This window comes from Furipterus horrens, unplaced genomic scaffold (genome assembly GCF_987537825.1).
Source record: "Furipterus horrens unplaced genomic scaffold, mFurHor1.1.pri manual_scaffold_13, whole genome shotgun sequence".
NCBI lineage: Eukaryota > Metazoa > Chordata > Mammalia > Chiroptera > Furipteridae > Furipterus > Furipterus horrens.
The window spans coordinates 2,303,705-2,419,635 of NW_028327183.1; the positions used below are offsets into that span (position 1 = coordinate 2,303,705).

The 115,931-nt window shown below is 57.3% G+C and overlaps 2 protein-coding genes and 1 pseudogene across 2 annotated transcripts; 1 reads left to right on the forward strand and 2 right to left on the reverse strand.

Moving 5' to 3' along the window:
- Positions 1-647: 647 nt before the first annotated feature.
- Positions 648-40,637, reverse strand: LOC149993921 (ATP-binding cassette sub-family C member 12-like; annotated as a pseudogene).
- ABCC11 (ATP binding cassette subfamily C member 11) lies at positions 40,523-74,633 on the reverse strand. Its single transcript, XM_090261426.1, has 29 exons — positions 74,501-74,633; positions 73,066-73,202; positions 72,641-72,799; positions 70,967-71,114; positions 69,431-69,664; positions 67,666-67,839; positions 66,821-66,968; positions 66,515-66,663; positions 64,997-65,104; positions 64,272-64,532; positions 62,366-62,437; positions 61,205-61,329; positions 59,170-59,242; positions 58,443-58,646; positions 57,187-57,321; positions 57,016-57,112; positions 55,521-55,610; positions 53,768-53,871; positions 52,392-52,589; positions 50,503-50,729; positions 50,243-50,380; positions 48,943-49,129; positions 47,627-47,716; positions 46,138-46,327; positions 44,746-44,905; positions 42,973-43,051; positions 42,341-42,454; positions 41,048-41,212; positions 40,523-40,930 (listed from the first exon to the last, which is right to left on the reverse strand). Exons 1-29 carry the CDS (start codon positions 74,597-74,599, stop codon positions 40,841-40,843), a joined length of 4,155 nt encoding a protein of 1,384 aa, XP_090117552.1. The 5' UTR covers positions 74,600-74,633; the 3' UTR covers positions 40,523-40,840.
- Positions 74,634-79,814: 5,181 nt separating this feature from the next.
- On the forward strand, positions 79,815-110,038 carry LONP2 (lon peptidase 2, peroxisomal). Its single transcript, XM_090260898.1, has 15 exons — positions 79,815-80,151; positions 87,031-87,265; positions 88,561-88,692; positions 89,740-89,862; positions 90,214-90,377; positions 91,470-91,564; positions 94,960-95,218; positions 99,319-99,460; positions 99,831-99,981; positions 101,539-101,665; positions 102,294-102,427; positions 105,365-105,504; positions 106,283-106,490; positions 106,831-107,021; positions 109,633-110,038. Exons 1-15 carry the CDS (start codon positions 79,919-79,921, stop codon positions 109,852-109,854), a joined length of 2,556 nt encoding a protein of 851 aa, XP_090117024.1. The 5' UTR covers positions 79,815-79,918; the 3' UTR covers positions 109,855-110,038.
- The last annotated feature ends 5,893 nt before the right edge of the window (positions 110,039-115,931 follow it).

Consider the following 115,931-nt stretch of genomic DNA (forward strand, 5'->3'; position numbering starts at 1 on the left):
GCAGACCCCAGCGGGTAGAGATGGCAGCTCAGGCTTTTCTGAGCACAGTCTTGGGCACTGTGAGCACACAGTAGGTACTCGGTAAATGGTTTTTCCTTTACGTGGCCATCACCGAGCCTGGCATACACTGAAATCTCCTTTTTGATTTTCAGGCAGAAAAGCCTGGGCAGTACCTGTGGCCTGAAATATAGCAGCATCAGTTTTAAAAACCATCCTCTGACTTGGTCCAAAGGCCTGAATGGTGCTCAACAGCCTCCGACGGGGCGGCAGACCTCAGAAGTGTCTCTGGAAACGCTCAGGTGGGTGAACAGTCTTGCGCACACACACGGGACTGGTTGGAGCCAGCAGGTATCGTTTTCAGTAGCCTTCACGCGGACACCACGTAGGGTCTTTGATCGACCTGGACGGCCAGTGAGCATGAAGCGTCTGTAGGGACCCCCATGGCGACACTGCCACAGTGGATCGATGGCCCTGGCCGGCCCGGACGGCGGCCTCCCAGGACACAGACGGGCTTTGCTCCTCAGCTGATGCGCTGCAGAGAGGAAGTGTTTGCTGCCCTATAAAGCCGCTCCGTCCAAATGCTGAGACAGATCTTGAAAGTCAAGGATAATCTGAAGAACATGAAGGCGCAGATGGAGCCCGCCTGGTTAAATGTCATAAAGCAGGGGGATTCGGGCGATCACAAGCACAAGCAGGAAGCCTCCCGCTGCGTCCCTGCCGGCAGCTCCGGGGCTGCCCCAGCCAGCGGCTCCTGGGTGGGCCGGGGGGGGGGGCTTAGGGCCAGATCCCTCCGATTCCACCCTGAGGTGTGAATTTGGGGCAGGGAGCCTTTAAGTGAGCTTGGTCTTTAGTCACTTTTTAAAAGTACAAGAATACCATCAGGAAGAAGCACATTTTAAGATCCCAACAGGTCATCTTCTGTTGGAAAGAGAGAGAGATGGAGTAGGTGTGTACGTGTGCCAGGCACCCAGCAGATGACGACTTCATTGTTTCTTGTTTCTGGTATGAAAGAAAGATCTAGAGAAGAGGGTACCTCCAGGGAGCGGTTGGGAGCAGAAGAGCACTTGTGTGGCTTTGAAATACACGGGCATCTGGTGGAGGAAGGGGAAGTGAAGGCTGTGCTGGTGACGCTGGCCGCCGGCACCACTGACCTCTGCCGGGACCTCCTTCACCTCTCCCTTTGCCCATGCGGTCGCCACGGCACCTGTCGTGATCTCACACGCCCCTCCCCTGGCCACAGTTGATTGGGCAGAGGCGGGCCCCTGACCGCGGCTGGGCCGGTGGTACTAGCCCTACCGCCCTGGCCACGGCTGATGGTCCAGGAATGGCCCTCTGGTTCGCTCGATTCCACAGGCCCTTTCCTAGGAGTCGGTGTTGGAGCCACAGAGATCGTCAGTCATGTCTTTCTAGTGGGTGTAGCGAACGTAGCACGGCCGGTAGCCCCACCGTGGGCCAGGCATAGAAAGGCCCCCTGCAGAGAGGGGTCGACGGGCTGCGTGGTCAGGGAAGCGGGGGTGCGGGGCTTGGGCTCCGTCTGCTGCTGAGGCCCATCCCGGCCCTCCTGCAGCTCAGCCGAGCCCTTCCATGGGTTCCTTTGTTCCTTCCGCAAGGCCGAGTGGCTTCTGTTTCCTGGGGCTGAGAGTCCTAACAGCACAGACACTTAAAGGGGTCCCAGGAAGACAGAAGTGGGGGGGTGCTTGCCAGGGGCCGGGGAACGGGGAAGTTAGTGGGTGCAGGGGTCCGCGTGGGCCAGATGCACAGAGTCTGGGAGAGGGGCTGTCCAGCCGTGTGGATGTGTTGGCCACTACGGAGCTGTGACCGGAAGGCGGTTAGGAAGACAGACTTAATGTTATGTGCGTTTGAGCACAGTTGTCAAAAACTGGTCCTGAGTGAACAGAAAACCCCCTCTCCCTCGGTTCTCTGAGCCTGGGGTCACTGTTGCCATGGATGCAGACTGCCGGTAACTCTCCTGCTGTCAACTTTGCAACTGAGCTTTTAACCTCTGTCCACCCCCGTCGGCTCCTTCCCGGCCCCTTCCAGACACATCACTGGCCCCGGGAAGGGTGTCGGGCCGGGCTGGAACCAGGAATCCGGAAGAGACATTGGGTCCCTCGCGTCCAGCACCTGGCAGTCCGACACCGGCTCCTGCAGCCCTCGGCCACCGTCCGTCCGCACAGGTAGAAACAGCTGCCTGAGTACGTGCCCGGCGTGGGCGGGAGCGCTCAGGCCTGGACCTGGGTCTCATAAAGAGCAGGAAGAAGAGGCTTCCATCGCAGCTCGATTTCACATCCTTCTGTATAGCCGAAACTGGGGGGAGCAGCTTCTGATGGACACAGACTGGTTCTCAGTCCAGGCAGCACACGCTCCTCAACACGCCAGCTGGGTGAGGCCAACGAGGGGAGACAGGGCAGCTCTTCCCTGCTCCCCAAAGGCTCAGCCTGGGGCAAAGCAGCCAACCGGGACAGGATTCCGACCAAGAGTTCGGGAGCAGGGCCCCCTCTGCTGCACAGAAAGGACCTGTCAGGCACAATGCACAGCTCGGTCCTCCAAGTCCCAAAATATTCTGTGCATATCTGTGTGCACAGAACTCTTATCCACACATGGACACATCCCTTTCTTTTCAAAGCATGCTCTTAAAAACACAAAAATCTTCCAAACTCATTTAAAGGGAATTGACTTGGAGGCTTCGCTCAGTTGCAAAGATGTGAGCAGGAGAGTTCCTGGCAGCCTGAGTCATGGCATCAATGACCCTTGACTCAGAGACGAAACTCTCCCAAAAGGGGCAGAAAGGGAAGATGGTTAGAAATCCCGTGTAGAAGGATTACGTGCTAAACGGCAGTGAAGAAGCCATGGGGGGTGCGTGGGGGGCCACAGACCTGCCTGCTGAAACACCTCTCTTCCTCTGAGCTACATGCAGAAGGCCGTTGAAGGGGCAAAGTATGCATTTCAGCAAGTCCTTTGACTTTCTACGTGTGCATCCGTGACAAGAGCTGACGAGCCAGCTCCGCGCAGGGGCTCACACTAACACCCCGGGCGGCAGAAAAATGACTTGATTCTACCAGGTAGCAGACGCTGCTAATAAACGCAGAGTCGAAGTGAATCGGCAGGACACACCGCGGCGGCTGCATGCCTCCGGCCCTCTCTGCCGGGACCCCCCGTCCTGCTGGGGGGGCGGGCAGGGTGGAGGCTTTGCTGGGCGTTCTCGGTGCTGTGGGCTCCCCACCGGCCCGCAGCCTGGCCTTACCTGTCCTTCTTGCTTTCCATTTCCAACAGGGACACGCACAGGAGTTCATCTGCAACCTTTTAGGCTAATCCAGTTGGGGGACGTGCATCAGACGCAGGGGCTTCCGGCCTTGGTCCATGTACCTGCCCCTTTGTAAGAGGACTCTCCCAAAGGTACGGAGGCAGGTGGGGTGGGGGGCAGGTACCAAAAGAGCTGGGTGCCCTCCCAAGTGACCAGCTTGGCACAGCTGCCCTGGGTCGGCCATCTGCTCTTGGGGAGCAGAAGGGTGGGCTTGTGCTGGGGACCCAGCGGGCGGAAGCAGTGCCGCAGGGGCCGCTGACGCGTGGCCACCGTCTCTCTGCACGTGCCTGTGAGCAGAGTTGAGGGCAGCGGCTATTCGCCTGTCCCCCGTTCACCTCTCTCTGCTCATGGCTCCCTGGTTCCCTCTCGGGGATCCCCCTCACCAGCACCTCGCTGCTCCCCACCAGAGTCGGGCACCTGACCCAGGTTTAGCCAAGGAGAGGAGAGCACCAGCCCCGTGACCAGTCTGGGTAGCGGCACCCATCACACCAACATGAGCAACTCCCAGACTTGGCTGGCACAATGGGGCACAGGTCCGCTCTTTCCCCAGGACCAGTAAGCGGGCAGGATGTCGGTCTGAGGCTGCCAGCAGCTGTCTTTGCCACCATCTGGGGGCGGGGGTGTCTGGGACTGAAACCAAGGAGAAGCCCCGGGCTGGGCTGAGGGCCTGCGCCCCGGGAGCAGCTGTGCCTGAAGCCAGATGCAGCCTCGGGCATGGGTGTGCTGTGCGCCCTGCCCTCCCGCTGCTCCCTAAGGCACGGGAGCTGGAGGTCTGTCCCTGGAAGGCCCCTCCTGGGGCCCCGCCTCTTCCGCAGCAGCTCAGCCCTCTGCGAGGGCGCCCGTTTGGCTTCTTCCCCAGGCCTCAGCCCCTCGCCGTGGGCGTGCGAACGCTGCTCTGCTGGTGACTGAGTGTGAGCCCTTCCGTTCCTCCGGCTCTCTGCCGTCCCTCCTCTGTAGGAGGGGCATGGCCCTGCTGTTGGTCTCCTCTGTTGTCGGAAACTTACGTGGGTTCAGAGGTGTCGTCACCTAGAAGGGTGCCTAGCACACGGGGGGCAGTTGGAGAGCCGCAGCTGGCTGGTCCCCAAACGGGGATGCACGACAGTCACCCCTGCCTTGGTCTCTGCTCACCGAGCCCGCTCTCAGTACTGGGCCCCCACGGCCTGGCTTTCCTCCGACACCCCCGTTACCTTGCAAGCTGGCAGCGGGCGGTGTGAGGGTTCCCGTGTGGGACAGATGCCAGGGTGTGGCCAGTGGGGGGGACCGGCTCTGCGGCTGGGCACTGAACAGCTCCCAAAGGGACAGGGCATCTGTGCCTTCCTCCTTTGAAACTTCTCCCAGGGGCTCGGAACTGTGTTTAGAAGTTTATTTGTGGGTCTACTGCCTACAGAGTAATTAAACTACACACCCCTGAGAAGCAGCTCTCTGCTGCGGTTCCTCTTTTCTTCTCGGTTTCTGAAGCCCAACATCCTCCTTGTAAAAGAAGGTGAAGGTGAACTTGGAGGGTAGAACACGCCGAGGGCCTCTGATGTCTCTGACGCGCCTCTTGCTGGGGCCACTCCTGTAGTGACGCTGCCATTTGCCTTTGACATGTGGCGGAAGGGGGGCCTCCAAATGCCCCCGTATCTGAGCCCCTACACTTCTTTCTTCATGGACCCTCCACTCAGCTGGTTACCATGGAAACGGCAGCCTGTGTCAGAGCACCTCTGAGAGCGTAGGAAGGAGGCCTGAGCTGCTGCCATGGCAACGCGCTCCCCGCAGCAGCGGTCTACGTGGGGCGCCGGCCTGATTCTCAGGAGGGAAGAGGGTCCTAGGGACGGCCTGGGGCGTCCCCCCGAGTGGAGTGTGTGGAGGACCTGGAACAGCTCATCTCCAGGTCCTGAGCTGACCGCACGGGAGCCACGCTCACCAGCGAGGCTACCTGCCGCTGTGGAGAAGCGTCAGTTCTGCTGTTTCTGCTACCATCGCACTCACCCAGCTGAGACGCAGAGCATCATGGGGAAGAGGGGCTGCTCAGGACCCAGACGTCCTGGAGTCGAATGCCGGCCTTGTCACGTGCTGGCTGCGCGACCTCAGAAAGTGGATTGGCCTGGGCCTCCGTTTTCTCATCTGTAAAATGATGACAACAGTCCCTATGTCCCAGGGCTGCTGTGCGAACCAAGTCACTGAATTTGTGCAAAGCTCTGAGTCCTATCCTACCACACAGTAGCCCCCCAATCCGTGGCCATCACCCTAGGAAAGAGGCGACATTCAACAATACTCGGGGGCAGCCACAGTGCTGGCACTCTGCTGGCCGCGCGGCCTGGAGTCCCGGCCACGGCCCGCACCCTCTGCAGGTCGTCACGGCCAGGACGCCCACCCACCACCCCTCCGCCCCGTCCCAGGACCAGCGACCTGCAGGGGGAACCACCTCTAACAACGGCCTTGGAAGAAACGAGCCCAGAACCGAGAAGTTACTTTGAACTTGTTGGCGGAAAGGCCCCGTCGAAGCCCATAGGACTGTTGTGACTCTTCACACTGGCGGCCAAGTCCCAGGTGGCCCGGGAATGAAGTCCCAGTGCTCCTTTGTCCTGCGAGGGGACAGCTGAGCAAAGGCCTTGGGGGTTCAGCCAGCAGACTCCTGCTGCATCTCCCCAGGGAGCTGTTCGGATGGGTGAGTGCAGGCCCCGGCTGGCCCTCGGTGCCCGGGACGAGGCTACGTCCTCCTGGAAACATTTCCCCAAGGACTAGGAGCGTCCCCATCTCCGTCGCCTGAGCAGCGGACCTCTGGGCATGGGGTTTCTAATTGGGCACAGTGGTACCCGGGGGCGGCGGGCTGCCGCGGCATTGGGGCCATGAGGTCGAGGCTCCTGGGTGGCCGCGCCGACGGTCCCCGAAGAGCAGACCCCTGTCCACCCCTAGACATGCAAACAAAACACGTAGCAAAAGTAAAAATCAACATAGAACTTTCTCATGTGCAACATTTTACAGTTTGCTGAGCGATTTCACACCCATCAGAGCCTCGAGAGGTCATTGTCTTTCATGTTATTGTCATTGGGAAGGCAGGAAAGAACGAGGGCGGGGCCTCAGCTGGAAGCACCCACGTTTTCCCTGCAGGACGCCACAGACTGGAGACTCAGAATATCGTGGGGAAGACGCTTGACATTGTGACAGGCACACACACACGCCTGTGGCCAGACGGAAGTAAAAAGCGTGAAGTGATGTCGGGCCGAGTCACCTGTCTTCTTTGAAGGGTGGGAACCTGAAGGTGGTGGAGAGCTCCGTCCAGGTTTCAGATGTGGCTCTGAGCAGAAGGGCACACGGGTGGGTGCTTCCCTCTGGGGTCTTTAATCGTTTTTTGCCGCTTGGTCACACACGTCGACGGCAGCCCTTGAGTTCCGGGTGCTTTATTTGCGCTGACCCTTTCCATCCTCACCATGACCTTGTGTTCGCATCTTGCGGAAGAGGAGACCGAGGAAGGGGCCGGTGACCTTGCTCCAGGCCACACAGCAGGTGTCAGATGCAGATGGAGACTAAGCAGCCTGGTCCCGGGACGCGCGTATCTGGCAGGGGTGTCTGAGTTACGGGAACAGAAGCTCCACACACATTAGCTGGGCAGAGGGAGAGTCCGTTTCTGATAAAAACCAACCCTCCAAAGACCAGGAAGGCGCTGCTCCCAGGGACTCTCCGCCCTCGTGACTCGCTGCCTGGGACCTCCGGCTGTTCCCACAGTTGCTCCAGGCGGGCTTTCGCCACAGTTATCTCTTAGCTGACACCCTCCCAGCTTCGCCTTGAAAAGGAGGTGCTGGACCCCAAGCTTCAACTTAAGAAAAGACAAACAGGAAGGGATCCTGACTGGCCGCGTTGGGTCCCCACGCCCAGTCCGAGAGCCAGCTGGCGTGGCCTGCAGGGTGAGGTACCAGGGCCACCCCCAGCCTGGGCTAGGGGCCTGCCCCGGAGAAGCTGACTCTCCCCAGGAGTGCGGCCGCCTCTGGTGGACCTCCACTGCAGCCGTGGCATCAGAGGAAAGCAGAGCAGTTCCCTGGGAGAAGGGGACCCGCAGTTACGCGCAGGGACGGTTCCTGCACGCTGCCCACCTTCAGGAACGACGGGCACAGTCCCCTTTCTGTCTCTGCGTTGCGTAGTTGCTGCTGAACCGGATGGAACAGGGCCGCGGGCCCGGGACACCAGACACCGCTGCACCGAGGACCAGCATCTCCCTTTCGGTGGGACGAGGACGGCCCACTGTGCCAACGCCGCGGTCCGCCTTTGCTGCCCGCTCCGTGGGCTGCCAGGCCCGGTCGCCGCGGCAGTCTGGGGCAGGCGGCTTCTTTGTGTGTCAACAAACAGCACATTCAGTCGTTGGGATGAACAACGAGAGCATCCGTTTCCTTCATCATATTTGGCCAACTGCCCGTGCAGAAGGCTGATTCTTGGAAGAAGAAAGAGTCCAGGCAAAGGGTCTGGTGGGTAAAAACAGAGTTTTCTTGACAGCTTGGCTTATGGGATTTGACAGAATTTTTCAAGACACAGAAAAACAAGTTTGACAGCACGTTTAAAGCAGAGATGTGTCTGTGGACTTTGTGTGCAGTGGGGACTGGGAGGGAGGGGACTTCCCTCTCTTTCCTTTGTCCCTTCCACTCAGAGCCTCAACCGCCCTCTGCCTCTGCCTTGGCATCCCTGTATGACAAGACTCGGTGGCTCCTGGAAGGCCCCGGGCCCCGGGCTTTGTAGGACACCAAGCTTTTCAAACTGTGGGCCTGGGGTTCTTTGCTGCGTGAACCAGGAGGTGTGTCCCGGCACCACGCCTGCTGAAAGCCTTCTAGAGCTTTGAGAAAGGCTTCCTCTCCCCGAGGGGCTGGGACGGAGGGTCCAGTAGTGGAAACACAGGCCAGAGTATAAACTTGATATTCATTCTTCATTTTCTCCACATCCGGGGCTGCAGACGTCAAAGAGCCTCTGTGGGGAGCGGGGGCAGCGACGCCAGGCTGGGCAGGGCAGGAAGGACACGGCTGGCCTAGCAGCAAGGGCTCTCGGGCCCCCTCTACCCGGGCCATGCGAGGACGAGTCTCTCGCTTCCTCTCTAGAGAGAGCAGCATCGCTGCGGGTGGAGAGCACCCACCAGTGCTGCCTTGACCCCCTTTGGCTGTCCCTCCCGGAATAAAGCCCATACGTGGGCGCTGGGTTCCGTTTTCCCAGCCACTCTGCTGCGCCCCTGGGCACTGATGTGCTCCCTGAGACCTGTGTAATCACATTCCTTAATGATATCGGTGTCGTTTGCGAGTGTCCCTCTCTTTCCGCGGAGAGAGGAGAAACCGTCTATGGCTCCCTCACGGCGCCTGCACTAGGTCTCAGCCCGGCTTAGTGTGACCCTTGGGTCCTCTAGTGCAGCCCTTCATTCTGCTGATCGTTCAGGTCAAGAAATCCTGCTTTTACCAAACTCGGCTGTCGGCCAGAAGTAAGTGGGAGTGTGTTTTAACTTCCTTGTTATTTTTATTGTGTAAGCTGTGCTCAGGGTCATCCTTAACCTGACAAGTGATGATTTTTCACATCAGATTAGTCATCCATCCACCCACCCATTTATCCATCCACCCATCCATCCATCCATCATCCACCCATCCATCCATCATCCATCCATCATCCATCTATCCATCCATCCATCATCCATCCACCCATCCATCCATCCATCCACCCACCCATCCATCCATCATCCATCCATCCACCCATTTATTTATCCATCATCCATCCATCATCCATCCATCCATCCATCCATCCATCATCCATCCATCCATCCATCCATCCATCATCCATCATTCATTCATCCATCCATCCATCAATCCATCCATTTTCCATCCATCCATCATCCATCCATCCATCAATCCATCCATCATCCATCCATCCATCATCCATCATCCATCCATCCATCCATCCATCAATCCATCCATCCTCCATCCATCCATCATCCATCCATCCATCAATCCATCCATCATCCATCCATCCATCATCCATCCATCCACCCATTTATTTATCCATCATCCATCCGTCATCCATCCATCCATCCATCCATCCATCATCCATCCATCCATCCATCCATCCATCATCCATCCATCCATCATCCATCATCCATCCATCCACCCATCCACCCATCCACCCATTCACCCATCCATCCATCATCCATCATCCATCATCCATCCATCATCCATTCATCCATCCATCCATCCATCCATCCACCCATTCACGCATCCATCCATCATCCATTCATCCATCCATCCATCATCCATCCTCCATCCATCCATCATCCATCCATCCATCAATCCATCCATCCATCCATCCATCCATCATCCATCCATCCATCATCCATCATTCATTCATCCATCCATCCACCCACCCACCCATCCATCCATCCATTTATCAACCCATCCATCTGTCATCCATCTACCCATCCAGCCAGCCAGCCATTCAACAAACATTTTGTGGAGTGACTACTGCGTGCCACTCATGAACAGGTTTATTACTCTTCCCAGCTGCAATTAATATTCAGATAAAAACATCAAATCAAAAACCCATCTCTTGTATATTTGAATGCACCCCAATGCCACATGGAATCAGATGCATCACTAAGCAGCTGCTGTGCAGGTAGCAGCTCTTAAAACAACCGAAGGAACGGCTGAGTAGGCAATTGTTACTTGTGAGGCTGGACTTCTCTGTGGGCTGCGATTCCCAGATCTTTAAAAGGAATTTCCATTTCTGGAAGGAAAGTATGACTATATTTTTTAAAAGAAAAGGCAGGAAGGAGGGGGATGAAGAGAGGAGAGAGATAAGAGAACATTCTGAGTGCCCCTCTGCTAAGGTCTCTTTGCTCCCCACGCCCCGCTGGGCCCCCCCCCTTTCTCCCTAAAGGCCACCATTGTTCTGTGATGAGATGCACAGACCTTTCTAGGTGCGTTTGTAAATATGTAACTGCATGGGGCAGTTTGTATTAAAGTACACAAAATAACGTCACCTATTTCTCCGTGGACAAATGACACATACGCGCTCTGATTTTTCATGACAAGAAATTCCAGAGATTCCCTGCAATTTCAGTAGAAGCGGACAGGACACTTGGGTCATTTGTTCATTGCTTTTGGTCATAAACCTGGGAGGCCCTGGTTAAGCATCAGCTTGATGGATGGCAGGAATACCTGGGCTTGAGCCGGAGGTTGGCACAAACTTGGAGAAATGAAATTTTCCCAGATTGATTAAAATATACAAGCGCCGACTTTGGCCCTGGCTGGTGTGGCTCAGTGGATTGAGCACCAGCTTGCAAACCAAAGGGCCTCTGGTTCAATTCCCAGTCAGGGCACCTGCCTGGGTTGCGGGCCAGGTCCCCAGTTGGGGGGATGCATGAGAGGCAACCACACACTGATGTTTCCTCTCTCTTTCTCTCTCCCCCCCTCTCTAAAAATAAGTAAATAAATAAAATCTTTAAAAACTAACAAAAATAAGTAAAAGCACCCACTTTAACAGAAGGCACCGTATTAGCAGCTCACCCCGCCCCCCCCCGGGGCTGTCCCTTGGGAGGGGCTGGGGGGTCAGGGACAGCCCCCCTTCATCTCCCTGACCTCACAGCCGGCCTTCCTCCAGCAGCGCACTTGCTCTTCTTCGCTCACACTCCCCAGATTGAGAGCAGAAAAACTGCCACCCGGGATCAATACACTGAACAAGAGAGAGTCTTAAAGCACAGGGCTGTCCCTGCATCACGCCCAAACGGGAGGTGGCGGCGGGATAAAACAGGGCCTTAAGTCACAGAGTTAAACTCGCTGTCCCCGACAGGCGCCGGTCCTCTCGGCTCGTCCCTCACGACGTCAGGTTATGGTAGACCCGCTTTTGCTTCTCTCTGGTCGTGCTGATCCTAACAGACTCCCTGCCCTGAACACAGGTGCGCGCCCTTCCTCACCGGCTCCTCACCCCGACGGGAAGGAAGGAAGCGTGGGTGTCCTCCTCCAACGATGACAGAGCCAGCCTGTCACACGCAGAGACGTTTCCAAATGGAAAGTCTTTAAGCTTTAGAAATATGTGTCAGAGCTATAAATCAGCAGGATTTATAGTGTATTCCAACAGTGCATGGAAACATGAAGGATCATGTATGTTATCCTAAGAGTCCACATTAAATTATTCATCTCGGCAGCAGATTTTCCAACCAACCCAGAGGCCTTTTCTTCAAGAAGCCTTTTTGGAAAGTGAATGATTGTGTTTGGACTTTCTGTGGTTGGTGAACAGTTTGTATTTATTATAAAGAATCAGAGCAGCGCCGAGTCTACAGAGAAGGACGTAAAGGGATTACCTCAGTCTAACCCCTGGAAACAGATATCAGGAAAATAATGTGATTTTTTTTTTAATTACAAAAATATTATTCCAAATACCCCTTTCTCTTTTACGTATATATGGGTAGGAGGCGCGCTCAATTGAGTAAGCTACACTTCCAGGAAGTGGGTACTACTGTACATGCTACTTAAAAATAATTTTAGTTTTAATTTAGTGTGAAAAAATGACAGTAAACTAAAAACATGTGTGCGTTTCACGTGAAAGCTGCCGTGCCACCAGAGGCACGTACGCGACGCGGTGGGAAGTGGGGAAACCGGCACCGCCCTCTCCCCGTTTTTGTCGGTTGTTGTCTGTTTTTACAATTTCCAAGGTTCGTGGCCTTTGAGGCCGCCTGTGGTTCTAACGACCGACTCCGTTAGGCCTGGTTTGCAGCGACGTGAGCCTAGGGTGCCCGTCGGGGGTCCAGGCCTGGTCCTCACGGCCTCCCTGAGGCTCACACACCTGTCGTTGGGAGCAGGGAATGATGAAGACAGAACAGGGTGCTTCCTGGTGCCCCTGGGCGTTGGCCGCGGGGAGCCAGCCTGGCCCCTACCCACAGCTCCTGACCTGGACTGGGTCCAGAAATCTCCCACTATCTGGGGTGGGGGAGGGGGCAGGACAGACACCACAGCAGGCCCAGGTCGCGGCCACCTCGGCGGCCACACGAGGAGCCTCACGTGCCCATCATGTCCCTCCAGCCCCGTGTGCTCCCAGGGGAGGGCTGCAGGCAGGGGTCCTGCCGGGGTTCCGCCCTCGCAAAAATGGCAGATGTCCCCGGAGCCCAGAGTGCGGAATGCAGGGGGCAGGGCCCCGACCAAATGGCCATGGCCCAAGACCCCATTACTAGCACTGTGGCTTCAGGTCTTTTTCCAACAGGGGAGGAATCCATGTCTGTTTGGTTTTGCTTCAAACTGAAAAGAGCTAAATTGATAAGCCAGGAAGTGTGTCTTTTGCGGATAATTGCTCACGCTGGCAAAAATTGTCCAAGATAAGAATGACAAAAGTAACAGTAATAACAGCGCCACCGTGACCTTTTAGCGGCGCAGAGGAGATGGCTCTTCAGCAGGGATTCATCCCTCCCGCTTTCACGGTTTTAGCCACGGGAGGTCGATGCTTCCCCACCCAGTTTCCAGTTCCTGGTAAATTAAATGGAGGCAATTTCACAGGCTTTTTTGTTTTCCCTTTCCCAGCTCCTGTGAGCTTTGTTTTCAAAAGCCTCTCAGCTCTTCCCGGTCACCTCCCTCCGAATTTCTAACTCGGCTCTCCTGAATGAGAGTAAGCTCTTCTGCACATAGTAGGTGTTCAGTAAGTGCTGCGCTGGATTAAATGGAAGTACCGACCACTGCCCCTCTGGGTCTCAGCCCCACGGAGATTTACGGGATCTGGGGAGATGCACCAACCAGCCCTCACGTCCCCAGTCTGGCTGGCTCTCTTCCACGTTCATTACTCGGGGTCCAGCCTGCTCTGTGTCCTGGGAAGAGCCGTCTCCCGCTGCTGCAGGCTGGACTGGAGGTGGAGCAGGGAGTCCAGCGGAGCCCTTGGCAGGCCGCAGCTGCCCGCATCCCTCTGCACGGAGCCTGTGGTTCGAACAGAGGGGACGGTCGGATGGGGACGTCCTGCAGGGAAGGAGCCACAGACGTGCAGAACGGAGGCCGGGGCCAGGCACACTGCCCAGATCCCCTGAGTCTCAGAAATGTTCACAGACTGAAATAATCATGGCTTTGTCCTTTTTCCGTCTTTCCCCTCTTTGTAAACAGCTCTCTTGCTGCTTCAGGGCCCGACCACAGCAGCCCCTAGTGGCAGCCAGAGGGGGCCTGCAGGGCTGAGGAACCCCTAGCTAAGGACTTGGGAGTGGAGACTGTTCTCTGTCTCTTTCTCTCTCCCTTAAATGTCTTTCCCTTCCCCCCACAACTCCCCCTGCCATGGGCTCCCACCCTCCCCGCTGACAGCAGCCAGTCTGTGGTCTCATTAGACTATTCCAAGGGCAGCCCCACAAGCCACCGGGAGCCCAAAAGCGTCCCACTCCTACCCCGACCCCGGCTCACCTTCACCGTCACCCGCAGCCTCAGCACTTGGGAGGCACCCACGGACCCACTCCCCCTCCTCTCCCAACCCCTCCAAATGGGCCCGGGAGCGGGGAGGAGGTCAGGGCCCCGGGGCGTCCCTTTCGCTGAGCTTATCTTCCATGGGGCCCACGGAGAGGACCCGCCGGAAGTCCGGATCCTGCCTTTAAAGGACCCTGCAGATGTTTACGCTAACTCGGTAGAACTGAAACAGTTGGGTGATTTGGACATCAGTTAGTGTACTTCCGTTACGGAAGGGGTCTCTGAATTCAACCGAACGAAAAGAAAAACCAGCCCTTGTAATTCCTGCCTTACATTTTAAGAGCATATGCAGGGCATTTCCTCCAGGACGGGTCACAGGGATTCAAAGATGTTAATCCCAAAGAAATAGCCCACAGCTCCGTGTCCAGAAATACCGGAGGAAGTCTGCGAGGGGACAGGAAACCCTCTCGACCCCGTGCGATCCTGGGCTCGGTGAAGCACGTCCTGCGCCCTCTGAAGGGCGGGTATCAGAGCAGACAGGCCAGGCACTCTCAGGTGAACTAAGCCAAGGTCAGGGGAGAAGGCGGGGCCTTTCCAGGGACCCAGGGTTTTAGGAACCTGAGTCCCCTCCCCTCATGGCTCCTCCCAAGTCACCCAGAGGTGGCCCCCCTGAGCGGGCCCCGCCTCTCACCCTGCGCAGGCTACAGGTGCTGAAATGGCTGAGGAGGAGCTCGCCTGTCTGGAGAAGCTCTGAGGGGGCCTCTGTGAGCTGCCCCTCCTCCTGCTTTCAAACCAGCCCTGTAAGGGCTGCAGGTCTGCGGTGCAGCGGTGAACCCCAGTCTTGACAGCAGCCCGCCACCCGCTTTCCTCCACCTGTTCAACCACAAACATGCACGAGTGCCCCCCATCCGCCAGGCATTCTTTCAGCGCGGGGGACCCAACATGGAACGTCCCAGACCCCAGCCCCAGCTCTCAGGGACCTGGATCCCGGGGCAGGGGTTGGCCCGTCCTCTGAAAAGGACGAGACAGGGAACGGTTTAGGCTCTGCAGGTCAGCGGACCCTGCAGCGGCGTCTCAGCTCTGTCCCTGCCGCTCGGCATCGCCGTGGGCTCCGCGTGAACCTGGGGGTGGCACTGTGTGCCGGCAAAACTGTCTGCACAGCCGCGTGCAGGAGGGAGAGATGGGGCCTGTGGGCCTCCGGGCAGAGGCGTGACAGCACCTCCAGCTTCCCCCTGCGCCCACTTCCTCCTCTAAATTCATGTGTGGGGGCCGGAGCTCACTCCCTGCATGACCGAGGCTCAGCGCAGGTCCCAGGGACCACCTCAGGGACCGGCCCAAGCCAGTCGCTAACCCCTTTTCCCTTGATCTACTTGCCCCGGCGTCTCAGCCAGCCCCATGGGTTTGGGGTCGCCTCTGTGTAAGTGACCCCCCTCTCTGTGTTTCAGGCCCACACTGCCCACAGCCTACGGGGCATTTCTAATGAGACAGCGTCACCCACTCAGTTCTGAGCTAGGGCAGGCCCTGCCCCAGCGCGCCTAGCCCCAGGCTTCCGGGTTCTGACTCGCCAGGAAGGAACTCGAGACCCAGTCCAGGTGGGCGCAAAAGGCAGAGAAACAGGGGCCAGGGTGTGTGTGTGGGGGGGGGGGGCCTGGGATGAGCTGCCACTGCCCGCTGCTCCCCTGGTTGCCGACGTGAAAGATTTGAAAGCAGACGCCCGCGTGCTCCAGGGCGAACTCCCAACGTCAGGAGTGGTCAGTTCTTGGGGTTGTGTGTTTCCAGGAGTGGAGAATCCCTGAGCTTTGTGGTGCGCACTTCTGTCTCCGCCTTCTGTGGGGAGGGGCACGGCCTGTTGCTAACGGGGTCCGTTCCAGACGTGTCATGGCGTCTGTCCTCCTGGAGGCGAGGGCCCCCCCTTACTTGTGATGTCAGCATTCACGATAAGGATGGTAGAATGAGCTTTGGGGTCGTCCTCTGGTCCATTTTTCCTCCATCTTGGGCGGATCTGGTTTTAGCCAGTCCTCGTCCTTGCCGTCTGGGACCATGGCAGGGGTTTCCAACCACGAACGGTCCCCCTCTGATCATGCATAGGTGGGGGCCCCGCTGAGAGGGCCTAGTGGCCAACGCGCCTGTGACGTCAGCTCCAGGACGCTCCCTGCCTCCTCTGTAGCTGCCCCAGGACCGTGCCTACAGCAGGTCTGCAGCCCAGCTCAGTGCGGAGCCTCGTCCCTCCAAACATCCTCTCCCGTGTTGCATAGCACCCAGAACCATAACGCCCGTGCGGCTATGACTCCAGGCAAGGCCCCGCAGGAGGCGTTATCTGTCTCCACGTTGTCATCTTCCCCGCTGACAAGCAAGGCTGACATTAGAAGGCCCTCTCTACAGGTGGGGAAGCTGAATCTCCGAGGGCCTGAGCGTGCCTGGTCAGTAAGGGGCTGAGCCGCCGTGGGACGTCAGGCCGGCTGTCCTGCAGCCTCCGTCGGCTGCCTCCCTGTCTGGGTAAGAGCACCGCCTCCCAGTTGGCGGCCCGGGCAGGAACAGTAGCATCCCATCGGTCACTAAGGCCCATGGACACTTCCGTCTGCCTCTGTCGACTCCACTTCGTCTTGGTGAGCGTTCTGCTTCCTGAGATCGTACAGCGGCCTTCTAAGTGCCCTCTGTCCCCAGTTCCCTCCTTCCTCTCGGCACTTCATTCCCTCATGCATCCCAACCCGCAGCGAACCAGCGTCCGAAACGTCTCCGCCCCTTGCCGCTCGCCTGCCCAGAAGTCAGCCGAGCCTCCGCTGCTGGCAGGCGAACGCCCGGCACCGTGGCTTGCAGTCAAGGTCTTTCCTTTCTTAGGCCATAACTGATGTACAAAACCTGCACATTTTCGTGTTCACCATTGGATGAGTTCAGACATACGCCCCCACCCATGAAGCCATCACCTCAATCAAGGTAGCAGACCGGCCTGTCCCCTCCAAGTTTCCTGTGCTCCCCCTTTCCTTCCTGGCAAACGTGTTAACGTAACAGCTACCTTCTTAACGAAGGGCACGTTTTCAGGTGCAGCTGCGGCACCTGTCGGCTGTACCCGATGAGTAAGCTCTAGGAACCAGCCGGGAGGCACGGGCAAGGCCGCTTTCAATCCCACCCACGAGTGACCTGCTCCGCCTTCCCTCTCCCTGATCCCCGCTTCCTGTGTCCTTCATCTCCCGCCGCTCCTGCTAGAAGCGGACGAGTTCAGTCTGCTTTCCTGGGACTACTGAGGCCACTTCAGCTTGGAATGATCCATCGGCTGTCTGTCCCTAAATCCCGTGCCCCCCACCCCGATGTCCGGTTCTCCCACAAAGCGCCCCCGAGCCCTGGGACCTCCTCTCACCTCCACGTCTTCTGACCCTGCTTATTCCTTCCTCTCTGGCAACGTCCTGCTCCCTCTCTCCTGGTTAAGTGCCGCTTTGAAGCGTCTCACTTGTTGTCTTACTTCATCCGTGAACACACCCGTCGTTACTGAGCGGCATTTCCTTCCCTGACAAGGAGTGAGCACCTAGAGGCCTGGCGTTTTCTGTTTGATCTCTCCAGCGTTTCTAGAACATTTCTTACGAGAGCTCTTCTGAACGTTGGCTGCACATTAGAGGCTCCGGCGGAGCTTTATGAAAAACTGTGAATGTGGGTCCCACAGTCAGAGCCTCAGATTTAATTGGTTTGATGGGAGGCCCCGGGCCCGGGTTTTATTTAAATCTTTCCAGGTGATTCTGACATGCAGCCGGCTTGAGAGCTAATGGTTCAGCGCATCACAGAGCCTCAGAAAATGGTGGGTTAGTATTTGATTGAGGGACTGGGATCCAGATGCGGGCCCCCATTTCATAGTTCATTACTCCAAGTTTATCCGGCTACTGTCTCAAGGTACCTAACCCAGCAGACGGAGTCCATGCTGTCTGGGCGGAGGGTGGTCATGGTGATGGTGGTGACCGTGATGATAGGGATGCTCATGACCCCAAACAGTTGTGTGTCTCGTCTCAGCACCAGGCAGCAGCTCCCCAGGAAGAAGTCAGGGCAGCCCCAGTTTGGTCTTTGAAAATCCGCCCTTCCCCCAAGAGGAGCCTCGTGGCTTCCGGGAGGCTCTTTGCAAGACAGCGGGCCTCCTGTCTCCATGGAGCCCGTTGCTGGGCACAGCCCAGGTGCTCCCCCTCCCAGGGCCACCCTGTATGGAAGGCTGTAGTCACTTGTCACTCCGAGGGACCTCGGACACACGCAGCTCTTCCCTTAATGAGACCTGGCTCCCAGGGGACCGGTGGGGACTCAGCCTTCAAGCCTCTGGCCTGAAGTTCTTGGCAGGGAAGGGGTTTGCATTGGTGGTCGTCCCCGGTTGTCAAGAGACGTTTGCTAATGAGGCCAGTGTCAGGCTCGAGGGCAGAGGGGATCCCACCTCTGACTGCCCCCCAGCACCTCGCAGGTGCCCGCAAAGCGCTCCCACATGTGGTCAGCGCGTGTGGAGGGCGGCTCCTCCCCGCCGGGGGTCACGGCAGCCTGCGCGTGCACTTAATGCCACGGAACGGAGCCAGAAAGTAGCGACGGCAGGAAGTCACTGTTGTGGGAGGCAGGAGGGGCGTCGGGAGAGGTGGGTCCCCAGAGGCCAGAAGCCAGGCCTCCAGGCAGGAGCCGAAGTCCCGTCAGGGGCTGCTGGGAAGCACCTGAGCCAGGGCAGAGAGGGGTGGGGAGACCCCACAGTGAACACCTGGCGTGTCCCCTCCTCTCGTCCCTCCCAGGGAGCAAGGGAGCCTGGGAAACGCAGAAAAGCAGGAAGTTGACAGGCATGGCCTCCTCTTCCTCTTCTTAAGCCCCGAATTTTGACTCCTTGGGTGAATTACAGGGCCAAAGTGCACCTCTCGCCGGGAAGCCCTGAGGCGCGGGTCCGCAGCGTTGGGGGTTCCTGGGACCCCCGCTCCCCGGGGTGCAGAGTGTGCCCGAGGCAGCAACAGAAGCGCGGCTGGCGCAGGGGGTTCAGCTCACTTGTGCTCTTTCTTCTTCCCTTTTCTCCCCTGGCAAGTGCCTCCGTTCCTTTTCTTATTGATCTGGGGTTTTCCTTTCATGTGCTTTGTGCGCCTTTGGAAGACTAATTTCAACCAAATCTGTTGGTTCCCGAGGGACTAATCCTTTCTTCTGACTCTGAACAAAGGCCAGCTCTTACTTCTTATCGACAGAAGGGCACGTTGTCTGAGGGGAGAGCCCCAGCGTCCCGGCCTCCTTGGCAGTCTGGAGGCTTGGGACGTGGGTGGAGGCGGAGCTTCAGTCCTCGGGGTGACAGCCCCATCGCCCCCCTCCGTGGGCTGCTTTAGCTTCCCTGTCCCACGTCCCTGCTCCTTGGCAGTGCTCCAGCTGCCACCTCCATGGTCAGATCGCCTTTTCTTTCTGGCTCTCCTGCCTCGCTCTTACAAAGACCTGGGCCCACCCAGGTTACCCAGGATAACCTCCGCATCTCAAAACCCTTGGCTTAAGCACATCTGCAAAGCGCCTTTTCCCAGGTGAGGTAACAGAGTCACAGGTTCCGGGTACCAGGATGCGGACGTCTCGCGGGGAGCAGGGGGTATTCTGCCTCCCGCTTTGCCGGTCTGCCAGCCAGAGAACTGGAGCTCAGCGCTCACTCTGCTTGACCTTGGCTAAAGTACTTAACTTCCCTGAGGCTCTACTTGTTTCCTTGTTGGTAAAGGGGGTTACACCTTATCCGGAGTGTGAAGTGCAGACACACCCCAAAACTGCTTAGCAGCGAGCGCGCGGGGTGGGCTGGCTCCCTCTCAGCCTGAGCCCGTCGGAGGACGCACTCAGTGAGTGACACTTCAGAGCAGGAGCTTCCCACAGCACCGGCAACTGCTTCCTCAAAACCAGCAAGCGAGGATATCTAAGTCCCTAGGACAAATGAGCGTGCATTTTACCGTTCTTAGATCCTCGCATTCACGAGTGTCGGAGTGCGATTCACGCCTCGGAACCGCTCAGGGACAAAGGGAAGACATGGAGCCAGAGATTTCAGACTCAGACCACTTAGAAGGACAGAGGATAACTCAGTGAGAGCCCCCGGGGAGAGACGCAGGAGAGGCAGGTGCTGCTGCTGTGAATGGCTGTCATTACCCCGCTTTTACCTCTCACTACTTTGTCTTAAGAAAGAGTGATCGGTTTTTAAATGGCTCAATTGCTCTGTCTTCGCTGACAGACAAAAACATGGCTCTACCCCCTGGACGGAGCGGCACTGCGGGAAACACCCAGAAATCGACCCACCCATTGTCCATGCCGTGTCCTTATGTTTGAATCACGGAGGCGCGCGCGGGCCACACAAAGCAGCTGCCGGTCCCCCACTGAGAAGTTTCCTCCGTTTTCCGTGACTTCTGCCTCTAATTTCCCTGGGAGGTTCATTATCTCTACCACAGAGAATGCCACATCGATGCTCGCGATCTGTCACCCAACGTGCCCCGGGTCATCTGCATCGATCGCCCCCTCCTCTCACGTCCATCGACTGCTTCCTTTTCCTGCAGGAAAGGACGTGCGTAACAACAGGGTTTCGGTGCTGAGGTGGGCACCGGGAAACCCAGGGGGCCAGCGGACGTGGCGAATGCAAAGCCACAGCGTGGTTTTCCCCCGTTGACACCTCGCCAGGAGGCCACACACGGTGCACAGCGGGCTCTGGAGAGACACAGACAAGCACACACGGCTTCCAGGGTCCCTCTCCCATGGACAGAGTAGAGGTGGGATGGGACAGTGTTCTGGTGTATCCAGCATGACAAGTCCCAGTGGCATGGGGACATGCACACCTTGGAACCGAGTCCGGGGGGGCGGAAATGTCCCCTGTGGGCTGCAGAGCTGGCTAGCTCCCCTGGGGGGCCCAGCCACAGCCTGTACAGGACAGGTCCCCTCCAACCAGCACACCTGCTGGTCCTGGGGCGCGCCATGCCTCTCCCCTTTCTGGGTCCTGTTGTTCTTAGAGGCAAACGAGGCTGCTGGCACAGCAGCAGGGCGCTTCCTGGGCTCTCACTCAAGTGGACGCGGGTTCGAGTCTCCGTCCGGCCCTTCCCTAGCCTGGCCCTGCCACGCCCGAGTCTTCGCCTCTGCATCTCTGACACAGCAGACAGGCGCACCAACCCCAGAGGGCCGTCGTCAGGACCAGGTGCGGTGATACGTATGGGGGTCTTGGCGGAATCATCGCCGGAACCTAGACAACCTGACCTGCTGTTTATTAAAAAGCATAACGAGTAAATAAGGACTGTGTCTCCTGGCGTACGTGGGGCCGACAGGTATACGTGGCCTCACGCTGGCCCTGGGCTTGCTGAAGGCGGGCCTGGGCCGGGTGTCCAGCTCGGGCGTTAAACAGAAGCCTCCCAGCCAGCCCGAGACCTCCCGTTCTCTCAGGAACATCCTCTCCAGCACCTGCCAGAGCATCTCGTCATGTGCCTCTCGAAGGGATCCAGGTTGTACCTGCAGCAAAGGAAAGGAGAGGGAGCTGGGCTGCTGAGGGCGTGGGGTTGGGGGACAGGTTTTCTGCCACGCGTCGCGGGGAGCAGGCGGTAGCTGTGGCCCAGCGGCTCCCCGGGAAGTGCTTCCTCGGCCCAGGATGACGACCCAGACATCACCGACCTCGGGCCAAGAGACCGAGGACCCACAGCTCTGTGACAGAGAAGAGACCCCGCGGCGGGACGTGGGAAGGGCTGCCCAGACACGGCACTGAGCCGGGCGTTTAGGGGGGCTCCCGGGCAGCCGAGGGGGTTCGGCCTTCTGCGCATTCTTGGCAGAGAGAACGGGACAGGGAGCCACACGACCGGCCATCACATGCCTTCTGCCTTCCGAAGCGTGAGCCCCGGGGCTCCCCGAGGGCAAGCGGCCCGTTGGTGGGGGGTGAGTCTGCACCCGGGATGTTCTCCATACAACACTAAGAACGGCCCCTGCTCCGTGCGAGAGTGACCCCCTCGGGGGAGGCCCAGCCACCCAGTGGACAGGGTGAGGGAACGGCTTTCTCCTGGGGCCTGGGCCGCAGGTCCTCAGCCCCGTAAGAGCTGCGGTCTCACTGCCCTTGGACTTGAAGCTCCGTTCTGACGCACTTCCCGATGACGGCTGCCCATGTCCGATGAGCACACCATCCGGGGTGCCATCGCTGAGCCTGGCAGCATGCCGAGGCCCAGGCGTGACCCGGGGCCAGCCAGGGTATCTGCTCACTGGACGCATAAGAGTCGTGCTTACTGGCCGTGGAGGTTCTGACACACAGCAAGGTCCAGGGCCCTAGTGCTCGCCGCCCCCCGTGTCCCGCCACCTCACTGGGGGACAGGTGCTGGCCCCCTTGCCCACTGCTTCCCTTGGGGAGAGCAGCCCCAGGCGGCCATGCTGTGGGTGCTCCCAGAGTCCCTGGGCGGCCTGATGTCATTATCCAATGACAGGACTGCACAGCGATAGCAAACAGCTCCCTCACTGTACCTACAAACGGGACAGGGCCCTGGGGGGTCCCGGCCGGCCTGCTCCGGAGGCCCTCCCAGCCCCCCGTGCTGACGTCCACCTGGCCCGTGAGGACGGTACCACCGGCCGGCTCCGCCCGGCGGAACAGGGCCACTCCCAGCGATGACTTTCCTGGGGACAGGAAATGCAAGGACAAGTCAGACATTGCATCCAAGCGTGTCCTCGGGGATTTCTGGTGCAGTGAAGCAGGCCCATGAGGATGACAGAGGCTCTGCGCTGCGCGGGGACAGCCGGCCGCCCCCCCCGGCTCCCCCACCCCTCTGGGTCTCCTGTCACCAGAATGATTCTCATTTAATTAATTCAAACACCGATGTGTGTTTGTTTCCCACGCCACACACCCATTCAACCTGAAATCCCAATTCCCAGCGAAGAGGTTTGTGGGGAAACACAGCCAGCCTGCCACCCACGCACACGGCCCTCCGGGGTCGCTCGGCGGGCGGAAAACCACCTGGAAGAAACACAGTCAGACTCGTCCTCACCGGAGCCTGTTCTTCCGACAATCCCGACCATCTGCCCACTCCAGCCCGCGGAGGACAGGGGAGTGTCCTCTCTGTACCTCACCTGGCAGTCTCTGAGTGTTATCTCCCCGCGGCTGGGCCAGTCACGGGGGCAGGTCGGTCCCCGCCCGGAGGGGCTGAGCGCTCTCCGGGACACAGGCCGGGAAAGCAGGATCGCCAAGGACGGGTTAGTACCCATTCACTTTTTCATTCACTAAACGCGTTCCTTCCCACCCGTGTGGGCTGTGATCACGGTGAACTAGGCCAGTAAGGGCCTGGCACACGGGAAAGTCAGATACTGAGGAAGAAAAGACAATGAAGCAGGGGGCTGTAACAGACTGCAGACCGTGGGTTCCACGGGGGTGGGAGGGGTAACGGCAGCAGAAGGGGGGAGGGGGGCACCGTGAGGAGGGGACGTTGGGGCAGGGCCATGGAGTGCTGAGCAGGTGCTGCCCACCAGACACGCCGAGTCCCAGGCGCTCCGGGCAGAGAGGGTGGCTCGTGCAAAGGCCCTGAGGCCAGAGCCAACTTGGGCACTTGGGGGAATAGAAGGAAACATCATGCAAGGATGACTCTAAGGGACAGCTCCCAGGGGGCCTCGTAGGCCTGGGCAAGCACCAGCAGCGTGGCCTCTGGACCTGGGGGCTGTGTAACCATGGAGACCAAGCCCGGAGTGGCAGATGCATCCCGATACAATTTCCATATCTGCAGGAGACAGGGTGTCCTGTAGGAAGCAGGAAGAAGTCCCGTTGGCAACAAGAAATAGGGCTCCCATGGGCCCCATAAGTGTGGCCAACCAGCCCACATCTCCGGTCAATGAGGACCCACACTGAGCCAAGAAAATGATTGTATTTCTAGACAGTGAGTCTGTTTAACCCATGGAAAATTTACAATTAATAATAAAAGTGTTTCAGAGAAGCAAAATTGTAACAATAATATTTTTAGTTTAAGGAATCTGCACGTTTGGTGTGTTAAGTTTTCATAATATTCGGATGTGTGATTCTAATTTAAAATCATAATTGAATAATTTATTTAAACATAATTTTTGGTTAAAAGCTATTTAAATACAGCATTGGGATTGTTAGGCAGAGTCAAAACCCACTGTGTTTATAAGGGGGTTACATAAATCTATATTCATACATAAATATATATTAGTTAGATTTATGTAACCTCAGGAGGGTTTGTTTGTTAAATCAGATAATCAGGGTACTTACAAAGGAAATGGAATCGATCAAATTTTAAAGTGCAGTTTAAATGTTGTGAAGTGTTGGATTACATTTGTCAAGGGGCCAAATGCTATTCGAAGGCTTTTAAAAGTGATCGCTTGAGTTGGCGAGACTTCCTTGCAAAATACAGCAGGATTTGTTGGGTGAACAAAAGCTTTAAACAAAAGTTAGACTAGTTTTTTATTTTTTTAATTTACTTTTTAGTCAACCGAATATTAATTTCTGGAAGCTAAGGTAAGGCACCACATTCTCTCTCCTGTGTACAGAAGCAGCCTTGGGGGAATTGTTTTTTAAAAAGAGTCTCTCTTTCTCTCTCCCTCCACCGAGAACCTCGGATTGTATTGCAAATATGGGTTTTAAGTGGAGAGGTGTGGTCTGAGTTCCGTTTTTAAGATCCCTTTCAGGTGTGAAAAGATCACCAGGTGGCATGAATTCTGCCAGAAGTAACTTGCGCACACTGGTTTCTTACCGAAACATACCCCTGAGCAGCCCCGCAGAGGTGAGCTTGGCCTGCGCCTCTGTTCCCGTCCGCACGCACACCTGCAGCGCCCGCTCAGCTGTGGCGGAGGAGCAGGCGGCCACCTTCGGGCCCTGCCCCACCCCGCTCACTCAGGATCACCCAAATGGCAAACAGCCGGCCTGCCTCCCCAGCCAAGTGCCCTGAGTGAAGCTCCTCCCACGGGGGGGTGTTGGGCCTTCAACACTTCCTTTGTATTTAGAAACAAGCTGTGATCACATTTTCCCTGGCCCGGCAGGTGGTGGGAGTCAGCCCGGCACAGCCCCACCTGGCTACCCCCCACCCCACCCCCGGGTCTAACGGCGGCTGTGAGCGGTGATCCCACCCAGGGCTGCTGGGTCGGCCCTCGCTGCCCCGGCCCGGGGGTGGGGGTGTCAGAAGCCCACACCACCGCCAGCCCCTTCAATGATGGGAACCACTGAGCTCTTTATTATTTAGACCCATCTGAGTTGGGTTTTCTGGTAAGGCCCATCCCCCCTCGTGCCCAGCCTCACCCCAGGTGTCACCTGGGTGACGTAGGACAGGGACATGCCTTTGGATGAGGCACCGATGGCGGGGAACTCTGGGTCACCAGCAGGGCCACGAGGAGGGTGACGATGTTCATGAGGACGTCACCCTCAGAGCAGACACCTGACAGCGCAGTTGCAGTACAGGAGGTGGCTGGAGTTTTTGTCATTTATCGTCTTAAACCCGCGTAAGGAGCCAGACAGACGGAGGTCAGGTGGTGTGTCGTACGTTAGAGTCGGGGCTACGGGGGAAATGAGGCAACGGGAATCCTCCATCGGGGGCGAACGTGCTTTTACAAAATCGAACATATATCCATGCTCGTTAAAGCCTGCCGTCATCGACCCCTTTGATGGGCACGTATCCGGAGACACCCCTTGTGGCAGTACAGTGTGTCCTGAGTGGGCTTGTGCTCCCCCCCAGAACTGGCACCTGGGACCCCAGCTCAGAATGAAAGGGAGTGAGTACCTCACGATCTACTTTCAAAGGATCCTGCCTCCCTGGCCTCAGGAGCTGGCCCTGAAAGCGTGCCCTCCCTCGGGAGGCAGCTCCGCTGGGTGGCGGAGCTCCAGGACTCAGGACTCCGTGCCCCCCAACATGACCTGGTCATCGTGTGGGGTTACCCACACACCGGAGGCTTTGCTTGCTCCTTTTTACAAAACCGCGCGGTGGCCCACTGTAGAGGGCCGGGAAGTGCACCGCCAGGACGAGCAGGGCAGAGGAAACGCTGCCCCCAGGAGCAGGAGGACACGCGGCACCGTGGAGACCTGCTGCAGGAAACGCGCCGTGCGGGACAGCAGCCTCACGTCCAGCTCATCCATGTCCTTGGAAAACTGGTTCATGAGCCAGTCTCTGGGGGTCATGGCGAAGAAGCCCATCGGGCTCTGGAAGGCCCGGGGGCACCGCCGGGAGCCGTGGGCTTAGGGCGCGTGTCCGGGGAAGGCCGGCCCTCTGCCCGGCTGGGACGCGGAGAGCAGGGCCTGCCTGACCTGGCTCCCGGGCTGTACCTTGTCAACCATGCGGTCTCTGTGTGACAGGGCAGCCCCACGCACCTCCCCTTCCTACGATCAGGCGCACCGTCCTGGAGTCCCTGGTGGGGTGGGGGGAGCCCGGGGAGCCCAGGGTCCTGGGATGATCGGAGAGACCTCGGGGGGCCGCACCCGCTGGGGGAGAACATGCTTTCCTGCCACCCTTTCTGGAGAGAGGCCACCTCTTCCTCCAGAGAAAGCGGCCGTTTCGTTTTTCTCTGAGTCTGGTGCTAAAGGTCAAGACTGCCTTTGGGGAGCAAACAAGCATCTTTCTCCTAAACACCATTTTGCTGACAACCACAGAGGAAAAATAAACCTGAGGTGGTGCTGACGGATGAATATTCACAAAAGCAAGTCTGGGGACAGGCAAACACGGGTCTGCCATCGGCTCTGCCACCATCACTGCCTGCCCCATCAGCCGGCAACACTGCCTGGAAGGAGGCCGGACCCGCCCTAAAACCTCAGGCCCCCGTGAGCGAGCCGGGATCTGGGGGCACATGTACGTGATGGCCTTGCTCTCCTGCTGCACAGAGCGGGCCATCCACTGGCCTCTCCCCTTGGGAACAGCCTCAGGAAGTCAGCCCCACTCCAGAGGGAGGGCCTCTCTGCGACCCACATTTCCCCAGGGCCTCCTCACTTCGGTTGTCATAGCAACAGGATTGTACCAAAATGTAACCTCGGCAGAAGGGCTGGCAACCCCACAGCATTCCCTGGGGCTCCATTGGCCAAGAGCTGGGTGAGTTTCCAGCCAACTCCAGCAAGGGCCGACCCATCAGTCCTTCCTGGGGTGGGGGCCTGGCGAGAGCCTTGGGACTTAGAGACACACCCAGGGCCCAGCGTGACTCTTGTGTGCCTTGTCCCTGCAGCAGGGCTTTGGGGACAGACACATGTCCTGTGGCTTCTCCCCGGGTGGGGGGGCGTGGGGCGGGCAGCCCTTCCATGCACCGTACACCATTCAGCGCCGGTGTCCTCTCTGACATGTGCCCTGTACCCTCAATGTCTCGACACACTCGGGTTATCTGGTGTGGGCCTCATGAGAGCCCTGGAGGTGGGTGGCTTTTGGTTTTTTGAGAAATATTGGCTAAGCACCTACTATGTGCTCAAGCCCAGGGAGACAGGGATTGTCTGGTGGGGTTCTCCCGAGACAGGAGCTAGGACGAGGGTACGGGTGCACACGGTTTAGGCAGGAGCTGAAGGGAGCAGGGACGCCGCAGAAGGCAACGGCGAGAGGCCTGTCATCGCGCCGGCCACGTCTTCATTTTGTTTTCCAAATGGGAGATGTATCCCAGCGGCCCCTGGTCGCCGCCACAGAGCCGGGGAGCCGCTGGGAGGCGCCCCCCCTGTCAGCCCACCACGCACTGGTATGTGGACGTCTGGGTGCGATGCCGGCCTGCCTGGCCCCCGTGGGTGGGTGGGTGGTCCGAGGCCAGTGCAGGCGAAGGTGGGGAGGAGCTGCCCCGGCACCTGCCGGAGTTGGGGTGCACGGAGGCCAGCTGGCAGGGTGCTCTTACCACGGGGGCAGCGAGCTGGCGGCGCAGCAGGACGTGGCAGGAGAAGGCCAGCACAGTGGCGGTGGGGGCCAGGGCTGCGTTCCCGCTCCGGACAAATCCAGCTCCTTCCAGCCATTTCCTCTCCCTCTTCCTTGGGTCTGCAGCGTGGAAAAACAGGCCGGGTGGGTCCTGCCAACGCAGTCAGGGTCCCTGCTGTGAGGTTTGAATGGAGGAAGCAGAGAGCCAGCCCCACCGGGAGCTCAGTGCTGGGCAGCTGCCGGCAGCTGGAGGGTGCCCAAGGTCCCCTCCGATCCTCATTCTCTGTGTGTCGGAGGTCAGCACTCAGCCGCCTCGGAGACCAGGCGGGGAAAGGTCATGCGGGGGCTGGGCAGGGAGTGAGGCCAGAGCGAGCTACGGAGGGAGCCCAGTGGATGTTGGGGGGTGCGGGGCGCAGCAGAGGTCACATCTGGGAGTCCCCGTGTGGTCCAGGAGAGGACTTCGCCTTGGACTAGGCTGGGGGTGAAGTGAGGAGAAGCCGAGAGATCCCAGAAATATTCTGGAGGTAAAGCCACCAATCTTACAGCTGTTTTTGAGCTGGATTAGCTCATCTTTCCGTCACCTTAAAAGCGGGGACCCTTTGACCAATCACTGCGTCCCTCCCCCAGCCTTGCACGTAGTGACAACGTCCTAACTATCTGTTGCCTTATGTGACTTGTGCTAAGTTGAATTAAGTCGAATGGAACCGAATTTATCCACATCAAATCAATTGTATTGACGTGAGTTCAGAGGTAGTTCTGGGTCCTCCAAGAGGGTCCCATGGGGCGGCCAACGGTCCAGCCTGGGAACCTTCCTTTGTCAAGCTCAGAAGTGGTTTTTCTAAAGCCGCTGCCCAGGGTGCAGACACCGAGCCTCGGGCCCAGTGACATGCAGGGCTGGTCGGGAAGCGAAATCGCAGATCTGGGGAGTCCGTTGTAACGGTGGCTCGGATCATTACCCGGCCAAGCACCTGCATCTCTGTCCGCAATTATGTAAATGTCCCTGCAATTAGATTTGCATTTATATTTGATTGAGATGGTTTTAATATCACCTTTAAAAGAGAAGCTACACAGGCCCCCTCGTATCTGCGCACGGAACTTCAAGTCAGTGGGTCGCCCCGTGACGGCGAGGCTCCTGCAGGCAGGGAGGGGAGCAATGTGCAGGTGTGTGTGTGTGTGTGTGTGTGTGCACGCATGTATATGTGTGTGTGTGTGTACCATGCCTGTATTCACCTTCTAAGTCGAGGAGATGGCTGGAGACTGCTCTTTGCTGACAATGTTTGCGTGGACTGTTTTTGTAGGAGGAAACTCGCCAGTCAGCCCCAGCAGCGGCTAAACCATCTGGTGCTCACCTGCTTCTATTATAAAATCCCCTTCATGCTTTTAAAAGCCGGCAGGCCCGCTCAGGGGGCCCCCTCAGCCGCCTTCTGGGCCGCCTGACCCCAGAACCTTAAGAACCGCTTGGCAGAGCCATTACTGGACAAGGACCCCCACAAGCAGCGGCACCTCCTTCCTCGGATGGTCTTGGGAAAGGATTTCTCCCACGCGTACATTTTAATCAGCTCGATGCAGGTCACAAACTCATCCGTTGTCTGAACCCGCTTGTCTGTCACCGAGATTGCTGATCCTCAGAAAGCTGAACTGAGCTTCGTCCCCGTGCTGGGGAGGGGTGATGCTGGGCAGCTGTGGGCCTGAAAATGGGGGGCAGGGCGGGGCGCGAGGGCCAGGAGGGGCCTGGGGCAGGTCGGCCTGAGCTTCTGGGCGGGTGGCGGCCAGTGTGGTCTGCGGGACTCCATGGATGGGGCCGGTGACGGAAACCCATGGGTCCCCACGGTGCAGAGAGTGTCAGGGACTGCGACACGCTGGAGAAGCACGCCTAGGCCCCCACCCAGGGCATTCAGACTCAAGTTTTTTAAAAACTACCCTGTGCCAGGAGAGAAAGCACCTCTGTGAGCCCCCAGCGCGGGTCCACGCCCCAGAACAGGAAGCGTCCCTCCGCGCCAGGGGCTGCGTGCCTGAGAGGATGGCCAGAACCCGGACGGGGAGGAAAGTGACATACACACTGACCCGGTGCGAGCCGTGGGCCCCAGGGGGAAGTGGGCGTACACCGCGCAGACAGCCATGAGGTTGGGGATGGGGGCTGGCAGGCGACAGAACCAGCTTCAAACAGGAAGTCGCTGCCACTTGATAGTATCCTGAGCACCTGGAAAGAAAGCACACGGCTGGCGCAGGCCTTCAAGGGCGCAGGGTCCTCCGGGGACCGGCATGCTGAGTTGTGCGGGCCTCATTCAGGTCTGACTCGGAAGAGGTCAGCCTTTGAGAGTGGAGGATGCTAAGGAAGAGTGACAAAGAGTGAGTTCCCACAGAGCGGCATGCCCGCCCGAGAGACTTCCTCCTGAGTAGCACAACTCTGCCGCAAGGAGCATTTCCAGCCGTGGAAGGAGTGTGGCCGTGGGACACATGAAGGACAACGAAGTAAAAGCCAAAGGGTCAGATGGGACTTGAGGGAGAAGGAATTCTTAAAGGGAGCCAGCTCGGCTTAGGGGACACAGCCTCCTGGTCCTTTCCTCCTGCCTCCTGCCAGCTGCCTGAGCCACGTGGGGATGGCTGGGTCTCCAGCACCCAGCACAACCCTCTGGGAGCCATGTGCTGCGATAAGGCGAATGACAAGAGAAAGATCCAGAAGTCCCAACACTGGCCCTGGATGGACCTCTTCCAGGCTCTTTTTAGACGGAGTGAAAGAAATTCCCTTGTGTAGCCCCTCGTTGTCCGTGCTGTGCTGCCGAGTCTAATCTTAGTGGGTACAGGGTGCTTTGCACACACGTCACCCCATCTGGGCCTTCCTCGACTCGGGGAATTTTCTCATGTAAATGCTGAGGATTCCGTAGCTAAGGACTCGGGGCTGAAGGGACCGTCAGCTCTGAGATCCAGCCGGCACAGTCTTCATCTCGGCTCCGGCACCCGCAATGCGCCGCAAAAGGGATGCACCAGACACACGGGTCACCCAGTTTAATCCCGTGACTGTGGCAGGCTCTGTACCGCCCCTGCTTCCGCACTGACAGTCACAGGGATGGGACAGGGCCACCCCAAGGCCCAGCGGGAACAGGGGAGGCATCCCAAGTTCTCCAGCTCATGTGGGGCCCTCCTTCCCTGCACGTCCTGTGTCCCCACCAGCTGACTCCTCCCGGAGACGGGACTGAATGGGCGGCACATGGTTCAGATGGAAGGGAGGCGGACGCTCTGTCCAGGAAGGCCTCCCACACACGGCCAGAAGACTCAGGCTGCCCTTGCCCAACCCAGACTCCTTGGGCCCCGCTCACCTCGTCCACAGAGACGCGCGTCAGTGCCTTGAAGGACACGTGCTCGGAAGCCGGGGTGGCGGTGGCCACCGTCAGCCGGATCACTGTGCGGTAATGGATGGCCCAGGCAAGGGCCCAGAAGAGGACTTTGGTGACCTCGGTGGTGAAAGGGGCCACGCCCAGGCCAAGGCCCAGCCAGACACTCCCGAGGCGCTGAGGGACGCGGTGGGTGAGGACCGTCTGCAAAGCAGCGCGCGGGGCGAGCAGAGGGCCGCGGGCGCTGGAGGTCGGGCTCGGGCGCCCCCACCCCCCCATGCCAGCAAGCTGCCTGGATGAAGCAAACTTTTTAATTAATTTCGGCAGCTGCCGCTGTGCTGGGCAAGGATTAGCTTTATGAACATTCGCCCCCGAGGAGCTCAGAGATAATGACAATGTACTAAACCCACCGGCTCGTGGAGGAAGTCACTAATGACATCCTTTGTCGGCCTGGACGCCTGGGAGACCAGGCAGAGGCAGGGCGGCCCCACTCACCAGCCTGTGGCGGCGGTGCCCGTGCCCAGGACGGTGGCCACGATGTCCATCCAAACGCGGGTCCTCTGGAACTTCCAGACCACGCGGCCCAGGGAGGCCTTCTCAGGACCCAGCCTCCCCACCGCTTCATCCCAAAGTCTGCAAGGAAAGCGGAGGAAGGGACAAAGGAACTTACATTTCCACTCGCTGCTCTAAGGCGCGCCGGGGGACAAACCTCGCGAGGCTGTTTCGCACGGCCCTCCGCCTGGCAGCGGCGGCTTCCGGCGAGCACCGTGGACCCCCGTCCTCCTTCACGGAGTGGGAGGGTGGTGGCAGGGGCCGGGGGGGACGCCTGGACTTGAGCCCAAGCTGGCACCTGGCACCAGAGCACTGCCCATTCTTCCACTTCCTGCTCCTACGGCCCATGTCGGGCACAACAGCAGTTCTGATCAAAGACAGAGGCGGCGGAGAAATCAAGAGAAAAACCTTCTCCGGGCTGGGGAGGAGTTTGTCTGCGTCAAAGATAAGAGAGAAGGACAGTGGGACGGGAGGCTGGAGCGCAAAGGAGCAGGGCCGACCTGGCACCGTGAAGCCAAGCTCCCTGGAGGTGTTCCCGTCACTCTGGACGCAAAGGAAGCAGGGGAAGGCTTTTAAGCTGACTTGATACAATGATGCTACTTAAAAAAAAAAAGAAACATCCTGGTTGCTGTGAGATGGTGAGCTACGGGGAAGGGAAAGGCAAGAACAGGAGACCACAGTCAGAAACCTGGCGTCCATGCTGGATGGGAGGAGGATGGGTTTAAGGGGACACAGAGGGACGGTGGCACCTACAGATGGGTTAGGTGTGAGGGCCAAGGGAAGAGGGGCCAGGGGCCCAGGTGTCCGGCATGGCCAACGACATGAACGGCGTCTGCGGGGGTGGGAAAGAGGAAGGCGGGCAGGGGTTACCAGGTGGGGCCGGGGACCAAGAACACAGCTTTGGACTGAAGGTGCTTCCGCTCTAAGACCCCCCGCAGCTGGTCAGCTGGGTGCTGGGCGTGCAATCAGAGCCTGGAAGAGGAGCGTGGACTGAAGAGAGTGCGCTGGGCAACTTGTCAGCATGTGCCTGGTGTGCAAGCCTTCGGGGCGGATAAGGTCACCTCGGAGCAGAGCGCAGCCTGCAAGAGAAGAGGCTTGTTAAACGGGGACAATTAAATGACAGACATTTAAATAAATTATCTTAAAGACAAAGGCAATAAGTACTTGACATTCATCACTTCCTAATTATTTATTAGATGTTATTTGTATCTAAACTCTTGAGATTATGTTAAGTCTATTGTGCCTGTGCATAGCCAACTTATTAATAAGCCACTTATTAATAGGGTGCTACTGAGCACCTCCTTAAATATCAGCTATTGTCTCTCTCTCAGCCAAGGATAGGAGGAGTCAGGAAGTGAGAGGGTCCATCAGTGAATAATGGTGGATGGACGGATGATGGATGGATGATGGATGATGGATGATGGATGGATGATGGCTGATGGATGGATGATGGATGGGTGGATGGATGGATGATGGATGGATGATGGATGGATGATGGATGGATGGATGGATGGATGGTTGGATGATGGGCAGATGATGGATGGATGGATGATGGATGGATGGATGATGGATGGATGGATGGATGGATGGATGGATGGATGATGGACGGATGATGGATGTATGGATGATGGATGGATGGATGGATGGATGATGGACGGATGATGGACAGATGATGGATGATGAATGGATGGATGGATGGATGGTGGATGGATGATGGATAGATGGATGGATGGTGGATGGATGATGGATAGGTGGATGATGGATGGATGGATGGATGGATGGATGGATGGTGGATGGATGGGTGGATGATGGATGATGATGGACGGATGATGGAATGATGGATGATGAATGGATGGATGGATGGTGGATAGATGGACGGATGATGGATGGATGGATGGATGGATGGATGATGGATGATGATGGGTGGATGGATGATGGATGGACAGATGATGGATGGATGGATGGATGATGGACAGATGATGGATGGATGGATGGATGATGGGCGGATGATGGATGGACGAATGATGGATGGATGGATGGATGGATGGATGGATGATGGATGATGATGGGTGGATGGAAAGACAAAAAGACAAGCACATAGAGCCCAGCATGCAGAGCGGGGGTAGCGCCCACTCTTCTGATGGACTAGAAACCATTCTTGGAAGCTCTGGCCCGGCCTTCCCTCCAACCCTCCAGCTTACCTTGCATAGGGTCTCATCAGGATCATGGTTCTTGGGATGGGGTCCTATCTCTCTGCAAGGGATCTGCGATGGCCTTGCCAGTCCTGATCAGAGATGAGGTAGGGGCCCTCCCCACATCATGATGGCAGTCCGAAGCCCTGGGCGCTTGGCCTGGAGACACTTTCCCTCCGCAGCAGAGAGCAGAGAGGCTCACTGAGAGACGCGGGCACTCAGGAGGAGGACCGGGCAGTCTGTCCACCCCAGCCAGCGCCCTGGCTCCCCTCCCCAGACGTGGATTCGCCAGCCGGCCTTCCCCATCCACGAGGGAGTGTGCCCAGGACCCCTGCCGTGTCCCCCAACACCATTCTGAGGTTTCCTTATTATCGAGAACCTTCGGTTCCCATTTGGGGCTGACTGGGAGCTGAAAAGCCTATTGTGGGTTTTCTCTCGGGACCAGCCCATGACCAGCGTGCATCCCAGTCTAACAAAAGAGCCCCAATGGGGCAGGTCTGCTGTTTCAATGTGACCCAGAGAGAAGTTTGTCACACACATCCCTCAGGGGAGAACATGTTCATTGATCTGAGAGAAAAAGGAAAGGAGAGAGAGAGAGGAGAGAGAAACATCCATCAATTGCCTGTCAGGGATCGAACCTGCAGCCCAGGCCTGTGCCCTGGCCAGGGACCAACCCCATGACTGTTCGGTTCACAGGATGATGCCCACCCCACTGAGCCGCCCGGCCGGGGAACGCAGTGTTTTTAATTCTTCGAACTTGAATGGAGAGCTATCACGATAAAAAACAGAGACCTGTGGCTGCGTCCACCAGTCGGGAGCTCTGGGTGCCCCTGAGGCTGCCATCCGCTCCTGCTGGGCACAGCCCCCCCGCTGAGGCAGGGCACACAGGCTGCAGTTTGCCCCAGTCCCCACCACTCCTTCTTGTCCCCCGAGGCTGGGGCTCTGGGGACCCTGCCATCTCTCGCCCATTTGTGCTGCTGTGTTCCTCACGGCAGACTCACTGTCCTCTTTCCTTGCTCCCCTCCAAAGGGGGGGTGGGGACAAAAGATACCTCGAGGGCATTTCAAGAAGAAGCATTTTCCACTTCCTCGATTATGTTCTATTTTTGCCTCTCTAACCCAGAAAATGAACAAAGAGCGCTATCTTGTTTGAGAACTGGGTTCTGGAACTTCCTTGGTGCCCACCACGGAAGCCCCTGCGTTGGCCTGGCCTGCCCTGCCCCAGCCACGTGGTCACAGGGGCGCTTTTCATCATAAAGCCCTCCCGGACCTTTCTTAGTGAGCCCGGTCCTCCTCTAAAGCCACCCCGTTCCCAGTATCTGGCGGTCTGGCGCCCTGCCCCCGGCTCTCACAGCCCCTCCTCCAGGCACGGAGCAGCCTCCAGCTCAGAGGAGAAGCTATGGGAAGCTTTCCTCAGTCCCTGTCCCTCCCCTCTCCTGTCCGTCCTCTCCAGCTGCCCCCAGCACCCACGGGGGCGGCCAGACCCGGAGAAGGACCCGCGAGTGCCCGAGGCTGGTGCTGGAGGGGAGGAGGGAGGCAGGTGCTGGAGAGGGAACGCGCAGCCTGCGGTGCAGAATGGGGGGCCGCCGGGAGGCTTTGCTAAAATGCTCTGATCCCCAGAGGCCCCAGACAGTGGCTGGGGGTCATATCTCCGAACTAGGTCACCCGTTCAGTTAGAGGTTTGGACCAGGCCGAAGGAAAACGAGAACTCCCGTGTCAGACCGTGCAAGCCCCACAGCAGTGGACTGTGAATTCACAGCTTTTAAAAATACATCCTATGATGTGTGTGCGTGCGTGTGTGTGTGTGTGTGAGAGAGAGAGAGAGAGAGGGAGAGAAGAGACTTCATTTAGTCAACGCTGCTCTTGGGTGTCACAGATTTGGAAAGCCTGTCTTGACGCTGCTACCTTTTCTTTTGTGGAGGCGCTCCAGCCCCACCCCACCCCGGTACCGCCGTGTGCTGGTGGCCCCCGGCCCCGCTTCCTCCCACACGGAAGCCCCCTTCGAGGGTTAGAGCCTGACGCTCAGTGCAGCCTGGCCTGGGTGAGCGACGAGGCCCCCCGGGCTGCCTGAGGCGAGTGGCTGCAGAGAGGAGCCTCACCTGGGCAGGGAACGCGAGGGTCGGGGACAGGAGGGACAGGAGGGGGGTGGGGAGGCATGGGGCTCCGGGATGCTGGCTGGGCCCCCCTCTCTGCAACCTCAGATCCGCTGGCCTTGCCCCACCTGCCGGGAGCCCTGCTCCCCAGCTGCCCCATGGAACTGCCGCACACCCGCGCCCGGAGAGGGGACTCTGGGGACCAACGTTCCTTCCGCCCCCACGTAGGGGCACTGCCCCTCCCCAGCCTGTCACAGCCCGGCTTTCTGGAGGAGGAGGAGAAAATCCTCCCCTGGGCCCGTTCTAGAGCCCGAGAGACGGAAGGCTCCCTGTGACAGGCTTGGGACAGGCCCAGAGCAGCAGCCCAGGGCCCTCCTCCCGGGGGGCGTGCGGTCCCCGCTCGGTCCCTGCTCAGGGGGGGCCGTGCTGAGGTCTGGGACGGGAGGCGAAGCCGGCCTTCAAGCCAGGTTCCTTCCTTCATTCCCCCTCGCTGAACCAAACACCAGCGGCCATTTGAGCTCAATTTTTTTTTTTAATTAAATGAAAATCGGGGACCGGTGCCAACAGCTAACTCTCGAGTATGAAACGGTCCGGTTTATCTCATTTCGCGCTGTGCAAACTCTGGAGTCCTGGTCTGTCCCAGTTTCGTGAGTCCCTTTCGGTGCCCGGCCTCGGCAGCCCGCTCAGAACACGGGCCCAAACTGGGAGGGGCCGGGAGTCCGCTGTGGCCTGCGAGTGGTGGGAAGGGCGCTAGGTCCCCAGGTTCGGCTGTAACACACCTTGGCTTATTTTGAAGAATTATTTAGGTGCCTTAGAAGACCGTTCTCACCCAACTCCCATGGATTTTAGGACACATTCTGTGGTCGCATTTTAAGCCTGCTCAGCTCCTCTCTCTACTGGTACTCTGGTCACTCCCTCCTCCTGCTGGCGGCTTCTGGGGATGAAATTCACAGGAGAGGGGCATCGCCCAAGAGGATATTTCTCTTCCTGCCCAAAGGGAGGTGGGGAAGGGGAGGCCTGGGGACAGTGGCAGTAGGGGCAGTCCCTAACGCGCTTTGTCATTCCAGTGTGCTCTCAGACTAGCGTTTCTAATGTGTAGAATAAAATACAGAGGCTTGCAAAGAAAACCAATTATACTAAAACAGGGTTACCAAAATACGCATTAAAACACAGCCTTGAATATGGTAGCATATGCTTCTATATCGTTGCATTAATAACATGATCTAGCAGTAAGTGGTTATTAGACTTAATAACCACTATAATTTCAAAGCAGTGAAGCACATAAATGATACTTTGGGACATTTGAAACAATGGAAATGAGATCTGAGAGTGCCTGTGATTTCGGTTAGTGACAAAGTCACAGGCGCTGCCAGTCCGAGCACAGACGGTTGCCTCGTCCGTAATGAATGCACAGGCTGCATTTCCGTTAGTGAAAATGAAGAGGCGATGGCTCCCCATCCAAGTGCACGGGTCGCCTGACCCCCGCTGAGGGGTCCGTGGGCCACAGGCTCAGAACAGCTGGACTGGCCGTCTCCGAGGCTGCTGCTGACTCTGACACAGCTGGGTTCCACAGTTATTTAACAAGACGGGGGACGGACGAGGGGACACTTAGGATACGGGGTGAAATTTTACTGTCTTGACAGCTGGCGCCAGAGCGTATCAGGGGGTGAAACTGTTTTATCTAGAGAACGGCCTTGGTGTGTCCCTGGGGGGGTGACAATGACACCCTGAGCCCTTGTTGGCAGGAAGGGGAATCCGACGTGAGAACCGACCTGCTCTGTGTGACACACGCCCTGGACCAGGAGGTGGGGGCCAGGAGAGCCCTGAGGATAACGCCGCACGGCCTGAAGGAGACTGGAGCCCACAAGGCCACGGGGGGGGGGGGGGGGGGGGGACTCCTTAAGGCAACAGGGCTCACGATTCAAGGGAAGTGCTTGAATTACTGGGGTGGAAACCCCCCTGTTGGTCCAAAACTTAATTGAAGGCATTGACATGTGAAAAGGTAATAACAAGGAAGTTCTCCTTCTAGGTCAAGGTGATGGAGACGTGATTTATGGCTCCGTGAGGTGCTCAGGGCGTCTCAACAAAAACAGGTCATGAAGTGAAAGGGCCCCGAAGATACACAGAAACTTAGGGAGGACGTTGGAACGGGGGTTCGAACCTTTCCTCTCTAGATCACGTGCGCCAGAGCCATGCTGGCTAACCTCGGGGATCTCGGCGCGGGGACCCCAGAGCAGCAGCACCAGCAGCACCTGGGAAGTGGTTAGAAAGACAAATTCTTAAGCCCTACCTGAGCCCTACGGAGTCAGAAGGTCTGGGGGTGGAGCCCAGCAAGCTGCGGGGTACCCTCCGTGGAGGTGACCCAGCCCGATCTCCCACCCATGCAGACTCCCGAAGCCACTCAGCCTTGTGGGACCACCCTGGAGCCTGGGGATGTGAGTCCTGCCCCACCCCCCACACAGGGGAGGGCTTCCAGAGCCCACTAAGGCGCCAGGCCCCTGGGCGCCCCCTGCCCCTCAGACGACCACTTCCTGGGAGCCCCTTCTCGATGAAGTCCCCCAGGAAAGCGAGGACTGAATCTGAGCCCTCTGCCCTTCCTTCCTGGGCCCTCTCACAGCGCCGTGTCCAGGCCCGCTAGTGGGGGGTCCTTCGGAGAGCCTCCATTGGCCAGTGTCTCTCTTAAAGAGAGCGTCCAGAGCTGGAGACAGAGACAGAGGGCAGGGCGGGGGCGGGGGAGTCGTGCCCACTGCCACTGTGGCCCGCGCCACGGAGCTCAGCTCGTGCTGCAGGTGTTCCCCGAGAGGAGGGCGGGCATCAGACCCCTGGGGACAGAGGGAGGGCGTCAGACCCCTGGGCCTCCTCCCGGCAAGGCGTAACTGAAAACGCCAGTAACAGCAGACCGTCGCATAAAAACAAGGAAACAGGACCAAGTCTCCGTTCGCTCCTTACACTTCTTTTTCTATTGTTTTCTTAAATATCAGTTTTTTAAAATCGTATTACAAAATAGTTCTGGGGCCTCCAAATATGTAAAGAATAGTTTAAAGAAGACAGACTTGTATCTCACCACTGAGGTTAAGAAATAAAATATTGCCAGTGCTGTTAAAAATATGTGCTTTATTTTATTTTTTTTTTTTTACGTTTTGTTTTATCGCTGCTGGTTCTCGGGTTCTGCTGCGTGAGACCCGCCTGCGGCACCAGGGCCGTCCCCTCCCCAGACCAATGAGAGGAAACCCTCTGGGGGGGGACGTCGGTGTTTTTACAAACTTTGCGTCACTCCAGTGTGCAGCCTGGGATGAGAGCCGTGCCAGGGAGAGTGGCTGCTGTGGGGTGCGGCCCTGAGGACGGCACGGAAATGGGGTCTGTCTCCTGTCCTCTGGCTCGGGGTCAGCACGCTGGGTCCCCGGTGGGTTTCAGCAGCCTAGAGCTGAAGCACCGAGGCCTCCCTGCATTTTTGGGGCGAGCCTGCCATCTGCTGGCCACGGTGAAGAATACACATTTGCGGAGCGCTTTCTCACCTGGCAGCTCCTGGAGCGGACAGGCCAGGTGAGGAGAGTCCCCTCCGACCTGCAGCCCCTGCGGGGCTGGGATGGGATAGGAAAAGGAGGTGACCCCAGGCACCGTGAAGGGCCCAAGAAGGAAAGGCAAGGACTGAGGGGAAGGGGGCCCACGAGGGTGAAAGGGCTTTTAAGAGAGAGAGAACATTCGCCCGGGAACCGCCCTGGGAGGAGACGCAGGTGCTGCCTAGGAAGCCCAGGAAGGATGGAAGTGAGGTACCCCTGTCACTGAGCGGGGCCCAGGCTTTCTCCTCGTTTGGTGCAGAGGGCGCGCCAGGCTACCACGGTTCATTCCAACGGGGATCTGTTTGCTGTTCTCTGCCTGGGGCAGTCTTTCCTGCCCCGGTCCCTTTCATCTGAGCAAATTGTTTCAGGTCTCAGTAAACCACAACCTCACCTCCACCAGGAAGCCCACTCTGACTGTCCTCGCCTCCTGGCCCTCGGTTCTGTTTATTTGTTCACTGTTTACTCCCGAGGGCAAATTCCATGAGGGCAGGGACACGGCTGCACCCCCGCCCCGCCCCCAGGGCGAGACACAGAGTAGGAACTGTGTGCGTACTGAATTGATTCTTCTTACGGCAAAATCAGACCCTGTAACCTGAAAACAAAACAAGAATACTTTGAAACGCATTTCCCCACGACAGTGAGGTCTCCCTGCAAGTAAATTGACAGTAATTGCCCTGTAACCACTTGGGGGTGGGGGTGGGGGGAACAATGGTCTTATTTATAATCGTCATCTGTTACCAATTAACTCTATTCCCCGCACCAGGCTCTGGTCAGTGAACAAACATACGGCAGGCAGCTCCTGCCCGGGGTACCCACTTCCCCTTCGTGTCGTAGGAGCACCCTGGCTTTACTTCGGAGAAGCGCCTTCCGTCCCCAGTTTCCGTGACTCAGGGCGGCTGAGCCCACCCCCAGGCCCAGGTGCGGGCGTTTGACACTGTGTTGCAAGAGCCCAGCACGGGACTGGGTCAGGGGCTGAGCTAGCGACCCAGGTCAGCGCAGTGACCTTCAGCCCCCGAGCTTCTGCTGGAATCATTGGAGGTTCCACACCCGGGGGTGCTGCTGGGCCGGGGGCCTGTGAGCCTGGGGCTGCTGGCAGCCACTCTGCCCCCACGGGGAGGGAGGCAGCCGGAGCGCGAGGCCAAACCCAGGAGAGCGGGGCTGAGAGGAGACGAGGGCCGGGGGCTGCGGGGCAGGCACCCTTCCGACACCGGCGCCCAGCCCAGAGCGTCCGGACCTTTCTGTTACCCGAGCCAATCACGTCCCCTCTCCCAGAAGGCAGTTTAAGGGGGGTTCTGCTCCCTGCGGCTGAAGGAATGTTAGCTCTAGTACAAAGCGGGGCGGAGAATGAGACTTCTTTTTCTACAAAATTTATACATCAGCAGCAGTGCCCTTCACACAGACCAGAAAATTATAATAAGCTTTTACATGGTGATGGATTTACTCAACTCCTCAGTTAAAAACAGCCGCACGGTCATGGGGCCCCATGGTCTCAAAGGAAGCTGGGGTTCTCGGTTTTGGGGAGCCAGTGGCCCATCCAGGCTGTGCTCCCTCCGTCCGCTTCCGCAGCCCCTGCACCCCTCTGCCCCCGTCAGCCGGGCTCTCAGGAGAAGCCTCTGGGGCCCCGTCCTGAAGGTCACACGCGGCCGGTGCTGAGCTCGGCCCCAGCGTCCACGCCTCCCTAGTTCAGCGAGCTGGCCGTTGCGAGCAGAGCTGCGAACACGGACCCGGGCTGCCTCTGCAGCACCTCGGGCCTGTCGAACTCCACAACCTGGGGGTGCAGAGAGGGAGGGCCGGGGACCTGGCTGAGCGTGGACCGGAAGGACCGAAGGCCTCCCGGGGCGCTGGCCGCGGGCCCGTCCTCCCCCAGCCGGGACGCTGCCCTCACCCTCCCGTTGTCCATGACCAGGATGCGGTCGCAGTTGAGGACAGTGGTGACGCGGTGGGCGATGACCAGCACCGTGCAGCCCTTGAAGGCTTCGCGGATCGTGCGTCGGACCAGGGCCTCGGTCTCTGTGTCGACGGAGGCTGTGGCTTCGTCAATGAGGATGATCTACGGACACAAGATGGGGTGAAGGCGGCCTCCTTGGGCCCCGAGACCTGGGGCCGGTCCTGGGTGGACCCCTAATGCGCTGAGGCCCTTGGCGGCAGATTGAGAGCTTTGGGCTGAGTTCAAAGTCCACTTTGAGCTCTTGTTACTGGTTACGTTATGAAGACACTATTGGTGTCTTGGTGGAGACCAAGCACTAACTATTTTTTAGTGACCAGAGAATTAAAATCTTTTTTTTTTTTTTTTTTAGTGTATTGATTAGAGAGAGAGAGAGGCAGGGGGGAGAGATGGATTTGTTGCTCCTCTTACTGATGCATCACTGGTTGGTTCCTGTATGTGCCCTGACCGGGGATGGAACCCATGACATTGGGGCATTGGAATGACACTCGAACCCACTGAGCTACCCGGCCAGGGCCAGGACTACATTTCTGAAAGTGTCCCAGTGGCACTTCTAGTTTTCTGAACTGCCTTCCTGTTTGCTGGGTGAACGCAGAGCGATGTCCTGGACAGTGGGGTGGGCACAGGGCCTGGGGGCCCCGCCAGACAATGTACCCCCTCTATGGATGGTCATGGTTTCTACTACAGCCTCTTTGTACTCATGTCATTAACAACATGCAGTAGGAAACTGCGCACCAAGCATGCTTTCATGAATGTTACTGTTGGAGATAAGACCGTTCTTAAAAAGAGAGTCTCATGAGTAAATCGGAGGACACACAGACCTGACAAAATCATGCGTGCCCGTGGGAGGGTGGACATGCATGAGCACATATGTAGTGTGTGTGCATGTGTTGTGTTGTCTTGCCTGTGAAAGAAAGCTTGCTGCTAACGGACCCAGGTGGTCACCGAAATTGCTGGTGAAATTATTTGGAAAACTTCAAGAAACACCATCGGATGAAATTTTTCAAACTTACATCATTTTGCCCAGAACAGCTGAGCTCTGGGGCTGAGCTCCAAGGAGAACAAGGGCGAATCCTGCCCCAGGTTTTAATGAGAATGTGCTGTGGGCTGCTTTTAATCAGTGAGTTCCTGACCTTTTGGCTTTTGGTTCCGGGGCAGGCCCCGTGAGCTCGGGGCAGGAAATGGGGCCGGGGGCCCCGGGCGGGACGGTGTGGGGACCCAGCAGGGTGTCACCTTGCAGTCACAGAGCAGGGCACGGGCCAGGCACAGCAGCTGCCTCTCCCCCACGGAGAAGTTCTCGCCGTTTTCCACGACCTCCGCCTGCAGCCCCTGGGGCAGCTTTAGGATCTGTCGTGTGGGGGCAGACAGAGGTAGGTCACGTGCGCCTGTGGGCTTTGGGGGGCGGCCCCCTGTACGGCTGCCGTCCCCTTCTGTCCCTCTCCTTCCTTACCTGCACCTGCCCAGCCATGGCTGGTCTCAGCTCCAGAGTCCTGTCCTTAAAGAGGCCCTGCCTGGCCGCCCGGGTACAGGAGCGCCCCCCACCCCCTCCACGGACGTGCCGGTGGTCCCGCTGCGCCCCTTCCTGCCCTGAGCACCTCTGGAAAGCACCTCTCTGGTCACTGGCTGGTTGCCTTTACCCCCCACCGAATGCCGAGGCCCGAGAGGACAAAGGCCCTGCTCCCCTGGCCTCTGCTGTCCCTGAGCCCAGTGCGTGCCCAGGTGTCATCGGGCCACACCAAGGAACCGCAGGTCATGCCGTCTCCATGGCTGGTGGCATCCATGCACCAACTCGGGCCCACCTGGAGAGCCGAGTAGGGGGAGGCACCCGGGAAGAGCAGGCTCCGACCGAGCGCCGGGCCACTTACCGTCTTGCTCAGGAAGGCCTGCTCCAGGGCATCCCAGATCTGCTCGTCGGTGTAGCAGTCAAAGGGGTCCAGGTTCAGCCTGCCCGGGAGAGGAGGACAATGTTCGGGGCCCCCCTCACCCGGAGCGTCTGTCCTCCGCGCCGCGGGTGGCCCAGGGAGGTCAGAACTGACGCCGGGTGTGCAGAAGCCAGGGGACACCAGAGTGGGCATTTCTTGTGCCAGTCGGTACCCATTCCTTCTGCAGGCAGCACCCCGAGTTTTGTTTGGAGACCACCTGTCCCCCAGCCCCCAAGACCATGTGGTCCAGGTGGGGTTCTCTCCCTAACCCCAGTGGTAGATAGAACAAGTGACGGGTGTGAGCAGATCAGCACGCAGTGATCTCCGGCCACAGGGGTCAGTCGGGGGTGGCAGGTCACGCAGGGGGTGTCTCGGGACTTTTAAGACAGTCACTGGAAAGAGGTTGGCTCTTTCTCTGACTGAACAGGAGTGACTGCAGCTAGTCTGCCCCAGGAGGGGGCACGTGGAGACCCCGGCGCCCTCACTGGTGCCCAAGAATGAAGCCAAAGCAGGGTTTGGGGGACCCTGGGCCTTGGAATCAGCCCGGCCCCCCAGTGTCATGAGCCAAAAGAGCACTCTGTAGCTTCAGCCATTTGCAGGGGTGTGTGTGTGTGTGTGTGTGTGTGTGTGTGAAAATATACATAACGTGTTTACCGCTGTAACCATTCCTAATTCCACAACTCAGTGGCATTAACTACATTCACGATGGCATGTGACACCCACTAAAACTCATCGTCCCCAACAAAACTTCCCCCATCACACCGGCGCCCTTCTCCCCCCACAGCCCCTCGTAACCTCTGCTCTACTTTATGTCTATGAACTTGCCTATTCCGGGTACCTCATTTAAGGGGACGTATGTAATCGCTGTCCTCTCTGTCCAGCTGCTTTCACGAAGCAAAATGTTTTCCAGGCCCAGCCAGGTGGCAGCATACATAGTTTGCATATACGTAAATATATAGCATGTAGATGATACTTGGTGCATATCTCTGATCTAGCAATTACCTCCCTGTGTTACAATGTGTCGGGTCTCACGGGTCTGCAGCATCCCCACCCGCTACACTGTGAACCTGCGGGGTGCGGCTGTGACTATTCATGTAAGTGTCCCAGGCCCCTAGTCAATGCCTGGACCCGGCAGAGTCTCGGAGAAGACAAGCCAAATGGATGAATGGATGGATGGGTGAATGAATGAATCAATCAATCGATCAATTGATTGATGGAGCTCTGCGGCCCATTTATCCCCTTGCCTCTGAGAACGCCCCTGACCTAGCCCTGAACCCCGAGGCCTCTGGCTGCACAACAGCACCTCAGTGCCCCTCGGTCACCAGGCCTTGGTGGTCCCACAAAGCCAATGTGCACAGTCAAGCAGGTGCTCTCGTCTGGGTGAAGCTGCGTCCCCAAGCCGACTTCGGGGACATAAAGTGGGACAAGCGCCTGGGAGCTCCTCTCATGTGTCCCCACAGAGCGGGCCACCCGGGTCACTTCTCACACACCCCCGCCTAGAAGGTGAGCCCCATGAAGAAGTTCTTGCTAGTGCCCAGCCTCCATGGTCCCCAGTGGGCGGAGAAGAGACTAAGCTGCCCCGGTGCAGGCGCTGAACAGTGACCGGACATCTGAAGTGAAAACCACGCTTTGCTTCCAGCTGGACGTCGCGGTTCACAAAGAGGCCCCGTGGCTATCAGGGTCTCCTCCGGTCTGCAAGGCCCTCCCAGCCCTCACCTGATGGTTCCCGAGAACAGGACAGGATCTTGAGGGATGACGGACAACTTGGAGCGCAGGTCCTGCAGGCGGACGCTGCAGATGTCAACACCGTCGATGAGGATCCGGCCTGCCGCGGGCTCCACCAGACGGAAGAGAGCCACCCCGAGGGAGGACTTCCCTGGCGGGCGGGAAACAAGCGGGCGTCGGGCTCCTGCGTCCGCCCGGGGCCCGCTCCCCGCCGGGGCCATGCCTGGTCTCAGAGTCCCGAGAGGGCGGAAGGGGCTGGAGCCTCTGCTCCACGTGGTGCCCAGACGAGCAGCTTCCTTCCAGCCGAGATCGTGTCAAATCCACCACGTCCGTGTTTTGTTCACACACACGTGTTACTGTTACTTTAAAAATTCTTGGCCAGAATTTAAAAAATCCAAAGATCCTATACATCAAATTCAGATTGCATGCTTCCAGCCCCACGTGCCCAGGGCGACCAGCGGCTGGAGCTGCTTCCCTGAGAGGAGCGCGTGTTCTCCAGCTCCACGCGCGACACTCCGCGCCGGGTCACCAGCCACAGCCGCCTGTACTCACTGACGTCACCTGCCCGACCCTGACACACTTAAGTGGTCAACCTCTGCTCAAAGAGACAAGATCGAGCTTTGTTCTTGTCCACCATTAAGTGCCCATTGCCACGCTCACTGATGCTCAATGAATGCCCGCGGAGTGGACACAGTCACGTGTCTCCAGGATCGGCCGAGAGCTTCAATTCAGATCTCAGTCCTCCCAGGCCAACCGCTGGCCAGCGCACTACAGAGCCCAGCCCGAAGCCCTTCACCCAGCACTGGTGTGAGCCCTGCAGGGGCCTGAGGAGGAGCAGAGCTGGGAAGGCTGTGCTCATCCCGGGGAGGCTTCCTGGAGGAGGCAGCCCCGAGGTGCACAAAGGTAAGGCAAGAACCAAGCCTGAGAGATGTCTTTGAACAAGTGAAGAGGAACAGGGAGTGACCTTGGACCAGACCACCCAAGGAGGGAAGGAAAGAAGTCAGGAAGGAGAGGGAAGAGGGAGACTGATAAACATCTAGGAAGGGAGGGCGGGGGGAGTGAGGGAAGGAAAAGGGGACCCAGATTTCACTCCTGCGCTGCTCTGCCCCTGGCTGGCAGCGCTCCCCTGTAACCTGCTCTTCTTCCCTGTCTCAGCTCCAGTGCTGGCCTCAGAGCCCAGGCCACTGCGTCTCCAGGACCACCACCCATCACTCGGTGCAACACCATCCTTCCTATTTCCTCCGTGCCCTCGCCACGCCTGTGGTTCTTTAGTTCCTTCTCCAACGGCGTGTTCAACGCCCACCTCCTCCACGGGAACTCCATGACAGCAGGGACTTCAGGTTTTGTTTGCCAGCGTCTAGGTCAGGGCCCAGCACAGCTTACCCGAGCCCGTCCGTCCCACGATGCCCACCACTTCCTGGCCGTGAATCTTCAGGGTGATGCCTTTGAGGACAAGGGGCGTGTTGTCTCTGTATTTCATCTGATAGTCCTGGAAGGTGATTTCCCCGTGCTGAGGCCACCCCTGAGGACAGCACGTGCCTTCCACGTGTAAAGGAGCCTCGGGGGCACACATCTCATTTTTGAAGAAAGAAAAAGAAATTGATAGTTACCATCTCCCTCTGCCCACTGCCCCCGCTGACCCGCCGGCCGCAGCTGTTGGGCAGGTGAGCCACCTCAGGCCGCCCGGCACTGTGGCCCAGCCACCGGCCGGGGGTCAGAGAAACACACCGAGAGGAACATCCCTGCCCCCAGTCACCTGAAAGGCACGTAGTTTTATCCCAAAAGAGTGAGGAACCACATAGCCAGCCCTCCTGTTGTTAACAGAGAGAACTTTTCCTAATTTACTGTCTGGGGTTCAAAAGCAATAGAACCCAGAGTAATGATAATAAGGGCAGCAGAGAGGATGCCCCTGAGGGGCGTGGGGGGCAACTCAGAGCCCTGGGCAGGCACGGGCTCTCTCCATCCATCCTGGGACGTGCACATGTTCCCACGTGTCTCACAGGCGGGGAGACCGGCTCAGACCGCTTACACGGCGCGCTGGAGGCCACAGGGCTGGGCAGGGGACAGGCAAGGACCCAGGCCCAGGACTGCCGGCTCCGAGACCCCGGCTCCGCGCCCAGCGTAGTTGCGAGAAAACAGTGAAGGAGAAGAAGCCGGGCCATGGCTGCGAGTCGCGGCTCACCCCTGCCAGCCATGTCACCACCACGAGCCGCAGGGTCCAGTCCAAGCCCTGTGGTTCACCACTTCCGCAGAAGTGACAGGGACCGGAGCCTGGCGGGCGAGGGCTCTGCCGGCCCCTGGCCGTGTGATCTTAAGCCAGAGGCTCCGTGCGGCCAAGCCTGGGTTTCCTCTCCTGGATCGTGACCTTATAAACGGTTTTGTGGTTTTGGTGGTTGAGGCTTCGCAAGAACAAGCACTGCTCAGCGCTTCAGATGCCGCATTATTTAATCTTCGTAACAAGCCCGCGAGGGAGCTACCGGGATCTTTCCCATTTCAGAGACGGGGAGCAGAGAGGCTGCCCCGGTTGCCCCAGGCTGCACAGCTGATTCCCGTGCTGCAAAGCCCGTGTGCTTCACCACTGGGACACAAGGGGAAGCCGCGGTGATAACTACTATTACTGTTGTAGTTAGACATGAGCAAACCCCTCATTTCTGAAAAGGGGAGATTATCCCTCCTCCATCCGGGAATGCCGGCACGGAGACGGACCGGTCAGAACGGGCTGATGCGGATGAAAGAGCTTCGGAGAAGAAGCTCTTCAGGAAGATGGGGAGGAAGCCCCGGTGGCCTCCTGACGGTCTCGGGGCCCCGGGGACCTGCAGAGGCCACAGAGGCCAAGCCCCAGGCGCGGGCCAGACCCAGACGCGCGTCCCACCTTCATGTACTGCAGCATCCTCTCCACTGCCGTGAAGTGCGCCTCGGTCTCCGAGCCCAGGCGGGCCGTGGCCTGGAAGGTGGACGCCAGCTGGAAGGAAGGAGACGTGTCAGGCCGTGTGGCTGCTGTGGGGGAGCCAGGCTCTCAATGTTCCCGAAACCGGTCACCTCCGTGCCCCCGGGAACGGAGCAGGTGCCTCTGGTGGCCCCTGGGCTCACTCCTGAGTTGGAGCGCAGCTGCAGTAGGCAGTTCCGGGTGAGAATCCCAGGGATTCTCAATGCCACCTCAGCGCCCAGAGGCCCAGAGAGAGCAGCGTGAAGCCCCCGGGGGTGACCCTCACTGAACGGGGACGGGAGCCAGGGGATGAGGCACCCATCTCTAAGGCCTCAGGAGACCACCCAGGGAGCGTCCTACATGCTTCTCAGGAGACCCCAGCCAGTCACCCGTTGGTGACCTAGAACCATGACCTCAGAGACATACTCTCCTGATGGAGTTCTTCCTTCCCTGGGTCCCCAGTCCTGCCTCCCAGAGGCATCGCCCAAACGATCAGCCGGCACCCATGTCCTTGGTGTCGGGCTCTGCCTTCAGGGGGGCCCAGGCTAAAAGGGTCTCGAGGACCCCCAGGAACTGGGGCCACCACAGATGAGGAAACTGAGGCCCAGAAAGAGGAAAGGACCCTCATAGGATCCCTGGGAACTGGAGGCAGAGCTGGGAAGGGGGGTCCCCCCTCTACGCTCCACATCTGGGGAGACAGGCCATGCAGAGTGCTGAGTGACACCTTCCTGGGGTAGTCAGTCACCAAACCCTGATGCAGGGCTACATGCCGGGACCCTGCATGCCATTCGGCGGTGGCTGAAGCCTGGGTACGGGACAGGGAGGGAGAGCCTCTGTGAGGTCTGGGGCTGCTCCCCGCTTCAGAGCCTCCCCACGTAACTCAGTCAAGTCTGATGCCTGGGTCTGGGCATGAACAGCGACGGGAACGACCCCAGCCCAGCCGCCATGGGCCCGTGCTCTTGCCCTGGCTCAGCTTCTAGCGCTCTGTCCATCCGCACGCCTCCTTGCCCTCTCGGGGCCTGTTTCCCCATCTGCACAGTAGAAGGCTGGACTCCCCTTTCATTCCCATATTCTATGATTCCATGTAACAGCTTTAAACACAGACGTCCCAGTTCAGAGGTGACAAGGACACAGAGCAAGATTCAAGCTTATGGCTCATAACCCTGCAAGTGGCCCACGGCCAAGATGTGCTCAAAGTCCCATGGGTCCCCTGAGCCTGCCCGCGGGCCCCAGACTGAGCCCTGTGTGAGCCCCTCCCTCACCTGTAGGATGAGGCTGATAGCCATGGCCTTATAGGAATAGGACACAGAGGACGTGCCGAAAGCCACGAACAAGGCCACAGACAAGGTCACCAGGTTGATCATGAGCTCCAGCCTCAATGCCATCCATCGCGTGGAAGACAGAAACATCAGCAGGTAGTTATTCTGTACATCAGTCAGCCTTTTAAACCTGAAAAGAAGGGACCACGTGAAAGCCACACATGTGTCTGTCTGCCCCAGGATCCCCACGGGCAGTCACAGGCTGCTTCCCCCTGCGCCCGGCTCCCCGCCCCGACCCACGCAAGCCGGCTTTGCTCTGGGGGACTCTTCCCTCCCGCTCTCTCAGCCACGGAGGTGACCTGACCCCAGATCTAGGCGTTGGCCTGTCTGCACATGCCCGTCCCAGCCCTGGTGGCAGTTCAGGGACCGGTAAGTGACTCTCGTCGGGCCGAGGAGAGGGAACAAATGCCAGGATGTGAGAGCAAGTGGAGGCAATGACCCGCCCAATCCAGCCCCGAGCGGAGCCTGTGTGGCCCTGGTCTGTGCCCTGGGGGTGCTGAGCACCCGGCGGACTCCCAGTGTCGGCTGCATGAAGGTCCCTCGGGGGCTCTGGGCATGACCCAGCTGATATCCCCTCTAACGGGGCTCATGCCGTCTCTTGTGCCAGCTCAGACACCGCCTCCCCCTGAGAGCCTTCCCTGGTCCCCCCAGCGGGTCACCTCTGCCCCCCCGACTGCGTCTGCCCCTCGCCCCTGCTGTGTATCATAGTCAGCCCCGAATTACTTCAAAAGCGTGCACTGTTTCTGTGTGTCCCGTCTGCCTCGGGCAGACCACGTGAGGCTGGCCCTTGCCCGGAGCCGAGCTCCCGCGACACAGGAGGCCTCAGCGACCACCCCCGGGTTTTTGCCTGTGTTCACACTTGGAGCGCAGATCGGCGTATGTGAACAGTAAAGGGAATTCTGTTGTTTAGAAAGCTCTCATTCCTTCTCATTTTAAGATAATGAAACACCTCTTTGGCAGTGAAAGACCAAGGAAAGAAGTGCTGAGCCCGAGACACGGGTCCCCGGCCGCGATAGTCATAAACGTGTGCATCCTCACAGGTGGGTCAGGCTTGCAGGGATCTCTACGTCGCTGTATTTTTCGTTCCTGTACATGTCACCCTACAGAGGAGACTCTGGGGGCTCAAGAAGTAAATGGGGTAAAACAAGCTTATCCCCGCCAATCCTTCTGCAGATGAGGCTGTCCCCAGAGCTCTGCGCCCCGCCACCATGGCCCCCCATCGTCCAGCGGCAGAGGGACTCACTCGCTGACAAAGTCTTCCGTTTTTCCGTAGACATGGATGGAGCTCAGGCCCCGCAGCGAGGTGAGGATGTGGGAGAATAGCATGGAACGGCTGCAGCTCTCCAGCCTCTTGAACACGCTGATGGCCCTCTTGAACTTCCTGCACCGGGAATGACAGGGAGTGGCCTGGGCCGTCCGCCTCCGGGGCCGCGCGGTCTGGGTCTGTCCCAACCCCCACCCCAGGTCGCAAAGCCCGTTCCCCAGCGAGAAGAAGGCACTCACGTGTAATACACAAGGCAGACCGTGACCAGCGTGGCGCCCGTCAGCAGGATGAAAGGCGACAGCATGCTGGAAATCATCAGGTTGATGACCACGGCCAAGGCCAGCACCAGGAACTGCTCGGCCACGATGGGCAGGAACTGGTCCAGCTCGTCCAAGTCCCCCGCAAAGCAGTTCAGGAGCCGGCCCGTGGGCGTCGTGTCGAAGAAGCTCATGGGGCTGCCGGACACCTGCAGGGACGAGCACACAGGCTCCTGAGCGGCGCTGCAGGCCCCGCTGGGACTTGACTCACCCGTGGGCTCCGGACAGGGGTGGGACACTGCCTGCGGGACCAGGGTCCATCTGCTCGGGCCCCGAGGCTGCCGACGCCTGCGCCCAGTGCTGTGTGACCTTGGGGAGGTTCCTGGGCCCCTCTGAGTCTCACTGTCCTCACTGGTAAGACGGGGATGATGGCGATGCTTCACAGAATGGTGGTGCGGAGTGTATAACCTCACAAGTATACTGAACACCTCTGTGTGGAACAGCTTAAAAGGGTGGACTTTATGCTTATGTGAATTGTAGTTCAATAAAGCTGTTATTTAGGAAGGAAGGAGGGAGGGAAGGAAGAAGGGAGGGAAGGGAGGGAGGGAGGGAGGGAGGGGGAGGGGAGTGGTGAGCCGCTGGGGGCCAGATTATGACCTTCCTTGCTTTTTCTGCCTCTAAGTTATCTTTCCTTTTGTCTCCAGGATCCTTGGTTGCCTGCACGAGCCAAAGCAATCAGAACCGTCCCCATCCCTTGGAGACATCGAAGAGCGAAACGTTCGCCCCTCCAGCGCTCTGAGCTCAGGATGGAAATAGTTCCTGCCCACTAGATGTAGTTCCTCCTCTGGAGCTGCCTACATCCGGTTTATCTTTCAGGTCTCAGCAGAGAGGCCCCTACCTCCAAGAAGTCTTCCTGGACTCCCATCCTTCCTTCCACCACCCCCTGCAGAGGTCACGTCCTTCTGGGCCTGGGTGCCCCCACCTCATGGGCAGCTTTGCACCCACGTTACAGCAGCTTGTTTTCCGGTCCATCTCCCTCAATAGCTCCTAAGGCCACGGTGGCCCAAAGCACACCTGCATGTCGTGAGCCCAAGAGCCACCACAGATCCTGGCCCGTGGAGATACTTGGTACAAGAGACACAGCAATGGCATTGCCAAGACGTCGTTGGCCGCCATAGCCAAGAGAGGCCACCAACAGGCTGCATTCTGGCTGTGCCACACAGGGTCCTCACACAGTGACGTGAGGGCGATAGCGGGGAACTCGGGGCAACCGGAAGCAGCTGCATACAGGACAGTGCTCAGCCCACGGAGGCCAGCATCGGTACAGCCATGACCCTCTGGCAGGGGACACTGGCCTGTTAGCACCCCACTTCCAGCAGGGGAGAGCTTCAGCGCCCCAGCTCTGACGCACCCACACCCCCCTCGTGACTCCAGGGCCTGACCCCCTGGGGAAGGCAAAACTAGGGAGACAGCTGACAGATCGCGGCTGCCGGGGTCAGGGAGGGGCGGCATGAACTTTGAGCGCACTGAAATAGTCTGTAGGACACCAAATGGCAGATACCCATCGGCACACGAGTATCAAAACCCTGGCACGTGCAGCACCAAGAGGGAGCCTTCACGTCAACTGCAGACTTCAGTTAATAACATGACAATAGATCCCCACCGGCTCATCCGCTGGAGCAAACACCCCGCCCCAGTGCCAGGAGTTCATAAAGAGAGCCAGCAGGGAGGGGTTGGAGAAGCTCATCGAAGAACTCTCTGTACTTTCCACTCGCTTTTCTGAAACCAAGAACTGCCCAAAAAGCCAAATCGAGCAACTGAAGAAGCAAGCGGGCCAGGTCAGTGCAGCTGTGGCCGCGGCCCGGCGCTACCTTGCTGAGGAGCGTGTCGTGCAGGGCCGTGGATGCCTTCCTGGTGACCCTGGTGAACGCCACCGAAGAGCTGAACCCCATGCAGACGAGCAGCAGCGCACTGAGGCCGAACACCAGCTTGTAGAAGGGCAGGCGAGGGTGGCCCAGTATGTCCCCTGGGTCTGCGGCGGTGCCGTTGGCCTCCTGGCTGCTGTTGGTCTTCAGGAGAGAAATGGGGACGCTGTGAGAACACGGACATGTGGCCTTTGTCCCCGGGGCCTGGCACAGAGGCCCTGCAACCCTGGTGACTTCCGACGTGACGGGGAGCTAGGGGCTTCTTGTGTTCCAAGACGGGGCCTCTGACTCTGGCCCCTGATACGCGCTTCTGCGACCCTCGGCATCTCCGGAGCAATAAGAGAGACTTTGTAGCTGACGGGACAGCAGGTGGCAGGGGCCCTGCGTGGCTTTGGGATGGAGCTGGTCACCAGAAGACCAAGCCATCAGGAAAAACGTGGATCCCTCAGCCCCACCCCCGTCCTCCAGGGTGGGGGCAGGAGCGGAGATGGCGTTAGTCATTGCACGCGCCTACATGGTGAAGGCAAACTCGGGCGTGGATTCTGTCGGTTCACAGCGTTTCCCTAGGAGGACCCCAGACCTCCAGGTAAGACACCTGCTTAAAAAAGCTCGAGCGCTGCCCGGACAATGTACTAGTGGCCCCAGCCAGCCCCGAGCAGGGTCCCCTGAGCTCCCTTTCTCCGCTCACTGACTGAAAGGGGCTCATGATGGTGGGTCCGTGTCTTGCGCTGGTCAGAAGCCTCTCTCTCCAGGACCCGAGAACATTCCTGTGGAATGTGACCTTCGAAAGGACAGGGCCGCTGCCCCGCAGTGTCCACGGGAGGATAGGCTCCAGCCAGCAGCCTCATGACAGTGACCGCCCGGGTAGGTGTCCCTTCTCTGGCTCCACGGAGCCCCGCCCAGTCGTGACCGGATAAAACCTGCTTCCCCTCTGGCGCCAAGTTCAGCACGTTGATCTTTGATGCGGCTTCCCCAGCCCGCACACCCACCCACCCAGGGCGGGGGCATATTTGAATAACACAGAGCAAGCAGGCAAAACTGTCCCCCAGGGAAGAAGTCACGAGGGGGGCGTGTAAAGCAGACATGGGGAGGTGTCTGCAGGCAGAAGCCTCTTGGTTTTGTCCCCAGAAGACAGCACGGTGACAGCTCATTCTGTGAACACCGGTTAGAGCCGGGATGGAGCGTCCCGGACGTCTGCTCCCAGGGGCCCTCCCTGGAGTCCCCTGTGTCATCTTGGCCGCACAGGCCCGGGCTGGTTGTGGGGCCCCCAGCCCGTGCTCTGGTCCTCAGAGCAGCCGCCCCGCCCCCACCTCGGCACTCACCCCCGAGCCCTGCTCCAGCCAGTGGCTCAGCCACCAGAAGTTGAAGGTCATGAGGCAGATGAACTTCCACACGAGAAGGAAAACCATGGCAGAGGCCATGTACCCTGCGGAGGGACAGGGGGGTGACGCGGGCACCCTGGGAGGGGGCACAGCAGCTGGGGACAAGGCTGCTCGTCCACCCCAGGCCCTTACACATCCCCAACTCCCATCCCATCCTCCCACCGTGGACACCGTGAGGGACAAGAAACAGATGGGTTCTGAGGTCAGAAAGCCCAGGGTTCAAATCCTGCCTCTGCTTCTTACAAACTGTGTGACCCTGGGCAAGGCACCAAATGTCAGTGGCAAGCCACTCCCTCTGCTGGGAAGCGGTGATGGTCGTCACACCACTTCCCAGGCTGCTCTGAAGAGGACATGGGGTGACCTGTGTCCGGCCCCCAGCCCAGGGTCCGGCCCCCAGCCAGGGTTCGGCACACGGGCAGCGCTGTAGAGAAGTCAGTGCCCCCTGACGCAGGTGCTGGGGGTTTGGTTTTCCAAACCACAACACCACTCACCTTTTGCTTGGGGTGCGCGCTCTTGTGTGTGACATGCCAGGCCTGGTTCTAAACATGTGCCTCATTTCTGAGTTAGGAATTCCTCCCCTCCCCGTTCACGGAGCCTCCAAGAGTGGGTCCACCTTACACAGAGTCAGCTCCAACGTCAGTAAAGAGTAAAAAGTCGTCACAGGCTCAGAAGGACTCTCAAAAATCTCTTCAATTACTCGGGAGAAAAGGAGACCCCTACACCGGTGTGGGGCTTACAACCACGTGCCACACGTGTGCGTGGATTGGACCATGCGCACTGTCCCATGAGCAGGACCTCTGCACTTCCCACCACCACCCGCCTTCAGAAACACTGCTAGTGCCACCGGAATCAACGCCGCACCCACGTTCCGGCCTGCAAGGACGCTGCGGGGGTCTATCCCAGGCCGTCCCAGCGCGGCTATGAACTCAGCTCCAGGGATTTCGCACCCGTGCGGTTTGGAGACTCTGACACCCAGAGCCCTGCATCCAGCTGCGCTTTCTGCGACCTTGCATTTGAGGCTTTGGCATCGGGGCCTCGACCCTGCAGAGGCTGCCCTTGCCGGGGTCAGCGCACCCCTAGAGCTGGCAGAGGAGCCCTGCGAGCCCACCCACAGCCCACACTGCCCACTGGCTCATTTGTCACACTCTTGCCTGCCAGGCCACCCCAGAGCCAGCTCCCAAAGGACACGGGGCCACCCCTACCACCTGGAGCCCCCTGAAACCGTTCACACCGTCCGACCCTGAGCTCACTCAGTGCGCCCGCCCTGCCATTGCCCACTGCTCCCCGTGACCCCAGTAAGGGCCCTGGGCCACGCTCTGCCTCCTCAGCCCCCCGCCTCCTGACCCACTGTGGCACCTCCTTGTGTGCCCCTATGTGGCACGCCATGCCTGCTGCTTCTAGGGACCTGTGAGTATACACCTCTTCCTCCGTGACTCTAATTTCTCTGTCTGTGTGTCTGGCCCCACCTGAATGAAACAAACCCGTCGGGACAGAAGCACGCGTGCACTTGGCCATGGTGCTGTAGTCGCCGCCAGAACTGAGCGCAGCCGGGACGGAGCACGGTCAGCATGTGTGGCACGTTTCCTCTGTGCCTCTGGACCACACAGGACCCCACACCTTCCAGTAGGACCTGCCTCGGGGGCAGACGGTCCCGGGGAGCCCCGGGTCGGGCGGGCGCAGCTGGCAGACGTACCTCCGGCCGCCTGGATGTACTCGTGGTAGACACGCCACGTCAGGGACCCTTCCTTCATCTCCTCCTTTGTGGTGAGCTGGTTCTCCAGCCCTGGGGCAGGGGGAGAGCAGAGAGAACCGGTGGGCCCCCTGGGCCGTGCAGCTGCCTGAGGGGTCCCTGTGAAGCCTGCTGCCCCTGGCCCCCTCCTTTCCCAGCCCGCGGCTGCAGGGTCCCGTGCAGTCTGACCCGAACCCGGAGGTTTTCTATGGAAGACTCTGGACTCCAGAGTCTAGAACGGGACTGGGGGAGTCCACCCCTGACTCTTCAATAAACCCTGGAGGTGCAGGCGTTCCCCACAGCTGGATGGGCTGGGAGAGGCAGCTGGCGAGAGTGAAGAAGGCAATGACCTTGGGCCAGAAAACTGGGTTCTAGCATTGTCATCAAGAGCCTGTGCAACCTCAAGCCGACCACTTAACCTCTCTGAGTCCTCATCCAATCACTGGGAGCAAGGAGCTCTGCAGCGACATGCTTCTCAGACAGCCCCCCAAAACTGCTGCGACCCCGGCCCAGGCAGACCCTTGGCCTGGAGCAGGGCTGGGAGGCCGGGGCCCGGAGACGCCAGCCGGCGTTACTGACGGCAGCACAGGAAGCAGCATGGAAAACATCTGTTATTTCTGCCATACACCCGCCTCTTCCCATAACGGCACCCCGATACTTCCTGGGGGAGAAGGGGCTCTTCCTGGAATTGGAATCTTGAGGGCAATGACACCAGGATGGAAAATATTCGGGGTCGCTTTTCTGCTCATGGATTCGGCACCTGCTCCTGCTGCTGAGGCCCGGGGTTTCACGTTGCCTTTCATTCTGGGGCTGCTGCCCTCTCCCCCCAGCTATTCTCTGCCCACACTGGTTTCCGATCTCCACCGCTGAGGGTGCCCTCCGTGCTGGGGGGCCTCCCAGGTGGCAGGCGCTGTGCTGGGCTTCTCCACACCTGACCTCACCTGATCTCCACGACAACGCTGCCGAGTTAGCCCTGTGACCTTGACTTGTGCCAGTGAGGTTACATCGCTCGGCCAAGGCCACACAGCTTCGTCAGCAGCAGGGCTGGAACGCAAACCCACGACTTATCTCACTTTAACATCTTCTGTCCGGCCTCGTGAAGGGAGAGACCAGGAGTTGCAGACACCGGGGACCGGGCCCACGTCATTTCTGACTTTAGTCCCTTTGTTTTCAGTATTTGCTTTCCACAAACATGTCATGAATGGAAGTCCAGATGCAAAGTTTCCAACTGATGCCACTTCCAGCCACAGAGGCCCCATCCTGCCCCGGCCCCTGCTCACGCTCCTCTGCGTCCTCACAACTCTCACTGCCTGGACCCCCGGCCTCCTGACTGGCACCATCCACACCCACGACAGCAGGGACCCGCAGCCGGCATGCGTGGGTGCCCGGCAGTGAGGGGCTGGGCCCGACTGGGGCGGGGAGGGAACGCCGGGGCGCTGGCCCGTCGCAGCCGCCTTACCGCTGTTCTCACTGCGGGGCTCCTCCCGGCAGGTGGCCTGGGTCTGACCTTGCACCGGACGCTCTTCGGCCGTCTTTGCTCTGTCCCAAAGCACGTCCTGGGCGGAAGGCAGGGCTGTGAGCACAGGCGTGCCACCGCCCACAGGGCGTGCGGCGGGTGGGCGTGTGTCACCTGTGTGGCTTCCCCGTGCGTCCTGTGGACGAGGCGGGCATACTGCCCCTTCTCCCGCGTCAGCTCCCTGTGAGGCCCTCTTTCACAGACCCGGCCGCCTTCCAGCAGAACGATCTGGTCACAGAACTCCAGATACTGCAGAGCCGGAGGAAACAAGGTTCTCAGTCAGTGAACACAGAGATGTTCTATGTCACCATTCTAGAGGAAAGCATGCGCGGGCGTCATGGTAACAGACTATGTCGGGTCCCATGGGACAGCCCCAAGGGTCAGCGGAGACTGGAAGCAAAGGGGACGCCCATAAAATGTTGGGGGCAGGTTGTAGATTGGGGCAACGCCTCTGGAAAACAATCTGACAATGTCCAGTAAAACTAAAGATTTCTGGAGAACTATGAACCAGCAATTCAACCCTCAAAACGCTATCCTAAAAAGCGCTCCAGCAAGCACGGAGACACGTGTTGACCGATGCACATTGAAGCATTTTTTATAAAAGTGAAAAATGGGGGAAAAACCCTAAATGTCCATCTTAGAAAAATACATTCTGCTATACTCGGGACTGGATTATTACAGCGGTGAGAATTCAAGTCCCGCGTGTCAACATGGAAGATCTCAGAAATATAATGCTGAGTGCACAGGCCAATTAACACAGCACACAGCAAGTAAAACATCATTAGATGAAGATTTAAAATGTGGGAAAGGAGACTTTAACGTGTGTAAAGATCCACGTACATGTTGTAGAGGTACGGAGACACCCAGGAGCCATGAACCAGGAAGCCAGGGAAGGTGGGCGGGGCCGGAACGCAACCTGGGAAGTTCGTGTCTGATTGGCTCCTCTGGGCACCAGACACATGGGTTTTTATTAGATTGCTTTCTAATCCTTTTTTATGTCTTAAATATCTCATACCAGAAAAATAGTAAGGCCAAAATATGAGAAGAGAAAGAAATACTAATGCTGTCTTGAGGCCAAACCCAAGTACTAGAACAGCTCACAGAAAGGACCTGTGAGAGGCAGCCCCGGGCTCGGCATTGACCCTGAAGGGGAGACCCATGGAATTCTTCTCTGGGGGACATTTTTTTTTCTTCAAAAGCACTGGCCCACCCGAAAATTCACTTTTGTTTTCTACCAGCCTGTCTTTGTCACATGGAAAGCAAAGGAAGTCCAAGTTCCTTACACCACGCCCTGAACTGGGGGGTCCGGTCTGAGCCGAAGGGTTAGCTGCTAGGAGGTTGTTGCTAAGTCACACTGGAAGGACAATCACCTGCAGCTGGTGGGTGACCAGGACCACCGTCTTCCCGCGGAGCGTCTTCCTGATGCATTCCTCGAAGATGTGCTTCCCCACGTGCACGTCCACGGCCGACAGAGGGTCGTCCAGCAGGTAGATGTCCTGGTCAGAGTAGACTGCGCGGGCCAGGCTGATCCTCTGCCTCTGCCCCCCGGAGAGGTTGAGGCCCTGCTCCCCGATCTGTGGACAGGCAGCCAGAGGCACCGTGTCCAGCGGGTGAGCACGGCAGGCGTGCTCCCACCGGCCCAGCGGGCAGACGGACAGACCGAATGCCTCCAACACACGCTCCTCGGCACCTAATGATCTGACACTGCTGGCAGTTAAGAAATCATTTGCAGACTTTGCGTAGTAGCATGCTCTGCAATGGATGGATAAAGAGGATGTGGTCCCTGTGACATGTGACACTGCTCAGCCACAGGCACGATGAACTCCTGCCATGGGTGCCAACATGCGTGGAGCTTGACAGTAGGACACTAAGTGAAATCCATCAGCCAGAAAGGGGCAGAAGCACATGATTTCGCTCAGGTGGGGCGGGGGGAGGTTCCTTGCCTTCTCACCATCCCTCCCTTGATGGGGAGGCCCTGAGGCAGCAGCTCGGGATGCTCTGGAGAGAAGCTGGGGTCCCTCCTCCCTTTAGCCAGGGAGGCAGCTGGGGGTCCCCAGAGCAGCACAACGGACTGGAGGGTGCTCACCTCCCACTCACCTCCGTCATGTCTCCAAAGGGCAGAATGTCCAGGTCCCGGTTCAGGGAGCAGCACTGCAGCACCTGCAGGTACCTGCCACGCCAGGGAGCAGAGGGGACAGGGGCGGGGGAGGGTGCGATCGGAGCGGGTCCTCCGGGGAACGGCTAACCACGGAAGCCTCTCTTTGTTCCCTCCCTTCTTCCTTTGCTTTTAATCTAACGCAGACCCTTCAGGAATATTTGAACAGAAAAGAAGATACAGGGAGAAGCAAGTCTCTCTCGCTTGCCTGACCTTCAGCGGCTTCTCTGGGAGGCCAGCACCACGGCACTTTCTTATGTATTTACTGGGAAATGGCTTATTCCCTGTGTACGTGTGCAGCACACGCGGGGGTACGCTGTTCTGACGGCGCCCCATGAATAGAGCTGGGCTCTGGGGCCCAGGCCCGGCTTCAGCGAGCCTCCCACAGTAGCTGCTGGTGTCAGGGGCTGCCTCGCCCCCAGGAAATCTGCCGCTCCTTCCCAGGGACTGCCTGTGGCCTTCAAAGGTGTCCTCATCTGCAGACAGGGATTTAGCAGCCTCTCTGTTCTCAGAATCAACGCCGGCTCCCCCATCTGAGCCGTCTGCAGAAAGTCCCTTCCACTCCCCCGCCCCAGCTGCCCTGGACTCAGGGGACTACCAGGACATGGCAACCGTCCAGCCGTCAGCCTGCTGGCTGCACAAGGGGCAGCTTAGCCCATGCTGTGCGGCTTACGTATCCCAAGTCTCAGAGCTCCTTAAACACTCACCCGCCCTGACCCTGGCTGCCGGCGTCTGCCCCGACCCCAGCCCACCGCGTCGCGCACTCAGGAGGCCATCATGTTCAGCGTCTGGCTGCTGGCCTCTACCTCCGCCGACCCGGAAACCTAACACATGGCCGCCCTATGAACTATTTAACCGGTGCCCCGGGGGTGGCCCTTGGGTTCTTTCTGGCCTTTTGCTACTGCGATGGATGGGTAGTGTGAACATTTTTGCATGTGGATCTTTGCGTTCTCAGGTGAAATCATCTCTGCACTAAATACCTGGCCATGCTGAGCCAGCCCATTGTCATTTTGCACAGATATTTCCAGCCAGCACGTGTCAGTCTGGGGGCAGCCGTGGTCAGATGGGGCTGTGGGTTAGGACAACTGCCCTGGGCCGCTCACAGGGAGGAGCAGAGCCGGAGAAGGGGAGACGGGGCGGCGGGGGCAGGGGGACAGTCGGAGCCAGAGACCACAGGTGGGGCTGGTCAGGGGGGACACGGAGACGGGGACACAGGGAGGAACCGAGCGACAGGAAAGAGGTAGAGCCGTCCAGGGCTGGTGACCAACGAGAGGGAAGGTGGCTGAGGGGGGGCGTCCGGCTCGCTGGGGTGTGCAGTCCCGTCATGTCGTCACACTGAATTGGGCAATGTGGGGGCTGGGCACGCAGGGGTTCACGAGTTGGTATTGGACCTGACCTTGAGCCCGGAGAACATCCGGCCAGTGGGAACGCCCATGGGGCTATGCCCTCAGGGCTGTTCCTGCGGGGGGCAGGGCAGGTGGCAAAACCAACGAGGAGTCAAAAGCGGCCTAAGCCAGCCACAGCCGGAAGCCAGCCGTAGCGCTTCACCTGCGATTTCCACGCAACTGTCCAGCAGGGGGACCCGGCACCGGGGAGGGAGAGGCCCCCAGGCCACAGATCCAAATGCGACTCCTCTACATTCACCACCTCCTCCGCCTCTTGACTCAGCTTGTGCCTTAGAGGTCAGGACTGAGTTGATACAAAGTTGTAAACTAGCCTCTTGGACGGGGCGGGTTGCCTTGGCCCATAGGGTGATGTTGTCAAGCATGTAAGTCCTGAAAGCAACTGGGTTCCACCCCAGTCCTAGCAAACCCTGCCGGCCGTGTGGCTTTGCACATGTCCCCTAGAAAATGGATGTGGTGGGAGGAGCTGCGGTAGCGCCTGCGAGTGAGCGTGAGGAGGGCTAGCCGGTCTCAGACCGCCTCCCACAGCTGGGGCTCCCTCCCCGCACCGCCCCCCCCCCCCCCCAAGGCTTACCGGGCCTCCTCAAACGGGCTTCCCATAAGGACGTTGTCCCTGATGCTGCCTGGGATGATCCAGGCCTGCTGGGGGACGTAGGCCAGGCCCCCGTGCACCCCAACCGAGCCCTCCAGCAGGTGCATCTGCGGGACAGGGAGCCCAGCCTCAGCGTGGGTCCTGCCAGCCCCCACCCCCCACCCCTGCGAGTGAGGGCCCGGCCCCGAGAGCCCAGAGCTGAGCCAGGCCGGTGCCTGCGGGGGCCGGACAGGGTGGCACTGAAGACGCCCCAGACTTTTTTCTTCTGTGTAGAGCCCCTCTGTCTGCAGACCCTCTCGGACAAGCCTGGATGTCCCGGGGCTTTTACTAATGTGATGATGTCACCGAGGTTAGCTGGGAAACAGCCCTCATGTGTTGGACTTCACAAGGAAGTAGGGGGACAGTGTCATCATCTCTGTCGTTTAAAATAGTTCCACAGAACAATAAAAAAATGGGAAAAAAATAAAATTTTAAGAGATAATAATAATAATAATAAATGATAGTTTTGCTGGATAGAGTAAAAATATAAAATAAAATAATTCCACAAAATACGTTTCTCCGCAGATGGGCACATGCCATCCGTCAGCGACTGAATCCAGGCATGGGGCATGCAGGTCTTTGCCGTGGTTGTCCCCCTGCTTTTCTGTGCCGTCAGTTTAAAGACACACATCAAACAGGTAAAGACCGCAGCCTGCGCCCATCACCCCAGCCCAGGCCCCGGGTCCTAAGGTGCCTTCTCTCTCATCCTGGGCTCCCTGCTCCTGATTTGGGACCAGGTTTGCATGAAGAGCAAATCTTTAAAATGACACCTTTCCGCTTCCTTTCCTGGCTTGAAGGCGCTGGTTCCTTACAACAGGAAACAGAAAGACCACTGGCCGCGTGGGAAGGTGACCTTGAGCGGAAGCCGCCCGGAAACGCTGGTGCGCAGAGAACCTAAGCTGGGACCGCGTGGCGGGGGTGGGGTGGGGGGCTGGCTGTCAGCCCTGGGCCCCTGTCCCCCCTCCTGCTGTGTGACCTTGGGCAGGGCGCCTTTGTAACGGCCCTCCCCCACGGCACCACTGTTTGCAATTTAGCAAAACAGGTCTGTTTGGTTGGCTCCACGCTGCCCACTGAATGGGGACATGCATGGTCACGGTCACTCACCTCCCCCAGGACGGCCGACAACAGGCTGCTCTTGCCGCTCCCCGTGGTGCCACAGACCCCTAATAATGTCCCCTGCAAAGCCAAGGGGACAGACAGGTGCTGGGAGGGCACAGCCTCCCCACAACTCGCCCAGGGTGAGTCTGTTGTTTGAACACAAAATGACAAACAGGAAGCAAAATAACGACACTCCCCAAAGCCCCTCCAACCAGTGAACCTCAAGAGGAGGTGAGAGGGATGGGACCACCACCACGCCAGGCGGTCCAGGGGTGTTCATGGGAAGGAGGCCCTGGTCGCTGAGAAACCCAAATGCCACACCTGCCTCTGTTCTACTCCATGATTCTGGGCCAGTCACAGGGCCTCTCCGCCCCTTAGTTTCTTCATCGGGAAAAGGGGGCAACCAAGCCAGCTCACAGAACCCATGCCTGCATCACCCACTTTTCATTCGCCCTCCAGACAGGCACTTGAGTCTCTTCTGCGTGCCCAGTAATGAAGAAGAGAACTCACTGAGCTCACATTCTAGCGGGGAGAGAACCACCACGGGACAGACGCGCAAACAAACAAGAACAGCAGACGGTGAGAAGCAAGAGGAAACCGGCCGCTATCCCAGAGCGCGGGGGGTGAAGCCAGCTTTAGGGGGGTTGGCCCAGGAAGGCTTCTCAGAGCGGGGGTCATTGCCGCAGAGACCTGAAGGACGACAGGAAGGCCTGGAGGGGCTGTGGCAGCAGCGGGGGCAAAGGTCTCGAGACAGGAAGGCGCTTGGCTGTCCCAGGGCTGGTGAGTGTGCTGGTGTGGGGAGAGTAAGAGGGGAAGAGCACAGAGAAGCAGGAAGGGGGCCCGGGGACTGGGATCCCCCCCAGTGCGATGTCACTGAGGGGTTCAAGCAGCAGTGGGACCTGCACTGGTTAGTGATTTAGGAAGATCACTGTGTCCACGGTGTGTAGCGAATGGCAGAAGGGCAACGCGGACACAGAGCAGCTGGCTGGAGGTCCTAGAGCAGTCGGGAGGGGCACGGTGGGGGCGGGGATGGGAGGTGGCTGGGCCCCGAGACATGGCGGTGGGCTGACGGATCTCAAGGACGGTCAGATTGGTAGGAGGGGACAGAGGACTCAACTTGGACTTCCAGGTCGCCCGCCACAGGAAGGATGGCGATGCCCGTTTCGGAGGCCGGAAAGACGAGGGGGGGAGGGTCTTGTTTTATGTGAAACGGGTGGTAATTGCTGAAGAGGAGATAGTGAATAAACAGCTGGTTGAGTATGGAGCTCAGAGGAGACTCCCAGGCCAGAGACGGGAGCGTGGGGATGGAGTTTAGAGCATGAGACTGTAGGCGGCCGCCGAGGGGGAGAGCGGGACAGACAGTGGGCGTTGGTCCTACCATCTGGGACTATTAGATGTTACTATTGGTGCCTATTAAATAGCAACTTCTATTTTAGGTGTATCTGTCATGAGATATAGCTCAATGCCTACATACTAGATCTCTATCATCATTACCCATCTATTATCCATTTCAGGATACGAATCGATCAGAGAGAAGGACAGAGCAGGGAAGGGAGCCCTTGCCAGCGTTACTCAGAGAGGAAGCCAGATAAGGCGAGCTCACGGGCAGGACAGTGCGGGGACCTTAATATTAGTTTAATCTCCTTCCGCACCCCCTTCCCCTATCCGTGGTCCCTCCGAGGACCAGCACGTATACAACATGCTCTTCTGGGTGTTCCCTTCACAGAACAATTTCAGGTGACCAACTGATTCACACTAAAGTGGGAGAGACCTCCAGTATTTGCCGTCCATGACAAATCTGGATCTTAAAGGAAGGTTTAGAGAGGGTAGTTTTTAGCCAAGGAAATGGCGGGGTGCCTCAGGTCCCGAGAGCCTGGCAGCTGGCCTGCCTGCATGGCCAGGAGGAGACTACCTTGGGCACCACCAGGTTTATCTTGTGCAACTCAGGGGCCAGGCTGTCCCCTTTGTCCTCTGGTTCAAGGGCACCCAGAGGTGGCTGAGCCCGGGTCGTCCCCTTGGGGGCGTGTCTGTTCCTCTCCGGCTCAAAGGCTCCATTGACCACCCCGGAGCAGGTCTTTCTCCAGGACAAGGTGGCCTCCTCCAAAACCAGTGCTGTGCTGGGGTCTTGCAGTGCCTGGACATATAAAACAGGGCTCTCCTGGAGGAAAAATCTCTGTGCAGACAAAAGAAAGCGAGGGAGGAGGAATTCAGACCTTCATTCCAGGAAGAATGGGGACCCCTTTGGCCGGCCCTTGGACCGGTTTATGAACTCATCACCAGTAGCCCTGCGAAGAACCGCCATCTGCTGAGAGGCGGCTGGTTTCTGCTGGGGAAGCTTCGAAACCGAGGTTTCCCATTCTCAGACCAGGGGGTCCCTCTTTCACGCCGGAACACGTCCTACCCTAGTCATTAATTTCCATGAGCCCCCCACTGGCCCCAAGAGCTGTAACTTGTACCTGTCTCTGGGGTCCTTCCCCATCCCATCCCCCCGCCTGGGGTGGATGAAGTGCTCCTCGCCCTCCACGCACTCCTCCCCAACCCCGTAGCCACTGTCCCCACACGTAGGAGGAACATCATGAAGCTGAAGGCAAATACCACCCAACACCAAGGGCTGTGCAGCCAGTCCTGACCCCTCACCTTGAACCTCTCTGCCGCCGACTTGGAATTTGTGAAGCCTTTGACTGAGAAGGGCATGAGGAACACTGACATCCGCATCGCATTCCAGACGGCCATCGCCGTGAAGGCCTGGATGGGGGGTGGGGGGGTTGAGGGGCGCAGCCCTGCACTGCCCCCTCCACCCCTGGAAGCCCTCATCCCTGAGCCTCAGCTGCACGCCGGAGCTGCAGCTTCCCACGGGCAGGTCCTTCCCTTGGCAGGGGCCAAGCTGCCCTTTTGGGGAGACTGAAAAAGTGGGTGGAAAAGAGCAGCTGCCTCAAAGTCTCCCTATCTGAAGGCCTGGTTCCTTTTGTTGCTTAGCCAGTGGGGAGCCCCGTGGGCATCATGCCAAGGACCACAAGCCTGGCACCGGAGGGGAGTTTTGCGTAACACTGAGGAAATACAGGTGAGACAGCCTGGCCTGCCATCAGCACAGCGTGGTGCTGTGATTGCTGTTCAGAGCATATTTCTTGATATAGAAAGTTCACAATGGAAGGGATCATAAAGATCATCCGTTCTGACTTCTGGCCAAGATGGAGGCCTAGACAGACACGCTGCGTCTCCCTCCACAACTAAGAAGGAACACAACTACCTCAAAACTAGAGACAACCAGAAGTTCCAGAAAATCAAGCTGCTTGGAGGTCCAACAAACAAAGATATAAAGAAGAAATACTCATCCAGAGAAGGCATGGGTTTAAGTCAAGTTTCAGATGTTGGGGGAAGAAACACCTTTCCAGGAGAAAGCCATTAGAGTCAGCATACAAGGTCTGTCTGGAAAAAGTCCAGCCATTGCTAATATAATGAGAATGGTCTGCGTGACGTCGATGTAGCCTGGCAGCCAAGGAGAGGGGACTGGAATGCGCCTGTGTGAACAATGACGACCTCACTGTACTAGTCAGTGGGGGCAGTAGATGGCGTTGAGTGAGTGTGTGTACTGTGTGGTTGTCGCATTCAAAATGACAGAGCATGTAGAGCAATGAATCTGCATCAACTTTTGCATGAAGCTTGAACTTTCCTCCGTGGAAACTGCTCAGATGACTCAGAAGCCACAGCTGTGGGCACCTGGTGATGGGCAGCTTCATCATAACAACACGCCTGCTCACGAATCACATCTCGTGCAGGGCTTTTGGGCCAAACATCAAATCACCCAGGTGATGCAGCCTCCCTACAGCCCAGATCTGGCGCCCTGTGACATCTGACCTTTCCCACAACTCAAGTCACCTTTGAAAGGAAAGAGATTTCATTCCGCCTCCCCTGCACCCCGAGGTGACTCATCCACCCCCCACCCCCACCCCCATAGCTGCTGTCTGAGGTATGTCCGTTTCTCCCACGGGCTGAGATGGGAGAAAGCTGGAGCACCCTAAAGCCTGGAAAATTTAAATCAATGTGTATTATCTATTTGTAAAACCTCTGGCTCTTTGAGGGGCATGAGCTGGGAAAAGACACGTGACGAAAACCCCTGCTGATACGGGCGGCCCCACGATCACCGCGCACACTCACTACGGAAGCTGTGAGTTTCAGCTGTAAGCTGACGTGGGTGAGGAGTGTCACGACCATGGCCACGGTGGGGGCCACATACAGGATGACTGTGATCAGGCTCTGGATAAGCCCGGTCTTCTCCATCAGTTTCCTCTCCTTCTGCCTGAGGTCTGGGAGAGAAGAAAGGAGTGCACCGACGGAAACCGTGGGAACCTCCTCCAAAGACGTGGAACCTTCGCAGGGCGCGAAGGAAACCTCCCGAAGGGGGCGGCTCGGCCCCCACCCTGCCATCCGCAGGCTCTGAGCAGAAAGCCCACTTCTCTGTACCTTTAATGATTTTTGAAAATGGCTTCTCCCAGGTGAACATTTTAATCAGCTTGATGCAGGTGAGAACTTCGCCGGTCACACGGATGCGCTGGTCGCTGACCTCGGAGATGTGCTTCTGTCTCTGCTCCACCGTGAGGGTCAGGAACACCTGCAGCCGGGATGCAGCGAGAACCTCCTTTGCGAAGAGCTGGCGGGGACGCCACGGAGCCCTGGGCTGGACCTTAGCAGGGAGGCTACCTCCGGGTCCTGCAGAAGGCTTCCCTGGAGGCCCCCCACCCCCGGGCCCTCCTGCCCTAGGGCACCTGAGGGGGAGCTCTCCCTCCTGGGGGCCAAGCCAGGCTGCTGCTAACTAAACAGAAATCTGACTGCTGTGCCTTTGGGAACCCTAACCCTCCACCAATGACGGTCGCCTTTCCTGTGCAGAGGGGGAAGCTTTCGGTAAGTCAGAGGGGTGTGATCCAGGAGTCACTTCCTGTTTTGCCCCATGTGGTTTCACCTGAAGTTTAGACAGCAACGGGGTCCCCCCTCCCCAACCCCCATAATACCGTGCTCAGCCCACTGTTAAATGCTGTCTGTGTTACTACATCAGCGCCTTTTGGGTAGAAGAAGAGGAACAAAAGTCCTGGAAGCTGTCTGCTCAGGAATGTCTGTGAAACTGAACCCGTCCTAGAAAGCTACGAGGAGGACCTCATACATCAGAGTCACCTCTAACTTACGAGGCCAGTGTAGTGGCCAGAGAACTGTTGGAGGAAGGAATGGAAGCTGAAGAGGCAACGTTTCCATGCAGAGCGCCCCCCCCCCCCCATGACAGAGCCCCAGGAAGTCTGGGGAGTGTCCGGCATTACCATCAGTGGTAAGATCAGGAGATAGCAGAAAGCAGCAATGAACGTAGTGGGTCCGAGGGTGAAGTAGGAGGCGACGCAGCAGGCCACCAGCGAGGAAATGCTGATGGAGATCAGGGGGCCATAGTAGACCCCTTCAAACAGGTAGTTTATGTCACTGGTGAAGAAACTGATGGCCTGTAAGACAGCAAGCCCGTGCACACAGGTGTCACCTCTGCGGTCACCCAGAGGGGCGACACATGCAAGTGGCAGGTGGCGTCACCAGGCCTTCTCCTGGCAGGGAGGCCCGAGAAGCGGGTGGGAGGGCAGAGACGGACACCCCAGGCTCCCCGCTCTCCCTAGCTGGGCGACCCCGGACAAGCTCCGTCGCCACTCTGAGCCTCAGCGTCTCTACCTGCAAAGCTAGAATAATCATACCTGCTTCGCGGTGAGAATGTCGGCGAGATACAAAGTGTCTGCACAAATGCGCTCCAGGAAAGTTACGTCTGACTACACTGTTGCCACTAATCCTAACATCCAGATTCCGGGGAACGGCTTCTGCTCTTCGATGTTACGCTACAGTATTCCAGTCTAGTCACTCTATGACTAATATTAGTAATAACTGAATTTTTTAGGGAAGAGCTGAGTTTTTTTCCTCCTTTTTTTCCCTCTAGATGCTTCTGCCCTCTTGCCCCTCCCCCAACACATACCACTGAGCTCAGTGTTGTACAAAAGCCAACATTCCAGTTCAAGAAATATTTAAGGAACACATTCATTAATGTCCTTTAGAATGACCCATCTGAATCCCTTAAGAAGTGATTTATCTGAACTTGAACTTGCTCTCCTTCCAGCTGCCGGTATGTGCCCCAGGCCGAGCCTCTATGAAAACCTTCAGTGTGGGAGGGAGCAGAGCTCGGTATGGCCCCTTCCAAGGGCGGTTTCACAGTGTCTTTTAAAGCAAATATGTGCACGAATGCCACGAGAAAGATTTACGCGGCTGGAGGAAGCCCTTACAATGACGTTCACTGCGGCACCACATCCCAGACGCTCATTGGGGGGAAAGGTTGATGTGCCCGCCAAAGAAGAACTAGGTCACACAGGGTCCCGGACCTGTCATTCACTAGCTGTGGAAGCACAGCCACGTTCCTCAGTCTCTCTGGACCTCGGTCACCTCACCAGGACAATGGGGAGAGTAACAGGACCTACTTCGTAGTGTCAATGGGACAGTGAAAGAGACAGGCCTACAGGGCTCTCCCGACACACTGGAAGTGCTGGGCGGGCGTGGGGAAAACGGGTGAAGGGGGGTCAAAGGCACATTAGTAAGTCCTGGGGACGTGAGGTACAGTGTGGGGACTGTCGTTCACAGTACTGTACTGGGTCCCCGGCTGTTGCTGAAAGGGTAGATCTTAAAAGTTCTCATCGGATAAAAAAAATGTATTGTAACTCTGCGTGCTGACGGGTGTTAACTAGACCTCTTGTGGTCATCATTTTGCAACCCGTATATATAATCATTATGTTGTATCCCGTGGACTAACACAATGCTGTTTGTTGGTTATGCCTCAGTATAAATGGGGAGATGAAGAAAGGGCTATGATGCGGAGCATGCATCACGGAAAGGCACGAGGAAGACCTCCGTGTGCTGACGTGGGAAGATGGGACATGAAGAGGAGGGGATGAAAGCTACCAAACGCGATGAATCACGTGGCCCCCTCGATGCGGAAGCTGACCCAGATGAGGATCCCGCTCCTTTTCCTGCAGGTGAAACCCAGCGGCCGCCCCAGGCGCTGACCTCTCCCGTGGTGAGGTGTGTCAGAGACTGAAACCGGATCAGCTTCTCGAAGGCCAGGCAGCAGGCGGCCGTGCGGAACCTGATGCCCGTGCGCTGGTTGACGCTCCAGCTCGAGCACAGACTCAGAGACTTCAGACACTCGGTGAAGAACAGGGCGAGGCAGAGGCCCACTCCGTAGAGAGCACCCCCGGACCGCTCTTGGGAGTAGTCCAGGATCTTCGGTATAATCAGCGCCTACGACAGACACCAGGGGCTCAGACCGGTCAGCCCTCCCCATCCTTTCAGGCAACAGGTCCTCAACCTCGGGCTGAGGCTGGGGCTGGCTCAGGGACTCACGCTGACTTAGGCACAGCCCTGACTCAAGGTCATAGAGCCCAGGAGGAGCAGGCTTGGTTCAACTGGCCCAGATCTGCACCCCAGCTCTGCCACCTCCTCGCTGGCCCCAGCAGGGAGCAGAAGCCGCGCGCACACAAATACACACACACGTACAGGGTCATTGGGAGTTAACGATTTCCAAATGTGTGGGCAGAGTTTAGGAAACCCAGCAGGGCTGGTGGAGCTGGTGAGAGCAGGGGACTCTTACCTCCCCAAACCGGAGGGCAGAGGGGAGGTGGGGTCCCTGGAATCCAGGAAAAGAGGGCCATACAGGAAGAGCCCTTCCCGGGGCTCCGGTCGCCTCCGGGGAAGGAGGGGAGGCAGTCAGAGGAATAAAGTCCGCCCTGATTTTCTTCTTCCCTGCAGCCTCCTGCTGGTGTCTCCCATGGGTCAGGCCCCACCAGAAGCCAGAAGGCGAGGGGACCCCATGAACGTGCTCCACAATCTCCATGGTGATGTCAGCCGCCGTTTCTTCCTGGCCTACATCCGTTCTCCCCTTAGCTGGCCACACTTCCACTTTCTCGAGGGGCACTGTCCCCTGCCCCGTTGCATGCAATCCAGGCTGGGTTGTCAGGCAATGGGTCCTACCCTCTGGTGGCCCACAAGGGCCCCAGCTGGGACAATCCACTCCCTGTCTCCAAGCAGATCTTGAGCTGAGGAACTGGGGGACCCGAACAGTCCCAGCCAGTGCACCCCAAGCAGGGGGTGCAGAGGAGCCCATTCATCCCTGCCACCTGAGTCACCCGGGCTGCTCAGCCATTTCTCAGGGCGACAAGCATGGACCGAGCCAGGCCACGCTCTCTGTGCTTGTAGGCTTAACCCATTAATGTCACCCTATGAAGCAGGCGACAGTACGCTTTCCGTCGGACACACGAGCATCTCCATGACACGGTCACTGACAGTGTCATGGGGCTCCATGGTGGACGAGGGCACAGAGAAGGGACACACATTGCTCAAAGTCACCCAGCATTTAAGCGGGGTGGAACCCAAGCAAAGGCGGCAGAACTCACGCTCTTCTTCTCAGCTCTACTGCCCCCCAAAGACCTTCGCGTTGAGAGCAGCAGCTGAGAGACAAACACACCCCCAATTCCTGGCATGGACCTGAACGTGCCGACCTCCCAAGCCCAGAGTCTCCCAAAGGTCACCCCGCCCGCCACTTACCGGCCCCAGCACACTCATGACCGAGAGGCAGCAGCCCAGAAACATGCCCGCAGCAGCCCGTGTCCTCTGGAACCGCAGCATCACCCGCAGCACCGAGGCCCTTTCAGTCCCGCGCCTGGAGACTTCTTCTTCCCACAGGCGGCGGAGCCTTGAACACAGGGACGTTGAGCCGAGTGAAACCTCTCCGCGCGTGTCATCGAAATGCCCCGGGTCTGGGCAGCGTGGGCTCCCTTACCAAAACCCTCAAACGTGATCAAAGTAGACCACAGAGCGTCCCCCCCAAACACCCGTTCCCCGGGTTCAAGAACGATCGATATCTGCCATGTTTCTTCTCTCCTCCCCTCCCCGTTTTTCCTTTTTTGCCGTATTTCCCAGGCGTATCATTTCATCTCTCAATGTTTCAGAGTGTATCTCTCCCAGGTAAGCCTTTAAAAAAACCCCACAGCAACTATCATAACAAGTTATTAATAATAATTAATAGTTACATATTAATAATGTAGACACAATAATTTCTTAATGGCATTGAATACCCAATCTGTAGTCAAATTTCTCTCATTATTTCAACAATATTTTCTTGCAGTTAGTTTGCCTAAAGCAAGATACAAACAAGGTGCCTATGTTATTTTTTAAAGGCAGATCTGATAGGGCTGTTGCACATCATTTTAACCGGCAACAGTTTCTCATTCTCTGCCCTCCCTGCCGTTAATCTGTAGGAGACGGGGAGCTGTGTATCCCGTGGGATTTGCCGCCTTCTGGATGGGACTGAGCGCCTCCTTGGGAGGTGGTGGCAGGACAGCCGGTTCTGTGTTCCCGGCGCCCCAAGGCTGCTGGCGTGCGGTGTAACCCTCTGGGGCCCGGCTGTAGGAGGCCGTCCCAGGCTCCCCTGCCCACGGAAGGCTCCTCGGGGAGGCCCTCTGGGGCTGCCGTGTCCTGGGACACACCTGGAAAAGGCCGCTCTCCACCTGGGGCTCTCGGGATATCGCTACAGGTGGGAACGAGTATGCGGAGCACTTCGGCCCCTTCCTTTCCCCTCCTCGTTCCCGTGCACGGGTGGCGGCACAGGAAACTTAATCACCCCACCAGTTCGTGGCGACTCAAGGGCTCACCCCAAACCGAAGGACCCACGACACCAATAAAAACCTGCTGCAGAAGAAAAGTGGAAGGGACTAGAAGCAGTAATGACCTTTCTTGCGATCCTGGACCCTTAGGCAAATCTGATAAAAGATGTGAATTACTTTAAAAAATCTTTTCTATCCTCCCTGAAGGACATTTTTTATTGCTTTTAGAGGAAGAGGAAGGGAGAGAGGAAGGGAGGCAGAGAAACATGGATGGGTGCCTCCTGTGCACACCCAGACCGGGGATTGAACCTGCAACCTTTCGGTTATGGGACAGCCCTCCAACCAACTGAGCCACACCGGCCAGGACAAAAGATGTGAATTCTTGCTCCAGAAAAAAATCCCTAGCCGTACGCGTCAAGAATGTATACCATTTCCGAAGCTCCGCGAACGCCAGGTTACGGACCTCCGGACCGGAGGGCAGCCCCCTTGCTCCAGAGGAAGCACCAATGTGCTTCGGTCATCGGAGGATGGACCTTCCCCCCTCTTAGGTCTGTGGTCGCCATCCCCCCGAGAGATGGTCTTAACCGACCCAGGGGCCCCCCCAACAGGAAAGCACCTTCTGGAGTTTCGGGCGGAGGCGTCTCGTGCTGACAGGGGCGGGATGGAGTTCTCGTCCAGGAGCTTCCGCAGGCCTCGGACCATGAGCGGGTTGAGCCACGACATGGTGAGGAGGGAGAACAGGCCGGCATCGTCCATGGGCTGGAGGGAAGGAGACCTAGGAGTCACAGGCAACATGGTCACCAGGAGGGTACAGGCTCTGGAGAGGGAAGGTGACGTCACGGGCAAGATAACTCCGTAAATCCACAGCGTGGCCATCCGGACGTACGACCACGTGTGTGTTCTCGGGCCTTGGCGATGGGGGACAGTGAGAAGTGAGAAACCACCAAAGCACCCACGACTGGGGTGCAGCAGGGCCACGCCACGGGAGGCAGGGTGGGAGCGTGCCAGGCAGCTGGCCTCGCCCTCCCCCCCAGGACTCACTTCGGCTGGGGCCGGAAGGGGATCACGGTTCTCCAGACACTGTCCTTCCCCAAAGGGGGGGGCCCTGCCTTCCCTGGTGCCTCCTCCAGCTTCCCTGGCTGCTGGCTCGGGGAGCCGCCTTCACGAGTGAACATTTTCTGGGGAAAGAAAACCCAAAAGCGTCAGTTTCATAACGACTGTCCCGAGGGAGCGTTAGCCCAGCCACCCGAGGAAGACGGACCCTTCCACATCCAGCTCCAGACAGACAACGACTGTATGTTCTCCCTTACATGTAGAATCTTAAAAAAGAAAAAAAAGAAAGATTGCTTATAGACACAGAAGACGGAGGGTGATGGCGGGAGGCAAGCAAATGGGGGGAGGTCAAAGGGTACAAACTTCCCGCTACAGAATAAAAAAGCACTGGGAGTGGAACCCGCAGCATGGCGCCCGCAGGCAGTAGTGCTGCGTTGTTCGTCGGAAAGTTACTAAGGGGGAGATCTTAGGGTTTCTCATCATAAGAAGAAGTTTGCTGCTATGTATGGTGAGGGATGTCAACTAGACTTACTGTGGTGATCATTTCATATCATATACAAGTATCCAATGCTAGGCTGTGCACCAGAAACTAACATACTGTTACGTGTCAGCTGTATCTCAATGAAAATGAACGAATGCACGAATGAATGAATGAAGGAATGATAGGCTGCCGGGCAGTGAATAAGCACGGAGCCAAGAGTCAGGAGAGGCAGGTCCCACCCCTGGCTCTGCCCCGTCGTCACTAGGTGACTCTGGGCGGACCACACCGCCTCCCTGGATTTTTATCTGCTGCCAAACGCCATAGACAAGAAAGAAGGGGCGCCGGGGCTGCCACCCACAGAAAGGGGGGCCAAGGCACTCTCTGAGGGTCAACCCACAAAAAAGAAATCAAAAGGAAAACATTAATCCCAGAATATTATGTTACCCTTTTGATAAAGTGGGAAACAGCTAAATAAAAGAAGTTGTATCATTTCTAGGACTTCGTATAGAATAAGTAACACTACCTTAACGCCTGGCAAAGGGTCAGTGGGGAGGGTTCAGTTCGGGGTTCCCACAGGTGGGGCGAGCTGGGGAAGGAGGAGGAGCAGACCAACAGCTGGATGTGACGGTCAAGGCCCACGCTGGTGTGCTGGCGATGGGGCCGCAGGTGCCCGTATTATTGCAAGTGCATACATAGATAAATAGGTCATAGAAAATACATACATCCATACATATGCATGAGCCGTGAAGGTTGTGTCATGACCAAGGATTATGATTCATCTAATTATAGAAGCCTGAGGCCCATTTAAAAAAATCCAGGTTGAATAAATAGGAGACAGGTTGAATAAATATGGGCCATAATTCCTTGACCTGAGTTATGATCATTGAGAACACCCTGCCTACTCTGTTTCCTGGTGTTTTGATGCAAAGGACATCTACTTACGTAGCTGAGTCCTGAAACCACATCATCACCCACATCCAGGCCAAGGTTCACGAGGCCACCTGAAGGCCTGGGGACCCAGTACATCTTCCTCCTGGTCATTTTCAGTCGTCCTGCCAAGTCTTTGTTTTCCAAAATCAGAGAATCTGAAAACACAACAGGTAGGAGCAGCTTAGCTCCAGCCCAGAGCGGACAGGAGACAGGACAGCACCCCGTGGGGAGGGACCGAGTGGGAGCGGGCGCAGGGTGAGCCGTTGTCAGGGCCCTGCTCTTCCCTCTGCCTGCAACGGGCATGGCTCCCCCTTCTCAGACATCTACCAGACCTCAGCCCGGCATCACTCAGGGAAACCTCCAACGGCCCCCTCCCGACCCCACGGCCTCGGGGCCGCTTGGTCTCCTCTGATACACCGGTCTGCTCATTACACCGCGCCTCTGCCCTTCTCCCAGTTTTTAATCATCCGCGTGTGTCAATCGTTATTCAAGTTAATGTCCTGCACTAAACAGAGGACAGGGACGTGTCTGCTTTGCTCACCAGGGCATCCCTGGGGCCTGGGACGGTGCTAGGAGCAGAGACCAGGTGTCCAGTAAATAAATGACGTTTGGCCGGGTAATGAGTGAGAGGCACGCGATTTTGCCACTTTCTGACTCGTGGTTTTCAGACTCTGGGCAGGGAATCCGGGCACAACCCTGGCACCTCAAATAATCAAGGCACTTTTACGGTGTATTGATGTGCCTTTTGGTGCACAGCCGCTGCCTGGGGCTGCAGGACAGTGATGATGAGTATTTCTGAGGGAAGAGAAAGAGAGAGTGGATGTCCCCGCAGCGTCACAGGGCCCTGGACTCAGCAGGGCCCCAGGTTTGGGTTCACGCTCTGCCACCACCAACTTGAAGTTCTTAATAATCTCCAACAAGGACCCCCACATGTTCGCCTCGTCCAGGTGTTGGGGTGCAGCGTCTGACGTTCACATCTTGGACTGTGCTTCCAGCAGACTGGCAGGCTAGCCTGGGGTCTTGGGACAAGAGTCTCTCAATTCTTTTATCCCCCCTTTTTTCTTTAGTAAATCAGAGCCCAATCGGGTGGACTCCATTTCTGGAATTCTCCTATAGAGCGTACGGGGTAGACAGGCTCCCCGGCAAGACACCAGGCCGCGAGCTGGCCTCGCCGCGCAATGGACGGAGCGGACCTTTCGGGGCTGATGCAGAAGAAAAGAGAGAGAAGCAGGCCGGTTAGGCAAGAGGGTGTCGCAAACGCCTGGTTGAAGCCCCTGGAAAGAGGCCAGTTTTCCGGCTGCCGTGAACCGGCCTGGCTCACAGACACATTAAATAAAGTTGGCCTGATTCCGTGGCGAGAGGCCAGGGGCAGAGGACCATGTTTGCTGCTGGCCAGTTTGTTCACCATGCAAAGCTCCCCCATGGAGGGAACGGTGCAGTCAGCAAGTTCTAGATTGCAAGTCATGCTCCCTGGCACTGGGCTGTGCCCACAGGTGCCCGTACGTCACCAGCCTCACTGCAACTGGTGGGTAAGCGCAGTTACAACATGGAGGCCGCCTGGCCTTTGGCTTTATGCTGACGAGGAAGAGGAAAAGGAAGCGTCACAGATGGACGCCGGCTGGACCGTCACTCGTTGGCCGATGACCTGAGTGACGGAACCGAACAGCTCTCAAACCATGAAAGGAGTTCCTCGATTTTTTGTGCTCTTCCCAGTGTCGTGGCTTCTGGCACCACCCACGTGTCAGTGTCCTCTGCGTTCACACTGCCCGCCTTGATGTCTCAAGCCCGGATAATCAACGAAATAATCATAAAACAAGCCCTGAGTTGCAGCCTTTGCTGACTTTTGTCCTGAAAATAGTCCCACTGGGACTGACTTCCAGTGACCAGCATGACAGCTGAGTGCAGAACCTGGAAGGTACGTGCAGGCAGACTTCCGGGTGGCATGCCCACTATGCGGATCCAAATGGCATAAGTAACCTCAAAACGACAAAATAATTAGGGAGTGATACATGCAGAGCATTCCCTTTGTCTTTGATAGAGTACATTCAATAAGTGAATAGAATTTAATTTTCCTCACGTCGGAGCTGAACAACCAGGCTCTCAAGATCCCTGAGAATGTGACCCTTGGTCTCATGACCCTGTGAGAACAGCTCCCAGCAGACCAGTGTTGCATCCAATGGGAAAAAAAGTGGTGCTTTTTAATAAATCCTCTCATCAGGGACATCTTTGTCCAATTCACTCTTGAGTGCCCAATGGGCTCATTTTGGCAGTACCTGCGGGTTGCGTTCCTGGCTCCCCGGAGCTGCAGGTGGGAGCAGGAGGCAGCTGGAAGTCTGGGTGAGGGTCTTGCCCAAGGGGGCCTAGCGGACCACCCAGGCTGCAAGTAAATGAGAGCCATGGAGGGGAATCCAGTGCCAGCAGAGGCCAGGCCACCCTGGGGACACCACCAGGCCACAAGCAAGCCACAAGCATCACGTGAGGGCTACACCAGACCCTCCAGGGACAGTAGGGCCGGTGGTGGCCAGGCGGACAAAGGACAAAGGACATCGCTGGGGGAAGCCGAGGAGCAGAGACACTGTGCCCAGGACCCCGTGTCTGAGCCTGAGCCTTCAGGGAGCCGTTTAGTTAACCGGGTTAAACAAGGTCTTAAAACGGGGAGCAAGTGTAAAACTTTACTTTCTCCTCATGAAACAGCAAGCAGGTTTTCGGGAGGAAGACCAGCTCCTTAGAGAGAAGGTCAAGAAGTTCCATCTACTCGCTGCTCTCAGCGCCAGTGTGCTTGCTCAGCCCGGGCTCTGAAGAGAGGCCCTGGGGGTGGAAAGGTGGGACCATGACGAGCTGGTCCAGGGAGCGAGCCCGGGGAAAAGTAAACCGAATGAAAATGAGCGCGATGGAAATACGCACACTGGCTGTTTGCAGAACGCCAGCCGCTCACCCCAGCTTGGCTCGGGCCACCTGCCACCCCTCCGAGGCCCAGCTCCGCTTCCTGGCCAGGAGAACTCCCCCCAGAGCGCCCTGCGGCCGTTCTTGGGACCTTCCCGGCCACCCAGCTTCCACGCAGGAGGAAGTTCGTTCGCTCTAATTAATGGCAATACCCTCATTGCGGGCAGGGCGGGGACCAGGACATGGCATGAGAGAGGGAACACGCTTCCAGCCTGTGTTCTCCCCAAGGTCATGGCTGTACACTTGGTTTAGACGTGAGCCATTTGCATATGGCGAAATGGCCTGTCAACAGGAGGGAAGCACCTGAGCCAGGTAAACTGTGGCCCATCTCCAAGGCCAGAAGGTGCCCAGAGGCTAGGAAGGTTGCCCCGGGCCACGGGGCAGAGGCACCTGCCAGCCAGGCCCCAAAGGAGTTTGAGATCAGACCTTTCTCTTCCTGTACCTCTCCCTTCCAGGCGGTTCATGCCCCGAGCCGGTTAACCACCCGGCTCTGAGGTTTACTTCCTCTGCTGGTTCCAGTAGCCTCTGGAGACCATTGCGGGCCACTTGTGGCCTGCTGAATCCAGAGCCTGGACCTTTCCTCTGTCCCAGAAACTGGGGAGCCCCTCCCTACCTTGATCTTTGCTCTGGTCCTAATATCGACCGAGAACATTCTCCTCCCAGATCCTTGCACAGTTGGTCTATTCCCATCATTCAGGTCTCAGCTCAACACCATCTCTTGTTCCCAGACCTTCCTACCCAATGCTCCACTGCCCTCCCTATCACCTGCTACATAGTTTCCTACTACATGTTCTTAACTGATCACTTCCTGAAATTGCCATTTCTTTCTCTGTTGGCTTTTTAAATTTTTCTGTCAACCTCACTAGAGTGTAAGTTCTTTGAAACCCCGGGCCCTTGCCTGTTCTGTTCGTGGATGTATCCATGAATCTGGAATAATGCCAGCACCTAGCGGAAGCTCAGTAAATGTCTGATGGCTCCTTGAGTGAAGGAGATACAGAGCCTGTTAATGATCAAGAGCCGCGTGGTCACAGAAGACCTTCCGTCTAAATTCCGATGTCGGCCCAGGTGGGCTGGCCTATCACCGCACAGAGATGCACTGACAGGGTTCATCTGTGTTTAAGCAGCTTAAACACGGACCCATGCCCACGCCACACCTGGTGCAGGCTGAAACTGAATTTAAAAAAATGAAGCCAGCAATTATAAAGGGAATAAAGCACTCATATCACAAGGTTTGTTGATGGTGGCGGGGGTGCATCAGAAGTGTTACATATAAGGGTTTAAAAAAATACACTGCAAAGTTTGTTTTTGAAGTTCTTGCTTAAAACACTGGGAGCCTCAAAAACCGCCCCAGGTGCCCTTGGAGAGCCCTTGACGAAAAGGTCAGCCCTTGCGGTCCTGGACCATGAACATTCATCACTGGGTCACCCCAGGTCTGTCAGAGGGCACCCGGTACACACACACAAACGAGCCAGCCTCCGAAGCGGCCCCTGAATTCTCTCTAAGCCCTAGAGGCTCGGGTCTGGTCCAGGAGACGTCCCTGACACCTGCTGTCCTTCATGCGTCCTGTCCAGTCCCTCAGCCTGTTGTCGCAGCTGCACTCAGACGTGGCCTGACTCCTCAGCATCCAGTCTATGGGGTCCCTCTCCCCTCTCGCCTGGGCAGGTGCAACCACCTCCTCGCCGACGCCCGTTTTCCATCTAAACCCTTACATTCCGTTCTTCACACAGCCGCCAAGGCCATCTTTTGAAAACACAAGCATCAGGCTTTGAGTAAAAGCCCAACTCCCTACCCTGCTGAAGTGCACACTCCTGGGGTCTTCCTGCCGAAAATGCGCATGGTTCATCCAGTCAAGAGAAGACACCTGCTAAACCCAAACGGAAGGTCAATCTACAAAATAACGGACCGAAACACTTTAAAAGTATTAAGCCTTTAAAAGAAGAAGAAAAAAATGATCGAGGAAAACATCACTTAAGGAAATGTGGGGCTCTCGGCCAGAAAAAAAGGACATGAGCTACAAAACGAGCAAAATTTAATTAAGGTCTAGAGATGAGACAGCAGTAACGCGAAGTCCCTGGTGGTTGTAATTACTCTGTGGTTTGTCAGATGATTGCAGGGAAGCGGATCGGAAGGTGCGTGGAGCCTCGCTGTTAGATTTTGGCAATGCTTTTGCTCATCTAACCTCAATTCGAATTAAAAGTTAAAAACATTTCCTGTGCGAGTCCCAGGAAGACGCGCACCGCGGGTCGGGAGAAGTGCGTCGCACGGGGAGGGGGGTTGCGCCTCTTTTCGCGTAATTACGACGCGCCTTGCGGCGCGGCTCCGCGAGGGGGCAGCGCGAAGCGGCGGCGTTTGAGCCCGGGGGCGGCCCGTAGCCGGGGCCGGAAGTGCCGGCGCGCCCGCGGCCTTGAACCCCGGGGCGGCCCGAAGGCCGCGCACAGCTCTGCGCGCTGCCCGGCTGGAGGTCCGCGGGCCCGGGCGGCCGTCGCCATGTCGTCGGTGAGCCCCATCCAGATCCCCAGCCGCCTGCCGCTGCTGCTCACGCACGAGGGCGTGCTGCTGCCCGGCTCCACCATGCGCACCAGCGTGGACTCGGCCCGCAACCTGCAGCTGGTGCGCAGCCGCCTGCTCAAGGGCACGTCGCTGCAGAGCACCATCCTGGGCGTCATCCCCAACACGCCCGACCCGGCCAGCGACGCGCAGGAGCTGCCGCCGCTGCACAGGTGGGCGGGCGGGCCCGGCGCCGCGGCCGGGGGGGGGGGGGCCTTCGCGGCGGGGTTCGGCCTCGGAGCAGGGCGAGCGGGGATGACAGGTGTCCGCTCGTGACCGCGCGGCGAGGCCACTAGCTGTCACCGGCAGCACTTGGATGTGCATCCCTCTCCCGCCCCCCGCCCCCGTCTTAGCTTCCCAGGCCGCTCCTTCCTTCCCCTCCTTCCCTTCCTCCCTGTCACTTCCGACCTCTTGACGGCGACGCGGGCCACTTTCGGGCGCCTTCCGCCCGCACTCCCTGCCTCCCCTCCGCCCCCCCCCGCCTCCTGCCTCCGCTTTCCTTCTGGCCGGGCCCCCAGGTGCCCTCGGCCGCTGTCCCGGCACCTGCTCCTCGCCTCTGCCCCTCCCTCGGCGTTCATCTGCCTCCCGGCCCAGCCCTGGGCTTGGGGGGCGACTTGGCCGGCCTGTGCCCTTGCCTGTGTCCATCTCTCATGTGGACACTAAGGCGCCCATCCCCTGGGTGTGCCGTGGCGGTTCGGGGAGACAAAGGGTGTCCCTTCTTTGCCGGGCGCGGGGCGGGCAGCGGCGGGGCCCAGGCGGGGGCCCCACGGGCTGCGGGGCGCTTGTGCAGGTTGGGGTGCGGGGCGGACCAGCTGCCCCGGCTTGCAGAGGCCTGTCCTCGCTGCTTCCCCCCGAAAGGGCCCCGGGCCGCGGACGGAGCCCCCCGCCCCCCTCCGCCCGAGCCGCCCGTGTGCTGTGCGCACCCGATTGCGAAAGCTCGCTGGGGAGACGCGGGGCGCTCCGTGGCCGCGTTCTCCGTAGGTCAGGGCTGGAACGGTGACGTTTCGGCGCTTTGCGCTTAAATAAAACGTGAGCATTTCACCTGTTTCTTTTCACGTTATAATGCGAGTGCTGGAGTCCCGCGTGTGGCCCACGCCTCCTGTCCTTAACTCCCCCTGGGGCGCCTTCAGCCTGGGAACCCTGGTTTCCCTGCCGTTGTCCTCGCGTAAAACTCGGGCTTCCTGACTCAGTGGACGCCGGGAGGGTGGAGAAAGCCTGATTTTCATCCAAAGCCTTGTGACCACATGTCTTAGAGAGGCCATAGCTTTCTTCAGATTCTCAAGGGAGATGGTGACCCCTCCCCTCCCCTCCTAACACAGAACAGAACAGCCCCCAGCAGACGGGACAGCCCACTCAGCGCGCACGTGAAAGCACTGCTTTCCCCAGCACGCGGGCCCCCAGCTGACGGGCTGTGGGGCCGCCCGAGTGGAACTGGACGCTTTTCAAGTGGCAGCGAACGCTGGTAACTTGGACGGGATCCGGGTCTCCCTGCGGCGGGCCCCGCTCCTGCGGGCTCCGGGCGCTTCTTCTGCCCCCCTTCGGCCTCCGCGGCGCGGGCGCCTGCTGCCTCAGAGCCTGGTCCCCGTCCTGCTGTGGGTGGGCAGGGGGAGTCCCCAGGGCCCACGGCGGACTTCAGAAGCAGGTGTAGCCCTTTGCTAGGCTTCAGGGACCACTCGCTGGTATTAATTCCGGCCAGATTTGGAGGGTTTTTAAACTTCGTTTAAGTAAATCCTTCTGAAAAGAACAGCAACTGCACCCTAAGCTCTCTAGCCAGGAGGTGTTTACTAAGATCCAGGCGGGGCATAATCCAGTCCTTGGTGTGCCTGGTGCTGCTTCTGTTTCACATGACTAGCCATGTTAAAACTCAATCATTTACATTAGGAAACATACATTGAACATTTTTCATTGAATTTCAGCATTAGAAGGACCCCGACCCCCCAGTTTTCCTAAAGCACTGTTGGCCACCCGAAACATCACACCGCATTTCTCGTATTGGCTTCCAGTGTCTTTTTTCTCTTCCACGACCTTGGAACGCTCTTTACTTTCAAAAATAAAAGCCTTTAATAGCACAGACATCGAGTTATTCATAACATTATTCTGTTTTGCTCCACAATGTTCCCTTCGCCACTTACCTGCCCTTCCAGACGGCGGTCTCCAGAGGGAAAGCCGGGGCTCTCTCTGCTCCTGTCTGTTCCTTTACGCCAGCCAGGGGACACTGACTGAGTCTTCAAGGAGCAGCAGACGTCTGTTTGTCCCCTGGGCTCCTTGCCACACTCAGGAGCAGGGCCAGGTGCTGACTTCCTGCACCAGCGCCTCTGCTGTTGCGATCAGCAGCCCTTTTCTGCATGTTGGGGGGCCGCGTGCCAGCCGCAGGAGCCTCTTCCGAGGAAGGGCTGTGGGCATCGCTGCAGGGTGGGGCTTGGGGCCGCCCTGCCCACCTGGACCGCGTGTTCACGGCTCCTGAGGGGACAGGTGTCGTGGCCTCGCACTGCCTGTGCAGGGTCCTTTTCCCCAGTCATCTGGTCCCCTTTCCCCACATGTCCCTCAGGGTGCGTGGCTGTGTCACCTCCCTGCGCAGGCGTCTCCCCCCTCTGCATCCCATCCCCTTCATCCCTGAGACCCCTCATCAGCGTCCTTGGCGTTAGCCTCAGAAACAATGAATGCGTTACATGTAGCAGGGACAGTTTTAGAACTTGGATCAACTTTCTGTCTGTGCGTGACTCCTATTTCTTTCAGCATCTCAGGCGTTCAAGAAATACTGCCTGATGGTGGTAAGATTATAGATTTTGATCTTTTATACCAGCAAATATGTAATGATGAGCTCTATTTAGATTTTTCTAAATTTGTATTTATCTGAATGTGGATCCCAGTCAGGACTTTCAAAAAGTCTTTGAACCTGAAAAGAGGAGAGTGATTGACACGCAGATCTATGGAGCTGCTTGCTGCCCACTCGTTCTCGGCTGTATAAACTTGGATCTGTTGCAAAATCAAAATGTTGCTTTTTGGTCATACCTAGTAAAGGAGATATTTAGAAAGGCGACCAACTTGATATCAGGTCTTCTGTGTATCACGGTTAGGAAGAGAGTATTCCGTGAATTGAATGTTTTCTTTGCTTACTATCTGTTTTGATGTACAGACACCCGTGCTGTGCTCGCCCTGCAGACCCTGCGCAGCAGTGGGGCGGCCGCGCCGGGCCCGGCTCTGGGCTGCGCACACGGTGCACATGGGGGCGGCCTGTGCTCACTTGTGTCTCTGCCACCGTGGGCTCGTTCTCGCAGTGGTTAGACTCTTTCATGATTCTTGTACTTGTTATGGTGATTCGTGACCCGTGACCTTGGCCGTTACTGCATAATAGTTGTGGGTGCCGTGACCTGCACCCGTATAAGGTGGGGACTTGGTCGTTGGCTGCGTTCTGACTGCGGCACCGGCTGGCTGTTCCCTGGCCTCCCTCCCTGTCCCCAGCATCACTGCGTCCCCCCAACCTCCCTATTGCCTGAGACACAACAGTATTGAAATTAGGCCACAGTGTAACCCTACAGGGGCCTCCAAGTGTTCAAATGAGAGCAAGAGTCGCACGCCTCTCAGTTAAAATCAGAAGTGAGGAGGGTTAAGCCCAGCGTGGGCTGGCAGCTGGGCCTCTTGTGCCACGTAGCGAAGCCGTGACCACAAAGCAGACGTTCTTGAAGGAGATGACAGGTGCTGCCCCAGTGAACACGGGTGATGAGAGGTGGTAGTGGAGGGAGTGCTGGCGGTCTGGACACAAGATCAGACCTGAAGCCAAAGCCTAGCGCAGAGCAAGGCCCTAATTCTTCACCTCTGTGAGGGCTGAGCGAGGCGGGCGGGCTGCAGGCGGCAGGCTCACAGCTGGCGGGGGCTGCTTCGTGGGGTCAAGGACAGAAGCCGTGTCCGTATCATAAAACCGCCAGCTGAGGCAGCACGTGCTCCAGGTCTAGCCGAGGTCACTCATGGAGGTGGCTACACTCGATGACAGATCTTCAGAGTAGAGGAAACGGCCTTCCGCTGGCAGAGGCGCCAGCCAGCACTTCGTGGCTCAAGAGGAGACGTTGGTGCCTGGCTCCTGCGCTTCCGAGGACAGGCTGCCTCTCTCGTCAGGGGCTGATGCCGCTGGTGACTCGAAGTTGCAGGCAGTGCTCACTCGCCGTTCAGAAACCCTGGGGCCCTGCGGGATGACACTAACTCTGCTCTGCCCATGTGCGATGGACAGACAGCAGAGCTGGGGACGGCACACCTGTGCCACGCACAGCTACCTGCAGAGCTTAAGCCCCTGCTGAGACCTGCTCGGAAAAAAAAAGTTTTTCTCAAAGTCTTACTGCTCGTTGGTAACGCACCTCCCTCTCCAGGAGCTCTGATGGGGACGGACGGGGGAGTGAATGTGTGCCTGCTAACACAGCCTCCGTTCTGCAGCCCGTGGCCCACGGAGTGGCTTTGACTTGTAAGTCTTCTTATTTAGGAAGACATTTCACAGACAGTGATTCCTCTGCTGGACCTGGGCAGAGTCCACGGAAAACCTCTGGAAAGGATGCACCATCCTGATGCCATTAAGAGCTTTCGTGAGTCGTGGGAAGGGGTCAGAACATCGGCCTTGGCAGGCATGTGGCAGAAGGGGGTCCGACGCTCTCAGAGGGTCAGCAGAGGGAGGGACCGCAGCGGTGGGGGCCAGCACGGGGACTAGGGTGGCCGTGGACCCGAGGGTGGCAACCAAGTGCTGCAACCTCACGACAGACCTCTAGTGGCTGAGGAGGGGCTCCTGCGGACGAGCGAAGAGAGGGGGTCCAGTCCCGGTGAAGATGTGGAAGGCAGCTGAGGGCAGCAAGGGGTTTAGAATGTCACATCCACTTAGGTGACAAGCAGTGGCAGGGTTGGAGAGGACTGGCTCCCGCTGTCACAGTTGGGTGGGTCACATGCTCCGGAGAAATCAGCAGCCATCGGCCTCGAGGGGAGACCCTCCTCCAGCAAAAAGGTTACAGCTCACCGAAGGCCCAGGAGGGGGTGAGATTTGTCAGCAGCAGAGTATGTGCTAGTGAGCAGACGGGCATTGTCCTTGGAGACACATGCGCTGCATGCTCGATAGGCCGCGGCAGAGTGTGCGCGTGGCGTTTTGTGCCCCGGGACGCTAGAAGTCTGTGTGGCTGTGTCGCGACATTCGCTTCGTGGCAATGGTCTGGATCTGAGCGCCGTGCCCCCGGGGTGTGCCCACTTAAAACCCGGAGCCCCCCAGGCGTAGAGTTGTCTAAAGTGACAGCAGCGTGAGCGCAGTCCTTCTCAGAGCCTCTCCCCCGGGGTCCTCACCCGGTGGCGTTTCTAGTGGCCTCGTTTCCCTGGTCAGGCTTTTCCCTAAGAGGATGCGTTCCAGGCAGCGGGCGTGACTGAGGCTGAGAGCCCCTCAGTATACTTTACAGCCTCTGTCGGTTTTGCCTTTTTGGGAAGAGAGGCGTAGTGTTCGTCCAGCGTGATCGCTCCCGCTTGGCGCATCTTCCTTTTGGTTAGCAAAAGTGTTTTATTTGCTCTGTAAGAAAACTCATCACCTGTAATCGGTGATGCAGCCCAAGTAAATAAACTCATTTCCTGATCTGGAGGTTTGAATTTGCCTCATCTCTCTCCGGTTTCTAGTTGGTAAACCCCTTAGGCCAGGGATCCGGCTTCTTACCCGGTGCTATTTCCTGAGGACAGACCGGACCTCCCCCCGCATGGTGAAGACCTCAGGGAGCACTGTCGCCGTGAACTCAGGTCCCAGCTGGCCTCTGTCTTTCGGGTCCCGCTGACTGTCTCAGGCAGCCTGGGCTGGCTTTCAGGAAACGGGGGAGATCACCCAGTCTTCGCAGCCACAATGCACACTACTCCGTCCTAGGTCATTGCCACGTCATTGCCAGCTTTTAAAGCATATGGCTTTTCTCTCCCCACCAAGTTATGTCCCTGCTTTGTTTGGTCTAAGCTATTATTTACATCAGTTTTTATCCCCTGTACACGCGATAGGAAAGGTGGTGGGAAGGCTCTACAGCCAGCGGTTACGCCCAGCCCACAGAGAGGATTTACAGGGGAGCGGTCACGCGCGCAGCATGTGGCGACGCGGACAGGTGCGCCGGGTCCGTTGCAGGCTGCGTCTGCCCGGGCCGCGTCCTGCCTCCGGAGGGGTGAGTGTGCGGTTCTCCTATAAACATGGGTGGCAGCGCAGTGGCAGGGCTGGAGAGGCGTCCGGCTCCGGTCCCTTGAGTTCTTGGCTGAAATTACAGCTTCCTGTGGCCGAGGAGAGAAAACACAGGAAGGGCCTTCTGAATGTCGCTCTTCCTCCTCCGTATCATGGCGGCTTTGTTTGGATGGGACTTCCTTTCTGTGAACTGAGTTTGTTGCTTGGTCAGCATCATATGCTTTATAAGGAGCTAAGACTTAAGTATAGTACAGGTTTTTCGACTAGTATTAGGAGAGGTGACTGCCATTCAGAACAGAATTGGGTCTGCACCCTCGGGAGGCGTATGTGGGTCTTTAACGCGCCTCCCTCCGTGGCCGTGGGGGGCTCTGATGTTCAGCCGCCACGTTTAGAAGAAACGCGGCTTTCGAGAGTGCAGGTGTTCATCCCCAGACCTGACGTCGCCCTGTGCGAGGGCGGGTTTGTACAAGTTGTACGGTTTTGTAAAGGTCCTGGCTTGACGCTAGTAGCAAAACTGGCGTTGGGGCAGACTTCTCGGACGGGTTTACACCGTGCTGTTTATATTTAAATCTTCAAAGCGCTGACGTTGGCTCCGGTGTGAGATGTCCCTGTGCCTGGATGAGAGCAGTAAGCTGGGTAATTGTCAACCGCTTTTCTGTCTGATGCCTGAAAATGCAGTCGTGTAGGGATTTCTTCTGACTCTTGAAAGGGGGACCCACGAGACCGAGGCGGCCCGGCCCCGAGCCGAGTCCTGGGGCCTGGGTGCTCAGACGGGGCCGCACGCTCTTCGTGCCTGAGCGCCGTTCCCGGGAGAGGCGGCGCTGTGCGGGGCGCGTCCGTGCCAGCGGACGGCGCGGCGGTGACGTGGGCGCTTGGTGTGTTCCAGGATCGGCACGGCCGCGCTGGCGGTGCAGGTGGTGGGTAGCAACTGGCCGAAGCCCCACTACACGCTGCTGGTCACGGGCCTGTGCCGCTTCCAGATCGTCCGGGTGCTGAAGGAGAAGCCCTACCCGGTCGCCGAGGTGGAGCAGCTGGACCGGCTCGAGGACTTCCCCAACGCCCACAAGACGCAGGAGGAGCTGGGGGAGCTGTCCGAGCAGTTCTACAAGTACGCCGTGCAGGTGAGCTGCTGCCGGGCGGCCCTGCGGCGCCTTCGCCGCCCCGCGGAGGGCGGGGGTGTCGGACGGGGCGGTCAGGGCCGCACGCGCTTCAGCGGCGTAAGGTCACAGTGACCGCAGTGTGCGCACCCCTGGGTCATACCTGAACCGTTCGACGGTGTGTTAGCCAGCCCTTCCTAACGTTTTTCCAAAAAGTATTTCTAGGATTTTCCTTATAACTTTCAGTGTCTCCCAGCCAGATAGTTATTAAGAATAACTTAAAAAATTAAAATACTGCTCTTTGTCACTAGAATATCTGGGCACCAAATTATATAAAGTATGTTGGTTCACACGTCGAGGTGACGCTGTGCCCGACACTCACCGTGGGAGGTGGAGCATGTGTGGCAGGCGGGTCCGAGCACCGGCCTCAGGGGTGCTCTCCCTGTCGCCAACGCGGGAAAGGACACGTGGCAGACGGCTCCCTCAGGGGCTTCGAGGCTGCTGTGCAGGAGGAGCTGCCTCTTCCCTCGTGGTCACAGGTCAGGGCGAGACCCAGAGCCACCTGTGCATTCAGAAGAGGCGGAACGCGGTCCTCCAGTGTGCCCCCGAGAAGGCAGGGTCCTTGCCAGCAGCCCCAGCGCGGCCACACGTGCCATAGGCCGCCTTGACCTGACCTCGCTCAGCTCCCGGATGCGCCCGAAGTTGTTTGATCAAAGTCCTTCACAGTCAGTGCTCGGTTTCAAGTACCCTAACGTCCTCCTAAAGAGCGGGGTTTCCACTATTGGTTGGTTAACATGCTAGCATCGTCTATGTTAAATTTCCAGACCTTAGTGATCATACTGTGACCGTGCAGAACGCCCTGTTCCTAAGAACAAGGGTCATGATGTCAGCAACGCCCTCTGCGATGCTCCGCAGTAATGCTGCGCGTGCGTGTGTGCGCGCACGCATGTGGGTGCGTGGGAAGAAAGCGGATGTGGCGAGGAGGTGATGATGGTGAATCTGGGGGAAGGATCTGTAGTTCATTGTACTATTGCAACTTCCTATACATTTTAATTGATTTCTAAATAAAACTTAAAATCACAAATTTGTAAAGCTTTTTCTAAACATTAGTATTATCCACTTTTTTGGAGCCATTTCTGTTCTTCCTTCTGACTAACATTTTGAAAGCACCTCTCTTCCTCTGAGGCCTGTGAAATCCCTGTCCTGTTACTGATCAGCAACCTTTCAGAAACAAAGCCCACGGCCCAGATACGGACGCTGTATGGCGGCCTGACATGTGAAGTTCAGAACTAACACCAGACGTCTTTTTCCCCTTGTAGTTGGTTGAAATGTTGGACATGTCCGTCCCCGCGGTCGCGAAGCTGAGACGGCTGCTAGACAGTCTGCCACGGGAGGCTCTCCCGGACATCCTGACCTCCATCATCCGCACGAGCAACAAGGAGAAGCTCCAGGTACGTCCCTCTTGAATGCAGGGTCGCTTAGTCCCTTTCTGTTCGGCTCTAGATAGTGAGTAAGCTTGGACCTTCAGGTAAGAGCTACTGGAGACTCACAGAAGTAGTTCAGGGGACTTTAAAAGTGATGGCTTTTTTCCGTCTTATCAATACTAGTGGCTTGTCCGCTTACGGAAGAAGTTAAAGCAGAGAATAATAAAAAGGCAGGTGTTTACTTTAACTTAAATGTATAAATAAACTTTGTCCCACTTTTTTAAGCAGGTGGAGCCATGATCTTTCTACTATGTATGGTGTTTCTTACATAAACCACAGTTAAGATGCATTATCTATTAACTTTCAGTTTCCATTTCTTTAAAGTAAAATGAGTTTTAAAGACACTTCAAAAATAATACAAGGACAAAATCTTAGATTAGCATTTCCTCCCGAAACCATGGAAGTTCTCTTGCAAACTTATTTTTATAGTACTTTTTAGCAGTGTGCGTTTCTGACTCTTCCGAGAACGTTTAAGCTAGTTTTCACCGAAACAACCCTCCTCACTTCATCAGTTTATTTAATCCTTAAATCCAGGGATTGTGGTAGCAAGGCAGCTAACGCAGACAGGCCACGCACAGCACAGGCATGCGGCTCAGCGGGAGCGCGCGTCACTCAGATGTCAGCTGGCGGAGGTGGCGAGAAGCGCTTTTGGTCTCCTGCGTGTACAGCTTCAATCTTTGAACCTAGAATTTGTTCAGACCTAATATCTAGACAGGTTCTAGGCTCTAAGAGAATGAGTCCGAGCAAGAGTTAACATAAAATGTGTTCTGTTCTTGCTCTTGGGGCCGTACACATGGCTCCATTTTTGCACGAAAACTCAAGATGCTCCCTTTCGGGTTCTCGTGTTTGTGGGACAGCCGTGCTGCTGTGATCCTGTTGCCTTGGCCGCGTTAATAGGGCCGCTGGGAACGCTGGGAGGCCTTAGCCGGAGACTCAGGGCCCGGCTCAGACGGCTTGCTTGGGGCCGCGGGTTTCTGGGAGCACGGGTCTGCTGACGGACTCGCCCTCCCTTAGATTTTAGACGCGGTGAGCCTGGAGGAACGGTTCAAGGTGACCATCCCGCTGCTCGTCAGGCAGATCGAAGGCCTGAAGCTGCTCCAGAAAACGCGGAAGCACAAGCAAGACGACGATAAGCGCGTGCGTGTTCCTTACACCCCGTTTCCTCAGGCCCCTGTCGTTTCCTGTGACGTCCAGTTAGGTTGTGTTGCAGAACATAAAGGGGGGAGTAAAGCAATGAACAAAGAAGGAAGAGTCCGTGTCTCGCAGCGCTCGAGCTCCTGCTGGACTTCCCCATTTCAGTGTCTTCCCTCCCGTCCTTTCCCACGCCCGAGTCTCTCTCTGGGCGCGTAAGCACAGGCTCGGTCCCTGCTTCTGTGCTGGAAGTCATCAAAGCCAACGACTGACTCAGCCCTTTTCCCTTTCGCCAAACATTGGGAGTTGCTGCCACTTTGTGCCGACATTCGGTTTTACACTCCCTTGGTCCTGCAGGTGATAGCGATTCGCCCGATTCGCAGACTCACACACCTCCCGGGCACGTTGGACGAGGAGGAGGAGGAGGAGGATAATGACGATATCGTCATGCTAGAGAGAAAGATACGCGCGTCCAGCATGCCGGAGCAGGCCCACAAGGTCTGCCTCAAGGAGATCAAAAGGTGAGCTGTAGCGCTCCCTGCCCGGTGTCTGCGTTTGCTTGTTGATGCTAAAAAGCGTTGCCCGTGGCAACAGGTCTGCTACTTTGCATCATTGGTTTTATGTGCTCTGGTCCTTCTCCATTTCTACTCAATGTAGTCACAGACCGCTCTGTCCATCTTGTCTGTGCGTTGTCAGCGCTTAGCGTCCTGGCCGTCCCAGGTCTCGGGTCAAAGCTGTGCTCTGGATGCTCGGCCCTCGCATCGCTCATCCAGAGCCTGACCCTGAAAACAGCCTTACAGTGCCCGAGTTCCCGCCGCCGTCCCTGGTCTTCTCCTGGAACGCTGCATGGCGGCGACGCGGCCCTTCCGCTGCGGCTCGTGTTCACCGTCGTGATGGGCGGGCCGTCCTCCGTGCAGACATGTCAGCTTCCTTGTCGCTGTCCTCTTCACACGTCCCTGTCCTCCTTCGGGGGCAGGAGCTGCCCGTTTCTCTGTGGACAAGATGAAGTGCAGGGAGGCCTTGATGGCAGGGCACGTCCTGATCGCGTTTTCTGGACACGTTTGTAATGTTGTAACTGTATTGTTTTCTTTTACGAGTGAATTGTAACAGACCTAACTAGAGGTTTGACTTTCCGGGATTCCTCGGTTAAGAACCGTAGGGAACGAAGTTGAGGCGCACTGCGTGTTGACATCGTGGGAACAGAGCGCGTGGTGCAGCCTTCGCTGCTAAACGGCTGCCGCCAGCGTGCGGTTACCGCCGGTGTCGGCTCTGGGGCAAAGGCGTGCGTGGGCGTGGTCTCCCCGTGGCGGGCGCGTCGTGGAGAGGCCTGACGTGAGACTGTGGGGTCCTCACGCTGGCTCGGCCCCGTTGCAGGGACAGAACCAGGTGCGGGCCCCCCCCCCGCCCCCCAGTTTGCAGGCATCCCTTTAATTTTGTTTTGTGAGTACATTTTGTTTTACTGCACGCCTTCCAAACAGAATAAACCTTTTGTTGACTAGGTTTGTAAAGCCTGTTCAGATTTGTGTAACCAGATATGATGACATAGCTGACCAAGAAATGGAGATAGGCTTCTCTGCTCTTGAACACGTTTGCTATGTATGCTTTCCCCACAGACTCAAGAAAATGCCGCAGTCAATGCCGGAATATGCCCTGACGAGAAATTACCTGGAACTCATGGTGGAGCTTCCTTGGAACAAAAGTACAACCGGTGAGCCGACCCGGGCAGCCCCGCCGCGGCCCGCCCCGCCGCCGGCTGTCTCACTCGTTCTCCATGCGCGCGACGTGGGGACGGAGCGCCTCTCCCCTCGGGCTTGGGGTCACGCAGGAAGAGCAGGGACCCACGGAAGTCCCTTGTGCCTGCCTTTAGAGAAAGCAGGGTTTTCTGTAACCGGTGAAATACGTGTCCCATCCCATCCAGTTGGGCATCTTAACCCCGCCTCTGCGGTGCGCCCGGCGGCGGCCTCAGGCACACGCGGCGGCCCCTCTGTGCGGTCCGCACCGGCCCGCTCGGTGGGCTAGGCTGGGTGGGTGTCAGCACCTCTGCCCCCGCCTCGTCTGCTGGCCTCCATGCTGGTGTGTGTGTGACAGGCACATGTCTGTGTCGTTGACGGGTTTGCGACAGTCCTCGCTCTGGACGACAGGTGTTTTCTCAGCAGCGTCCTGTGCTGCAGGGTGCATTTTAACCAACGCCGTCAGGGAGATGCAGGCTGCGTGCAGTGTCATGACCTGAGAATAGTGAGGTTCCAGGGATGGTTCCCTGCCGTTAGTAGTTGCTCTTAGCTTCCTCCCCTCCCCACGTCCTATTTATAACGTGAAATTAATTAAAACCAGGACTTTTTACCAGGCTTATACAGTGTAATTATAGAATTGGGGGGGTGTTTATTTGAACAGAGAGCTGACCCCCATTCTTTACGAAAATAGCCAAGATAATATAAAAACAGGGCCAAGCAATGACTATTTTTACAACTAGGGAAGGAGGCCACCCACGTGCCGGAAGCCGAGCGAGTTCCTGCTGGCTGGTCATGTCGGCACAAGAGAGCCAGCGCTCGGGGTGCTGGGGCCGGGGAAGCGCCTGCCCCGGTGCAGCAGTCGCGGGGGCCGCGCCCACTCGGGTCTGACTGCGCGTCCTGGCTGTGGCTCGGAGACCGGGGACAGGCCCTCGCAGTGCCCCGGGCGCCCCCCGCCCAGGAGAAGGCCGCACTGGCCGGGAGGAGAGCGGGCAGGCTGGGCAGTGTGGGTTCTCTCAGGCTCCGTCTTGAACAGGAGGAGCCCTGAGGGGCCGTTTCAGACTTCCGGTTGTACATAAAAAATATGTTCGTTAGTTTGAAATATTTTACATGTAACCACGTGTAGTATTCAGAATAGCAAGTGTACATTCTGAACCATTAGAAAGGATCTGAAAAATTTTATATCCTGCATAGGAAAGATAAAAAGCCGTGATTTATGTATGGGGCATGGAAATTATCTTCTCCTGCAAGTTTGAAAGAACTTTTCTTTTTAAAGACTTTATTTATGTACTTCTAGAGAGAGGGGAAAGGAGGAATAAAGAGAGGGAGAGAAACATCACTGTGCAAGACTTACATCGATTGGTTGCCTCTCATACACCCCAACTGTGGAACCCGCAACCCAGGCCTGTGCCCTGACCGGGAATCGAACCTGTGACCTTTTGGTTCACATGCTGGTTGCTGCTCAATCCACTAGGCCGCCAGCCGCGGTGAAAGAACTAACCTTTTAAAATTATCTGTCCTTGGCATATTTCTTGGAAGAAATTCCTTCACAGTGTTCTTCGTTTTTTTCTAATTTACATAGAATTTTATTTTTAATTTGCTAAATGTTCATTAGGAATGGATGTTGTATTATCAAATGGCCTTTTTAGATCATCATCATCGGCAGCCGTCCGTCTCGAGAGACGATGGCGTAGCTTCCTGAGAGTCTATCTGCACCGCCGAGAATGGCTGTGCAGTCCAACTCAGGAGTGACAATCCCTGCCGCACTTGTTACAGGTGAAGGCAGATGGCCTTTTTAGATACAAAATGACATTTTGATGAACACACTTTCTCCTTGGCCACGGTGGTACGATAAATATGCTGACAACCTAAGACCAGGCCATCTTTGCATAACTAAAATCCCACTGGGACACTTCCACGTTTACACGCACAAAATGAGATTGGTGTGGTTTTCTTCGGTGTTTACTGCACTGGGCGGTAGTGTCAGGGTTAGCACTGTAAAAAGCTGGGAACCCTTCCGCTGTCATTTACGCATCTTTATCAGGTGGGTTCTGCTCTGACCAGGGTGAGGCCGGCGCGTACGCCACTGAGCCGCAGTGGCCTGAGCTCGGTTGTGTTCTGAATGAGGCCTCATCGCTCAGCCGGGACTCTGGCTGAAATCAAGGGCACTGTAATTAAATAACATACTGCGGCTTAGCTAGGGTTTTATAGACTGCCTTGGGAACTAAACTGTTATTTAAGGACATTTTTTCCTGTATGGAAAACAGGCAGGTTCCAAATACCTGGTGGAAGGGTATTCTCTCTCTCTCTCTCTCTCACCCTCCTCTTTCCCCGGGAGTGTGGCCATGTGGCTGTGGGTTGCCCCTGGCTGCCGCCCAGCGGGGGAGTTGACTTTGGCTTCCCTCACCTGGCGTTTAATCCGGGTACTTGAAGTACAAAGCCCATCAGGAAGCCTGACGAAAGCTTGTCTTCAGAAACAGAGCCCAACTCGCACACTGCTGGGGACGCCGTAACCGGTAGGGCTTGGGCAAGTCTTCGTGTCTGAGTGGTTTTTCCCTGCACTTCTGTTTATAGATGAACGGAAGGAATAAGCTTCAGGTTACCGTGGAGATGTAGTTAAAAGGATGCGCCGGGAAGAGTGCTTTGTAACTAAAGGTTTATAGACGCCCTGAATGCCCAGCAGCGGGACACAGTTAAATGCGTGTGGCCACTTAAATGATGGAGCACCATGTAGCCACTCAAATGTTACTGAAAAAAACACTTGACACTGAAAGATGTTCATCATATACTAAGTGAAAAAACATTTACAAAACTTGAAGGCCTCAGTAAATAGCCATTTTGAAAAGTAGGCCCGTAAGACACACACACACACACACACAGAGAGAGGGAGCGAGCCTGGAGCAGCACCGGCCACAGTGGAGGCAGCGTTGCCGTCTGGGGGCGTGTGATGACGGGCGACTGTTTACTTTTCGAGAGCGCCGTCAGGTTTTCTGGAACGAGCATACGCGAGTCAGTAAGAAAGAAACCCTTGAACAAATGCCAGCGCAAAGAGCACACGTAGAAATTGTTTCCATGGAAATAATGTGTGTCTAGGAAATCATTCCGAAGGAAGTGATATGAGCGTTACCTCCTGGGGTTTTTGTGCAGGGCCTGCTGTTTCTGTAGACACTGAACCTTCCTACACCAAAAACAGAACCACACAAAACCAAACCCCACAGAGCGAGCTTGGGTCCTCCCTGAAGACCCACCTGGAAGGGTCCAAGTCTGTTCTGTCACATCTTTTTCCTAAAAACATCTGGACTCGTGCCAGCCGGGGGAGGAGCTTTTCCGTGTGAAAGCCCCGCGCGCTCAGACTGTGCCGTGGGTTCCCCCCCAGACCGCCTGGACATCCGCGCCGCCCGCGTCCTGCTGGACAATGACCACTATGCCATGGAGAAGCTGAAGAAGCGGGTGCTGGAGTACCTGGCGGTCAGGCAGCTGAAGAACAACCTGAAGGGCCCCATCCTGTGCTTCGTCGGCCCCCCCGGTGTCGGGAAGACGAGCGTGGGCAGGTCGGTGGCCAAGACCCTGGGACGCGAGTTCCACCGGATTGCGCTCGGAGGGGTGTGCGACCAGTCTGACATCCGGGGCCACAGGTAGGACAGGACCGCCCTCCCCTGCCCCCCACTGGGGCTGCTGTGCTCCTTCCCTGCCCGCAGCCACGCAGACCTCTCCCTGACCGCGTTCCGGGGGCCGCGGGGAAGGGGCGCGGGGCCTCACCTGGGGAGCCCTCAGCTCTCCCGGCATCTCGCCTGCGTGCGTGACAGATGAGTTAAGACTCGGCATCGCAGTGTCTGTCCGTCGCTGTGGCCCAGGGGCATGTCGCAAATCACGGCCAGGACTCCAGCGCTCACAGCGGAGGCGCGGCGCGGCGGGCGGGAAGGGGGCGGCACGGTCTTCTGTTGGCAGCTTAGGCTTGCGCTCAAGGCCGCTTCCCGGTCGGAGCAGAGCTGGAGGAGAGAGGCTCGTCCTTGCATTTCTGACGCTTTTTCTGCAGAAGTGCATTCGGCTCTAAGGACTGAGTCTGATGAGTCTGACCCGGTGGGGTCAGAGTTGCCCGTTAGCTCACCACCCCCGCGGCTCAGACTGGAGGGTGCGCTGGGACAGCAACGGCGTGACGCTGCTTCCGGTCTGCGGGGCAGAGCAGTGGCAGGGGTGAGGTCGCACGCCCCTGGCATGGGTGCTGCCGTGCATCACGCCCATAGCGTGTGCTCATCAAAGGACGCGGTGTGTTGTACACCTGAAACTATGATGTTGTGTGTCCTAAATCGCAATTTAAATATTTTTAAAGAAACTGCTTAACTTCCAGTCAAGGCAATTAAACTGAATATAAAGCTCTGTCCTCAGGATCGGACTTCAGTCACATGGCTGTTAGAGCCCCAGTTCTAAGTGGGGGCCCCCAGGCGGCCCGGGCAGCAGTGCACAGCTGCGTGGCTGAGGGCGCTTCACGCGCGTAGGGACGGGGCTGTGGGTGCACCGTGGGTTGTGGGGAAAGGATATGATGCTTCTGTAACGTCTGATTTTCCACTTGCCTGCTCACGGATCCTGGCCTCAGGCCGGGATGGGAGACTTCAGCGGTGCGTGAAAAGTGGTTCTTTTCATGCTTTTTTATTTGCTTATGTACAAGTCTTACGCGTTAAAGAAAACGCATTCTGAGATTCTAATAAATGCGCAATGAGGGCTGCAGGTTAGCGGGGAATGGATTTGGATCCTTCCTTCTGGCCATTTCCCACGGTATTTTTGTCACCCAGACTGTCATATTCTCGCTTGGGCCACTAGAGGCTGCGGTTGGCTTTTGTAAAGGAATTGGCATCTTCCACCCGTTGGAGAGGCTGGATCCAGGGCCTCAGCCTCAGTTTAGCTGCAGAGCTTTGGGGCGGTTCTCCACGTTCCAGTGACTTGCTTCAGGCACTCAGGGCTCTTTCGGTTTGTTTCTTCCTTTCGTGACCTCTAGCGCGGCGTTGTGTGCGTGTCTGACGGACGTTAGGGAACGCGTGTGTGCAGTTGCTGTCACGTGGGAGTAGTGTCACGGGTGTGTGACACAGAAGTGGTTGTCCTCGCTTCCTTCTGCGCTGGAGCTGACGATTCCGTGAGGCTCGGAAAGCGGCCCCAGCGCCTGGCACACAGGCAGCGGGCCACACGAGCCGGCCTTAGTTGTTACTTTAGTTCTGAACACTTGGGGACGAGTTCAGATCGACATGTTTCCATACACTTTTTGATAAAACTCAATCTGATTTTTAAGTTGTGCCCCAGACCTCCTGTTCTCAACGTGGTTATTTAATCTGTGTGGCAGAACTGCGGGACAGTGTGTTTGTGAGGACTGCGGTGGGCAGTACAGCATGTCATGGTCTCAGCGCTTCCTACAGCCCTCGGGCGGGCTTAACAGCGCCGTTTCCCATCTGCTGCTGAGAGACACGGTGTGTGCTCACTTTCTCCCACGTGAACATACTTTCATGCGTGTGACTGTCGTTAAGAGAGCTGAGCCTGAAGAAAGGAAGACCTTGTTTTGTAAGGGAAGGTTGTGTATTTGCCTCAGACACGTAAACAGCTTTTTAGCTCTGCACGGCGTGGGCTGAGCTGTGCTCATTGCCAGGTGACAAGCGTGTGATGTGTCCGAGGCGTCCTGTCACCATGAGGCCTGATGGCGGTGCACCCCGCCCGCCGGCACTCCCTGGCCGTCCCCACGCCAGGGGCTCCACCCCGCGCAGCAGCCCCTGCCCCGACGGGGTTTCCTGTAGGGAAGCAGGTGGCGCTGGGATGGGGCTGCTGAGCAGAGCGGGGGTTGACAGCCTGTGGCAGAGGGACAGGCGGGGGCGGCGGGGTCACAGCGCGGCCCGACCCGGGTGGCGGGTGTGAGAGCACGCACTCCAGTGGCAGTCGGGCGCTTGGGAGCCGCCCGAGTCTTGGCATTTCAGTGTAAGTCACGTGCTCCCGAGGAGAGGTCACGCCGAGTTTTGTTTTCCTCTCCTCTGAGTGGGCTCCTCTGTTCTGCAGCTTTAGAATAGCCGCGGACAGACAGGGCTGCTTTCTGGGGTGTTCTTGTAGTTCCCCGGTCTGCCCCCGCGCCCGCCTTATCTTCCCAGGCATGGGGCTCCCGCCTTTTGCCACGAGTCCCTGTTTGTGTGAAGGAAGCGGCCATTGTATTAAGTTAGGGGTTGATTTTACAGGGAACCAAGGACTTAAATGATCACGATGTGGGAGACGGGAGAAAAAGAAAGACTTGGTTTACATTTAAATCTTAAACTGGGAAAATAACAGTGATCTGTGATCACTGGCTCCTCTGTTGGCTCCCATTGTTCACAGCGGCTTCAGGGAGGAAGAGGCGTGTTTCTGCTCCGGGCTAACGAGTGCAGTTCTCCATCTTCTCAGCGTTCCCGTCCGGGTTTGTCTCCGTTAGGATTGTTCTGTCTGCTTTTATAAGCCCTGGAGTCTGCTCCCATCTATCTGTTTTTGCAACTTACATTTTTATATTTAAATATTACATTTAAATAACCTAATTCAGTTTATAGAAATATAAAATAACTTCTTTTAGGATGCAGTTTTATGAAGTCCTGTGCATAAGACTCTGTTTTCCATTAGCTGTTCCTTGGTGAAATATCCCAATTGTCACGCTAGGTCTCAGGTTATTGTGATGCTAACTCTTTGGAAACAGTTAACCAGCTGTAGGTCAGAGGGTAAACTTACCTCATTGCAAGGGACCCTCAGCACAGGGAGGGCGTACACCCGGCCGAGCAGGGTCTTCTCGGATCTCACACAGCATCCGTGGCCGGGGGCTGAGCGTGGCAGGGCCCCTGACTGCTTCGTGCGTTCGGGGAAGATTGAAACGTGATTATGTGCTGCAGGTATTGCCACATTTTTATCTACTTCATATCCCAGAGGTACATATAAAACGTACCCTACGCCCCCGTCAGCGCACTGCCCGCGACCATTCCTTCCGGCAGGAGAGGGGCACGCTGCAGCTCCTTTCTGTGGCAGCAGCTGTCCTCTCGGCCTGGCCTCTGGGCTCGTGGCACATGTGGGGCGTCCCCAGGGCACTGCGTGTGTCTGTCGCCGTGGACAGGCACTTCGAGGAGTGGCTTCCGTGAGCCAGACATTGAAACGGGCCCCCAGCTCAGACGTACTGATTTCTGCATTCGTACTTCTTCCAGGAAGCCAGGGGCGGGCTGCCAGAGGCGCTGCTGATAAAAAGCCCAGTGCGCCTTTCTTGAAGGCTTGCCCTGTGCCTGTTATGTTCTCTCTTAATCCTCGTGTAATCCTTGGGGTTGGCACTATTACTGTCCCCGTTTTACAGAGGGGGAAACTGAGGCTCAGGTCAGGTAATCTGTCCAAAGCGGCACTCAGAGGCCTGTCGGACCGGAGCAGTGGCGACAGGAAGATATTCGGGTGCTCCTGACAAATGGGGGTGCAGTCCAAGGGGTGAACCATGAGTGGCCTGGGGTTTGGACATCTTAGCTGCTTGAGGCGTAAGAGTCATAGCTACGTGACTTAGGTGTCATGTTTCTGAATGTCACAGAATGGCCAGCGTTAGATCCAGCTGTCCCAGGACCACGGGCACTTAGCGCCAGGCTCATGTCGTTGTGGGGTCCGGCAGTGTTCTGATGCCTCACGGAGCCCTGCTGTGTTCCTGTGACACTAAGTGGCTGCCTCCCGCTGCTGCCGTCTGCCCCCTGACCCCCCGCGTGTGCTTGCTCCGCAGGCGCACCTACGTCGGCAGCATGCCCGGCCGCATCATCAACGGCCTGAAGACGGTCGGGGTGAACAACCCCGTGTTCCTGTTAGACGAGGTGGACAAGCTGGGGAAGAGCCTGCAGGGCGACCCTGCCGCGGCTCTGCTGGAGGTAAGCCGGGGGGTCCCTGCCTGGCGTCTCGGCGCAGGCGGGCGCAGGCCTCACACGTCACTGTGGCCTGAGTCACGGGCAACGGGCGTACAGACTGAAGTCGGAAGCGATTGGATATTTAGGTGCCTTAGAGATGTCTCTTCCTGATACTGCTTTTTTCCTGTTTGCTTTTATCATATAGTTTATCACACTGTATGATGCTCGCTGTTCAGAGACCAGTGATTCTGCAAGGTTATTACAAAAAAGAGCACCAAGCCTCTGCCTCCCGGGCGGCCCCGTGTGCTCCTCGCCCGGCCGTCCCGTGGCTGTCCTTCCCGCGGCCTCCGGCCGGAGCTGCCGCACGCGGTGAGCGTGTGTCCCTCTCCCGTAGGTGCTGGATCCGGAACAAAACCACAACTTCACAGACCACTACCTGAACGTGGCCTTCGACCTGTCCCAAGTGCTCTTCATAGCCACGGCCAACACCACGGCCACCATCCCGCCCGCCCTGCTGGACAGGATGGAGGTCATCCAGGTGCCAGGTACTCGGTTCATGCGTGGGGCCGCGGGGTGTGTCTTGCTTCTCTGAACATAAGCCTCTGACCTTGGCTGAGCTGCCGAGTTTTGAGTAAAACGTTGATTTGCTGATGTGCAGTCCTCGCAGGTTCTGAGAACTGGGTTTGTTTGCTTGGACCGTGGCAGGTACGAGTATCAGGAATAAATTTTGCATAGTAATTTCAGAGTGAACTTAGCATTAAAGAAGGATCATGGTTTGTTAAAAAAACAAAAGACTTTCTCCTTTGAAGCAATTTCTAAAATTATAGACAAAAAAAAATTTTTTTTTTCAAAGTCAGTCTCTAAAAACCAAAAAGAGGTCTTTCCATGGTCGGGGTAGCTTCCTGTTTGTCGGCGTCTGATGTCTTTACCGTCGCTGGGAAAGGCAAGCCCTGTCCCCCTAGGCCGAAGGCCAGCAATAAAGAGAGGCTGCCCGCCCCTCGCCGCACCGGGCCCGCTTTTATAAGCGTAAGCGCGAGCACCCTCTGCCCTCTTTTTGGGTGGGTCAGTCAAGTGGTTTTTGTTTGTTTTTGCTGCGTTTCCTCCCTCCCTGGAGCTCCAGCAGTAAGCAAACCCCAGCGTTTTCCTCTCCAATTGCTCAGAATTGCTTTTCCCTAGACGACATCTGACATCCGTGGGTATTTGTTACGATGAAAACAGCGTAGATTTTAAATATAACCTAAGAGTATGTATTTCGTATTAACCTGAAATATATTTTTACTGTCAAGTGAATGATAACTGGATTTCCGCGTTATCTGTGAGCCCTGCCCGGGCCTTTCCTTATTTAAAAATGTGATGGAGTAAATCATTGCTTTGTGCATATTAATGAGACTAAAGTAAGTCACTCGTGAAACCCACGTGCCCGGAAACCCCAAATTCAGGCAGGAAGTTCCCAAGGCGCTGTCCTGTGAAAGGCGGGCGTGACGGCTCCCTCCTCCTGCTGGTGTTTCCTGGGCTTCTTCCTGCTCGGAAGATGTCTTACCCGTTCATCCTGCTGCTCAGTGGGAAGTGGGCAGTCATTGAGGGGCCTTTTGTCCGGCTGGTTTAAAGACAGAGTCAATCTGTACTCACTGAGGCTTTTAAATAAGTAAGAACATCAAGTCTTTTAAATATATAAATTATACATATCTAATTCCAGCATCTAGGAGGGAAAACCTTTAGTTCTGGGGTTGTTTTGTTGGTAAAATTTATGTGTGGCTTCTCCCTCGACTTGTGTAATTAAAGTCTTGTTGCGTTTTAAGTATTTTCAAACATGTATCAAATTATGCTAAAGAACAAGGATGCATTTTCTATTCAATAATACAATAAAAACTCGAGTTTGAGCTTGGGAGATAATTATCTCCAAGGTTGGAGGTTTTTCTCCTCTTTGAGAGAGCTGCCCTTTACCGAGAAGACTGAGATAGTGTGCTGCGTGCTTGTCTTGTTGGGGGAAAGTCGGGAGTGTGGCGGGGGTTGATCGGGAGAGGAGTTTCTTTACCCTGGTGACATGCGCTCCGGTGGAGCGAGACTCCATCCATTCCGAGACAGCGCGGCCCCTCCCCCAGGGTACACGCAGGAGGAGAAGATCGAGATCGCCCACAGACACCTGATCCCCAAGCAGCTGGAGCAGCACGGACTGACGCCCCAGCAGATGCAGGTCCCGCAGGCGACCACGCTGGACATCATCACCCGGTGAGGCGCTCGGTGGCTGCGGGCCCACGCGCCTGCCCCCGGCGGGCTCCCAGCGCGCGCTCCCGTGGCTGGCTGTGGGCGCAGGGCCCCGGGGGGGGGGGGGGACGTCACAGGGATGGCGCTGGGCGTGTCCTCTTGGCAGAGGACTTGCGCGTTCCACAGTCACGGCGTCAGGGGCCAATGTGATAAACTAGGGACCCGAAACACGGGAAGTGTCGTGACATTACTTTTCGTTTTAGTAGGAAAACGTTCCTTTTTTAGTTTTTTCTCAGCAATACCTGATGCGTGATAAGTTAATGTAGCATTTTCTGCAGTGGGCTGGTTCTGTTGAAGGACGTGCCCCCCCACCCCCGCCAAAGCGCGCGTTCCCTGTGCTCCAGCCTGACGGGGAGGGACCAGGGCTCGCCTGCGGGTCCTAGGCAGCAGCCTTGGGGGGTCCGCGGGGGGAACTCCCGGCTGGAAGGACCGCTGCATGTGTAAGGACTGGCAGGGCTTTCATCGGGAGTTTGTAACGTCAGGGACTGGGTGCTCAGTGTGCGGTTGCCACGGTCCGTGTAAATGCTGACCCCACGGCTTCTCTTTGCAGGCGGTGTTTAGCCAAAACTAAAACGTTGTTCTTGGGCGGCAGGTACACCCGAGAGGCCGGGGTGCGCGCTCTGGACCGGAAGCTGGGGGCCGTTTGCCGAGCTGTCGCAGTGAAGGTGGCGGAGGGACGGCACAGGGACACCCGGCTGGGCCGCGCCGACGTGGCGGAGGCAGAAGGTCTGTGGCGCTGCCCGGGGCCGGCGGGGGGTTTGAGCCCCAGGGCTCTCTGTCCCGGCGGCGGCACCGGCCTTAGCTGTAACCACGCGCGGTGCTGGTGCTTTGGGGCAGCCGTTTCCGACCTTTCTCTCCTCCCAGCACACAAGCCGCGGAGGTTCTGCGGCCCATCAAACCTGTACGTGTCTGCCAATCTGACAAAAGACAGGTACAGTTTGATTTTCAAGAAATAATAATAGGAATTATCTACCCTTTTTGCTCCGAAGTGACTTCCTGCACAACCAGGGGCCTGTGCTTGCACATGACCCTCTGTGGTCCCAGAATTCACCCCTCAGACGCGGCCTTACTGTGCGACGTGACCAGTGAGATGCGGCTCAGCTGTGTTCACGGTTCAGGGCAGGGCGTGCGCACCGGGCGGCTGCTGTGCGGTCCGTCGTCACGTTTTATCTGACCGTCTAGGGGACAGGGGTCAGTGCCCCGACCGAACAGCCAGGGGTCGCATGTTTTTTAAAAGCCGTGCGGTGAGAGCCGGCTTTGAGGACGCGGGCGAGCGACGGCGGCACGCTGTGTGCGCACGCGGGCGGACGCGGCTAAGCCTGCTTACAGCTGCGGACGCTGCGACGGCCGCCAGGCCCCCACGCTGCCCACGGAGCCGGGGGACAGGCCTCTGCGCCCGGCCGGCTTCGTCGGTAATCGTCAGCTTTCCTCACGCGTTTCTCTGGGAGCTACACGGTGTAAACGTAATCTAAGTTACTTTTTCTGTAAAAAATAATGTGCCCCGGGGTGGTGGGGAGAGAAAGGGAAGGGTTCTATTACCGGAGATCATCAAACGTGGGTTTTGGTACCCGGTTAAAGCCTTCTAGCTTCCCGCCCCAGACCTGCGTGGGGCCTCAGCCCCGCCACCACGGGGCGGCCCAGGCCCCAGCGTGACCCCAGCGCTAGGAGCTGGCAGTGACCCCCGGCATGCAGCAGCGGTCTGTTAGCTGCTCTGCCAGGCCCCCGGGTCAGGCTTTCTAGAAGGGAGCCCAGCGGGCACGGTGAGGAGCCGTGGTCGTGGTCGGCTCAGTAAACACTGTTCCTGGGTTTTGTTCTGGTGCCTTTAGCGGCACTACCTTCAAAGAAAGTAGACGTTCCCAGAACCCCCCTGCGCCCAGCTCGGGGCCCCACCTGCCCCTGTGCCTGTGACCCTTGCCCCGCCCCACGCAGGGAGCACACCGCCCCACTTCATTGCGTGGGAGCGGGGATCGCCCTGATCTCAGGCTCTGCGGGCTTCTGACACGGACGTCCACAGTGCTGCCTGCGCCCCCCCCCCCCTCGGCCGCGTCTGCGGGACTGACCTCAAGTCCCCGTGCCCGTGGCGGGTCTCCTGGCTGACCGCCTGCCCCCCAGGGTCCCCTCCAGAACGCGGTCGGCGTCTCTCCTCGGCTCTCACCTCCTTTCATGTTCTTTTTCTCTTGTGGGTTTTTTCCTTTTGAGTTTGTCATTTTGGTAGGACTTGGAGAGGAAGTTTAAAGATAAACCCATTTCAAACCACCATTTTTTAAAAATCTGAATTTTTTAAAAGTGCCCTATATGAGTGGTAGCCTGTCAGGGGTGGACTCACTGGGGGATTAGGAGGTTCCAGCTTCCACTTACAAATAAGTCACGGAGACGGAACGTATGGGGAGTTGGTCAGCAACGTCACAGTTACGGTGGTGGCGACAGGTGGGGACTGGAATGGACGCCTGGTGCTAGCTGACAGAGAGCGTGGTGGCTGTCACTGTGTGTCCCCTTGTTCGCTTTCTAACGGGAAGGCCCGGGTCCTGCTGCCTTTCCCCTTCTTGTTCCCAGGACCCCACTGTGCTGAGGCCTCGGCCCCGAGCCGACGTCTTCTGTTCCTGCCTGTGAAGTAATACAAAGGCAGGTGCGGAACGCGTCCACCTAGAAGCTCTGAAGGTCGTGACCAGGGGTTAGATGCTGTGTTTCTGGTGACAGAGTGTTCAGAGGGGGTTGACGTCACAGAGCCTCCCGTAGCCACGCGGTGCTCACCGTTTGTGCGGAACCCGTCAGCGCGCTCCTCGGGCTGTGGTCACGGCAGCTGTTCCACCACAGTCCGGAAAGAGTCAAGAATCGGCTCCAACGGCTGTGAACTCCAGGAGAACATACAGTTTTTCATGGTCACATCCACTTGTGTTTTTTTTTAATCTGTGATTCACAGAAAAACGCACTAAACGATAACATGGTTAAGTTGACCCGGGCAGTTACAGGATTACTAGGACACTGAGATGAATAATTAGGATAAATACTTGTCTCTTGAGGATGATTTTGGTTGTAGTTTTTATCAGAAGCATGTGGACTCCAAGTGGTTTTAATATTGTGAGCTACCCGTGAGCTCCAGGTCTTAGTAAGATGATTACAAGTGTCCTGAATTTGTCATCTTGACCTCAGCCAGGCCAAAGAAAAATTTCTACCCAAAAAAGTCTCTGTTAGGGTTTTGTGCCACGAAGTTCAGATGGAACGAGCTTAGTGAGCGGGTTTCTCATCGAGAAATGACGGGCCCCTCTGAAGAGGGGCGGGAAGGCTCGGGGCTGTCGCCTGCCGGTTGTAGGTGCGGCTGCCCTGATCCTGCGCCCGGCCTCCGCAGGCCGCGAGTCGGACGGCGCCAGGCCTTGCCCCTGGCGTGAGACTGACTGTGTTTAGGAAGATGACAGGCGCAGTCGCTGCCCGCCTGGAGCTCGCGCTGTTGTGGGGGGCAGACGACAAACACGTGGGACCCGGTGCGCCCGGCGAGGCACCAGCGCGGCTCTGGAAGGGCCGCACTCCGGCCCGAGTGGCAGACACACGGCCAGGCTCTGTGCCGTCGTGAGCGCACAAAGGGGCCGGGCCGCGGGGACCTCTGCGCGTCTGCCTGGGGCTCCCTGCAGACCTCGGGGAGTCCCTAAATGAGCTCTCCCCTCTCAGGGTGCAAGGAACACGTGCTCGACACGGCCCCCGAGTCTGTCCGTGACGCTGCCGACCTCGGCCTGCCGCCCGAGATGCCCATCCTCATCGACTTCCACGCACTCAAGGACATCCTGGGGCCCCCCATGTACGAGATGGAGGTGCGCAGCTGTGCGGCTCTCAGCGGGGGGCGGGGGCAGGGACGGGGGCGCGGGCCGCGTTCTGCCTGTTTCCTCCGTGGCGCCGAGTTTTCGTGCTTCGTGTGCAGACAGCCCAAGGCCCTGGGCGTCCTCTCCTGGAAACCCAGGGCGACCGTGCACTCCGCCGCCCGGTCCTGCCGTGAGGACAGCGCCTCTGAGCCTCTGCAGGGCGGGCACGTGTGCGCCTACAGCCGCGCACGGAGAAAGGCGGTAACCACGAAGCACAGTGGTGTCCCGTGTCCTCAGCTCCGTAAACCTCCTTCCGCCCGCCCGTGGGTTCCCAGGGTGTGAGCTGTGATTAAGGGTTTCCTTGTGCTGTCGCAGAGGCCCGGGGGCCGAGGCAGGGGAGCCACGGAGGGACCGTCTGAGGAAGGAGGCGCTGTGTGTGCCAGCGGCTGGGGCGGCTCCCGGGGGCGCGGGCATGTTCGGTGTGGAGCGGCCCCGAGGCTGTGCTGCCGGCCTCAGAGTGCGGGGGGGGGGGCGGGGGGGGCACCCGGGGCCCCTGGAAGGGCCGGCGGCCCCGCAGCCCAGGGAAAGCAGTCCCGCAGACGAGACAGTGGGCGTGTCCCCGCAAAACTGGAGGAGTGAGTGGCGGGGCCCCTAGGAGCCCCAGTCACTCGTGTTTGAGGGTAGAACCACTCTCATGAGCCCAAGAGGGAGGCGGCTGGCGGAGGCCACGCGCAGCAGCGGAGCAGCGGCGGGTGCCCAGCTGTCCCGTCACCCCCTCCTCCCCCCGCAGGTGTCGGAGCGCCTGAGTCAGCCGGGCGTGGCCATAGGCCTGGCCTGGACCCCCCTGGGCGGGGAGATCATGTTCGTGGAAGCCAGTCGGATGGACGGCGAGGGCCAGTTAACGCTGACCGGCCAGCTGGGGGACGTCATGAAGGAGTCCGCACACCTCGCCATCAGCTGGCTGCGCAGCAGCGCCAAGAAGTACCACCTGACGAACGGTGCGTGGGGGTGTCGGCGGGGGCGGGGGGAGCACCGGGGCCCTCGGGCAGCCTGGGACCCTGACCTGCGCGGCCTGGAGACCAGGGCGAGCCCGAGGCGAGCGGACACTGGCTCCCACGGCGGGGCCACCGCGGTGCCCGAGCTGGAGACGCCCGGGCTGTGCTCCGGGGCAGCCCCGCTCCTCCAGGCCGCCGCCCGCTCGCGCTCCCCGGTCACGTTTTGAAGGGGTCGTCGCCCTTCACCCAGACGTGCTCTTTTTTATCGCTTTGATTTTCTTTTTTTGGAGACAAACAAACAGGTTTAATTTTTCTACATTAAAATCTCTTTTCCTCTTTAAAGCTTCTGGAAGTTTTGACCTGCTTGACAACACAGACATCCATCTGCACTTCCCAGCTGGGGCTGTCACGAAAGACGGGCCGTCGGCAGGGGTCACCATAGTAACCTGCCTCGCCTCCCTCTTCAGCGGGCGGCTGGTCCGCTCCGACGTCGCCATGACCGGGGAGATCACGCTGCGGGGCCTCGTCCTGCCGGTGAGTCCGCGGCGGCCCGGGCCCCTCATGGGCGCTCCTACACTCCTAGCCGTCGTGGCTTTAGATTTAAAATAGCAGTTTGCCTTCCTCCTATGAATACCTCAGTTTTAAATAGATCGAAAATTTTATAGCTGCAATTCAGATTTTAAGCTTTTGATCACATTTGAAAAAAAAAAAGTTCCCGTGAGTTTTCTTCCACTGAGAAGGCAGACTTGCTGGCCCTCAGCGGTGTCCACGGGGTCCGCGCAGGGCTGGCGTGTCCGGGGCGCAGACCCTGCAGCCATGCGTCACGCGGGTGTAAGCGGGACGCAGCTCTTGTAACCAGAAGCCCAGTTCTCGCCTTGGGGAATCCCTGGGAGACCTCCTGTCTGTGACAGGTCCCCAGACGACTGCAGGGGTGCGTCTGCAGCAGGACAAGCAGCATGAAATGGAAGCCAGCATGAAGGTACCCGCGTCTGATTGCTGCACTCTGAAAACAGTTTCTATGTGTGTCCATAGCGTGAGCACCTTGTAGAAACACTGGTAAAATGCGTAAACATGGGCATCTTTGGGGTGTTCGGTTATTGGTTACCCGTACTGGTCTACAACAAGATTTTGGCAGGTTCACGGCAAAATGAGGGGAAAAGGGAACGCAAGAGGGGCCGGGGCATTTCCCAGGGGCGTCTGCAGCTCCCAAGGGCCACACCCAGCAGGAAGATGGTCACATCCTGTGACTTCAGGCCCCAAGGAGAGAGCTTGCTCCCCAGTCTTGTCGCGACCCCCAGAGAGCAGCGCCTTCAAGACCCCGAGGGAAAATCCCGCTGCGGCTCCGTGCACCCAGCCTCACAGTCATCCAAGTGCCGGCAGCCGTCACTCCCAAGGTCACGCCACGCGCAGGAAGGGCTCTCCCGGGCCCTGGCTCCTGCTCTCACGCCCCAGAGGCAGCCCCAGAGGCAGCCGACAGAGAGGCCTGCAGGTGGGGAGGACACGTCAGGGAACTGCGAGCTGGCCGGCACCCTAAGACGAGGGACCCTGACTCCCCGAGCCCCAGCACAGCGGGCAGGACGAGAGTCGCTGTTGAGGAGCGTGTTAAGCAGGAGGTGACGGGCTCTGCACCACAGCAGCGAGGACGGGGCGCCCCGGCTGCTCCCTCCCCACGTGGAGGCCTCTGATTCCTTCTTCTTGGCTGACCGCTGTGGCCGGGCCTCCCGGGTAAGGGAGGGGAAAGCAGACGTGCCTGTCCTGTTCCCAACCTTAAGGGAAACGCTTTTAGTTTCTGCCCTTCGGCTGTGATGTTTTATCTTTCGTTTGCTTATTGATTTGCAGCTGCTGTACCAGCTTTGCACCCCCGGAAGAAACCCCACTTCACGATGGTGCCTGGTCCTCCTACTGTACTGTCGGGTCCGGTTACCTAGTACTTGGTGGAGCATTTTAGCATCTGTGCACAAGGACTATTGGCCTGTAATTTTCTTTCTTTGTAGTGTCTTTATCTGGTTTTGTAGTTGCGATAACGCCGGCCTCATAAAATGAGTTTAGGAGTCTTGCCTCCTCTTGAAATTTTTGGAGGAGGAGTTTGAGAAGGAGAGGTGTTAGTTCTTTGAATGTTTGGTAAAATTCGCCTGCGAAGCCATGTGGTCCAGGGAGTTTTCTGATTACTGCTTCAATTTCTCTGGGTATAATCTGTCCAGATTCTCTGTTGCTTCCTGATCTGGTTTTGGAAGTTTTATGTTTCTAGGGACTTGTCCACTTCGTCGGCACGTAGCTGTCTGTGGTATTGTCTTAGTCCTTTGTATGTCTTGGGTACAATGCTTCTCTTTCCTGACGGCACTTATTTGGGTCGGCTCTCTTTTTATCCTGAGTCGGGTTTAAGGTTTGTCAATCTTGTGTATCTTTTCAAAGAACCAACTCTTGGTTTCATTGATTTTTGCGTTGTGTTTAGACTATTTCATTTATTTCTGCTGCATCTTTATTATTTCCTTCCTTCCACTGGCCGGGTTTTGTTTGTTCTTTTCCGAGTTCCTTTCAGTGTGGAGCTCAACTGTGTGAGGCTTTTCTTTCCTCGAGCAGGCCCGCCGTGCGCGTGTTTCCCTCCTGTGACCGCCCTCAGCGTCTGTGCCCGTGGGTGGGGGCTGCTGTTCGTTCATATTCACTTGTTTCCAGGTGTCCCCTGGGGTCTCACCATGGACCCTTTGGTTGTTCAGAACGTGCTGTTGTCCTTCAGGCCCCGAGGACACCCTTTAGAACCACGCGTGCCGGGTGGTCCGGGGACGTGTTTCCTCCTCTGGGTGGCGGGGGCCCTGGCACCCAGCCAGCCTCTGCGGGAACGGTGCTCACGGTCAGGACTGCACCATGGTTTCAGGATCCAGCCGTAGACAGGCTTGTCGTGACCGCACCACGGAACGCAGACAGCGACCTGGGCAGCGTTAAAGCGAAGTGGGAACAGAGGAGGTGCTGCCCCCCCGTCAGGAATGCAGATGCTCCCCCATTTACAGGACTTACTGTAGCGCCACCCGAAGTGAATTCACTGCGTAGCTACCTTGGCGGCGGCTTCCCCAGCACGTGGCGCAGCAGAACGGGGGCTGGGCTGGGTGCTCTGAGCGCCGCCTGCTGACCTTGCCCTTCTCTCGAGCAGGTGGGCGGCATCAAGGACAAGGTGCTGGCGGCGCACAGAGCGGGCCTGAAGCGCATCATCCTTCCTCAGAGGAACGAGAAGGACCTGGAGGAGATCCCGAGCAACGTGCGCCAGGATCTCAGTTTCGTCACGGCGAGCTGCCTGGATGAAGTCCTTAACGCGGCCTTTGATGGCGGCTTTGCAGTCAAGGCCAGCCCCGGCCTCTTAAACAGCAAGCTGTAGGCTCAGAGCAGCCTTCCGGGGCGGGGTGAGACGCCCAAGGTCCTGACAGCGCGACTGCCGCGCCGGGGTGTCGGCAGTGTCCTCAGTGCGCGGGCGTGAGCTCCGCAGTCCCGGCCCTGCCCCCGCCCGTGGCGGCTCGGGGCAGTCACACAAGTACCGACTTAATAAACAGACGTCAGTTACACTCTTTGCGTCTTTCATGGGACCCTTCCTGCCCCTGGAAAGGTAAAGGGCCCTGGTTCGCAGTGTGGGCCCCAGAACAGAAGCACCCGTCACCTGAGAACATGTTAGAGACGGCACCCCCCCACCCCCCCGCCCCTGGCCCCCAGGAGCACTGGGGCCGGTTCCCACGCACAAAGGCAAGAAGGACGGGTGGAGACAGTGGCCTTCCGGGCTCCCCTGGGGACGTCTCGAGTCTGGAAAGCAATCAGCTCGGACGGAACGGGGCCAAGATGGGAACAGCCAGCCACGGGTGCTTGTGGGAAACGAGGTGTTCAGGCGAGGGGGGCTCACGGCGGGGCTGCTCCTTGCAGAACGGGCCCCCCAGGCCTAGGGAAGGAGCACTCACCACACAGACTCAGGCGGAGCGGCAGGCTTAGCACGCACCACAGCCACGCACCAGCCCCAAGTCCCGGCCCCACAGGGAGGCCGCACGCAGCCCCCTGGCCCCCGCCACCTCCCCGGCTGTCGCTCATCTGCCTGTGCCCACCCTGCCTGCCTCGCCTCACCTCTCCCTGGCCTCAGGTGGCGCGTGGACGGCGCAGAGGCCAGACGGGGCGGCCCCCGGGACGGCAGCCTCGCTGGGCGGGGAATGCAGGCCCTGTGCCGAGGTCAGCGCAGGGGAGGTCACATTAGAACACGCTCTGAAGACCCCGAGCGCTTCCCGGCGATGGCTCCAGCCGACAGGGGACTGCAGGGTCTCGCATTGCAACGTAAGAACAGACCTGTAAGGACACTGGGATTCCTTGGACGAGAAAGGGTTCTGCCAGTGCTAGTAAAATCGGACTGTGTTCTGGGAGGACACGCCCAGCTCTGGGGCTCGCTGTGGCCAGCAGGAGACAACCTGGGGATGCTGGCGGCCTCACTGTTCCGCCATCCTGCAGGGGGAGAAGAGAAACCTGGGTCACTCTCTCGTTCCACCCGGCACGGCGGCAGGGCCCACTGAGCAGCGGGGGGCGGAGCCCCAGCAGGCCGCCCCCTGAGGGAGCCGGCCCAGGGCGGGCTGCGGACGACACCCACCGCTGCCCTGCGTGTCCCTGGTGCTGCTTCCGTTTTAGAAACCTCAGCGTTTGTGTTCATTGTTCAGCAAAACAAAATTCACTGTTTTAACCGCGTTTCAGTTAGGCCTCGGGGGCAGCAATGACATTCACAGTGTCGACAACCCTCACCGCCACCTGCAGCCTGAACGCGATGGACGCCAGCGCCCCAGCCCCCCAAACCCTGCCGGGGCTGTGGGCGCGCACACGGGCCCCCGTGGCCCACTCAGCGACAGGCCCCACAGCACCGTCCCCGGCTGCGGCTCTTTCATACCCCGCACAAATGGCCGCAGGACCCCACCTGAGGCCGTTCCTCCTGGTCTCACGCCAGCCCCCAGGCGCCAGCACAGCCCGGCCCCGGGACACAGCTGAGCCAGCGCGTCTTCATCTGGGCGGTTCTTCCGCTCTGGAGGCTGAAAGGAAGAGAGTTCCATTCGCAGGGTCCCTGCAGGTGCCCCTGCATACAAGAGCCCTTGGGGGGGGGGGGGCAGTCAGGGCTGAGATTTAAAGGCACACATATAAGTCACTCACAGCAGGAGAAACATGTTTCCCCAACAGCCGTCAGCACACTCAATGGGCCCGTGGTTCAATGCAGCAACAAAGTCACGTTTCTAAAAGCAAAAGCACCAAGTCAAATGTCACCTACACCCCCCCACCCCCAACACCAAAAGGGCGGTGCGGAACAGAGTACTGAGGGCGAAAAGGATGACGGGAGAACAGAAGAGCCGCCACAGCCCAGCCCTCGGATGGACCATGGGTACGGCGGCCCTAGGTCTCTCCGTCCCTGTGGGCCGAGAACACGAAGACGGCTTCGAAGAAACAGTTAAACACTGAGCCGCCAACCTTATTAGCTGTCAGACACAACCTGACTTCCTAAAATGGAAAATCCTTCCCACTGTTGTGTCCACTGAAACCTCCAGAAAAGAATGATAAAAGTATAAAGACCTTAAAAAATACCAAGAATGTCAGAAAACATACATGTTCTCAGGTTATTTATAAATAGCCAGAAAAAATAAATGTATCTGGACAAAATGGGCAGATATCCAACATCAGGACACTGGCTAGAATTAGTCCATCTTCACAAAACTTACCCAGAATGGAGTTTTCCCAAGATTGTATATTAAAGTGATGAAATGCTTAGAGGATCATGTGTGTGGAGATGTGAAGTTTACATGAAAGTCACATGATTTCAATGTGTGAGCACATGTAAATACACATAAAGGACTAGAAAAATAAAAATAGTCATTTATGGGTGGCTGTTACAGATCTCCACTGTCTGTGCCATTTTCTAACTTCCAACATATTTAAAAAACAAAATGATACACCTCTGCAAAAATATGCAACACAGTTGACCTTTGAACAACACGGGTCAGAGCTGTGGGCTCCCCCAGAAGAACTAGTAGCCTCCTGCTGACCGGACGTCTTACAGATGACAGATGATTTGTAAACTGTATTCTTACAATAAAGTCAGTTAGAGAAAACTGTTTAAATCCTCAGAAAATTCCCTTCCAGGACTGCACGCTGAAAAAGATCCACAGGTTGATCACTGGGAGACTTCCGGCCAAGACGGAGGCCTAGACAGACATGCTGCGTCTCTCTCCACAACTAAGAAGGAACACAACTACCTCAAATCTAGAGACAACCAGAAGTTCCAGAAAATCAAGCTGCATGGAAGTCCAGCAAACAAAGATATAAAGAAGAAATACTCACCCAGACAGGTAGGAGGGGCGGAGCCAGGTCGGAGAGGACCCGGTGTGGTGGCGGCAGCTGTGGCAGCAGTGGCAGGCCGGCGGAAAGCAGTCACACGTTTTAAAGTCAGGAGGGACACCTGGGGAGCATTCCCAGCTCCTCACAGGACCTTGCAGCTCACGGTCCCAGCGCCGGGGAAAATCAAGCCTCATTGCTTCTGACTGTGCAGCCCAGTGGGGGTTGGGGCAGAGGCAGAAACTGCCAGTCTCTCAGCAGAGTCCGCTTATTTGCAGGGCCCCCACGGTCCTGGAATGTCCACAGACCCACCCACTCTGGGAACGACGGCCAGGGCAGCAGCTAGAGGGGTGCTAGCCCCATACGGAAGAGGTAGAAGAGCCTGGAAAAGGGGCGAGTGCTGGGCAGGCGGCATTGTTCCCTCTCTGACCCCTCCCACACATACAGCGCCACCTCGTGGTGAAACGGGTCGCCCTGTACTGACAATACCTCAGGCTCCGCCCCTTACAATGTAACAGGTGTGACAGCTCTGCCTAAGACACAGAGGCAAACAAACACAGGAGCCTGTCAGAATGAGGAGACAGAGAAGTATGGCCCCAAAGAGGGAACGGATCAAGGTTCCAGTGGGAGAACTAAGCAACGAGGAGATAGCCAACCTCACAGACGAGGAGACAGCCAACCTAACAGAATTCAAAACACCAGTGACAAAGATGCTCACAGGCTTGACAGATATGCTTGAGTACGGCAAACGCATAAGGGAAGAAGTGAAGGCTATGCTAAGGGAAACGAAGGAAAATTCACACAAAACCAATGGTGAAGGGAAGGAAACTGGTTCAAATCAATCATTTGGAACATAAGGAAGAAAAAAAGTCAACCAGTACAGAATGAGAAAGTAAGAATTGAAAAAAATGAGGGGCTTAGGAACCTCTGGGGCAATGTTAAACACGCCAACATCCGAATCATAGGGGTGCCAGAAGGAGAAGAGGAAGAGCAAGAAATTGAAAGCTTATGTGAGAAAGTAATGAAGGAAAACTCACCTAATATGGCAAAGGAAATAGACATACAAGTCCAGGAAGCACAGAGTTCCAAACAAGCTAGACCCAAAGAGGACCACACCAGGACACATCATCATTAAAATGCCAAAGGTTAAAGATAAAGAGAGAATCTTAAAAGCAGCAAGAGAAAAGCAGAGAGTTACCTACAAAGGGGTGCCTATAAGACTATCAGCTGATTTCTCAAAAAGACAGGCAGAAAGGGACTGGCAAGCAGTATTCAAGGTGATGAAAAGAAACCTGCAACCAGGATTACTCTATCCAGCAAAGCTATCACTTAGAATGGAAGGGCAGGTCAAGTGCTTCCCAGACAAGGTAAAGCTAAAGGAGCTCATCATCACCAAGCCATTATCATATGAAATGTCAAAGGGACTTAAGAAAAAGATCAAAATTATGAACATTAAAATGACAACAAACTCACAACTATCAACTGAATCTAAAAAATAAAAGCAAAAACTAAGCAAACCAGAATAGGAACAGAATCACAGGTGTGGGGATCGTTCGGAGGGTTATCAGCTGGGAGGGGGAGGGGGAGAAATGGGGAAATGGTGCAGGGACTAAGAAGCATAATTGGTTGGTACAAAGTAGACAGGGGGAACTTAAGAATAGTATAGGATGCCCTGGTGGCTGTGGCTCAGTGGATTGAGCATCGGCCTGCGAGTCAAGTGTTGCTGGTTCGATTCCCAATCGGGGCACATGACTAGGTTGCACATCAGGTCCCCAGTTGGGGGAGCGAGTTAGAGGTAACCACACAGTGATGTTTCTCTCCCTCTCTTCTTTCCCCTCTCTCTAAAAATAAATTAATAAGTAAATTAACAAAAAAAATAATAATAATATAGAAAAGGGTGAAGCCAAAGAACTTATATGCAGGACCCATGGACATGACCTAAGGGGGGTGGGATTGCTGGAGGGAGGGGGTACTGGGCAGAGGGGAGCAAAGGGGATAAAATTGTGACTACGGTAACAACATAATCAATGAAATATACTTGAAAAAGTAAAAGAACCACACAGTAAGTGGGCCCCAGCAGCCCAAGCCCAGGTTCAAGGAGAGCTGTGTATTAAATGAAGGAAGAAAGCGCTTTTCTGCACACGCGCAGAGTGGGAGCAGGCAGACCTGGACCCTCGTTTGTGGCTTACCCATGCTTCCTTTTGCCACAGAACCGGTCACACAAGCTCGCCCTAGACCCTGCTAGAGACAAGGCTTACGGAGGGAGGGGATGACTGTGCATCACTGAAGAAAGGCACCAGAGGGAAACTGCTACCCAGAGCTGGTGCGGGCGGGTAGAGCCCAGAGGAACCCCAGCCGACTCCTACAGTCGGGGAACCCCTATGGGCCACACAGATCTGTGGTCACTCCGGAGGCAAGTTCAGCACAGCGCCGACGGCGTCAGGGAGAGGACCGAGTCAGCTCTGGGGCGCTAGAGAGAAGCATAGGAAGAGCAGCTGCTGGTCCTTGGATGCTCATGACGTGCAGGGCACTGCGGCAGGTCTCCCACCTCCGGCAGACAGAACCCCCGGGAGCAGCAGCCTTAACCCCGCCCCACCCCCCCACGCCCTGAGGCCGCCCCGCTGGCCCTGCGCATGAGCTGGGGCTGCCTGGTAGGCCCTCAGAAGCCTGGCTTCTGAGCCCAGGCTCGTGATCCCAAGGCGATGAAAATAGTCACTCATTTTTGTTTTGTTCAAGGAGAAAAAAGGTGATCAGCATTTCACCTAATCAATCTCCTAAGAGGTGTGAGAATCAAAAGGTGAGCAAGAGGGCGGGGAAGGCTTGTCGTGCTGACCGCGGCCGGTGGCACTTCAGACCAGAACTCCCGTGGTTCAGAACAGCGCCCCGCCCTCTGCCACGGAGCGCAGACCCGAACAGGAAAGCCCCTCTGCGGAAGGAAACGCCACAGTTCTTCCATTTGCCAGAGATTCTTTAATGAGAATTAGAAAAGACCACAAACATTTTTTGCAAACTGTTTTTTTAAAACAAATGATTTGCTTTTAATTACAAATACTATGTAAGATGATGCCTTCTTTTGCAAAACCAATAAATATAAGAAATTTTAAACATATGTGATTT

Excerpts from the sequence above, each read along its gene's own strand:
- ABCC11 (XM_090261426.1), bottom strand. The coding sequence starts at position 74,599 with ATGACCAGGAGGAAGATGTACTGGGTCCCCAGGCCTTCAGGTGGCCTC. Across the intron at positions 59,243-61,204 it reads AGCCCGTTTGAGGAGGCCCG|GTACCTGCAGGTGCTGCAGT; the intron begins GTAAGCCTTGGG and ends CTGGCGTGGCAG. Across the intron at positions 50,730-52,391 it reads ACGACACGCTCCTCAGCAAG|GTGTCCGGCAGCCCCATGAG; the intron begins GTAGCGCCGGGC and ends TCGTCCCTGCAG.
- LONP2 (XM_090260898.1), top strand. The coding sequence starts at position 79,919 with ATGTCGTCGGTGAGCCCCATCCAGATCCCCAGCCGCCTGCCGCTGCTG. Across the intron at positions 99,982-101,538 it reads GGAGGTCATCCAGGTGCCAG|GGTACACGCAGGAGGAGAAG; the intron begins GTACTCGGTTCA and ends CCCCTCCCCCAG. Across the intron at positions 101,666-102,293 it reads ACGCTGGACATCATCACCCG|GTACACCCGAGAGGCCGGGG; the intron begins GTGAGGCGCTCG and ends CTTGGGCGGCAG.